This window comes from Echeneis naucrates, chromosome 11, assembly GCF_900963305.1.
Source record: "Echeneis naucrates chromosome 11, fEcheNa1.1, whole genome shotgun sequence".
In the NCBI taxonomy this organism is placed as follows: domain Eukaryota; kingdom Metazoa; phylum Chordata; class Actinopteri; order Carangiformes; family Echeneidae; genus Echeneis; species Echeneis naucrates.
This window is the reverse complement of record NC_042521.1, coordinates 6,649,800-6,766,312: the sequence shown is the minus strand read 5'-3', so window position 1 is coordinate 6,766,312 and position 116,513 is coordinate 6,649,800. Positions and strand designations below refer to the sequence as shown.

At 41.8% G+C, this 116,513-nt stretch overlaps 11 protein-coding genes and 2 non-coding genes across 33 annotated transcripts; 6 read left to right on the top strand and 7 right to left on the bottom strand.

Annotated features, from left to right (window-relative positions):
* Positions 1–8,360: 8,360 nt before the first annotated feature.
* Positions 8,361–17,045, top strand: LOC115050753 (phosphatidylinositol 4-phosphate 5-kinase type-1 alpha-like). Its single transcript, XM_029513800.1, has 16 exons — positions 8,361–8,486; positions 8,825–8,955; positions 10,287–10,321; positions 10,521–10,607; positions 11,151–11,281; positions 11,379–11,496; positions 11,690–11,842; positions 12,230–12,529; positions 12,626–12,834; positions 12,975–13,058; positions 13,182–13,230; positions 13,324–13,408; positions 13,501–13,671; positions 13,835–13,976; positions 14,934–15,021; positions 15,111–17,045. Exons 2-16 carry the CDS (start codon positions 8,907–8,909, stop codon positions 15,114–15,116), a joined length of 1,707 nt encoding a protein of 568 aa, XP_029369660.1. The 5' UTR covers positions 8,361–8,486; positions 8,825–8,906; the 3' UTR covers positions 15,117–17,045.
* On the bottom strand, positions 16,587–16,696 carry trnal-uaa (transfer RNA leucine (anticodon UAA)). The gene is made up of 2 exons: positions 16,659–16,696; positions 16,587–16,632 (listed from the first exon to the last, which is right to left on the bottom strand). It is a non-coding gene; the product is annotated as a tRNA-Leu (tRNA).
* A 1,211-nt stretch (positions 17,046–18,256) lies between the features above and the next one.
* On the top strand, positions 18,257–22,204 carry LOC115050754 (26S proteasome non-ATPase regulatory subunit 4). Its single transcript, XM_029513801.1, has 10 exons — positions 18,257–18,282; positions 18,812–18,952; positions 19,208–19,322; positions 19,457–19,543; positions 19,689–19,757; positions 19,925–20,140; positions 20,638–20,746; positions 20,848–20,979; positions 21,090–21,142; positions 21,598–22,204. The coding sequence occupies exons 1-10, from the start codon at positions 18,257–18,259 to the stop codon at positions 21,766–21,768; spliced, it is 1,119 nt and encodes a 372-aa protein (XP_029369661.1). The 3' UTR covers positions 21,769–22,204.
* A 277-nt stretch (positions 22,205–22,481) lies between these two features.
* znf687b (zinc finger protein 687b) lies at positions 22,482–29,890 on the top strand. Of its 3 annotated transcripts, none has more exons than XM_029514719.1 (10): positions 22,482–22,528; positions 23,316–25,670; positions 26,207–26,469; positions 26,569–26,753; positions 26,930–27,106; positions 27,241–27,403; positions 27,753–28,106; positions 28,327–28,427; positions 28,730–28,817; positions 29,124–29,890. In XM_029514719.1, the coding sequence occupies exons 2-10, from the start codon at positions 23,330–23,332 to the stop codon at positions 29,727–29,729; spliced, it is 4,278 nt and encodes a 1,425-aa protein (XP_029370579.1). In that variant the 5' UTR covers positions 22,482–22,528; positions 23,316–23,329; the 3' UTR covers positions 29,730–29,890. The 3 variants fall into 3 exon arrangements, with proteins under 3 accessions (XP_029370579.1, XP_029370577.1, XP_029370578.1); XM_029514717.1 differs by having other exon boundaries at positions 26,174–26,469; XM_029514718.1 differs by lacking the exon at positions 22,482–22,528 and adding an exon at positions 22,562–22,616 and having other exon boundaries at positions 26,174–26,469.
* Positions 27,489–27,623, top strand: LOC115051546 (small nucleolar RNA SNORA13). Its single transcript, XR_003841280.1, has one exon. It is a non-coding gene; the product is annotated as a small nucleolar RNA SNORA13 (small nucleolar RNA).
* A 1,639-nt stretch (positions 29,891–31,529) lies between the features above and the next one.
* Positions 31,530–35,141, bottom strand: aqp10b (aquaporin 10b). Its single transcript, XM_029514813.1, has 6 exons — positions 34,890–35,141; positions 33,582–33,708; positions 32,790–32,927; positions 32,351–32,469; positions 31,820–32,037; positions 31,530–31,737 (listed from the first exon to the last, which is right to left on the bottom strand). Exons 1-6 carry the CDS (start codon positions 35,100–35,102, stop codon positions 31,530–31,532), a joined length of 1,023 nt encoding a protein of 340 aa, XP_029370673.1. The 5' UTR covers positions 35,103–35,141.
* A 1,772-nt stretch (positions 35,142–36,913) lies between these two features.
* Positions 36,914–39,245, bottom strand: hax1 (HCLS1 associated protein X-1). The gene is made up of 7 exons (XM_029514622.1): positions 39,094–39,245; positions 38,682–38,941; positions 38,368–38,537; positions 38,212–38,272; positions 37,991–38,124; positions 37,401–37,521; positions 36,914–37,311 (listed from the first exon to the last, which is right to left on the bottom strand). Exons 1-7 carry the CDS (start codon positions 39,156–39,158, stop codon positions 37,238–37,240), a joined length of 885 nt encoding a protein of 294 aa, XP_029370482.1. The 5' UTR covers positions 39,159–39,245; the 3' UTR covers positions 36,914–37,237.
* Positions 39,246–41,159: 1,914 nt separating this feature from the next.
* ubap2l (ubiquitin associated protein 2-like) lies at positions 41,160–61,319 on the bottom strand. 12 transcript variants are annotated; one of them, XM_029514063.1, is made up of 30 exons: positions 61,121–61,226; positions 59,741–59,878; positions 59,068–59,145; positions 58,713–58,823; positions 57,929–58,103; positions 55,634–55,735; positions 55,436–55,481; positions 53,292–53,336; positions 52,488–52,594; positions 52,102–52,161; positions 51,967–52,019; positions 51,715–51,800; positions 51,317–51,497; positions 51,039–51,237; positions 50,506–50,846; positions 50,148–50,320; positions 49,795–49,885; positions 49,261–49,336; positions 48,956–49,154; positions 48,766–48,832; positions 48,173–48,503; positions 47,099–47,187; positions 46,912–46,965; positions 46,716–46,797; positions 46,254–46,471; positions 45,940–46,045; positions 44,446–44,571; positions 42,746–42,813; positions 42,416–42,610; positions 41,160–41,670 (listed from the first exon to the last, which is right to left on the bottom strand). In XM_029514063.1, exons 2-30 carry the CDS (start codon positions 59,834–59,836, stop codon positions 41,575–41,577), a joined length of 3,651 nt encoding a protein of 1,216 aa, XP_029369923.1. In that variant the 5' UTR covers positions 59,837–59,878; positions 61,121–61,226; the 3' UTR covers positions 41,160–41,574. The 12 variants fall into 12 exon arrangements, with proteins under 12 accessions (XP_029369923.1, XP_029369927.1, XP_029369921.1 ...); XM_029514061.1 differs by lacking the exon at positions 61,121–61,226 and adding an exon at positions 61,300–61,319 and having other exon boundaries at positions 41,161–41,670; positions 49,795–49,915; XM_029514060.1 differs by having other exon boundaries at positions 41,161–41,670; positions 49,795–49,915.
* Positions 61,320–62,095: 776 nt separating this feature from the next.
* Positions 62,096–64,693, top strand: LOC115050746 (uncharacterized protein C1orf43 homolog). Of its 4 annotated transcripts, none has more exons than XM_029513786.1 (7): positions 62,096–62,443; positions 62,518–62,619; positions 62,733–62,818; positions 62,933–62,961; positions 63,222–63,388; positions 63,778–63,836; positions 63,969–64,693. In XM_029513786.1, the coding sequence occupies exons 1-7, from the start codon at positions 62,381–62,383 to the stop codon at positions 64,174–64,176; spliced, it is 714 nt and encodes a 237-aa protein (XP_029369646.1). In that variant the 5' UTR covers positions 62,096–62,380; the 3' UTR covers positions 64,177–64,693. The 4 variants fall into 4 exon arrangements, with proteins under 4 accessions (XP_029369646.1, XP_029369645.1, XP_029369648.1 ...); XM_029513785.1 differs by having other exon boundaries at positions 62,733–62,841; positions 62,933–62,986; XM_029513788.1 differs by lacking the exon at positions 62,518–62,619.
* Positions 64,694–64,802: 109 nt separating this feature from the next.
* Positions 64,803–79,047, bottom strand: tuft1b (tuftelin 1b). Of its 2 annotated transcripts, XM_029513783.1 has the most exons (13): positions 78,839–79,047; positions 78,290–78,352; positions 70,512–70,586; positions 70,300–70,398; positions 70,119–70,193; positions 69,884–69,943; positions 69,249–69,338; positions 68,333–68,443; positions 67,540–67,763; positions 67,150–67,255; positions 66,783–66,866; positions 66,016–66,110; positions 64,803–65,908 (listed from the first exon to the last, which is right to left on the bottom strand). In XM_029513783.1, the coding sequence occupies exons 1-13, from the start codon at positions 78,947–78,949 to the stop codon at positions 65,836–65,838; spliced, it is 1,266 nt and encodes a 421-aa protein (XP_029369643.1). In that variant the 5' UTR covers positions 78,950–79,047; the 3' UTR covers positions 64,803–65,835. The 2 variants fall into 2 exon arrangements, with proteins under 2 accessions (XP_029369643.1, XP_029369644.1); XM_029513784.1 differs by lacking the exon at positions 78,290–78,352 and having other exon boundaries at positions 78,839–79,045.
* Positions 79,048–80,139: 1,092 nt separating this feature from the next.
* cgnb (cingulin b) lies at positions 80,140–98,942 on the bottom strand. The gene is made up of 21 exons (XM_029513855.1): positions 98,803–98,942; positions 94,135–95,309; positions 93,944–94,038; positions 93,771–93,834; positions 90,965–91,062; positions 90,616–90,748; positions 90,319–90,531; positions 88,659–88,807; positions 88,052–88,081; positions 87,535–87,655; positions 87,054–87,266; positions 86,801–86,890; positions 86,003–86,260; positions 85,753–85,923; positions 85,126–85,287; positions 84,824–84,913; positions 84,638–84,721; positions 84,422–84,540; positions 84,222–84,330; positions 83,416–83,579; positions 80,140–83,191 (listed from the first exon to the last, which is right to left on the bottom strand). The coding sequence occupies exons 2-21, from the start codon at positions 95,278–95,280 to the stop codon at positions 83,059–83,061; spliced, it is 3,642 nt and encodes a 1,213-aa protein (XP_029369715.1). The 5' UTR covers positions 95,281–95,309; positions 98,803–98,942; the 3' UTR covers positions 80,140–83,058.
* A 1,195-nt stretch (positions 98,943–100,137) lies between these two features.
* On the bottom strand, positions 100,138–104,913 carry pygo2 (pygopus homolog 2 (Drosophila)). 3 transcript variants are annotated; one of them, XM_029514925.1, is made up of 4 exons: positions 104,726–104,913; positions 103,899–103,962; positions 103,229–103,281; positions 100,138–103,105 (listed from the first exon to the last, which is right to left on the bottom strand). In XM_029514925.1, exons 2-4 carry the CDS (start codon positions 103,948–103,950, stop codon positions 101,432–101,434), a joined length of 1,779 nt encoding a protein of 592 aa, XP_029370785.1. In that variant the 5' UTR covers positions 103,951–103,962; positions 104,726–104,913; the 3' UTR covers positions 100,138–101,431. The 3 variants fall into 3 exon arrangements, with proteins under 3 accessions (XP_029370785.1, XP_029370784.1, XP_029370786.1); XM_029514924.1 differs by having other exon boundaries at positions 103,899–104,913; XM_029514926.1 differs by lacking the exon at positions 103,899–103,962.
* Positions 104,914–105,647: 734 nt separating this feature from the next.
* LOC115051135 (SH2 domain-containing adapter protein E) lies at positions 105,648–113,893 on the top strand. 2 transcript variants are annotated; one of them, XM_029514447.1, is made up of 7 exons: positions 105,648–105,818; positions 106,042–106,624; positions 108,978–109,104; positions 110,449–110,685; positions 111,193–111,427; positions 111,711–111,830; positions 112,391–113,893. In XM_029514447.1, exons 2-7 carry the CDS (start codon positions 106,124–106,126, stop codon positions 112,572–112,574), a joined length of 1,404 nt encoding a protein of 467 aa, XP_029370307.1. In that variant the 5' UTR covers positions 105,648–105,818; positions 106,042–106,123; the 3' UTR covers positions 112,575–113,893. The 2 variants fall into 2 exon arrangements, with proteins under 2 accessions (XP_029370307.1, XP_029370306.1); XM_029514446.1 differs by having other exon boundaries at positions 106,027–106,624.
* Positions 113,894–116,513: the final 2,620 nt, after the last annotated feature.

Genomic DNA, 116,513 nt, shown 5'->3' with positions numbered 1-116,513 from the left:
CGGCGTTAATTGCTTCTGTGTATAAAACATACCACGCCGTTGCAGGTGCAGTTCTGCTGACAGTCGCGAGTCAGAAAACTCTGTCCCTTCCTGTAATATTTGTTTTTGTACATGCATCCACACTGGTCAAAAGGCACACACTGACGCCCGCTGAGTAAGAAGCCGGCATTGCACACCCATGTTTCCTCACAGGGCCTCTTGCAGTCAACGGGAGGTAACCCATTTTCACAGGTTGCATGGCAAATGTCTCCACAGTGTTCATAGTGGCTGTTATCAGGATGCATCATCTTGGATTTTGGACAGAAGTCTTCTCTCCTCCACTGGGACACATTCACTCCTCTCCTTTGGCACTGTAAAGTGTAACGGCGGAGATGGTTGCACCATGCACCTTTCTTGCCGTTGTAAAGGCACACATCGTATACACAATTCTGGAAAACACGCTCAGGATTTATGATAGCATGACATTGTTGAAAGGGGCCTGTGGGGCTTCGGATTAAACCACAGTACTTGTTGGTTTCATATTTCTCTTTCTGGGTGATGTCACAGCTGGGACATTGGCTGTCATTCTTGCAGCCGTCAACACAGCCTGGGATTTCAGCAACTCTCCAACTTTTTCCTAACTCTTCAGGTGACCCACCCTGTGTACCGTTCTTCAACTGTAGGTCATCTTTGGGGTTGTAATTGTTATTGCCACACAGGCCACACGTTGCATCAGCATATATACTGGGGACTTTGGCGTGTACTGTTGAAACCCAGTCATAGGAAACCAGCAGACCAAAGGCAGTCTTGATCTCAGCAAAGTCACCGATCTGCTGAATTGTTATATTGCCTTTGAGTTTGACGGGTAAGTTGGTGATTTCTCCATTTATCTGAAACACAGAATAGTTTTTCATGATGGACTATCAACAGAAAAGATAGCAAAATCATGTCTAAATGTATATATTTGCTGCACCAGATCTTACCAGTACTGAGCCTTTGTGCCTTCTTGTGACAACAATAGAGTTCCCATAAACATTGACCTCCACCCATTTTGCACCGGAGCCAACTTTTCTGACATCATTTTGCACGAAAACCTCAAAGTGTTGCAGGGAAGAATCTTTGGAGCAGACGCCGGCCAGCTGATACACACAGGTGCCGTGGAAGTTGTATTCGTGCCCGTCGAAGGTCTCTAAGTGAGGGCCCTCCGTCATGCTGCACTCTGTGTAGGCGAGAGGCTGACATCCAATAAGATCATTCACCACCTTACACTCATAACCCTGCTGACAACCAGGTTTCTGACAATCAACCCTCTTGGTAGTTTGGTTGCATGTGCACTTCTCGGCACAGCTATCGCCGATGAAGAAAGACGCTCCGGCCTCAATGTAGTGGCCGTTGTACGAGCAGCCACACTCTGCCTTAGGGACGCACTCTGTGCCGCTGAGCAGGAAGCCTTCGTCACAGACACAAGTCTCCACACAGCTTCTGTTGCAGTTTCTGGCAGCATCTGGATTTTCACAAGTGGCCGGACAGGCACTCCCACAGAACTCATAATGGCTGTTCTCGGGACATGAGGGCAGAGCTAATTCAGACAAAATTACAAAATCTTACCATCAGGGAACGAGGCGGAAACACAAACACATCTAATATGCCATACTCTTTTCGATGGGGTTACTCACAGCAATGAGCGAGCTGCCTCCAGTTATGAATTTTGATGCCCGCCCTTTGGCAAGTGTCACTGTACACCTGTAAGGTGTTACACAGGAAATTCTTCATCCCCTCGCCCATGCACACATCATACACACAGATCTCATGAAAGACTCTGGGATCAATGACAGCGTTGCAGTCACTTAGAGGTCCATCCATGATGTGGGTAAGCAGGCCACAGAACAACTTGACTCTTATGCCTTCTAAAAAGCTGTTGTCGCAGGTTTCACACTGGCCTGAGCATTCATCTCTACACTGAGCATCCTCACGTCCACCAGAGACCCTCCAGCTTTTGCCAAAGGCCACAACATTGCTGGTCTGAGAGCCAGAGGGAGTCACCATGTCATCCTCCGTTTTGCTGTTGAAGTTGCCACACAGGCCACACACCTTGCCAGAAAAACTGCCTGGCACCGTGATGAAAAGATACTCTTTCCAGTCATACTGCACAGTGAGACCAAAGTCGGTCTCCACAATGACTGACAGCCCACTCTGGTGTAGCTTCACCTGGCCGTTGCCCAAGTTGATGGGGAGATTCCATAAAGTGTAATCCATCTAAAAAAGAATTAAAGACACCTTTCATTGAGCTTTTAACAAAATGACGGAATAAGACAATAAGAAATAGTCAAACCTCACTTACCCTCACAAGGCCAAACTCTGATCGCACTATGGTAATAGTGTGCCCATAGACCTTAATGATCACTTTGCCGACAAAGGTGACCTGTGAGCCGATACGTTTGAAATTCTGAGCATCAACCTCAAAAGCCGGAAGGTCTTCTCCAACATGGCAATTCTTGACCATTGTGTAAGTACAGTTCCCCATGAAGTTGTAGTAGTAGCCATCAAAAGTGCGATAGTGAGGATCGCCCATGGCCCAGCAGGTGCCTTCCTTGTTCACTTTTTTAATACATGTCGGGGAGTTTCCTTTCATCTGGCACACTTCATCTTTGGAGCATTTCATAGTGCTGCAGTCATGTTTGTCTGACACAGTGTGAGAGGAAGAGAGGACATGATCCATTTACATTTTTACTGTAGAATACCATTATCCTATAATACAGTATTGTGCTGTGTCATGTTAACCTACACCTGAATGTTGCACACTATTCTGACTGTTCTGGGCTATGCTACATTTTGTGTTGTGGTTGTTTTTGCTCACCAGCTTGGTCAGCAGATGCGGGGGATCCATAAGCGTTGGCATAAGCAACGCCAAAGCTGTAGACGCCAAATGAGGAGTTGGTGTGTGATATCTGATAGGAGCTTGCCCCGGTACTATAATGCAGCTCAGCCCAGGAGAAATCACACCCATTTACTTTTTGCCAGTTTAGATAATCAGACTGGGGCTTTGGATCAATTTTGATGGTATTCAGATCTTTCTCTTGAGCCACAATTATAACATTGTTGTAGAAATCACCTTGTCCTTGCAGGGAGTAGGAGGTGCTAAAATGACTCGTGGGAAGGATAGTCATCAGGAAGGGATCAAAATAATCCTCTTCACCCAGAGGACCCCCATTGAATTCAAATAGGACCTGGATGCTCTTCTCAGAAGTCAGATAAATGGCATTTGGCCAAGTTGAGAAAAGCTCAAGAATTTGTCCTGCAAACATTTTGTAACTCTGGACCTTTCCATTTGCATTAATAGTAAGTCTGGTGGGCTGGGAGGTTTGGAGGAAAACACTGTCATGTAAATAGTCAGTGTTTCTATTATAAGGCAGTGGGGCAATGATGAACTCTTTCCCCCAGCTGTTTACAGGAAGCAGTTGTTCATAGACATGGTTGCAGGATGTGTATTTCTGAACACAGCTATGTCCCGAGGAGACAGCAACAGGTAGACGTGAGACTACTTTAGTGCCACTGAGGTTATCTAGACTCTGGATCTGAATGGTCTCAAATGCCTCCATCGTCACGGTCAACTTGCTTCCTCTGCTGTAAGATCTGTCCTGAAATTTTACTGAGCCCTGAAGAAAAATCTCAACTGTGTTGGGCTCCTTGTAGTTGGTGATAGAGAATTCCTTCAAGCCGTCAACCTGAGAGCTGATGGGAGTGAATACGATGTACTCAGTCCCCCAGTCCTTCACCGGATAAACCACTGAGGTGTCTGCTGTGTATTGCTTGAAGTTGAGGGACATCACAGTTACATCTTGGCTAGCCTCAATCAGCACGCTCTGAAGGGACTTCATACTACCTTTCATCTCTACGCTGTCAGGCAGCTTGAAGGAAACACTCTTACCGGGATCAATTTCCTTTTCAGTGACCCCACCTACGGCAGTCACTTTGACTTTGGTGCTGCCTTGTGAAGACGGCAGAGCAGCAACCTCAACCAAAAAACGAGTCTCCCTGCCATCACTCCCAAGGTTTTGCATGAAAGCTGTGACAAACTCTCGTCCTGCTGGTGAAGCAGAGCAGAGCCCTAAAAAAAAGTCAGAAGGATGCAGAGTAGAATATGAAACTTCAATTTTCAGATCATTTAGTGAAGTGAGAATAACAATGCTGCAGAGTAGAAACTGCGCTGTCAGGTTGATTTATTTCTGAAATACTTCTTCTCTTTGCCTTCTTATGTTGATACTTACCAGTCACCAGTAGACCCCAAAGGCAGTAGAAGTGGCCTTTCATTTTTAATCCTAAAATGCAAACAGATCCCCAGGGCACCAAATAAACAGAGTTTTCTGCTTTGTTTATGTCCTATCTTACTTTCTGGCATTAAATAGAGATTGAAAGGAAAAAAGAGAGACGATATCATGAAGAAAAACTATGTAAAGCGGGAGAGATCCAGTGGTTTCCAAAAAAATATTGAGGAAAGCAATCCAGACCAGTGATTCTTGGTACATCTCAATGGACAAGAGCAAAAGGAAAAAGCCGGAAACACATATATCATACATGAAATTGATCCTTGTTATGTTGTTGGTAGAGTTTTGACCTCTTTAGATTTTAAGGTGTCTCTGATAGAATGACAAATCTTTTTTTTTTTTTTTTTTTTGCGCATGAAGAAATGACCATATTAGGGAATTGTAAGAAAGATTGTCACAAAGGTCCATGTCCCTGCATGCTGTCACAGACTGATTTATCATTCAGATGTGTTTGAGGTTAGTCAGCTTAAACACTGTTGTTGAAATGAATAGCCGTTATAGAAGGAAAGAAATCTTACCTGAACCAGAAAATCGTGAATCTGGATAAATCGCATTAACACCCCTTCCCTTTTATTTGCCTTGGTGATACAGAGAGAACCAATAAGAGGAAAAGGTGTCACTCTGCTGGCATGGATGGCACGTTACCAACTGGCTAATCACATAGCACGTGGTCATTAGTCACTTATCAGAAGAAAAATAAATCTGCCAGAGCCTTTTTGCATTTTTGATACAATCTGGGACATGTTTGTTAACCTGTGAAGAATGGATTCATACCTAAGAGATATTCTAAGTGTTTTATATTGCGTTAATGTATTTTAAATGTGCAATCGTGCATACAGCTGGAGGTTGAGACCATTCAAAGGTTTGACATGAATGAAACTAATTGGCTAGCATTATGGATATTTATCATAGGCACGAGATGAATACATCAGTGATGCCAATGAACCCTGCATGGGATAGGATTTTCCCAAAGGTGCATTTACAGGATACAAATAAAATAAAACTTGAGTAACAGTTGAAAAACACATAAGACAAAACCCAATAAATCATTTTTTGGCAGCTGCAGTTGGCATTTTGTGATAACCATGCATATGTGCAGAGTGGTGAATGGTCATATCTGAGGTCACACCCCTACAACCTCCTGAAACACAAAGCAGTCCAGTCAAATACTGAGGGACACTCTTTCTTAATGTTAAAATAAAGTGATAATATGTATATAAAAAAAGGCTGGAAAATGGTTGAGAGTCAATTAATCAACTCCTCCATAACAGCACAATGAAGACAGCAGAAATAATTGTGGGAGAATTGTTTGAATATGGGGGAGTGAAAAGCAGCTAAAGTGAATCACTGATTTTGAGTCAGTGCATCCATCGTTCCAGCCACGTGCAGCAAGTCAAAACGGCATTAGGTGTTGGACATTTTTGCTGAGTGTAAATCATCCTTTGATAACAAGAGGTGCAGTCAGCAGATTTTTTGAAAGCAGGAATTGGGGGAGTTTACAAAAACATCTGCTAAGTTTTGGGAAAAACTTCTGATAAACATGTCAGTCGGTGATAGTTGTTGTGACCAACCTTGAAACCCATCACCAAAGACTTTAAGATTGGCCTTGGTAAATTGTGGGAAGAAGTTTCCACATTGCACACGTCTGCGGATTTCACTAAAGCTCATCTGGATGAATTTTTTCTTTATCTGTACTATGGTCAGAGTTTCTCCCCACCCCCACTTTCAAGCATTTCATGCCCACAGATTTACTCCCCTTGTCCATATAAACTGGCTGCTCCACCACTTGCAATCCAAATCTGCCTGTTCATAAGTCAGTTCCCACCCACAACAGCCATGACTTCAACAGGAGGCCTCAAAGGATTTTGGATTGTTGTTCTACTGACTTTTTATGGCGCTAATCTAGGAGGTAATTTGCTCTCCATTATTTTAGTATTGATACTTAATTTATTATTTTACTTGCAAAGCTGTTAACCTCTGTCTTGCTTTATGTTTGATTTCTACAGGCACTCAAAGAAACTTTCTCAATGAGCCTGATGTCCCATTCCCACCCGCACGTCCCACGCCTCAAAACCTTGCTGCCATTTGCCATCAGGGTGAAGGTCGGCCCAGATATCCGGACAGTTTCTTCCCAAGAACTGGTGCCAGTCATTTCCGCCGTCGTGGAAATGCCATCAATCGTCTTGAATCGTGGTACAGTTTGTGCTGCAATGGACAAACGGCACAGCAGAGTAACAAGATCCTCTGCTGTGCCCAGCAAGCTGTAAGTCAATAATTGTTTTTGTGTGTGTTTTTGGGCAGAAAAGGCAAAAATAACGTGAGACTGACACAAATGTGACTGTGATGAACAGGTGCCATTTTGTTTTGTGTTTTTAGAGGAAACGTGATATTGTGCTGCTATATATTATAAAAATACAAATATACTGCATATCCTGTCTGGCTGGGTTTATATTCTCTTTTTATTTAATTGGTGGCAAACAGGAAAAACTTGGTGCCTCAGGTCTGAAAAAAATCTCTATCAGTAAAGTGTTAGATAAAAAGAACAAAAGACAAAATTGAAAGACAAAAAAAGACATTTCCTCTGTATTTTTTCTGTGTTGAAAGGCAAAAGAGGTTGCTGAACTCATGGAGAAAGGAACAAATAGAACAGAGTAAACTAATGTGCTTTTCTTTGGTCAAGGTTTAAACGCAGCATTATGACGTGAATGTCTTTTTTCTTACAGTGGAAACAAGCTCTGTCTCAGTTCTGTGTGGAAGAATATTCCACCAAGACTGTCCCATATGAGTGCTGTGAGGACAAAGGAGATGCACGATGGGCATGTTTTGACAGCGAGCTGCCAAACCCAAACTACAACCCAACACCAGGCTACACTGCACCGCCTGTACCTGAGGAACTTGGATTCACCTTTAATGCAAATGCTTGCTAAATGTGAAAAAAATTGTCACTGTAACATGAAAATAGATATAGTGTAAAACAAGAATGAAGAAAGTGGTTTGGTTAAAGTAGCTACAGTTGATTAAAAACTGATTTTGTTCATTTTTAGGCAGGAGATGAAGTTTATGTGTTAAGAAGAATTTGGACAAGAAGCAAATGGGAATGCTGGGTTAGTTTCCCTTAAGGATGAGAAAACTACAGCTCAGTTTTGTCTGTTCTATATTTTATTTTAGTTTTGGCCTACAATAGAAAACCCCTCAGCAGCTGCATTTCCAAATATTCTTAAAAATAAAAGCTAAAATGAAAAAAAAAAAACAGTTCTCACATGTTTTTTTTTCCTCTGGATAATAGTTCACTTCTGTTGAAGAAAGATAAGGTTGGCAGCTTCAACCAAGATAAAACTTTTTCCACTTTTGGTTTCATTCACGTTATATTTTTTCACCAGGACGACCACCTCCTTATGTGTTATAATAACTGAGGTGAGCTACAGTGTTCAAAAAATGGTTGTGAAGTGCGGCAACAAGTTAAAGTAGCAGAAAAATATGTTTTATACTGTATATACATATATACATATATACATATATATGTAATATATATACATATACATATATATATATATATACATATATATATGTATATATATGTATATATGTATGTATTTTTGATAAATACAAAGAAAGTAGCTTCCTGCGCATGCGCAGGGTAGTTGCTATGCAACAGACAAACACACTTCGTGTTTTTCCATCCGCCTACCTGCTCTTTAGTTTCCGCTGTCTGTTTTATTTTTTTATTAGCTCAGATTTCCAGTTTTGTCATATAACCGCAGGCTAGCTGGTTTGTTTTTTCTTTCTATCTCACTATGTTGCTTGTCGGTGCCTGTAAAATTTAGGTAGGATGTCATAGCCGTGCATTGTGTTCGTCACACAAAACCCGTGTGATTAATCCGTTTAATAACACGTTTTGTTTTTATTTTGCCGTGATATACAGAATCATGGGGGGTGGGGTGGGGGTGGGGTGGGTCAAATTGTTGGGTGATGGTCAGTGAAAGGAAATAATTTTATTTTGACATTTTATTTTGGCAGTTCGCCGGAAGTGCCCTGATCGCGCTGAGTTCAGCAGAGACAGCCGGCTGCTTCCGCACTGCTTCCTTGTTTATCACTTTAAGGGGGGGGAAATTATCATTAAGGCGAAAAAGTTCGTGGTTTCTCAGCCAGGATACTACGAGTACTTCTCCTCCGGATTTCATAGTGAGTCTACTGTTTACTTGTGTTGTTTTTGGTCGGTTATTTGTTTAAGTATTAAAGTTAAAACAAAGTTAGCAAGTAGTTTTCTCGCCTCTATTTGGTTAAATGTCGTAATCCAGACATCCTGGTAGCTTTTATGGTAGCATGTTACAACATGCACCGCACTTACGATTTAGTACCACCTCCCTCAGTTTTAGTATTCAATACATAGTTTTTATTCAGACCAGCTCCTCCATCATCAGAGTAAGCCGACGTGGCTCTTAATATTTGTGGGATGAAGTCATCAAGAGTGTGTTTTGTTGTTGGTGTTGTTGTTAATTGGCTACTTTTTGTCCTCACAGGTTTCTGCCTACTCTCATTGAGAAGAGACTCCAAATCTGAGCTTCACCCCCAGCAAGCCTGAGCTCAGTCATACTGCTCTGAATGGCCACAGCTGCAGAGGAGCCTCCAGGGCTGCAGGGCCACACTGGCAGTAAGTGCTTTGTTATTATACACCACCTACAATGTAAAAGGATCAGACTGTCACTATCGGAAGTATGTTTGAGTTGCTTCCTTAGATGAGACAGAACAGGGGTTAGAAGTATTTTTAAATACTAATGTAACATACTTCACCTGCATGTGTTCATTTTCTTCCACTTTCTACTTCTGTCCTGCTACATTTCAAATGGAGGTACTAACACATTTGGATGACTGTTCAAGACAAGATATTGATTCTAACATTTATCACTACTTTCTACTGCTAGTTTTTCAAACTAAACCATTGAATGGGAATGGGGAAGAAAATAATTACTAGCTGTAATCCTGCATAAAATATACTGATATAAAAAGTGAAAGTGAAATGCCTGAAGACATCAATGTAATAGTAATCAGATATCAAAATCTGCATTAGTACTCTTACTTTTGTTGCTTTATGTACAATCTTCAGATTATGCGTTCATACACAGTAAATGCTGAAGTTTTACTTGCAATAGAGGGTTTTTACATTTTTGTGTAAGTGAAGGATTTGGAAACTTCCTCCACCACCAATGCATCAACATTTGTTCACGTTAATGTTCCTTTGTGTCTGTACAGAGAAGTGTTGAGTCAACTTCACAATTATTGTGTTATATCTTAATGGCTTTAGGTTGGGTTTAGGGTTTATTTATTGTACTACTGACTCTAGTAATTAGTCAGGCTGTCACATGTTTCGAGGGTAAATTGGTTTTGCTTGTTCAAAACATTCTATTTTGAGCTATATTTAAATGAATGGTCTAATTTATTATTTTCTTTGGTGAGTGGGAGTGGTAAACTTCGGTTCAACAAACCATTCCACTAATACATTATCAGAAACATTAGTAAAACACCACCCATCCACATATAAGAGCACAAGTTAATGTAGCCAGCATTATAGATGAAAAGAGGAGATTTCGAAGACCCTCCTAGCTTGCTGAACTCCACACCCCAGACATGTAAGCATACTTTGGGTGTCATGGCATGGTGACAGACTTGACGAGGCAGAAAAGCAGCAACATTTTTCCTTGCTGTGCAACTACTCTTCTATAAATACTTTATGCAACACATCATTATGTGTGATCACCTTTTCATTGAAAGACAAAACTATTTTGTTTAATTTTGACTTCAGACTTCCAGAGAATTACAGCTTCACTTGCTCAGGCAGTTCTAGAGGATATTGTCTGGGCAGCACTGATTGGGATATGATGTAACCTCTGTGGAATTAGTGCAAAGAGTGGAGGCTTTTGATTTGTTTAACTTATGTCCTATCTTTCCTGTAAATTCATTTTTCCCCCTCTCTCTTTCCTCAAGATTCAACTGGGACACGAAAAAATGCTTCTCCAGAGGTAAGAAATGACTGCATTAAAAGAAATGTACGGTCCACCTCCTTGCTGGTTGGGAAACACACATTGGGTTCATCTAAAGCGGTTAGGAATTAACCAATATGTAGCTGACACATTCTGTTTTCCTTCCTCTTTTAAACATATTGCTGCAAACTTTTTAATGAACTATTTTCCGTTTGTAATTCTTTGTTACTACTGACAGGGTCCAACTACAAGTATGACTCAGGCCATGAAAAAAACCATCGGCCATCGTGGAATAGATCCTACTGGAGAGACTACGTACAAGAAGGTGGGATATTAACTTATTATTGATGGACGTACATTTACAACCGCATATATCTTGTTAACTCTGGCCAACAACAAACCCAAAGATATTTACTTTGTAAAATTGTTGGTGGTTTATATTAAAAGTATGGAAAAACATAGAAGAAAATATTTTTCAGTTTCTTCAAGTCTGGTCAGTCTGGTCAAAAGGAGTTAAATGCTTTCCCTATTATGTTTACAAGTCACTGTCTATTGGGTTAAACTTTGGTCACTTAGATTTTAAGTATGTCATTATTGAAACACAGTGTAAGTCTGACTATGCTTTAAGTCCTGTGCCAATGTCCCTTTTCAACTGGCCTTAGTCTATCTATACATCCGATAAGTAGAAATTTGTACACAAACTGAAGAGGGATCATTAGAATCCAAACTTACACAGGCTGAAAAAGAATATATATTTTTAGGGAAGCTAAATAAAATTTCTTTGTCTGCAAACGACACAGATGGTAAAATTAGAGATACATATCAGCGTTAATCAATTTTGGCTGATTTGGTTTTCTCTTTCTTCCAGACAACCTCATCAGCCTTGAAAGGTGCTATCCAGTTAGGCATCACACACACTGTCGGCAGCTTAAGCCAAAAACCTGAGAGAGATGTGTTGCTGCAAGATTTTGAAGTGGTGGAAAGCATCTTCTTCCCCAAGTGAGTGTTTCATGTTTTATTTCAAGTTTTTTCTTTTTGCATAGATACTCCTTCACTAAATCTATTATTTTGTGTTACTTCTGTCTTTTACTGGCAGCGAGGGGAGCAACCTGACTCCAGCACACCACTATGGAGACTTCAGGTTCAAGACATACGCACCGATTGCATTTCGCTACTTCAGGGAGATGTTTGGCATCCGACCTGATGACTACATGGTATTTTAGTCTGCTAGCATTTGTGCTAGTCAAAATGTGGATTGAGGAACTAGAGAGAGTGAAACTAGTGAAGTGTTGACAGATTAGAGGTGGAGCTGCTAAGGGTGTGAGGGCTCAGCTGACTGTTGATTTTCCTGTTTTTGTAGTCTGCTTTACTTTTGTGTCTTAACAAATTGCTCTGGCCTGTTTACAGTATTCTCTGTGCAGTGAGCCACTGATTGAGCTTTCAAACTCTGGTGCCAGTGGATCTCTTTTCTATGTCTCAAATGATGATGAATACATCATTAAGACAGTGCAGCACAAAGAGGCAGAGTTTCTGCAGAAACTACTTCCAGGATACTTTATGGTAAGCTCTAAAGAGAAGAGGTACAAGATGGAATGCAATCATAATTCTCCTGCCCAAATGGCAAATCTTAGATAAAACTGTTTCAAATTTTAGCTGCATCTGAAAAGATTAATCAATTGATTAATGGATTAATTAATCAACTGAAACTTAGTCTCAATCATTCATCAAAAATAAAATGTTTAAAACTTATTGTTACTTATTACTTATTATTGTAACTTATTACTTTTTATTTTCAGAAGTAAAATAGATGCCTCTGGGTTTCAACTAATAGCTGAACCAAATTAATACTTTGAATACATCATTTGCAATCCAGTTATGAATTTTTGTTATACTGTTGCTTACTAATGCAGAGTTAACATTTTATCTTCTTATTCTTTCCTTCTCTAGAACCTGAACCAGAACAAGCGGACCCTGCTACCAAAGTTTTATGGACTATACTGTGTCCAGGCAGGGGGTAAAAACATTCGCATTGCAGTCATGAACAATTTGCTCCCGAGTGCTGTTCGAATGCATCTCAAGTATGATTTAAAGGGATCCACCTATAAGCGACGAGCCTCAGCTAAAGAGAGGGAAAAGGCAGTGCCCACATACAAGGACCTAGATTTCATGCAGGACATGCCTGATGGATTGTTACTGGAGGGGGACAAGTACAGTGCTGTTTGCAAAACCCTCCAAAGAGATTGTCTGGTGAGAGCCAACCTATATATGTACAGTTTTCACTTCAAGTTCAATTTTATCTGTAATTCAGGCTTACAATACTTATGCTGCCTGATTTCCATTCAGCTCTTGCAGAGTTTCAAGATTATGGACTACAGCCTTCTGGTGGGAATTCACAATGTGGATCAGGCCTGTAGAGAGCAGGTAAGCGAAGAGGCAGTGGCAGGAGCCATGGATCAGAGGAGACCACAAGCTCAGAAGTCCCTGTATAACACAGCTATTGAGGCCATCCAGGCAGACGCAGGGAACATGAGATCACTGGACACAGAGGACAAGTGAGTGATATCTGTGGGCATACAACAGTCATAAGAGAGCCAGCTTTTCATGATTTCATTTATCGCAATTAAGTCTGTAGTGAGAAGTGACAGGACACTAGATGATTTCTTGGTTTGTTTTTTTTTTTTCTTCTTCTCAGAACTGGAGGGATACCTGCACGAAACTCAAAAGGCGAAAGGTTGCTGGTGTACATTGGTATCATTGACATTCTGCAGGCCTATAGGTAATCACTATAAACACATTGTATATATTTATATACTAGTTGTTAAGTCTGCGACACTTACACTGTGCCCACATAACCGAAACAGTAAAAGAAAAATGCTATGCTTCATTTGTCTATTTTCAGACTTGTAAAGAAGCTTGAACACTCATGGAAAGCTTTTGTTCATGATGGGGTAATGTATAGCTAATCGTCTCACATATTTGTGATAATATATATATATATATATATATATTTTTTTTTTTTTTTAAACATTTCTTTCCTTCAGGATACTGTGTCAGTTCACAGACCAGGTTTTTATGCGGAACGATTTCACAGGTTCATGTGCAATACAGTCTTCAAGAAGATCACATGTATGTACACTGTATCAGTGGAGAAATATGAATATATAATACTCGTCTCACTTCATCTTCTCCCAAGTAACGCTTTTCTGTTTTGTATCTAGTGAAGACCTCCCCATCTAAGAAGCGCCGTCAACTAGCCCATACTCCTTTGAAAAAGGCATTTGTTTCTGGGCCTCTTCTGCTCACCCAAACCAGCAGCAACAACAACCAACAGCCTTCACTCCAACATCAAGTCATCTCTGAGGCAAGAGAAGACATTGAGGGAGACAAAGGTAAAAACAAAACGGCAGAAGAGGGATGGTTCAAATGTGATATGGGGAAAACAATCTATGCACTGACAACCACAGAGAGTCAATCTTACAGCATGTGCCAACATGTGAAGTGCTTTTCTCATAACAAATACCAACTGACAGTTTTTCTACTCATTGCACTTAGTTATCCAGTCAGGTCGCCCTGATCTCCTCCCAAAGACTTTACCACACAGCAACACTGTTGACAATGCTGCTGAAACTGCTGACTCCTCAGCTTTGGGAAACCCTGGAATCCCTCTCTCAAGTTACTCTCAGGACACGGGCAGGTCAGTGGGAGTAGACAACATGCTGAGCAAAGACCAGGACCACAGCACCCCCAAGAGCTAAGAAGAAAGACAACACATGAATGAATGTTTGCAAGAACTGAACTAAAAAAATTGAGTGCTTTTATCTAGACAAAATTTTAGAAATCCTTTACAAATTACAGTCAAATATTCCAGGCCTCTGAGATTTAACTTGTATTGTAAAATTTAATGTTGATTCATGCTGAAAAGTGAAAGCAATGCAGAAAGCCCCCAGTTTATCTTCTGGCCAACAGGGGGTGACTCAACTATAAAGTCTTCTTCAAGACAACATGATAATTTTTTAATTTTGAAGAAAATAGAAGATGAAGTAGGGTATGGTTTAGGCTAACCTGTGATTAACATGCATCAGTAACAGTGAGCTGTCTGACAAACAGGGTTGAGTACAGAGCAGGTCAATTCCATCTCTGACTCCTTAGCGCCACCTTCCTTGAATATGATGGGAGATGGGGCGGCGGTCTAGAAGGACTATTATGGACTGCTTTTTGAAGAATATACTACTGATTAAGTACATACTATAACCAAGAGATAAACTCAGGATGATCAGATTTTCCATTTTGCACCAAAACAAAACAAAATGTCTGTATCTAAAGCAAACTACAACTGTGGTTTAAAAGAAGCAGAATCTTAAAATTTTCCACAATTTAAGATTTTCAGTTACCAGAACATTGTCTGGAATTTAGCCTCAGACTCTCTTCTCAGGCTTTGTATGTCTATATCAGCATTTTGGTTGTACCTAACTGGAATCACCTAGAATCTATGTGTAACTATTTCACAGGTATTTCTGTTCAAGGTGATACACAGATACGTAGTGATTGATGTCTGATGATATGAAGGGCACATGTCTGTTATTTCAAAATACATTTCAAAACATATATTCACTTGATCCATTGTATCATATTTCCTCATTCTTGTTTTCAGGGCTCAGAGTGGAACTCCTGAAGAAAGTATTGGTGCTGAGGATGTAATCTCACTTAGCGACATAGTTCCCAGTGCTAGCAAATGTTCTGTGAGTTGATTTTTCTCAAATGTTTTTCTTTGAGATGTCTGTCTGTCTTTTGTTGAGAAGTTTTCTGACTCACTGATTTTGGTTTACAGGTGTAAATGTTGGAGAACAGGACTCAATTGAACCTGAGGCAACCTTGGTGGATGAAATGTTACATCCCTTTTGTCACAACTTGAGGTAGCAAAGGTGGAAAAATTTGGATATTAAATCCTTTTTTTTTTTTGTTGTTATTTTTGCACTTGGATTTCCAAATCTCACCATGAAATAAGTCTGTGGCTGTGTTCAGACACTAGTAATTGCAGGCACGTTATTGGGTATTGAACACTATTATTCATTATTTAGGAATGCTTGTTTGCCCAACCAAAGATTGTTCTTGCCACTGATGGCTCAACCAAGCAACCAGCATTTGGTATAGGGTGCAACATGAGGACTTTGCCTTTTTAATTCAAACACAATTAGTTCATATATATATTATGCTTTTGAGATCAATTGCTCCTTTGTGTTTACCATGTAGCTGTGTTTGCATGTCTTCGTGTGTATTTGCCTCTTTTAGTGACAGATGTCACTATTTCTATTTTTGTGCTTGACCAAAACCCTCAGGCACAAAACTATATATACTGGATTGGGAACACAGTTTTAAATAAAAGAGTATATTTTTTAAAGAAATTACTATAGTCATACATACCAGTATACATTTTTTTTAAGTTCACTCTAAATGCAAATTATGCTGGAAATACAGAGGCTCCTCATTTACCTTTTCTATTTAACCAGCTATTCTAATGGATGTTTACTTTTGTATAGACTGTGAATCCTTATTGTCACCCTTTGTGTGATTATTTTTGTGTTTTTCTAATACCTACACTGGATGGCCTGAGTTCAGGTTCAGGTTTAGGGTGTAGACCAGTAGATTAAATTTGACGAATGAACCTGATCCAGAGGTGGCTCTGCGCAAAGTAATACAACAAACAGTGACCTGCAGCCTGTGTCCTAAAATACTAAGTTAGTAAGTTCAAACTCGTCTTTCTTCTTTTTAACAATGAGCGCTTGTGTCAAAAGTGGTTGTCATGGTAACTAATATTACTAACCAAAGCTACAAGGAGCAACTGATAAGAAAATAGAGTAATATAAGAAAGTGTGAAATAACTAGAACAATCATGTTGTTTTACACTATGACCGACAGTATTGTGAATCATAATGGAAATACAGTAACAATATGTTCAATTACTGGTTTTCCGTCATCCTAGTTACTTTGGAGAAGGGACACAGTCGTTCTAAGCTAATTTAGTTTGCTCAAAAAACTAAGTTGGGATGACCTCTGAGTTCTTAAAGATTTGAAGTCTAAAATTAGGTGGTACTACATTTTTTTATTGCACCTACTATTTGCTGATGTCTGCTGCTAAAAGTAAAAACATATATGCATAAAGAAAATATATGGATTACAGGAACTTTACTTAGCTTTTACTTTTCAGTCTTCATTTCTCATAAGTTAGGGTAAAAAGCCTTGACTAAAATCAGAAAAGGTTTATTACTCCCCAGACTAAAGTTTGGTGAAAGGAAAACCTGAAGTCTGTCAGGAGTGGGGTTCGAACCCACGCCTCCATGTGGAGACCAGATATCCTATTGCACAGGAAGGAGTGAACCTTAAGTCTGGCGCCTTAGACCACTCGGCCATCCTGACACATACAGTGGTGTATGTTGATCTATGATTCCTTTGTTAAGTATGTGACTGTGATTTATTCTTGTTGCTTCAGGATGAGTTTAAGTATTTCCTAAACATTATTTTGATGTTGCACATGATGAGCTTTTAATTTAGAACCCATGGCTAGGCCTTTGAATCCAGGATTAGTGCAGAGTCATGCGACTGTTGTGAGATAACTTACGCAGAATTGCCAGTGTTAAGTGTATTGACTGGAATGTAAAGAGATATTTTTGAGATAGGCCCTTGAAATGATAGTTTCAAGTAAAAAAAAAAAAAAAGTGAAGTAAAAAAAAGTAGATGAGACAAAACAACTTTTTGTAAATTGTAATGTTGTAGGAATAATTTTGAAAGTTCAATCCAAGTATTGCTTGCTATCAGACTTAAAATGGCTATGCAGAGTTTTACTTTGATTGGATAGTTAGGTCAATTCCAATTCACCTAACCATGATGAATGAATAGATTGTTCAATACATTGAGAGACTTGGCAATTTTACAACCAAGATAAGATGATTAAGTGCCATTTGGCATGTGCAAACATCTCTTCTTTTGGCTGTTATGTGACACCATCAAAAAAAGCTCTGTTCCAACATTGAACATGAAAACTGTGTCTTATTGTAAAAACTCCAGAACATTTAAAATGCAGCCTATGAACCAAACAATGTAAATAGTCATATTTATTATAGTATTTATTACTGTATGTATGTCTCTGGATTCCAAAGTGTTATGGGTGAGGGTGAAATTAGAATGTGCCTTTCTAAACATGTATCTACGTTAAAGTGTAAAAACTTTAATGATTTTGTTTATTATCATAAGAATTGTAAGAGTAAATCTGCATTCCATTATTTGTAACTCTGTAGATTTTCATTTGTATTAATTTGCTTTGAGACTCCGTACAATAAATACATTCACGTCTATACAAGGATCACAACAACGCCCATTTTCAGAATATGAACTTATAATGTTCCTTTATATTGCTGTCTTGGGGATGCCATGTTTTTATACACTTTTACCTGAACTTTTTGCTTTTCTTTTATCATATTGCATTATACTCGTTAGACTTTTTAGGTCTCTTAGACTGGTGAAATGACAAGTAATGTGAGTGTGTATGTGTCATCAGGCGTGTTACTTTCAATAATGTTTTGGTGTCTTACGACATTCCTATGTTACAAATTAATAAACATGATTAATGGAAATGTTTGATTTGGAATAAAGCACTTTGGTTACTGTATTGTTGTTATGAAAATGTGAATGAATGGAAATTTACATTTCAGAACCATAAAGCATTCACGTGTGAATAAAAACAGAAATTCAGAAAAATGAAGAGTCAGAAAGTTACAGCTTTTTCCTGACATTTTCACTACAACTGAGAAAGATGACCCCGCTGCAGATTATAAAGTTTAGAGAGAAAAACAAACGCTGTGTACATCAATAATGTAGTTCCGGTTAATACTGTCCAATCACATTCTCCCTTGTTCAGCGCTCATCCAATAGCGTGCGCGCTTGTAAGATTACCCTAAAGAGCAACAGGAACTTTCCAAGATGGTGCTTGAAAGTACTATGGTCTGGTAAGAACTATATGAAGTAGCTTTTTATTTGTTTCTCGGCCACGTAGCCGTTCATTCTGAGGTATTGTACCTATTTACCGGATTAGAGGGTTCATAGATTCGGATTGGAGGAAATGTCGATGTAGTCTGCTCGGTATAACTGACCGTTGACGTTTAGCCGGCTAACGCCTTATCGACCGGCTGAGTCATTGTAGCTAAAGTTAGCTCAGGTTTGCTGTTTCCAAAAGTTTTTATGTAAGTATCTACATTCACACACGCGGTCCTTTGCGACTTGTGCTTTGTGTGGGAATTGCGCACTGAAAAGCCCATCGATTTAATCCTTTACATTGGCGACCTTCTGTGGCGTCAGATCCTGCTAACGTTAGCGACTGATGCTAATGCTGCTTTTATTGATAAACGTCAGTTTCATCACTAATACAGGGGACTGGTAGAAATCTTATTAATGTGAACTTGTGACGAGGCAATCTAATCTCAGCTGGTTAGCTCCCTGATGTGCCACAGCCTCTGTAAACGGATGTGTTCTCCTCAGTGTGGACAACAGTGAATACATGAGAAATGGAGACTTCCTCCCAACGAGGCTACAGGCTCAGCAAGATGCTGTCAACATTGTCTGCCACTCCAAAACGCGCAGTAACCCAGAAAACAACGTGGGCCTCATTACCATGGCTAAGTAAGGCTTTTCTATTTCTTCATACAGATCGAGTCTTGACATCAGTTTTGATCGGAAACTGAATTTCTCTTGATGTGTGTGACTACTGTCCATCAATGGGCAACCATAATAACAATGATTCCATTAATTATAATAACAATGACAAGATGTACTGTGTTCGAGAGAATATTCTGCTATTCACTTTACTGTTGTTATTGATTTGGTCAGCAGCTTGTTCAGTGCTACTTTAATGCTGTCTTTCTGTTTTTAATACAGTAACTGTGAGGTCCTGACAACACTGACACCAGATACTGGCCGCATCCTTTCCAAACTCCATGCTGTCCAGCCTAAAGGAAAGATATCATTCTGCACTGGCATCAGAGTGGCTCATGTGTGTAACTAATCACCAATCCTTTCAGTGTGAAAATGAGGAGTAGACCTAGAAATTATGTTTTTGGTAAATTAAACCTTTTGCCTTTAGCAGATGAAGATTTTGATTGGCCACATTTTGTTTTTCCTGTGTAGCTGGCCCTCAAGCACAGACAAGGAAAAAACCACAAGATGAGAATCATTGCTTTTGTTGGGAGTCCTGTAGAGGATAATGAAAAAGATGTAAGTTGGAAATCTCCATCTGATTTTCTGTCAGTGAGAAATGCCAATTTCCTCTTGATGAGACTTTATAGGTTATTAGTGCTCTATTAGTGCTCATTACAGTTAATTTGTGTCTGTTCTTCTTAATGTCTTACTTCTTCTTCAGCTTGTGAAGTTGGCAAAGCGCTTGAAAAAAGAAAAAGTGAATGTGGATATTATCAACTTTGGAGAAGAGGTGGGGAATTCTTGGTTCAGCACCCATACTACTGCCGTAAGGCAGAGAAAATTGAAGTATAATAAATTTTTTCCTCATAATGTATTTTGTTTAATACCATATCTGAGACCTACTTATAAATAAAGGTTAACTGTTCTTTCTCTCTTTGTCTCCAACTATTTATTTAGGAGGTGAATACAGCAAAGCTGACTGCTTTTATAAATACTCTAAATGGGAAAGAGGGGACAGGCTCCCACCTGGTCACAGTCCCTCCAGGACCTAGTCTGGCTGATGCGTTGCTCTCCTCTCCTATCCTGGCTGGTGAGGGAGGCTCTATGATGGGTCTTGGAGCCAGTGACTTTGAGTTTGGTGTGGATCCTAGTGCTGATCCAGAGCTGGCCCTGGTAAGCAATATCACCATGTTTCCATTGCCAATGAACTTTTCATGTATTTGTGTTTCAGAGAGAAACCCATACATGCAATGTCTAGAATACCAGTAGTTGATTAAGATGCTGTGAGAGTCCAACAATGAAAAAACAAACAAACAAAAAAAAAAACCTAATAAAAACTTTAATTGGGTTTTGCTGTCTTTAAAAGTAAGTTATTCTTTGGTGGTTGCACTTTAGCAGTATGATAATGCCACCCTTGTCTGAAACATGTGAGACTGGTGTGAATGCCAGCATTGAGTTCTTGATGATCCATTTTTCAGGTTTTTCATGCATTACTTTATGTATTTTTTCATGTTGATCTAATCAGACCTCCCCCCTCCCTTACTGCCACATTTTGATAAATTTGATCTGTTCTAAAGAACTCATAGGCTTTGTCAGGAGTATGTTTTTGAGTAAGAACTTGTGATGACCTTTTCCTTTAATTCCTCACTGCTTTCTCTGCACTTCTTTAGGCCCTGCGTGTATCAATGGAGGAGCAGCGACAGAGACAGGAGGAAGAGGCCCGCAGAGCAGCCGTTGCTTCTGCAGCAGAGGCAGGCATGCCCACACCTAGCGCAGATGGTAAATAGAAGAAAGGTTGAAACTTTAATTCAAGAGCAAGAGCTACTTAAAAGTTATCATAGAATATGAGAAAATAATTTTGTTACTTTTCTCCATCACAGAATCAGAGGAGGCCTTACTGAAGATGTCAGTATCTCAACCGGAGAGCGGTGCAGCAGTGCTTCCTGACTTCAGCAGCATGACAGAGGAGGAACAGATAGCCTATGCCATGCAAATGTCTCTTGCTGGAGGAGGTGAGTTCCATTTTACACATTTATGCTTTTGATATCTGGCTCACTTACATTTGCTGGTATGTTTGCTAGTATAATAAGTAACGTGTTCATTTAATGTGTTGTATGACCAGAATATGGAGAAATGGACACAGGGGCCCCTATGGATACTACAGAGTCAGCCAAGGTGAGTCATTATACATCATTATACCTTAGAGTACACATTGGGTGCAAGATGTTCCTGTGTATTGCCAACTGTGTTGCAAAGAGGTTGAAGTTGTTCCTCCTGCCTGAGGTCCTGGAGCTTTGATTATAGCTCACAACATACCCCATTATTATATATGAAGTCTAAATATTAAATGGAAATTTATAAGACTGACTGGCATAATGTTTTAACTATCCTGTGGTTGCTCAGAAAAATTTAGGATGCAATGACCATTTTATAAAGAAAAGTTCAAGTGGTAAAAAAGTTCAGGCAGCTCTTTCCATTTGTCCCACCTCATAGTTTGAGGTGGGACAAATGACAAGGCTTGATATCACACCTACCTTCACATTCTACGCTGTTTTGTTTTTTTTTTTAAACAATTTAAAGGAATACCTGATGTGTTCTAATTGATGTTTTCCTGCATTGTAATCGAACAGGAAGAGGATGACTATGATGTGATGCAAGACCCAGATTTCCTTCAGAGTGTCTTGGAGAACCTGCCTGGTGTTGACCCAAACAACGAGGCCATTCGCAACGCCATGGGCTCCTTGGCCTCCCAGACAGGAAACAAGCCTGATGGCAAAAAGGATGAAGAGAAGAAAAAATGAGGAATGAAAGCGATGGGCAGAGACTTCAGAAATCAACTAGAAGAAAGGAACAATTGCAGGATTGTTTTAATATGCAAAAAAATGCATTTTCCTTCATGACAGCGCTACATTTGGCAACATCCTTTTCTGTCAAGACACTTGAAAGCGCCAACATATATGAAATAAAAAGCCTACAGTCCTGAATGACCATTTACTGTCAAGTCTGACTGCTTGGTAACATAAATATATTTGATCTTTAAATCTATCCTATTACAGACTTTTCTCAAGCTGCCTTGTGCCCTCCTTACCCTACACCTTCCTACAAGGTATGAGTATTGATCGATGGCCAGTGGGGGAAGAGAAATTTGTGATGACAGGCTCCTAAGATCAATATCTAGCCACACTCCTGTCATATTTTTGTGTTTTTTGCAATAAAAGCTACGTGTTAATATGTCGACTTTGGGTGTTTGCTGTCATCGGAGCCCCACATTGACAGTGTTGTATCCAGACTGGGATTAAGGAAAAGGTGTGATCACGACAAAACGATCTGTCCCGGGCAGAAGCCCGCTTCACGTGGGGTTTAAAAATAGTTTGTCAAGGGCACGGATGAATGTTTCATATCATTTCCCATCTAAAAAATAAATATACGTGTCGCTTGCAGCATCCTCCGTGCATTTTTCCAGCGCTATCACGGTCTGATAGGATGTCTGCGGTCACGTGACGGGAAGCGCAGCATTTTCAGCTGAAAACGAGCTAGGATAGTCGGGAATCGCACATCCAGGTAAACAATCAAAATACATGAAATATTAAACGACAATCCCCATCCCAACCATCATCTTCTGTGACATCGTCGACCCTCCGATCATCGGGTTGTTACCGCTGTCACACCACACCTCAGCAAACAGCTCCGGCTGCCTTTTTCTTTTTTTTTTTTTCTTTTTTTTTTTTTTGATGGCGAGCGCTAGCTAGTTAGCTAAATGACCCCTCTTGTCTTGGCTGGAGCTCAGCGGCCAGCTAGCCATACTCAGCCAGGGAGGAATATCGTTAGCTCGGATAACCGAGGTCGCTCCCATGAAATGCCCGCCCGGTTGAACCTGCCTGTGAAATGGTCACTGCGCACAGAGCTCCTGTGTGCACCGACGGCTTTACTACAGCGGCGTTTCTCATTCATAGCAAAGGATTGGTTTGTGAACCTGCTACCAGAGAGCGCTCCGGTTTGCACAAACGCCGACGCTAATATGCTACGTGGCTAATGGAAATGCTAGCGCAGGATCCATAAAGCCGAGCTAACCTCCATAATAACTGAGCTAACCTGCTGTAGCTTGTGCCGTTTGTGTCAAAACAAGGTGCAGGCAAAAGTTCACATCGAAAATATAAGTTTTTGGGGTTTTTTTTTGTTTGTTTCTTTTTTCTTTTTTTGCTTAACCATCATGAATAATTTTAACATTTTGCATGTAGAGCTTTTAATGCAGGTATTATGTGGGGTGATGGACAACAACACAGGCAGCTTCATGCTTGTGCATTCAGCTGACTTGTGTCGCCATGTCTCTGAATTTGTGTTTTTGCAGGAGTTAATCCCGGTATGGGGGACATGAAGACCCCAGATTTCGATGACCTGTTGGCAGCATTTGACATTCCTGACATAGATGCCAAAGAGGCCATCCAGTCTGCCCCGGATGAAGCAGAGGGACCTCATGGGGCTGCAGGTGCCCCCCTGGGAAAGTCGGACAGCGTGGTGGGCGTTGGGTCGTCCTTGAGGCCGCCGAGCCCCTCAGACCCCCAGGCTGACACCTCGATTGTGAGTGTGATCGTCAAGAACAAAGTACGTCTTGAGACTGTAGATGGAGTGGAGGGTGAGACAGACCAGGACCCTATTGATGTGATCACGGGGGTCGATGTGGGTCCTCGACTGGGTGCGTGTGCTCCTGGAATGGCTGAATCTGAGGCTCTCAACCACAACGGTTTTGGGGCGTCCGGTGTCTCCACGCCCCTTCCCCTCAGCCAGGCCCAGTCTAACGGAGCGTCCTGGTCTATGAACCCCTCAAAAGTGTCTTCGGAAGCAGCCGGCACCGGTGGAGCTAAGTCTCACAAGCAGGGCAGTAACATTTTCAACAGACTCAAACCTCTTGTGGCACAGGGATCTGGAGATCCAGTGGGAAGAGCCAGGAAGATGCAACTTCTACAGCAGCAACATCAGCAGCAGCAGGATACAGGCCAAGAGAGGGCAGATGGGGTAAAAGCATCGTTGCCTTCGTCCTCCTCACTATCAGCAGGGTCGTCTCCTCTGGCGGCAGCTGGACCTGTTGGACTAGCATCACCTTTTTTTCCACCCTCCAAGCCTCTGCTTTCGACTCCACCCTCCGCCCTCTCATCACACCCTCTGCACTCATCTCAGCCTTTTAATGGAGCCCCCAAAAGCGGCCCTGCTGGATTTCAGCACCAGCAGATAGAGGAAGACGATTCTGATCCTGATTTGGGGAGTCCGCTGGTGATCCAGGAGACGCCAGACTCCCCAACTTGCACTCAATTGAGTCGACGTTACAAGTCTGAGTCTGTCTCTGCTCAGCCGACATCCTCAACTGCGTCTCATCCCAAACCTGGGGACACTCCTTCTGGGACATCTCTGACGTCCTCAACCCCCCAGTCTGGCTCTACAGAGAGTCCCCAGCTGGAGGACAGGCATCCAGAACATGTCATAGAAGAGAGGGACTCGCCAGAGAGTCCTGAACCAGAAATGCCCAAATCAACAGCTCAAGTCACAACTAAGAGGTGCTCCAGCCCTGCTGTGGCCTCCACTCCACCTCCCTCTGAACTAAGGGAGCCTAAAGAGGAGGAGGAGGAGATGGAAGTAGGGAATGGAATAGATCGGGTTGTTGATGGCAAAGCTGAAAAGGGAGAAAATGCAAGAACAGGTGAGGAACAGATGGAAGTTGATGCGGGCAAGCCTAAACCCGTTTCCACTGACAGTGGCGAAGCAGGCGAGGCTGCACCTGCTGCCTCTGGAGCTCCATCCCGACCCCTCAAAGTCCGAATAAAAACAATAAAAACTTCCACAGGTGGAATCACCAGAACCGTCACAAGGGTAGCACCCAAAGGTGGTGCTGCAGGGAAAGGTTTGGACCCTAAAGCTCAAAGTGGAGAGCGCAGGATGTTGGGAAACAAGGCCCAAAAACTTGAAGCTTCCCCTGGTCACATGACAACAACATCCCAGAAAGTAAGTGCTCTCAATGCGCTGCCTGTGTCCACACTTGCAGCCAGCAGTGTCATGCTAGCTGCCGCCACAAAGGTCCAGAATAAAATGGCTGCATCTGACAAAGCCAAGGTTTCTGCAACTGCTGTTAGCATCACTAAATCTGCTGCCCTGCCTGTCACTCCGGCTGTGGCCTCCTCTCCCAAATTCTCAGTTGCTGCTGGTGGGATCAGTGTACGTACAGCCACAAACAAGACTGCTAACGGAGGCAGTGGCACCATTATAGGCGGTACCCTCCAGTCAAATAAGCCTGCATCTATCGTCAACAGCACGGGCGCCGTCATATCCCGCAGTCAGTCGAGCTTGGTGGAAGCTTTCAACAAAATTCTGAACAGTAAGAACCTTTTGCCAAGTTACAAACCCGACCTCTCGGCTCCTCCCCCTCCTGAGTGGGGTCTTCCGCTCCCAGCCACAGGGTACCGCTGCCTGGAGTGCGGAGATGCCTTTGCCTTGGAGCGCAGCCTGGCCCGACATTATGACAGACGATCACTTCGCATCGAGGTGACCTGCAACCATTGTGCTAAGAGACTGGCCTTCTTCAATAAGTGCAGCCTGCTGCTACACGCCAGGGAGCATAAGGAGCGTGGGCTGGTCATGCAGTGCTCACACCTGGTCATGAGGCCTGTCACAGTGGAGCAGATGATTGGACAGCAGGACATAACACCCATTGGTGGTGAGTAAGGGTGCAGCTGATGATTTGATAATCGGCTAATCTGCTGTTTGATGTTACGATTAATCATTTAGTCTTTTAAAATGCCCATTGCAATATCCCATAGCCCACTGTGAGGTCCTCAAAGTGTCTTGTTCTGTCCAAAAAAGTCCAAACCCCATTTACAATCCCATTAAAAACAAAACAACAACAACAAAAAAAAACACGGTATATCACATGTTGAAGGGTAGGAAACTGAAGATATGTGGTATTTTCTTTGATAAATGACGAGCAACAGATTTTCATTGTTCATCATTTATCAAAGAAATGGCTATTCCTCTGCATCAGGTCTGTTTTAAACTTTCAGTGTCACACTTCAGTTCTGCTGTTATTTGGTCAGAAACAGTGATAAAGTCTATCACATTGCATGTTTAATCAATTATCAATACATCATACATCAACATACCTAAGGCTCCATTGACCATGTCCCATCTGTCTCTTCTGGCTTCCACCTTTTGGCTGACCAGGCCTGCTCTCCTCTTCGTCCTCCTCTCCTCCAGTCTCCTCACCTTCTACCACCTCCGGAGCCCCCGCCCTCTCTGCCAACTCCAGCCCAATGAAGGACGCTTCATCTCCAGCGGCATCACAGCCTCGGCCGGTCCGTCGCGCCCCTCAGGGCCCCCAAGCATTGATGCCTCTGCCCTGCAAGAAGGGTGAAATGTTGCAGTACAACAACTTCAAATGTCCAGAGTGCCAAACGCAATTCTCCGGCAAGGCGGAGCTGGTCACGCACTTTCAGCAGATCAGAGCTGCTCCCAACTCGGTGAGTGTTGGTGCCAACCGCTCAGCATGTGTCACATTACTGGTTTCTGCTGTAAGTCACTGATTGTTGTGCTTGATTTTTTTTTTCTCCCTACTTCAGACGTGCACACAGTGCTCACCTCCCATGATGCTGCCAAATTCATGTGCCGTGTCCGCCCATCAGAGAATCCATAAACACAGAGCGCCCCACGTCTGTCCTGAGTGTGGTGGGGTTGCCCGGCAGGCCAGCTTCCAGACTCACCTGGAGGAGGCATGTCTGCATTTTGCCAGGCGCATTGGGTACAGGTGAGGAGGAGACACTTTCCAAAAGCACATACTACAGCTTGATATAGTTTGATTTGTCCAGCAAATATAGTAGAGCCTAAGAATATTACATTCAGGTTTTGAAGACAGCAGATATTCACATTCTGTAAGCTGTGAAATTTTACTTACTTTGCTTTTCTAACTGATCGTTTGTGAAGGTGCTCGAGCTGCCAGGTCGTGTTCGGAGGGTTGAACTCCATCAAGTCTCACATCCAGACTGCTCACTGCGAGGTCTTCCACAAGTGCCCCAGCTGCCCCATGGCTTTCAAGTCATCCCCCAGCGCCCAAAGCCACATCAGCACCCAGCACCCGACGCTCACTGGAGGACAGGCCAAGTACGTGTGCTGCTTCCACCAGAACATGCACAACACACATTTTCTACCGACAAGAGGAAAAATATTCCCACAGGATGTTTGAAAATTACAGACTCAAGTATAAATTCTTGCTCTTTATTTTCTTTCTTTTGCAGAATGATCTACAAGTGTGTGATGTGTGATACGGTTTTTACCCAGAAACCCTTGCTGTACATGCACTTTGACACTCATTTAGCCAAGCAAAAAGTGCATGTGTTCAAGTGTCCTGACTGCACTAAGCTCTACGCCCAGAAAGGTTCAATGATGGAGCATATTAAGGTGTGTCTGCTGCAAAGTAAATACTCAGATGTTGTATATTTTAGTCATTGAAATATGATAAAATCACTGCCAGGTCTAAATGCTTTGCCTTTATTTGTTGCCTATTCATTGCTCTCTACAGTGAATACGGTGTCAACAAAGGCATACAGCAATTCTTGTATCGGCCTTAGCAAGGTTTCTCTCTGGTTACCTTGTTCTAAGTTCTGTACCAAGTACAACTTTTATTTTAGAAATGTAATGTCGTTTTTGTGAAACATTTGAACATTTGTTCTCAAGTTGGTATTTCTAAATGAATTCACTTTGACCGCTCCTTTCTGTTCTCACACACTTTCCTGTTTCCCGACCTCAGACTGCTCACCGAGGCCCGTCAGCCAAACAGGAGTCTCAGGCCGATGCTTCTAACCCTGCTTCATCTCCGGCCAACACATCTGGCCCCTCTGGCCTCAAGTCAAAGTCCTCTGGTAAGCCTGACAACTCTGATGGAGAGGATTGGGGGCGGGAACAGGAAGAGGAAGAAGAAGAGGAGGAAGACGACGACGATGACGAAGGGGACGAGGACTATGCGGCTCCTGGGGGAAACACGGCCTCCGCTGCGGGCAGCAGTCACCCAAGCACTCCAACTGAGTGGACCTGCCCCCAGTGTCAGACCACCTTCACTGACAATGACGACTATCTGAGTCATGTGAGGATGGAGCACGGCAAGGTGGGACGCCACTGTCATTCACTTCTGATGCATTGACTTCAGTGCTCACAGTTAGAAAGGTTTTAACATTTCAGTGTATTTGAACTTTAATCAGACCAGATAGTTGAAGGTGAAGCAGAAAAAGAACTGTCCATATTATGTTGCTGTATGCACATTAACTTTAGCTCTGTATGGATCTCCCTCTCTGTCTGCCTGTGTGTTTATGTGGACCACTTTAAAGTTCCCCTGTCGTATTTGTGGAGGCACATTCAGCACGTCCTCCAGCCTGAGACGTCATGAACGTGTCATTCATGAGGGCAACAAAAGAGTCTTCCATTGCCAGTGAGTCACGCTTTTATCAAACCTTTTAATATATGTACATGTCATCATCATACACAAACTAACCTAACCCTGAGGCTATGGGGAAAAGGACTTTCAGTTGATTTACTATCAGGACACATAATGAGCTATTTTCATTCTGATTCTCGAGCTATAGACCCATAAATTAGCTACTGCAATATGTCATCCAGTTAAATGATACCATCCATACATTACTCATGTAAGTAATGTAAACTAAAACATAAAGACATTGAAGTACAGAAATGTTACAAGTGATTCAACTCTGCATAAAAATGATTTTTCAGATACTGTACAGAAGGCAAACGTACCTTTGGCAGCCGGTTTTTACTGGACAAGCACATTCGGCTTCATCACAGAAGCACAGATGGACAGGTGAGTCCAGACGGTGCTAAGAGTTCTCTAGTCTTTTGAGATGAACAACTTCCTGTCTTTCCTTAATGGGTTAGACAATGGGACTGTTCATACTAGAAATGTTAAATATTAAATAAATATTAAAATATTAAAGTTAACTTTGTAAGTTATACATGTACAGGAGTTAAGGTTGATTGAACACATTGTGTACATTTATTATGAAAAATTAGGTGGTTGTGTGAGTGTGGACCAAGTTGTATTTTGTATTTGTTATTATTCACAATATATTTATTACATTTTTGTTCCTTTGCACTCTTGCGTTCTCAGGGCCCCCCCATGACTAGGAAGCGTGCAGCCACAGGGGGGGAAGGTCCAAGTAGCTCCTCAGAACAAGATGGGGAGGGTGCACCTCCTGGAAGGGCAGGAGATGAGGAAGAAAATGCCACAGAGGATGGCGAAGATGGGGGCGGTCCTGCAAAGAGAACCAGGGCGTCTGTGGCATCGACATCGCTGACGCCCAGTGAGTTAGAGGAGGAAGACAATATTTTCCGTTGCGTCCCCTGCGGCTTCTCCACCGAGGACGGGGCGGAGTTTCAGCGCCACATCCCCCAGCATCGGGCTGACACTGCCTCCTTCCAGTGCCTCCAGTGTGGCGTATGCTTCGCATCAGCTGGCTCTCTCAGCAGGCACCGCTTCATCACTCACCGTGTGCGGGACACCCACAGTGATGCAGAACGGGGGACCCCGCGCACTCACGGTTCTCCGGACGGCTCTCCCGCCGCCTCCCCTCAGGCGCTAGGTGAGGACGGTGACGGGAACCTGAGCTGCAAGGTGTGCGGCCGACGTTTCGACAAGGCCACGGACCTCAACACTCACTTCAGGACCCACGGCATGGCCTTCCTCACCGCACACAAGACAGACAAGCCCCAGTAGAGGTGGGCACATCCTCTGACACTAATCAGTTCTGTACAGCGAGGACTTGAGGGTCATGCCCGAGTGGGAGGCGGTAGAATATGAATGTTGATTATGAGGGAGAGAAAAAAAAAAAAAAAAGAAGAAAAAAAAAAGGGAGCTGCATCCTCAGTCTTTGTTTTGCAAGCTACCGTAAAAGTTTAAATCTACAGCACCTCTTCTGTGCGATTGTAACTGCATGTTTGATCATGTTACTGGTCACGTATCTGAACGCACCTGTGATCGTGGAACAGCTCTCAAACAGCCCCCCCCAAGTAAATTATTTCTATATCAGCCATACTGTGTCTAATACAGCCCGTCATTTACATCACTCTCACTCTGCACTAGGTGTAGCCACCTGCCTGTTTCTCCATGTAACACATACTTTAATACATACACATCCCACTCCACTCCTGATAGCTGTAGTGCCGATATTTTTCTATTTCATATTTATCGCTATATTCATATTTGTTTGCTTCAAGTCCTCCATTTTTGTGGCACTATGCCGCTTTTAACCAATCCAGAGGCAGGTCACGCAAAGATTTCAAGACATCTTGAACATGACGGGGAGTGTTTGAAGAATCTTGACACTGACTTTTATGTTGCTATAATATTTATTTATATGAAACACATTACAACCATTGGCATCTGTGTGACTCTGTTGTGGTAAGTCTTACTGATCAAAGTGAGATTTACAGGCAACAGGAACAGGATGCAAATTTTGGAAGGTGTCTCATTAGGAGATAAGGTTACTGGGTGTCTGTAACCTGTGTAGTGAGTAATGTGTGATGTTAATTGTAATGGTAGAAGAGCGGTCAGGCTTCCTGCCAGTAGTATATGTGTACGAGTTTTGCCATGTAAATATATAATTACACTAAAGGAAGCGTTCTGGTTTAGTAACTTGTTATGATAATGTGAATACGTATAGTATTTGTACCTGTACTGTCCCCCCCCTTTTTCTTTTCTTTTTCCAAAAACAATTTGAAGTTTAAAAGAAAAAAACCCCACGCCCAGAGGTAGCTATACATTGTAATTACAAAGCAGAGGGAGCGTCCGGGGGTTGTGTTGTCTTAATGTGTATGAATACAAATGTTTATCTCTTTGAGATGGTTCTTTTTTTATCTACAGAATCAGTGCTTGCTGTACTCAAATTTCTTTTGTATGCTCCAAAAACAGCCTTCATGGTCACATGATGGAGGCCTATGAGTGGATTTGTTTTTCTTCTGTTTGTATCTTTTATATGTCATGTCATGCTATCATATTTATATAGCTAAATAGTGGAAATTTCATGTCATTTTCTTTTTTCCATGGTTGTGGTCTGCTTGCTGAAATGCCATACACTTTTGTGCTGTTTCAAAATAAATGTGTAAAAGATAATTGTCTGTTTATCTTCAGGATCTTATTCAGACCAACGTTGCAGGTTCTCAATCCAAATAGTTCTGTTCATATTATATTCTCTTATAATTTATATTAAAACAGAATGTGAAATATCATTTTTCAGTTATCTGATCAAAAATTAAAGTGCACTATCAAAGGTTTGACCTGATAGTGGTATGAAAGGAAAAGCTAAGGAATTACCAAAGTTATTAGGACTGAAGCCCATCTAGTTTCACATTTTTTATAGACATTAAAATAATGTTCACTTGACCTTTGACCACAGGTGGTACTAGAGAACAAGTAATCATCATCCTGCAGTCAGAACCAGCCAACATGTTCCAAATATACTCATTTTTGGATTTACTCTGGACATGACAGTTTTTTTCTTCCAAAACACAGCTACATTTAACATGGAGTGGGTTTTTTACAACCTGGCTCTACCTCCTCCAGGTCCAGCCCAGTCTTGCTTTCACCAGCCTCCTGACATGAGGTCTGGAGCTCCGAGGGGGTGGGAGGATGGTGGACTTCAATCATCAGTTCGTAGATCAGGGTTCCCAGCAGTGCTCCCACGCAGGGGGCCACTATGGGCACCCACCACCAGCCTCCTCCAGCCCTGCAGACAAAGGGTCAAAGTCAAGCTGAGTCTCCGTCAATGTGTTTAACTATTGGAACAAAAACTCCTGAGTGAAACCAACTCGAAAACATCCGCTCCCCAGCCAGCGATGTACGTAAACAAGCGAGGCCCAAAATCCCTGGCTGGGTTGATGGCGTAGCCACTGTTGGAGCCCATTGAGACGCCGATAACCAGCACCACCGCTCCCACCAGGACAGGCTGCAGACCGTCAGGGAGACAGCAGTTTCTCTGGTCCCCCAGAGCCAGGACACACAGCAGCAGGGCAGCTGTTCCTATCACCTGTACATCAGGGGGATATTATCACCGGGGCTGTTTCCAAAGCAGAGGGCCATTCAGAAAGGGGAAAATATGCCTTCAACTGTTTCAGCAGATAGAAATATTTCATACACATGAAATATGAATTACAAAAAAAAGGAGTGGTGTCTTTGTATGAGTTCAGTGTGTTTAACCAATATATTCAGGCCCTGAAGCACATTAGTGAGACCCAGCCTGCATTAAAGCTGACTATTATTTGTTGATGTAATTGGACAAGTTCATTGATGAATATAGAACAAGCTCATCTTTTATGGTGACGTGAAGGACAATATCTGACCTGGTCCATGACACCTCCCCACACACTGAGGTAGTCAGCTGGGTAGGTGGAGAATATGCCTGCTGTAGCAGCGGGACCCGACACAGTCAGCTCACCTCCGCTGTACAACCGAATGGCATCTGCAAACGTGTCATCACACACATTTATACATTTATACACATACCACACAATCCATATTCTTTAATGTGTGAGTGCTTCTTGCCAAACAGGGCAGGAAAAGTTCAAACTATAAAGAAACGAACAAAAGAACACTTAGTGGGATTTTTTTTGTTTGTTTTGTTTTTTTTATTTGGGTTAGGGTTACAAAATAGGGTTGACACTTTTTTTTTAAATAAAAATAAAGCCTCGTCCTTAAATGCAAACTGCCCCCTCACCTCCACTGAAGATTTCTTATGCCTCTGGTGTTATTCTGATCACAGTGAAAGGGTTGAAAACTCACCGTAGTACTGCAGACCAACAGTAGCTGCGGCCAAAAATGCTCCCAGCACTTGGAAGAAGATGTAGAAAGGCAGCTTCAGCCATGGATGTCGGCCCAGAAAGCACAAGCTCAGAGAAACAGCAGGATTCAGATGGGCTCCTTGTCAGAGAGCATAGTCAAAAACTTAAATTTTTTTTTTTGGTCTCCTGAGATAAACATCTAAAGAAAAATTTCAAACACTCATTGCATGCATATAAAATCTGCCATCAAAGAGTTTTGTACAATAAATAAACATGATCGTTTTTATATTACAACACAAACATCTCTGCTGCTTCTAAAATTACAAATTAGGGACTCCAGAAAAATATTTAGGGGTAGAGAAGGGTGAGTTTGGTCATTTTCCTTTTTTGTCAGAGCAGAAATGACTCTTCATACACTAAGTTCATATTCTTAAAAGTCTTCCTTTGCAGTATAGTTTACAGCTACATATCTCACTCATGTCATGGTTCATAAAACTGGACTTTGTCATAGAAGACAACACTTCTGTCTACTCAGTGTCAATTTGACACGCTTAAATGTTCCAAAACAAAAGCAGCCGGACCAGAGAAATCCTTGTTTTTATTCCAATGGTCCACAACACATCTTAGTCACCGACTTCAACTTAAGAGTTAGATGTGGGATTTCAGACAGCTCCATGTCTTACAGGTACATTAGACAAGTTATTTCGAGATTCAAAGAAATTATTTATACCCTTCAGGAAGTACTTTTTGTCTTTACAACGTGTAATGTAATGTTTCTGCTTGTCTTGCTTACCTGAGACTCCACGAGAAACAAAGACCCCAAACGTTGCTCCCAGAGCAAAACCCAGATTGATGGACAGATACTGTCCCTTCTTATCCTGAGTCGTCGTCACTTGGGCAACAGAGCCACATCCAAACAGCTGCAATGGCATGAAATAAAGATTGGTCTTAACAGAGTATACAATATTGCATTGATATTGCATGCAATAATAATACTGAGGAAGGATTCAAAAAGTGGGAGTTGCCGTTAAATTTACTCAATCACCCAAATAAAAAAAAAAAACAAAACAAACAAACAAACAATCATATCATCCATAAACACTGATTATTCTGATACAGCTACACATCTATGTAGTGTTGCTTTGGCAGAGTTTTCCTTTTTATGAACTTCGTTTCTGAAGAGTTTTCTTTATGATTTCTGTTGTAAATGTTGATTGCTATGCTGTAACAGTCCATAAATATAAACTTCAGATAAATTCAGAGATCACACTCTGCTGATAAAAGTGGACGATGGTTCTGTAAAGTGAAGCTAAAGTGGAAGTTTGTAAAACCTGCATTGACCATCAGGCAGACTTTTTTTTTTTTTTAAATAAAGGAAGTCAGTTTGCACAGAAGTCTGCAGAAAAATTGTTTTACTTCTCATTTCATTTATTAGCCCAATAAACATTTTTCTACTGAATTTATGGTCTCAATTGTTAGTTTTGAGTCTTTGTCAATACAACTGAATTTTTATTCTGTGAAATGATGGTCCCATTTAGAGGAAATTTTGGACCATAAAGCCGTAAGCGGGGGGGGATTGACAGACAGCCACACAGCAATCTGCTGCAAAAATCAAAGAGCAGGTCAGCACCCCCAGCTGTAATTCTTCTCCTAATACAGCAGCTCACCAACCAATGGATGATGTCTTAAACATCAGCGCCCATCCTAAAGTCACAGATGAGGTTCTTCTGTGTCACATGATCACATTACCCCCCCCCCCCACCCCCTTACAGTCTCATATTCTGTCTTTCTTTAAAAAGGACAAAGTCCTCAGTTATCTATTGTCAAGATTCACTAGCTGCTTTAACACAAACAAATTTGTGACAGATTTAGAAAACTATGTTGATGTTTTCCTGATAAAGATTCATAGTTTTCTAACTTTTACATCTGATTGAATTGAATGCAACATTAAAATATTCAAATTACTTAGTAGAAGGTGACTCATGCTGTTCTTGGACAAATGAATAGATTACAGACACACTTGTAGGGGACCTTTTTTTTTTAACCTCATACAACTAACTGAAGTTTAGATCCTTAGAAAAAAAACAAAACAAAAACTCACAATCAGGACGTAGACCCCGAGGCATTCAGCCATGCACTCCCTGACCAGCTGGTTTCTGATCCGACACTTGTTCAGCAGCCTCTCCATCCCACAGGTTTCCTCTGCACTGTCCGGCCACAGCTGAGCTTTCAGAGCTGGCACACTGTCATCAGGTGGATCAGACCTGCACAGCACTGCGCCGTCTGCCTGCCTGAGCAGAGTTTGCCCTTTCATACTGGAGCTGTAGGAGACGTCACATATTTTATGGCACGACTGAGGTGGTGGTGTCTGTTCTGGCCGGAGAGGAGAGTAGTTCACTCTGTAGGACATTTTTCTTACATCTAAATCACAGCAAGCATGATTAGAAAATAATTAATGTCTCAGAACTGGATTCTGACAAAGAGCCTTGGTTGAGGCTCACTTGGAGGACTTGTAGTCATCTCACCTGGTTTGAATTGGCACTGATTGTTGCCCTCATTTGATTGGTCGGTACATCACTTTGTTTCCAAGTGGAAACAGGATGTGATGGCAAAATCCAGGTCAGCATTCTTCTATTTGTTTCACAGCACTGTGTGTTTATAACAACCTGCCATTTGTGCAATAATTCCTCTTCAGCAGAGATGATAAGCTGATAAAACAGAGCTCATTTCAAGCTCATTATACAACGTGAACAACGTGTAAGAGAGCTGTGGTGTCTTACTGCCAACTCAGTTCAGATTGTGCAATTCAAAGCAAAAAAAACAAACAAAAAAAACAATTATCACATTACTCATCATTGTAAAAGCTAATCTTAGATTTAATGTTTTCATGTATTATTCAATGTAGCATTTAAGCATTCTGTGCTGGCAATTGTAATATTTCCAAAGAGACAGGAAGCTCCTGTGGTGGAGAAATGGACATCAAGGTATGAATGACTGAAAGACAACATCCAGGTCGGTGGAGTTGTCAACAAATGATCAAAATTCAGTCCAAAACACCTGAAACCACCTTTAAAATGTGTTCTTTTGTAAAATGACACTTGTGTCACTTTTACTGATCTGTTTGATTTTGGGGATTTCTGCACATAATGGGTTTAAAAGTGACATGAATGTTATTTCTCATTTTACCGTTGGGAAACAATGTGCTGTTATTTGGCATGAAAATAAAGAAACAGCTCCCTGGTCTGTTTCCACAGAGAACGAGGATGAGTTTAAAACAGCCAAGAATACTAATTTAAACCTTTTAAAGATGAATACTCACATGAAAGGGAATTTGTGATTAAAAAGGCTTTATGTCCCAGAAAGGAACACAAACTTATCAGTTGGTGTAAGGAGAGCATCAGCATCAGCATCAGGCCGTTTCATTTCTCAGTGTTTATTGAAATGGTGCCGTCTTAGGTCAGCGATAACGCCTGTTCTCAGAAGGGAAAATCAAGGGGAGCGCTCTTCCACTCCTTTCAGAGACATCTCTGTTTCAGATCACAGCTCTGACCAAGGTCAAGGTGACACGATGAGCATTTTCGTGAGGAAGAAACAAGAGAGGAGTTTGGACAGTGTGGAAGGAGAAAGTTGGTTAATGCGGTGTAGGCCAAATAAGTTAGAAAGATAAGAACAGGTGGATTGGAGCCGTGCACACCCCACCTTGTTAAATGAGCTCTGCTGATGAGGACATGATAAGACTGATTCCAGATTGTTTTAAATTAGTAGAAACAGAACGGCACAAAAAGAATTGACAAGAACAGAACACGCTGCATTTGTGAGAATGTGCTGTTTTTTTTCCACCGACATATAATGTTGGAAATCTCCCAAGTCCAATATTAAAGACAGATTATTTAAAGTTTAGCAGCTCCTGCTTCTTCTGTGCAAACACTATGCAGCTGAAGCACTTTTTATTTTCTGAGATTTAACTTATAGATTTTAAAATTTGTGTCTGATACTCTGGTATATTATATAATTTGTGCTTAATAGGGGCCACTGAAAATACTAACAAGCTACTAGTGTGTAACAGTAATATCTCTCTCTCTCTCTCTAATATTAAAAATATAAAAAAATCCAGTTTGAAAAATAACAGGGAAAATGAAGACTCTTTATTTGATGCATCACACACACACACACAAACACACACACACATCCATACTGGCCTGGTACAATACAAAAATAAATTGTAATTGTGTGAGTCGTTCAGTAGTTGATGAGTTGATGTGCGTCTTTGGGATTGGCAGCTTCTAGTCTACATAGTCAGTTAAAACCCAGAGCTAGCAAAAAGCAGGTGACTCTAATCCAAAAGATTAACTTTGGCAACCCATAGTCACAGTGAACTCATGTCTTATGTCCATATATAGACCAACTCACAGCTCTACAGAAGGCTCTACAGACGCTTTACTTCACACGTTATTTAAACCCCCCAAAGAACTTGGAGAATAATGAGTCATCATCCCGCATGTTTGAAAAAGGATGTTGACCACCTGCAATAAAAAATAGGAAAAGAGTAAGTGGAGAAAAACCCTGACAGTGTGCGCACTGAAACAGAAACACCCAGTGAGGAAAGACTCACCTGGCGGAACAGAGTCGGTATCATGGTGTGGTCCCTCCAGACTCCCACGACCTCCAGAGCGGGTCACGGTGGTCTCCTCATTGCCCTGGCTGTCTCTAACTGTTCGCCTCTCCTCTACAGTCTGACACAAAGACACAAACCCAGTAAACTAGAAATACTGCAGACTGTTTTTCTGACTCATGACATAGGTAGTAAAGGCTTCAAAAGAATGAAAGATATTAAAAAAGGTGTTATTGGTAATAAAATGTCTTAAACTCAATTAATTTCATTTTATTTAATCAAATAAATGCTTGAAATTAAATTTACTTAAAACCGTTGAATTCATAAAAAATAAAATAGTAACATAACATGAAATTAAATTCAATTTGCTTAAGTATTTAATTTGAGTAAATGACATAACTGAAGTATAGTAACAGATATAAAAAGTCAGTTTTGTGTCAGCCTCATTTGTGGACACTTGTGTTTGTCATGTTGTGGTGGCCAAAGAACATTACAATGATCAGCATAAAGTGGAAATGGCCAACACGTCCCAGCATCATACTGAACAAAAGATCAGGTCTCAGGAGGTTCAGATAAGCCGATTGTCTCACCCCATCAGGTTTCACGACCTTGGTGACAGTGACTGACTGGAAGATTGATCGGCTTCTGGGCTGGTTCGGTGTCTGGCCAGCAGGTGGTGTGAAAATCTGATCAAGGCCCTCTGACGACACTGCAGCGTCCAGATCTGGATGACAAACTGGTTACACAAGGCAACACTAAAAACAGAACATTTCCTGTCCTCTTTTTCTAAGAGATGAAAACCACCTCATACCTCTGTCTTCTTTGTTCTCCTCCAGGGGACCTTTCCATGTCTCTCTCCAGATATCACTGAACTAAAGGAGACATTTTTATACGGTTTATACATAACTGCTGAAGTTCAAACTAAAACGATGATGAAAACTACAGTAGTGGCTAAAGTCTCATTCACCATGGAAAAAGGGTGGCCATCTATTCTGGGCTCTCTGGGCAGCCCTGGTTCTGGTTCTGGATCTGGATCTCGTAGGTGACTGTCAGGGGTTTTCAGCATAAAGTCTCTCAGGGGGTTCCTGCTGGACTCCCGTCTGTCCTGAGGTGGTGGTGGTGTGATGCTGGGAACACCTGTGGCATCGAGGAAACAGAGACATGAGCTGTGAAAAGAACAATGACACAGATCTTTACTCTTAAAAAAAAAAAAAAAGACATTTGGGATCAGGCCACTGCAGCAGAAGAACGAAGAAGCGTATCATGACTCAGTGTTTGTACCAAAGTGTCTGGGCTCTGTCTGTCCATCCCAGTGACCCATCTGAGAGAATATCTCCTCCATCTGCCGGAGGACTTGGCCAAACACCGGAGGCTCCTGGATCCGCATCCCGTCCGGACCAAAGCTGAAGCCAAACCTCCAGGTGCTGTCAAAAGGGTCCTGCTGCCCCCCCCGGTACCTATCGTAGTAAGATCCTCCACCACCGTCCTCCTCCTCCTCCTCATCATCTTCATCATGGGTCATGACATCGAAGAAGGGGTCCCTAAAACAAAATGGGTGACTGTTGAGGTGTCGTCATTAAGCTCTTAGCAGATTAATGGATCCCAAAGGTGAGTCTAAATAAAACGGAAGCTCCAGAGAGCTGCAGGTGTCTAAAGCCGCTGTTAGCATGTAGCCTCGGAGCTACAAACTCACCTCCGGCCCCGGTGCTGACCTCCGGGGACTCCGAAGAACCCGCGGAACAAATCAAAAACGCTCATCTTGTGACAAAAGTTTGCTACAAACTAAACCATGACCGAACAAACTGTCAGCAGACGGCCCCGGTTGTCAACACTACCGTAAAGCGTTCTGGATGTTTCCGAATGACGCACGAAAGTCGTAAAGTGACGTTACCGTAAATTACCGTAAATGCACCTCGAACATTGTTTTATTTTAGACGTCTTATTTTTATTTTTTTTTTTTACTCAGAGTTTAACATAATTGTGTGCCGTTTTATTTAACCGTCTATTTCCACGCTATTATTTTATGTGCTTCAATTTGTACCTATGAAACGTAACCTTTGCTCAAAATGAAACATCAGGGTTTGGAAAATTTAAGGAGCTGGGTTATTTTGACAATTCAAACGGGCACAGTTTATTACCTGGTGTCGATGACACATCTGAATGTTTACTCAAGCAAGATCACTTATGCAACTTTAAGATGCAAACATACAACCCAGTGAGAAGTCCTTAATCCAAAGTATTTTATCTGTAAACTTGTCATGGTCAACTTAATGCACAAGTGTATTTAAAGTTTAAAATACAAAGACACTGGTAGCTACACAAGAACATATACTTTGCACTCCTCCTCTGCCCTTCAGAGCTTCATGGGGAAAACAGAAATATTCCTCTGCTGTCAATCCAGCTGATAATGTACATATCTCAGGCCTACAACAGAAACTAACCCAAAGCCACTGAGTCAAATGGTTTGTTATATTAAACACTTTTTGGCACAAGCCTTTTTTTCCCCTCACAAGTGTTTGTCAATTCACGAGCGTTGGGCAGCATTCAGCAACACAAACACTGAGCCTGACTGTGAAACCGCCAGAAGATGATGCTGTATTTACACGCCACATGAGAAACAAATAGCTTCTTAAAAGACATTCACATCCAAAATGATGAAAATGCCTTTTTCTTGTTTATTTACTTCATATTTATATATTTTTACAAAATAAAAAAAAAAAAAAAATATATATATATATATATGAAACAAAAAGCTGACAAATCTGCAAGGATTTGGGAAGGAAAAGGAGAAAGCCATCAAACAAACAGGGACTAGAGGACTTGTGTTTTTTCTTTTTTATATATATGTACAAGACAAGTTCATCCATTTAAATTCTTTTAAAACGCACAGTACAAAAAGAAAAGAAAAATCACTGACAAAAAAAAACAAACAAAAAAAAAAAAAAAAACAACCCAAAAGTACAATTCTGTTCATCAATGCTGCAGTTTTCCTTACAATGTCAGGGGACAGGCGGCGGAGCGGTAGGAGGTGGGGGGCCTCAGAAAAAATAAAAAATAAAAAAAAAACAAAAACAAAACAAAAAAAAAACCCAAACACACACACACACACACACACACACACTGGAAGGCAGACTGGGTGTGTATTGGCCTTGGAAATCATTCTCAACATCTCTTGCAGAATAGGTGTGACCTTTATGCAACATATTTATAATTCATGGGAACAGTCACTGTACAGGTGTTTGGTGGAAGAAAAAAAAAAAAAAATTCCTGTGCTAGGACAAAAAGCACAGTACACAACCACAGCCCGTGTGTGTACAAACATGCACGCAGTCGCATGACAAACACACTTTCCTCACAGTCCAAGCCAGTGAGCTTGCTTATATGTCTTTATATATAATATATCTATATTTGGTAAAAAATAAACTTCACAACTCTACCAATTTAGAGAATTGTTTCTTCAAACTTAAAATGACATAAAAATGGAAAAAAAAACAAAACAAAAAAAACCCAAAAAAAAAAAAACCGAACATTTAACAGCAATTAGTTGAACTACTGTGTTCAGATATTTTTGTGGGAGGGGAATTTCCACTAAAATTAAGGAGTGGGGAGTTGAGGGTGAGAAATACAAAACCAGCCTGTCCCCCCACCTTCGAATATTACATCATTCCTCCCCATCAGCAAGGGGTAAAAAAAACAAAAAGAAACAATTAAAATAAAAAAAGGGGGGGGGGGGGGGGGGGGGAACACAAAAGAAAAAAACAAAAACAACAAAAAAAAAAAAAACAACCAAAAAGCACAGGAAATGTTCATTCTTTTAGAAAACAGTTCTATGTTACATATAAGTGAAAGAAAAATGGGTGGGGAAGGGGTGGAGGATTAACATGATACAAATTCCCAACACTCAATATTTCACCTTTTGTTGGTGTATTTCTATAACCATTTAGCTCCAATCTCCCCTCCTGTCCCTCCCCTCTATCCATGCGTCATTACAGTGCTTGTTCTCTCGGCACAGCACCTCCTCTGACCGCAGTCAGAGTTGCAGGAGTGCTGGGCCAAGAGACTGGGGAGAGAAATCTCTGCAGGAAGAAGAGGGAGTTTATATGTGGAGACTGTTTGCGGAAGGAGAGTCGAGCCTCCTCCAAGCTCTGTCAACGGAAAGGCCCAACAGCGGATGTTAGTTTGCCCCCCAGTTGTAGCTGCTGTATGCCGACTTGTTGATCTGAGACTTCTGCTGAATGGAGGCGTTCTGGCTGCGCTGCCCAGTGCTGTTCTGTGGTGGGAGGAGAGCGCTCAATGAGCTGTCATGTGTTTACTTCATACTGTGCATTTTGTTTACATGATTCACTCACACGCACACACAAAATTGGATTCATCTGCTGAGGACAATTTTAAATGAAAACATTAACTTACACTTGCACCTGTGTATCAATGCATGCAAAGGCATGTATAGCACACAGTCACATACATATAATTTGATGGTTCTATCATCATCATCATCATCATCTAGACTCAGTGCTCTTTTAATTTAAACTGAAAATCCTAACTAAATGGCCATTATATATTGGTATTCAACTTAATCCCAATCTTCAGTGATTGTTTATCTCTAAATTAATAAAAAATGACAACTCCACATGTGCACCCTTCATGAAAATCATACTAAGGCTTCTAAACCCAACCTATCATGTTTTTGTGGTCGAGGACATTTCTTTCATCATGTGAGAGGGTTAGGATTATATTAGATCTGACATGATCATGATTTCAGAATCTTATATTCAAGTGCAAAAAAAAAAACAAAAAAAAAAAAACAAAGCTCATTTGTATAAAGGAGGAATATTTTTATGCATGATCATTTTTAACTAAGTGTGTGTCCTACTTTGTGTTTTGGATGTTTCTTATTAAAAGGGAGTAAAGCTGAGGGTACATGACTCTGCTGAAAAAAACTGCACTGTGCCTCAGCTGTGAGAGCGACCTCCACCAACAGATGGAGACAAACTAGCAGCAAATATGTACAATACCTGTCCGTCCTGCTGCAGGTGGTGGTGTAGAATTTGAGAATGGGGTTGTTGGTGCGGTGCCAGGATGTGCATGAACGGGGCTGGGGCGTAGCCAGCGGCAGCCGGGGGGTTGATGGGCCCCCCACTCCCTAGAGCTGAAGGGAGGCTGAACGAAGCTGCTGGCGTGCCAGCATGGAAACCCTGCTTCTCAAATGACTGCAGTGAGGAAGTGAGAAAAAGTTTAAATCAAAATGCATTCTGTCAGTCTCATTCAAACATACGTAATAATTTAACTGCAGTAGAAAAATGGAGGAAATAAGGATCCTTTAAATATTTATGTGATGTAATTACCTGCGTCTTTGTGTAAACAGACCCTGAAATATCTGGTACCCCCGTGTTGCTTGATGTCACAGAAACTCCTGCAGAGACAAGGAAATAGAAAAAAACAAAACAAAACAAAAACTTAGCACAAAAACTGCTAAACTAATAATGTGAAAGAGACAAACCATGACCACTCATTATGAGATTCTAGGCAGCACAGTTACTAAATTGTGCATTAACAGCAGGGACTCTCCTAAATATACACTTTAATAGACACGATATACTCGTGTGAAAACTTTGTCCAGGCAAAACATCTGAGGGAAAAAGCTTTGACTAGAGGAAAGAGAATCCTGGGAAATTTTGGGCATAATATCTATGTCATCAGAAGCTCATAGATAATTTTAGTAGAACTTCCCCTTGATGAGGACAGAGACGGGGTGAGGGGATGAAGAGGAATGAGTTGAACTGAAAGAGAGATGAGGAAAGTGGTGTAGCAGTGCATCAGTTCCAGTCAGCCACAGCGGCTTCAGTCTGACTGTATCTGGTGGTTACTGCTCAGACTGCTCTGGCACACACTGACCCCCCCCCTCATATCGCCATGGAGACGCAGAACAGGGTCAACTGGTGTGCAAACCAGAGCGGAAACACTCAAATCTTCAAGTCTTGGCATATTTTTGTGATAAATGTTTCAATTTCTGCACCTTAAAACCCCAAAAAAACAAAACACACAAAACAAAAAAGAACCAGTCAATTAGCCAAATTGTTATTGATGTTCTGTAAATGACCAAAGTAATTTAACCTTTGAATGTGCAAATAATGCTGTTTGCCTTCCATATGTTTGGCATAAAAAAAAACAAAACAAAAAAAACGTATAATCAGCATCACTTTCTGGGGTTTGAAGTCACCATTTAAAGAGAAACCACAAAAAATCCACAGCCACTATAGAAAGGACATGATCAAGGCACTTCCTAACAACAATTAAATAAATAGCTGCAACTGGATTACTGGAAATACTCCAGGCGGTTGCCATTTCCTTGTGTGATCTTGTTTCGATACACAAGCCATAACTCTCGTTACAAAAATGGAAATACCACAATATACCATTCAAACTATCAGAAGTACAGACCCTCAAGTGCATTTATTCACATTACAGTACCTGGTGTGAGTGACTGAGCGCAGACTAAATATTCACACACTTCTGTAAATCACAGCTTTACTTTGATCAGGAATTATGGACATGTCTCTTGGGCTGAAATTTATTTCACTCGCAGGATGGCAAGCTTATTACTCTGGAAAACGACACACCAGCAATGACGATATGAATGAAAAGCAAGCAACAAGGAAAGAAAAATGAGACGCTATCAACCAGAGTAACTCATCTGTTTATGGCAGCCACAAATCATCTCTGAGCAGCCACATTTTGCCCCTAAACCTGATAATTAAGCAACACAGAAACTAGATTGGATTGATGACAAGTTACCCTGGAAGACAGCAGGTAACAAGACAGAATGGCAGACAAGGCTTGGAAGAGAGGGAGACTGCATTGGACTTTTCTAAAAAGCATATGGAGTGACAGGTCTTCCCACAGGCGCAGCTCATCGGCGATGAGGCAAAGGAACAAGAGCAAAGAGGGGGGAAAGGATGGTTTGGTGACACAGGGAGGAAAACGGGAGGGACAGGGTTTTTTTTTTTTTTTTCTCCCTTTTAACTTGGCATGTGGCGGCACTCACCGACTCCAGGCCCGGTGACAGAGCTGGCTGGCTTGTTTTGTGCAGAAGCAGCAGCGGCCACGGCAGTGCCGTATCCGCCCTTACAGAAATCCCCACTCCCTGAAGCCTGGCCCACATCCTCATAGCCTGCAACAGTCAGACACAGCCGCAGCCCACAGCGTTAGACACACCAGGCAGGGGGACACAGACCTGACTCCAATAGCATTTGCAAATATGTCAGCGTTTCTTTGAAACTGTACCACATGAACAGGTTTTACCAAACTATGCCAATACAGATAGTGCCAAGTTCAAGAGGAAACACCCAGCTGGCATCTTTTCTTTGCTTTAATGATCTGAACTTTGACACCAAATGCATTGTCCTGTGTGGCAAATCCTACTCATCCAGTATAACAAGCAGGCCAGATTCAATGCCAACCATTATTTGCAAGTGCTATTTGACCCAAGTCTGATGGGAGGAGGTGGGATAGTGAGGGGGCAGGCAGGTTGTGTGGGAGGGGAAGGTGGGGGTTGGGTGGAGAGTGAGCTTGAGTTGGGTGATGGCAGAAAGCAGCAGATGGTGCAGCTTAGAACAAATAGGTGTTGCATATTTGACCAAAGGTGGATGTTGAGTGATGATTTAAAGCATGAAAGTAAAATACAGCATCTCTACAAAAGAAAAGAAAAGAAAAGAAAAAAAAAAAAAAAAAAGAATTTAAAAGTGATGGAATGGATACCAGAAGGTCACTGGGAAAACATGAAACTGCTGGAAGAGTATGGCCTCAGAAAAGAGTCATTGAGAAACAGGGAACGATAATGAGTGCTCCATTCGTTGATGTGTTTATGACGGACGTGTGTGCAGGAGATGGGGTGGATGGTGAAGCCCTCAGGCCAACTTCACTTTTTGAAATGAGCAAAGCAAGCCGCGGAAGACAGCAGGAGACCGATAATCTAATCTATCTGTTAATTAAACCGGTATAACCAGGTACTGATGATCAAGCCCATCTATTCTTTCTCATTTTGTCTAAATGGTAATCCCATATATTCTATCACAAAAGGTCATTGGATAAATGTGGCAGATGTCACTATAAAACAGCTGAATTATTGAGGCATGTTCCTCATGTGTGCAGGTGAGGAAAATTGTATACAAGATGCTGATGCATTTCCAATGGACACATCTAAACCTGATCAAGCTTACTCATGGTTGAAAACATTCTGTTCAGCATTGAGGTCAACAGTTCAAGTGAGAATCAGACAATGTTTTATGATCCATTTAAAACCATCCTGACACAAGAAAAACAAATGCTGTCACAAGCATCATGTTTATGCTTGCAGATGCTGCATAGCTCAAATGAAAGATGCACGCCACACCAATGAGGGAAAAAAAAAAAAATAATAAAAAAAAATCAATAGGATCAATGTGAGGATCAGCACAGTGTTATTGGTATTGCAAGTATGTAGTGCAGGACCCGCATGAGCCCTCTAAAAATGGTGTTTCAATATGTTTTAGAGCCTCACCAGTGCTGTATCCATGGGAACCATAGCCACTAGCCTGCTGGAAAGGAGTGGCTGATGCATTTACGCCGACATTCACACCGTGTTGCTTTGACGAGGTAGGAGCCACCTGTATAAAAATCAAACATCGTACACAATTTCAACATGTGACGAAAGAGAAAAAAAAAACCAGAAACTGAACAGTTGTGAATCAAGCAGCATAAGGAGAACAGCCAAAGAGGCTGTAAATATCTTGTTTCTCTCCCCTCAAGGAGGGAACAGGGGAAGTAACGGAATCCAACACGTTGGTAAACTAGCCACGTCTGAATTGTTCTCACCGGAAATACAGCAGGTCCGTACTGGAAAGTATTGGGCAGGCCTGGCATGCTAGTGTAGTATGGGAGGCTTGTGTAGCTGTAGCCAGGTGGCAGCGCTGGGTTGAGGAACGTCTGCTGTGTGGTGTGATGCGTCTGGGTCTGGTTCTGTTGTGTCTGAGCTAATGTGGTGGCTGGAGCCGGGGATGATGCATCACCCCGACCAAACTTCGATAAGTCGCCTGCAAAGGAAGGATCACAGTGTGAAATTACTAAAAGATCTGAAAGAATAAAGACTGCAGGTCTTCAATCACCCTTCTAAACTAACCTTATCCTTGACAATATCTAATGTGTTAATCCTTGAGTAAAACTGAATGTTTAAGTAATTAATTTGACAAAAATTGGTGTTCACTTCTTCAATGTGAGGCTGCCAGACAAAGACAGTGAGCTTCACTTCTCAAAGACAATCATAAGAAGAGGGCTCACCAGAATAAGGGTTACTTGTCAGACTGCCCTCCCTGCCGGTCAATGCTGTTGTGGGAGTTGGAAATGGGATGCTGTAATAATCCTGAAGAGATTTGGGAGGAGGGAGGTTAAATAAATAAAAAAAGTTGGGCCATGAAGAAGTTAAGTATGACTATTACAATGTTTTTATTTTTTATTGCATCTATGTAACACTCACCAGTGATATTCTCGGTTGCAGCATCTGTAGGTCATCATAGCCGTACACCTGAGGCTGAGAAAAATCAAGAAATGAGCCAGAAATACTGCTACTGAGCGGCATACCAATTATGCAACCAAAATCTGGGAAACACTGTTTAAGTTTAAGAGATCACTTCAACACTGTCCTGCGTTTCTCATTAACTTACTGGGTAGGCGTGCAGTAGTCCCGGGGCCATGATGTAGGGGTTGGGCAGTAGAGGGGGCACTCCAGGTGGCAGATTTGGAGGTGCTTTCCCTAGATGTACCAGAGGATGTGCAATAGTAAGAATGCTTTATTTCTCTTCAAGCTAGTGCCCCAAAATCTATAACCTAGAGCAACATTTGCACATTGTGAAAATATATTCACTTATTTGGCAGTGTAAACTCAAGACATTAACTTCAGGAACACAGAATAGAGCTTTTCAATCAATTGGAAAAGCGGTTTGACTTTATACCCCTGTGGTCTCAGGAATGCATGATAGTTCTATCATATTTCAGTTTCCTTTGCATCAAACCAAGTGCTACTAAATCAGTTTTGTGTTCAAAAGGATCGCAATACTTCTTCAGAGCACGAATGAAAAGAGGAGAGAAAAAAAAAGGACCAAAGAATATAAGGAAGTTAACTCCCTGCTTCTACAACCAAACAAATCCCTTAAATAAACAGACAATTTTGCAATAAACTAGGTAAAATAACGGCAAGAATGCAGAGAGACAAGAGAAGAAAACAACGACCATGTGCGAAAGAGTGAGGGAAATAAACGAACAAAAGGCTTCACAGAGCCTGCAAACCAAAATGAGTCAGAATTCTGAAAACCCTGCCAGTGATGCTGAGGAAATGGAAACTAATTTGTTCAATTCCAGACAAATACAATGTGCTCTTATCAAAAGGAGCAAAGTACAACATCCTAATGACAGCAGCTGCAATTATTTTTTTTATAAAGGTAAACTGTGTCACAACACTTCATAAATTACACATGGTCATGTTTCAGAGATGCAAAGCCTATAAATTATATTCTCCTGGCAGAAAGGAACAAGCTTATTTGATTCATGATGCAAAAAAAAAAGGGTAAAAACACAATACATTAATGACGTTTTTTTCCTGTGAGAATGAAAAATGACCAATGCAATCGTCATAATTGTTCCAATATTATTTGTGAATTGTTGCTACTGTATATTCACAGAATTTAGATTTTTGTTTATAATGCATGATTTGGTGCAATTTGTTAACATTTGTATCTAACCTGAGGATGCTGCAGAACTCCGAGTGGATGAGGAAGCAGCTGAAGAGGGAATGGTTGAAGCTGTCGTGGAGACTGAAACTGTGGTTGCTGCCACAGCTGGGGCCCCCATGGAGGCAGTGTTTAGGCCCATGGTCAGGCCACTCACGGCACCGAGGCCAGAAGGGGCTGAGACTGTGGCAGAGCCCACCGAGGACGCCTGAGGGGCCCCTAGGGACACTTGTGCAGCAGCAACCGAAGAAGAGGAGGAGGGGACTGAAGAAGACGGCACGGCTGAGACGGAGGAGGGGAAGGAGGAGGAGTGCAGGCTTGAGTCACCATCTACGCCGGGATGCTGTGAGATAGATGGAATTGATGAAATTACATTTCCATTAGAGTAAATAGACGTCTATTGCATCTTTCTGCCAACACAGGAAATGAATCTCTTAAAAATGCTCACAGAGATAGTGGGAGATAGACTGCTGCCTAAGCATGTAAGACAACCATGCTTGTTCTCTCTCTCTCACACACACACACACTAATTTTAATGCTCTTACTAAAGCAAAACATCCCACATGCACATTATGGTAACAAAATGGCAAATGTAATGAACTAACCAACAAGCTTGAGTTGGCTGTCCGGACTGTAGCTGGAGCAAGGCTGTTCTGCTGTGGTGGGTGAGAGCTGCAAAAACACCAGCAAAGTTCAGAGCGTGTTTAACCTATCGCCAAATCACATCAACAAGAGGTCATAACTTAGTACATTAGTTCATTTCCTAGAATCTGTGTTAATCTAGTTTTGTCTTACTTGCTGTGTTGAGGAGGGGGCATGGTGCTTGGAGGAAGGTCATCACTATGGCCCAGGGCACTGAGGGATGTCTGATTAGATGTAGCCAACAAGGAGGTGGGGCCTGAGCCACTGTCTGTCAAAGTGCCCATGCTGGAAACGGATGCCGGCGTGACTGAATCAGAGACTGGCTTGACTGACACTGCAGAGCCTGCTGCAGCTGGTGAGAGAGTGATTAGGGAAACCATGGTTGTATGATTGTGCATGGAAAATGTGTCAGACGATACTTTTAAGAAAAAGAAAGAAAATTGTACACAGATGCTTACCTTCCACAGATTGCGTTGCTTGTATTGAACTGAAGCCATTCTGTAAAACCAACAATGAAGGTGAGCTCACAGGTTTCTATGGAAACAGGCCATTGATAAAAAGTTGAAGGGTGTTGGGGCTTTTGGAAACAGTCACATAACGGCTTTAATATGCAGAGCATTTTCACAGCAGGTCAAGATAGAAACCAGCAGAGCATTACACAGAGCAAAGGCTAAAAAACAAAGGAGCTGGAACCATGTGGGGAAAACATGTTCAGTGTCCAGCTTAGTATGAAAGTCTGCTTCCTTCCATTTTTAATCGCTTTAGCTTAAGCAGTGCCATCTAGAAAAGTCCAGTGAACACAGAGTAAAGGGTTAAGTACTACAATAAGCTACTGTCACTTATTAATTGATTTAATTTGCAATTCTTTACATTGTATGAAGATTTGGATTTGATGTAGTTTTCAGACAATTTCAAACTTTAAAATTAACAAGCAGACAGCCTACACTGAGCTTCAAAGGACCAAGTTTCTTATTTAAGTGAAAAAGGCTCACCTTGGGTTGCATATCCTTCTGAGGAGAGGAGGAGACTGAGGGAGGGTAGCGCCGTGTCTGAGACCCTCTCTGGTCGTACAGATCCATCTGGCTGGAGTTTGAGAGAGCTGGAGTCGACTCACTGCAGATTGTTATGATATTGACAAAACTGATTGTCTATATTCTATCTATTGTTGTCACAACAACCCAAACCAATTTTAAGTCTAATGAATCACGATTTCCGATATACTGTACTCTTTCTTCCTCTAAAATATTCATATGACATCCCATTGTATATACTTTGGCCTGTCAAATGAATAAAAAGTTATAAAATAGTCACATGACATTTGGTGTTAATTTCTGGTTTCACCAACCTGCTGGGGGTTGTATACAGACTATTCTGAACCTGGTTGGCTGGTGTTGAAGTTGTTGGGGTGGACTCGTACTCTGGTAGAACTGGTTCTGACCCAAACTGTAACGCTCCAAACTGAAGATTTAGGCCAGAGATGTCTGCTGAACCAGGCATCTCCACCGCCATTGCTGGAATCTGAGAAAGATTGCAAGCACTTTTAGTTGGCAGAGAAAATAATATTTTTAGTAAACTATTTCTCATTAATCACTTTCACCACATTCCTATAACAGTCAATGAGGAAATATGAACATTTTCAAAAATTGTCTTCATTCACAACTTAAAATGAGGGTGAAAGAATAAATACAGTATTTGACTGTTACCTTTGTTGTAATGGATGTCCTCTTTTTCTGTTGTTTGAGTTTGTGTTGCTGCAAAGGCAGTGGACTAGAACCCTGGGCATCTGAAGAACTTGGTGAAACTTGCTGGCCTAAAGAAGGGACCACTGCCATTTTGGGAAGAGAGGAAGCAGGTGGAGGCACCACATGTGGTGAGGATGTTGTTTGTTGGGGTAAGGAAGAAGATGAGGAGACAGAGGAGGAAGGTGGCAGGCCTTTCTCCTGCAGGAAAACATCCAACATGGACGAGGTTGACGTGGCGGCTTGGTAGGGCTGCCGCTTTGCAAAGGGCGAATGGACTGCAGACTCTGGCTGAGTCTTTATATCTGTACAATGAATGTGAGGAAAAGTTAACATAGAAACCATTGAAAACAGTTCAGATTATTCTAAATTAAAAAAAGCTGCACATAACATTTAAAATTGACTATATTAAATGCACACTGAAATTTCTTTGCTCAGATGTTTTTACGGGAGACATCTTTACTTTGACTGATAATAGCAGTAGGGAGACATCTCACCATATTGCCCCAGTGAGGTGGCACTGGTGTCCCAGGATGAAGGACTTGTATTGGGAGGACCTGTCTGGGAGTGCTGGGCTGCCAGCTGGGCCAGTGCCTGGGCTGTTTTATACTGTTCCAGGAACTGAGAACCAGTGGTTCCTGTGCTTCCTCCTTTAGGGTCCCCCACATCCCCGAAACCCTTGCTCAGCATGCTGACCTGCAATGTTGGTAGATTGTTGATAGAGATACTAAAAATACTTCAAATTTTCTTTCCCTCCACTAGTCGCGACTCTCACCATGCTGTGCTGGGTGTAAGGGGTGCTGGAGGATGTTTGAGAGAGCGGCACCCCTTGCTTGGAATTGCTGAAAACCAGTGACTGTGACAAGGAGGGAGGCTGCGCAGCTTCCATGGGGGGGTTTTCTGTCTCTGAGGATGAGGAAGGGGGAGTTTTCCCCAGGAGCACCGCAAGGTCAATTCTAGCACAAGAAATACAAGTCATTAATAGCAAGCAGACATTTAAAGTGTGTCTGTTTGAACTGGATGTTTACTCTCACTACAAATGACTATTAACTGTTTTAGGGAGGCAAAAATCAAAGTTTGGGGGGGGGAGACCAAAAAGTGACTTTTCTCTGAGCCAGTTCCTGTCAAATCTCTTTGCTGCAGTCAGGTGAGTATGAAGCATAAATGACCCACCTCTGTCCTTTGGTGATGGTAACATTCTCTTGAGGCAGAGGCATGGAGGCCACACTGGAAGCTGTGAATATCTTGGTCTCTGAAAGCTGCAGAGGAAGATGGGAAAGGTCCAAGTTGAAAATACACATCCAGTAAGAAAGAGAATCAGTCCTCCGTTATTTAGACTGTGCTACATACATACATACATACATACATACATGCGCGCATAATCTTATATTTACAGCACTTGAGTTACACCTAGAAAACACTCACATCCTCATTCCAGTCCTCGGTGCCCCATTCCTCTGTGGCTGTCCTCCAGGCACCTATGAATCAAAGACAAACGATTTAACATTACAGAGCAAGGAATGCAAAAAACTAAAGTAAAATAACTTAAGACATGTTTACCAGGAGTAGAGTCAAATTTGGGTGGGTAATTTGTTCCCTCTCCTGCAGAGTATTCCAACCCTGCAGACAAAGAAAGCGAGAGAGACAAGGAGATCAAGGCTGAATGTCAGTGAAAGAGATGATCGTCTTTAATTCACCTGTGCACACATATCTGACAGAAGTGCAGCTTGTCTGGAGTCTAGGAAGTTTGGATAATTGTTTTAAAAAGATATGTACATCCAGCATTAAAAAGCATGTCTCCTCTAAAGGCAAGTCAAACTTCTCTGATCTAGGCAGCTTCTTTGGAATGCCAAACATGATTTTAAAATTGTTTGGATGTAAAACAGACACTTGATTGATCAGATTAACTTCACTCACTGGAGGGCAACCTTTCTAAATTAACTTACTCGCTCCCTCCTCCAGTTCCATGCTTCCCGTGTTGTTCCAGGTGCTGCCCCCTCCATAATTTTCTTCTGTCTGGGCTGGCTCCGCATAGTCAGCAGGGTTGAATGTTCTAGGAAAGACCATCCAAAAAAGAAAGGGAGGGGGGAGTTAAGCTAAGAAACAAGTTCATGCACTGGCCATTTCTAAAAACATCAGCCACATGTGAGACATTACATACAAAAGTCTGGGGTCCACTTTTTGACCTTACCCACAAAAGCTAAGCTGAAGCATATCCTCTGAGTGGTTTGAAACTGTTCTGATTCTATTGGTTTTCAGTGCGTTCGTTGACTTCTTACATAATAACATGGTTGAAGTAAAAAAAAGGAAATGGTGTGAGATTGAAGGCAAACCAGTACTATCTTTGACAGATTGTGGCAAAGACATGCAATGAGGGCTAGGCATCTAAATACTATTTACTTTGTTGCAACTCAATTCCTTCCTAATCATGGATGTATTTCCTAAATTTGAAATCTGTATTTACTGGGGGGTTGATCCGATGAGACCCAAACATCATCACTTTCCTTTAGATTCAAGTCAAGCCAGATAGCTTCATTTGTTTCAGGTTTGTCATGTTCAAATATGAGGGTATTTGTGGCTTGCATAAAGCTATTCAACATTAGACGTGGCCATATGCATTTCATATCCTCGGAATAGATGATAGGAATGTCTGCTTTGATGCCCGTTATTAGATCATTCAGTTTTATGGCACTCAAAAGCCACCCTAAAGAAAGCAAGAACAACAGACACACTAGAGGCAATGCACTCACCTCTGACCTCCTGCAATATCATATCTGGGCCCCTTATCAATCTGGCTTTAGAGGAAAAATAATGGTAACAATTACAGGAAGGACAACAAAGTAAAAAGAATTTAAATCTTGTGTTTGGCAGACCATAATCCGGAGCAGCAGCGTAAGCAAAATGCCATTGATCTACCTTTGCCAGTATTGTAACAAACACTACATGTCTGTCAGTATCTGCTATGCAAGGCAAAGCCAGTGTGCTTTTAGTCATGGTGGGTCAATTCGCATTTCAAAAAAATCCAACAGAACTGCACAGAATGCTACCACAAATTCTTCCCTGCGAGATGTGAGTAGTCATAAGAGATAACACTCACAAATCCTTTCCATTGACAGTCCATCTGCAATCTTTTATATAATCTGAATATGCAACTAGACCTGTAAGAGGCACTCAATAATTGCTTTACATATTGATGCATATATTCTGTGATAAATCAGTTTCATGATAAACAGTCACCAAAAATAAACCCTCTGGGAGATTACAACTATACTTTATTTATCCATTCAAGCATTCAAATTGAAGCAGAGAATTCAAACACAAGGGCTGCTAACAGTTAACCCAAAGAAACAGCACTGTAAATGAGCCAACAAATGCTGTGGTGCAGCTGAAAACAAACAGGCTATGTAATGAATGGAGCTGTGTTCTCTCGTTCTTAGCAATATCTAGACTCCTTTTACACCAGCAAACATCAGGAATGGAGGAGGTCGACATATGTGGCCACATTACATTCTGCAGGTTCAGCCATTACCACTCTGGCTGAAACAATTTTAGTTTCCATTATTTTAACAATTATTATAAAGCAATAACTGAAGATGTTATTAACCAGAGTCACTAAACTGGGGGAGCACCCTTTAAACATAATATAGATCTAAATTGCATTACATTATAAAAATAAAAGCAATGTTTTGTGCTGCTCATTGTCCTTGTGAGTTCACAGTATTTATTTGCAAGCTGCTTCAGCATCATCTCAGAGCTACTATGAGGTTGCAATGGCAGCAAACATAAAGCTTCCGCTATCATCTGATCACACAGTAAACACCTTATCTGCTACTTTTAAAAGACTTGTATATCACTTCGAGTCAATGTGTTTAAACGAAGCGAAGCTGGTAAGCCATATCTGTTAGCAACAAAAAACAAGTCATCACATAACTGCTTTGGTGTGGGACGAAGGCTATAACGGCAACTTAAATCTAGCATGAATGAAAACAAATATTCCTTTGAGACATTCAAGTCCATATCTAAATCAACGCTATCAATTGCATTTTTACAGGATGGGAGAAATGCAGACCATAAATACCCCTTAAAGACTTAGGAGTTTGTAACCTTATAGTTATTTGGTCTGCAGCACAACCTGAACAAACCAGTTCTTTCCCCCAAACACATCTACCTCCCATGCCTCTGTGTACAAATACACATTTATGCCCCTCTGAAGTATGGATTCAATACTTGCTTTAGTAGGAAAGAAAACAACATTCAGCTTTTCTTGGGCGGAAGCCACTCAGCCCTTGACCTCCTTTGAGAATGCCACATTATGTCATATGTGCTACATCAGCAAACCCAATGGGGATTTTAAAATCTTTAACCAGAGTAATATTATGCTACACCTTACTGGTAGACTATTTTTTTTTCCTCTCACAACTAATGTTTAAGTGTTGCCATTCAATGACAATTAGATGAACCAGGAAGGCCACTTAAGGTATAGAATCAAAGTATTTTTGGACAACCACTAGTCAGGCTGCGAATACACAATGACAGCTCATCAGCTGGCATGTCAATGACTACTCACACACAGAAATTAATACACAGAAAACACAAGCTGAATGATGCTATAGCACTGGGCCAGAGAGCAGAGACCGCAAAGTTAGCCACCTGAGTTCCTGATACCCCTTTTAGTGAGTGTTTCTAAATTTAACTCTAAAGAAAATGTTTAGACACCATATAGTCTAAGGAGGCACTTGGCCCACGATTGCATCCTATTGGCTGATGTATGTCCCCCTTTCTTTGGATTAAGGCTAAACAACAGGCTAGGGTCCTGCTCTCTGGTGACCATGGCAACAGGTAAAAAGACAAACAAAAGGCCCTGTAGTTTTAGGCAACGCAGGTGTTCTCTTACCCCATGCCCTGTGCTGAAAATCTGCCTCCTCGCCGTCCAGATACTCCTGGGGAAACAACAAGCTTACTTTAAATCCTATTTTGACAATGAAAGAATGGCAGTGGTTCATATAAAAATTAAAATAAAATCAAATCTTGTTTTGATTTAGATGCATTGCCTTCATGAGTGAGTTTTACTGAAGACATTTTAGTAACTTACCAACAGTCCCTCTTCCTCTGCCTCTTCCCCTTCGGCCTCGCTCCGCACCTCTTCCGGCTACTCCAGCCTTACCGCCATCCAAGCCATTCTCCTGACCACGAACTTGGATTAAGGACACAAATTATTGCATCAAATATAGAAACTACACAGTACAGGGATATCAAAACAATGATTTAAGTAAAAGGTTTTTTGATTAAGAGAAATTTTCCATAACATGTAAATAGCTATAATTGCTTTTATGGAGGTGACATTCAGTCCAAACATTTAATTCCACTTCTTTCTTTGTTGTCTTTGTGTTCAACTGATTCCCCAGTACGAAGCTTTATTTTGAAAGAACTAAGAGAAATAGAGCTTTGTTTGAGGAATGACTCATCCAAAACAGCTGATAAAAATTCTAAACTCTGTGAGGGCTCTTGGGTGCTTATCTGTAGGTTAACATATAGTTTACGTGAATGACTGAAATCTGAAAATTCACAGCAGGGATTTTGTATCTTGCAGACATTCATGATGTAAATATGATGAATTGGGGCGCTGATTAATGAAGGATATTGCATTAGACTTTCTTGCTGTCAACCATTTTGGCAGGTTTGCCAAAATTCCATCATAAACTATTGCAAGCCATCATTTTGATTTTTAATAATAACTTGACCAGAGACCATCTGTGTGGTCACCTCACATGTCAACACCACACAAAGAAGGTGAATGAGATTTTATTTTCCCCTGTGACAGTGCAAGCCAATACAACTCTGTGGCACCTTTGACATGCAAATACGGCTGACACAATTTACAGAATTTGACAAATTAAAATATATAACTTAATTGCTGATTGTGCATATGGTTTGCATCGTGGAGAGGATTTTATTAAAGCCATAATTTAGTTCTGAAGGCTGAAGTCCTGTTCTGCTTCCAAACAGCGTGACAAAACAAATATTTCATCAATTCACCTTATTTTTCACGGAAGCACAGAGGCAAGGCAGAAGGCAGCCAGCTTCAGGTTTTTTGTGCGACACTTCCAGTCCAGCACTCTTCACAATTGTGTAGCTATTAGCTAATTTGTGTCTACCGCAGCTACAGAGAGATATTTGTGTTTTGTTTTGCTTTTAGTCAAGGAAGACCGGGGTCTCTTGTGCAGTTAGGGGCTATAACAACAACTGGTATAAACACAAAGTTTACCTAGAGGGAGAGTGTTTTGAACATCGGCTGTGCACGAGAGCTGAATGTGGATGTAAGGTGCGATAGGATCTGCATCCTCCGCAGAAAGACGATAAATCCCTTTGCCTGTGGTTCATCCATGAGGATGCTGAGTAAAACTGGCAATCTACATTTAGGCAAAAATGTCATGTCCACTTGTTTTTTTTGTTTTTTTTTTAATCTAGAGACCACTGTGAATTCATTGTGCTATCATTTGTACGTATGATATACATACATATAATGTGTACGTTTACATCAACTAAACAATTACAACTTATGAGAAAGAGGGTGTTTCTTGAATGAGCTTGCTTTATTCAGAACATTTCGTGTTTGTCACCTCTATTTTTCATTAATTCTTCTATTTCTGTGATTATATTTCAAGAACTAAATGGTACTAAAAGATTTTCAGACTATATAATTACACATACAACTTGATGTTAAATAAAATGTCTTCTCATTTTCAAGTGTCAATTGAATTTTTATTTCATGCGTGACTGCAGGACCAACCGGACATTTCGACCGTGCCAGCTGATTTAGTAAGACCCCAGCAGAGTGGAAGTTGGCTTTGCTTTGACTGGGCAGTACATCAGCATCTGAGGATGTGGTACAAGCCTCCCATCTTGTTTTTCTAAGGTTTCTTTATAGTGTACCCACAACACTGTTGATCAACATTAGCTTGCACCGTCAGCTCCGGTAAGGAAAAGTGGCTGACCGGAAGTGCCGCACAAAAAACACGGAAGTTCGTCACTATTTATTTCCATGTTTGAAAATAAGGTGGATATGTGATAGGACAATGTGTCATATCTGTTATGAAGATAGACAAACTTTGCCTGCATCCAAACCTCTGGTCAAATGTAGTTATTATACAGGTATCCCACCCATATGAACAGCAAACATCCACAGTAGAGAAGAAAGCACACTGAGTGTTATCAAAACAAATTAAACAATGTCAATAACTAAAAAACGTACTCAAAGCAAAAATAGAAGCAAAGAATTGAAATAAATAATTCTAAAATAGCACAAAGAAGAATTTGTGTGGGGCATCAAGCATTTTGATTTAGAAGCACAAGTAACCTTGCAATAAAAAGTGTGGTAAACACTTACACTCTCGTCCCCTGCTGGCTCCGCGGCCCTTGCGTGGAGCTCCACCCCGGCGACGTGCTACGTCTTTCTCTCCTCCTTTCTCCCTGTTCTCTTTGCCTTCCTCTCCGGTCTCTGCTTGGCTAGTCTCCTTCTGGCCTGACACCCCTTTCTTCTTCCCCACCATTTCCCAAGAGTCCTTATAAAAAAGTAAAGCAAGTGTTAAATTGCTGGACTTGTTGACTTTGCACCGACTCCCTCGAATAGAAAACACTTGAATAAAGTGAGGGTCAATTCTTGTGCATCTTTACTGATACAACACCAATACGGTGTGTCCAGCTGAAACATCAAAAGAAGTATGTGTCTATAGAAGCAAACTAGTTTCTGTTGATCTATAATGTTTTCATTAGGCATCACCCCCATTTCTTGACTGCTTTAAGCAGTGTGGGTGACACATGGCAGCAGCATCATTAAATTGCAACGTTAAAACAAAAAAATTTTGGTTCCTCTTGACAGTAATTTGCAAGCAACACATACGAAACAAGCCAGTTTCTTTCGCCGAGCCTTACTTAACTGTTCTTGGAGTATGACAATCCAAGTAGCTGGCAAACCCTCATCAATCCCCTTTAATGTGCTGTGCATTACCACCCATTTGTGGAGTACCATGCTTATAACTTTCACAGGAGCGCAACTCATACAACATAATTCATATTCGTTCATTACCATAGTTATCTAACCCAGTGTGGCCCTGATTTCTCCAGAACCTGGCCTTCACAGCACTAAGCCCTCACACAAAGCCTATACTCACAGTGTCTGGGCTACCCTCCAGCAACACGTTAATGGCTCTGTTGACATCCCCGTTGCAATCGTGCAGTGCAATCATAGACTCATCCTGGTCCTTGCCTGTGATGTCAATCAGCTGGAAAAGAAGGAGTGGTATGATGATAAAGATATGACCCCCTGGCAAACACTCCTGGCATCTAATCTATAGATGGGCTGTTCTCCAGATTTATGGTAAATGCTTAAAAAAATTAAAAAAAAAAAAAAAAATTATAAAAAAAATCATAGCGAAGGAAATATACATGAAGTACAAATGTGTATAATTCTCATTTCAGTGAGAGGTCAAAATAGAAAGTTGGGTACAGATAGGTCTATCTTCTCACCTGTTTGACTTTCTCCTCAAAGTCCGCATCATTGTGGTCTGAAATCATCTGCGCGAGTCGGATCTGCTCTGCAGTGGCCTGTTTTAAGAACAAAACATTCTACATGTCAAATAGTAACAAAGCTTTCTCATTTTACTTTAAACATTTCATCTTTTAAGAGCTGATTATCTTACAAACTCAAATGGGAACTCTTATGATCGAATGAAATTAGTTTTTCCAGTTATATTTGTAGATGAACATTTGGTTTAAATTATACCTAAAATCTAAAATAGGACAAATGACCACCTGCAAGAAATAGGCCATTCTCTCAAAAAAGGTCACATTTTGGTACTTTCATCAAAAAAAAAAAAAAAAAAACAACCTAAAATTGTCATTCAACTATTGTCTCATCTAACATAAGCAAAGAGTGTCAGAATTTTGTAAACAGTCCTGAAGCTTCTCAAAAAGGCTGTAATTGCATTCTTTCACAGTTCCCTGGAGTATATTATTTTGAGCTGTGCACATAGTATTTGATCAAATATTGAATAAAACTGTTGCTATTACTGCTATTTGCACCATCTAATTGTGACTCAAAAAACCAAAGAGGTGACTTTTGATTTGAATACACTGCTGGAATCTTGGTGCAAATCATTTTGGATCTGGGCAGCAGGACAGGTGGTCCGAGTGAAAGTACCTGAGGCCTCTGCTTGTGCTGTGTCTGGCTCTGTGTCTGGCCCTGTGTCTGCTCCCAGCTGCCCCGGGCTCGGTTCCCGCCCATGGACGTCATCATTTACAGTATATACAAATAACAGTATTTACAAAGGAATAACACCTAAAGAGAGAGATAGGAGAGCCATTATAGCCATGTGACTATGACCTACTTCTGTCATATACATGTTTTGCACGCCAAAATACTACTTCCTCAAACTGACTGATAGCTCATCGCCTACTGGAGGAAAGCTCAGTGATATTAAAAAGGACACCATCAGCTTTGTAACCGAGATGTCTGGACGTCTTGACAAAGGCTGTTTTTCAGCCTCTTTCTAGAACACAGGGAGCTAACCACGGGTTTGACCCGGGAAGCTGCCATGGTGCACTGGGTGTTGTTGCATACCAGGCTTGCAGAAGCACAACGTAGATTAACTTATTCCCCTGCTCAGGACATGATGCAACACTTTATGTATCAAAATAGCCCGATTGTGGCGGTCGGGTAGAGTATATTGTGACATTACCTCACATGATCGAGCAAATCGGCATTTGATTGAGCACTGAATGAGGGAGAAGACCCAAACACACAGTGAGGTCTGCCAACTACACCTCAGCTCAACAGCTAACTGTTAACCTCGTTATTGACAGCTACTTCTTAATCTTGCTTATGTTACGTAAAACCCCGTGTGGACTAGCCCACAAACAAGCCCAGAGCCGGGCCCCGTCGAGTATATCCAATTTCACTAGCCCACCACATGGCCAAAACGCTAGCCCACTGGCTAATACTCGAGGGGGGGGGGGGGCAAGCAAGCAGCTTTCAAGTCTCGGTGGGCTTCCGCTTCTCACAGCTTCACCTCATGGCGACTGTGTGGCTAACTTTAACGCCGCTAGCTAGCCGGCTAATAAGGTGCCGATAACGGATAACGCTGGATTGTTAGCGTTAGCTGGCCAGACTCGGTGGCCAAGAAGTAAACGAGATAATAAACAACTAGAGAGCAAGCAACTAAGCTTCCGTGTTCACCCAGTGAAATAAATAAACAAACAAACAAACAAACAAAACAAAACAAAAAAACAACAACCCGCCCATGCCATTCCTTTGCCACCAGTCTGCTAACGACCGGTAGCCATGCTAACTCCACCAGCTAACGTCGTTTCGCGTAGCTACATTGCCAGGAAGCGTCGGTTAGTTAGCTGCGTTAGCAAACTAGCTGCTTCATAAAGTACACCGCAGTTCTGCTACATTTAAAAAAACAATCAACTTGGCCCGGGCGTAATCAGACGGACGGGCACTCGACGTAGACAAGACCGAGGCTAATGGCAGGCCTGCAGGCCTCTAAAATGAAAATAAATAACAGGCGATACTGACCAGAAACCCGGCTCAATATATGAGACTGCTACACAACCGACCGACAAGTGGTCTCGTTGTCGACCTTCGAGCCGGATTCAGGACAGGATACAATTCCTGAACCGCAACTTGATACAACAAAAATAGAGAAAATATAACGAAGCGACTCGCTCACACAATAAGCGAGAGACTGAATTTACCTGTTTCTTTTCCACTCTGACACCGCGGAGAGCTGCGTCACGTGGTTCACACGGCGCTTCACGGAAACCGGACCCTCAACATGTGATCGCTCACTGATGTGGTTTAATGTCGGCGTCTGATGTTCACGATGGGGATGCAAAAATTATCCCATAAACACTACACCGAGCAGAAGGTGCGATTCAACGGTGCAAGATTAACTGATTAACGTGCAGAAAAAAGGCATTTCAAAGAAAAATTGTAATATTTACATGAACAGAAGACACAACAAATTCACGCAAATAGCACAAACCTAAACTGTAGCTGCTCCAAAATCCCGATAAAATAAATACTTATTTAAAGACTTGCTACTATTACTTTCATAATTTAAACGTAAGTGTGCATAAAAGTAATGATTGCATATATTATATATGATACATATGAATTGCATTCTAACTATGCTGCTATATATGATGCATATATTATTTAATATAATTTAAATTTCGTGTTGAACAGCACAATATAGTAAAAAAAAATAAATTATACATATATACTATATAGCATATAATGCAGTACAATGAGCATTTGTTGCGACTGTTGGGTCAATTAAATGTGAAGAAAAAAGTGTGGTCCACTTATGTTGAAAAAAACGGTAATGCTGTTGAAAAAAAAACAAAGAAAAAAGAGAGCAAAATATAAAACAAAGTATTTTATTCAACATTTGAATTAACCTACAGGTTGGCTGTAAAACGTCACCGGTCCTTCACATACTGTTATTACGGTAATTTGGGGCGTCGCAAAGCAGCGGTCGCTGTCGCGGTGTTGACGCAAAGCCAACGCTAAAGCCAAACTGCGTAATTTCATGCTTTCTGTCGCTCGATAGGAAGAGGATATATAGATGGGTCTCTGCATAGCTACACCTCTAGAAAACAAACTTTAGAGGCTGCAGCACGACAAGCGGCTTGTAGTTTGTGCTGTGGTGGGCACTCTGTTCAAAAATGAACACCCGACTATTAGCTACCTGGCTAAAGTAGCAACACAACCTTTCGATTCATTGGCGGCGAGCTGATCGGCCTGTGTGTGAGCTGCACACAGACGGAAAACATGGCAGACTCATCGCCTCTGTCAGGGGTCAATGTTGTTTTAGTCATGGCCTACGGCAGTCTGGTAAGCAGCTGATTTGCAGTGAAAGTCAATTCAGCGATGCAGAGTTTACGATGCTGTGCTGTTTTATCGGTCAGGTGTTTGTGCTGCTGTTCATCTTCGTCAAAAGGCAAATCATGCGGTTTGCAATGAGATCCCGACGGGGACCCCACGCACCCATCGGCCACAATGCACCTAAGGTAAAGGGGATCTCCTCTAATACACAACGTGTTAACTCATGTGTTGTCAACCAGCAGATGTTGTTGGTGCAAATGTTTAGGAGTCTGTATTTTCTGCATGAATGAATGTAAAGGGCTTGAGGGAGGACATTGACTTCAGGTTGTCCAAAGTCCAGGAGATCTGCTTCGAACCTCGCCTCCTGTCAGAAGAAGACGACAGGCTGAAGCAAGGATTACAGATTAGTCAGTCCTCTTCTAAAATCTATTTGTTGCCACCTGCATTACAGATGGTGTTTTACTGTGAAATGTAACGAAATCATGTTTGCCTCTGTAGGTTGCTACAACTACCTGTACAGAATGAAAGCCCTGGATGCCATCCGTGATTCAGGTGAAGCATTGAGACTGATGCTTAAATTTAGGGATTATATTATTCCCTCACTCGTCATCATCAAACAAAAATCCTCATGTAACTGTCCTCTTCAAGCTTTGTGTTTTAAAATAATAAAATATGCTTGATGGCTTTACCAAGTCGTCATTTTTTTTTGACCCAGTTGACTGTTGGTGTTGAAGGTACTTAGTTTTTTCTAACCTTAATTTCTTATTCTTTCCCGTTCGTATCTCAGGAATTCCTCTGCAAGAGATAAGCCGCAGTCCCAGTGCATTTACAGGGCGCAACTTCAGGAGCTGGCTCTCAGAGTTGCGCAATTCACACTCTCTAATAAAGAGCAGCCACAGCACGCTCATTGACAGGTTACTTGAGGGCTATGACAGCGCTCGCCATGGGACAGGGGTGAGTTCTTCTGTTTTTGTCCTCATATAAAAAACACTACATTGTTTTTTTTTGCAGTGAGCAGTAAATTGACCTTTATGTTGATCATTTATTGCCATCACTGATGGCTGTTTAGTGGAACAAATGGAAGTGTAACCTTTCTAAAATTCAGTTTTGCCTTCTGCGATTGCTAGCAGAAAACTTACTTATTTCACTGTGGATTTTTTTTAGGGCACCATATAATGAATACATTTAAACACTCCCTTACTTAAGTAAATATGGAGTGATGTTGCACTCAAACCCTGTGTAACAATAGTAAGTGATGAAAGGAAAATAAAATATAATGGACTTCATATTTACGCCATGAGATGTTATGTTACTAATGAGTTTTTTTAAACTCTTTGTTTCAGGTGTTTGGGGAGACAGAATTTCTTGAATACCAACAGGCTCTTACTGAATTAGCTGATGTGTAAGTGCTGTCAGATTGCTCCAGACTTAAAAATTTCCCCCCACTGATGTGCTTTGGGTTACCACCACTATTTCACTGCCATTATGTCATGTTATGATGTAATTTACATCTTTTTTCAATCTCTGTCCACAGAGTGAAGGTTTATTCCAGCACCACCAGTCTGGACCAGCATCACCAGTCAGCTGCAAAGGACCTGACAGCGTCACCTGTCCGCAGCACTCCTTCCACCATCCAGGTCACTTACCTGCCTTCTACTGGCCAGCGCAGCAAAAGGCCCAAGCACTTCCTGGAGCTCAAAAGTTTCAAAGACAACTATAACACACTGGAGAGCACACTTTGAAGTAGTACTGCCAGATGGACCGTGCGAAAATGTTGGTACAGCCTGCAAGCACGTATGTGCAACAGTTACACAGCCCCCTGGGAAGCAAACTGAACTGTGATCTGCAGCTCATCTGGGTCAGAGACTGTTGCAAGAGTTCCACACAATCTTTTTCAAGTAATTTAAAAGATTATGTGGAAAAAGATGTCCCAATTCATACGTTTTTCAAAATCTCGTTTTTTATTATGTTAAAGCCTTTATTTAACTGTCTTACATCAAAGGTTTTGCGATTATCTTGGACCTTGGTTGTGTTCAGTGGGCAAATGATTGTTGCCAACCTGGGAAGTGTTAGTCATTTTTGTAAAAACACATGGATTCATCTTATTTATTTTCTCTCCAAATGTAAACAATGTCATACTTTTGAGTAACATGAATTTCTGTTCTGTAAGATATTTATGAGGATAATTAGAACACATTCAACTGCTTCTGTGTTATTATGTATTTATGTGCAGCTTGAGATAAAATCATTAATACCCTTCTTTATGCTCAGTGTCATCACTGCGGCCGCTAGGTGGCAGCAGAAGGTTGCAGACTAAGGATGAAACAAAGCTTACATAAATACAAATGGAGAAAATTAACAAGTGAAACAGGGTGTGATGGACCACGCCTTTATAATTAAATACAATTTGACAGTCTACAAAGTCAAAAGTCCAAGTTAGGTGTACTAAGCTACAAGGTTCACAGTGAAACATTCAGTTTATAAAAACACTCATCTTGGATTGCAGAGTATTTTACAGAAAGACATAGGAAGGTCAATACAGATTGCATAACTAGCTTGATAAGTACTTTCATCAGTTAAATATATATATATAGAATAGAAGTTAGCACAAAACAGGGTTGATGATGGTAAGTGTTGAGGCAGCACTTGGCAATGAAGATAAGAATTAAAATTATAACAACTGTCTCTACACATTCTCTCCATGTAGCCTGAAATTCAAATGTTCAACTTCCAGCATAAGTAAACCAAAAACAAAAATCAGAAGTCTAATATCACCACTCTTATTTAATGACCAGTCCTACGTCTGAAAAATATATTTAAGTTAAACATAAATCATATTCAAATCTACACACCAGCCGTTGGCAAAGGGTTGCAAAGCACTGAGGAATTTGACATCCAACCCTGATGCTGGTTTAAGATTGAGGTCTAACAGGCTGTAGCAAGTAAAAGTGCTGAAAAAAAACTCAACACAACGTGATTATTTATACATTTGTCCCAGTCTGCATGTGTAAGAGAGACAATTACATGATAACTTTAGAACTTTAGGTTTAGTTCAGAATTTTTTTAAGTGGAAAACATGAATGCTTGCTGACAGAGTCCACACTGCTCAGTGAAATTGTACAGTATATTACAGTATATTAAAATGACTTAAAATGTTCAGTAAAATTCTCTGCATGGCACAGTTCCCTGTTTACATTCTCTTTTATGATTTCTCCTATGTTTGTATCCCAGTTTCAGTTCCCTGTTACAGTACCTGTAAAAGAAACGTGCTTTCCCACCATGAGGTCCGATAATTTTTAAAATCAATGCAGACCTCTGTTTCATGTACCGGTTGGTGTTTAATTATATATTCATGTTTTTGTTTTTCAAACTTCAGATCATTCTTCTGGTTGATACTCCATTCAGGACTTGATCTCAATGACTTTGATGAATGGGAGGACTTTGTTGGTCCCTGTTGTTGGTGTGAGTGGTTTACTGTACAGAGGGGGAATTGAACCACAGATATAAAATTAGTTTTATGACATTAGCTATGACTTAGAAAATGAGCAAAAATGGGTATGGGACAAGAACTGATTGCTCACCTGTAAACAACCTCTGGCTTGTTTTCAGTGGACGTCAGTGGGGGAGGATCCTGGCCTGCCAGGAAGTACTCCATGTGGTGATGCATTTCTCTGTTCTGCAAAATGAATAAGGAAGGAAACACACTTATATTTGTCCTTTAAGATACAGTTTGGCCAAAATCCAGACACATGGTGGTTTTACAGTATGAAGGATTTACATCGTCAACATTTTTAAGGCATTTTAGCTTTTTGTCTACTTGGAAGAATGATGCTTTGAGCTTAAAGGATGAGGCTTGTGCTCTATTTTTTTATTGCCAACAAACCCAGTTAAGACCAAAGCCTTAATCTATCTCTCATGATTTTTTCCTGTCTTGGGTCGGGTTGTGTTCTCAGATCCAGGCTTACATGTTTCTAAATGAGATGTCATTAGGAGAAAAATGTAACATTTCATTAATTAAAAAGCGAAGTAGTCTCCTTACAGAGCTGGACCCTGTAGTTCTGCACATAAGTTACTCAGAGGAGTCAAGAAAGTGCAATTTTTTTTTAAACGACTCACTGCAACTGTTTCAACACATTTCTCGTGTGTGGTCATGTTTATCATGATGAAGTAATGGGCTACTCTAAAAAGTGTGGCTCACTTATATATATTTGTTTATATCTGTTGGACAGCAGAGCAAACTGAAAAAATACAAAAGAAATGATCACGTGAAAAATCTAATACTAATAGTAATAACATAACCTGTCTAAGTGGATTCATTTATATTTTCATGATATAAGCAGCCACTGACCTCAGCTTCCAGGAAAGCCACCTTCTCCTCCAGATCCATAATGACTCGATCTCTCTCTTCCACAACAATGCGGGAATTCTGCAGCTTTTAACAGACGAAAAAACAAAGTGAGGTACTCAGGAGAAAGACAAGTCATTTTATCTTCTACGGGAACAGATGCAGCATCACTTATTCATGGCAAGTAAGTTTATCACCACAAATTTCCTTTCAGCTTCATGCCCTCATACTAATAACGCTTTATGTGTCCGCCTCCTCAAAATCTAATTTCCTTATTAATGGCATCCTGTTTGCTTGTGGGATTGGTCCAGTGGGTGTGTTTGTGTGTCTGTGTGCACCTCACACCACCATGCTACCTGCACATAAATACCTGTTCAATCATGTGGCGGACCTTCCTCTGCTGACTCTTTAACATGTCATCAAGATGATGAATCTTTTCCTTCAGGATGGCCACCTCCTTCTCCAGCTGCACACATCTGTAAATGCAGATATATGAGGGAACTCAGTTAATGAAATAGCCAGCGGAAATACGTTAAGTCTCTAAGAAGGTGCTGAACTAAAAGTTTTAGATTTCTGACCGAAGTGAATCAAGTTAATTGTCTATTTAATGTCACAGGAACCAAATTGTTCATCAACGTAACGCAATTAGAATCATCATTTTGAAGTAAAAGTGGGTGGATTTGATTCTGTTACATTGTTATCTATTGGAAAACAACTATTGGTTTTATTTAAACCAATGATTGTACTTTTACTATTTCACCTCCGCTCTTTTTCATCGTCGTCCTCCCTGCCTGCTTTCAGATGCAACAGTTCTGCCTCCTTTGCAGCCATTTTGTCTTTCAGTGTGCCGCTCTCGAGCTCCATGTTTCCCAGCAGCCTCTGCAGCTCCTCCACCTGCTGACCTCTCTCATTTGATTGCTCCTCCGCCTTCTGCAGCCGCTTTGTCTGCTCAACCAGGCGGGCTTGATACTCATTGCACTCTGCCTGTAAGAGGAAAGCACACAATCAGAGTTGCTTCAGATTTCCTACATTAAGTAATGACCAGTATACTAGCTTTAATACAATTTGGCTCTAGCCTTAATATTCTCTGTTATTTTTGGCTGTTATCATTTTACATAAAAGTAAATGTTGGAAATGAACAATGCAGCTAGAAACTACAGTGCTGGTGTTGCAGTATCAGTTCAACTTCTAAATCATGACATGCCGGTTACAAATTAAGATCGACTTGATTAAGGGTTCAAACTAAATGGTTCCATCTGCTATTTCGTTGCTGATATTAAAACAACACAGTGAGTTAATTACAAGACCATAAGGGAAGGACATGACAGATCTACTAATAGCGGCATAAATTGGAAGCGTCTCGACATGACTGGATAGATGAGTGCATTGTGGAGCAAAGATGCAACCAGTGGAGGATCATGCAATGAACGATTAAATCCAAAGATAACGATGACAGATAATGAGGATGACTAAAGGAGGAAGAGAGCAGCAGTGGGATGAGTCATGGCTGCAGACAGGAAATCGTATCATGTTCCTCATCTCGTGAGACAGACCTGCAGTCTCTCTCTCTCCTCCTGATGCCTCTTCTCCATTTCCTTCAGCTGCACATACAGGCGCTTGGTCGCCTCTCTGAGCTTTACACTCCCCTCCTGAGTATCTGCAACCTGAGAGGCACCGGCAGACAGAAAGTGACATGCTCAATTAGCCTTAATCTGGAAAACTACTTGAACCAGAGGGCAAGACAGAGGAAAGCCAACTGATAAGAGAGGCTGCTGATGGGCTATTTTCTGTGTTTTGCCTGAGGTAACAAAAGAATTCACACAAGAAGCTGAGTGTCTCAAATTGTGCAGAAATAATCTTTTATCTTGTAGCTATCAATTGAGTAGGAAGAATATTTTTCCCTAATGCCTACACAATTTACACAATTTAGAAGGGATGGCCTAGTTTGTATACAACAAACACAGGTCACTGGGAATGGATTTACTGGCTGCACAAACATTCATTCCCTACTCTCACACTACTTCCTTGGTGGTTAATGGTGTCGTGTTACAGAAGATGGCATAATGTAAGTTTCAAATAATGCATGTGAAATACAATAATGGTGCGTGTGTGGTTGTGGGGGGGGGGGGGGGGGGGGGCTTTGTCTGTGTGAATGTCATTAGTCATAATGCAAGAGATCCCTGTTGTTAGCTTTGTTTTCAATTTAGCGTCATTTTGGACCATGTCATACAGAAGGCATTTGGCAGCTCGAGGGGAAAACATTTTTCTATTATGAATGCTATGCCTGTAATGTGAATACATTAAAGCGAATTCTATCTGAGATTGGTTTCTGACATTTCCTACGGTTCATTCATATGGAATACTTTCAATAAACAAATTACCAAAAAAATAAATAAATAAAAAAATAAAAACATAACAGGAACTGCTCTACAAAATATGTTCTAGAAGGAAACTTGATGATTGGCTTACATGAACATCTGACTCAGTGAGAACAGTGTTGCCACTGGAGACAGCTGGTTGAGTGTGAGGCACGATGACTCTGAAGCCTTTGGATGGATACTAAAGAAGAGGGCAGTCACTGGTTAGTGAGGTTAGTCATACATTTATTATTAAATACTTAGGCTAAAAGACTTTAATTAGATACATTTCCCACCTACCCACCTATCTAGACTTCATGCACAACAGAGTGTAAATGTGGATTTTTATTTTATTACAAAAAACGTAAATCTTTCTGGGCAATTTTTATCACTATGGAATTAATAAAAGCCTACAACACAATAAACCACCAAAATTAAGTCTCAAATTGGAAAAAGAAACTAAGTAAAAGAAAAAAACTTAACATAAACAAAGAATCTCACTGTCAATACAGAAAAAATGTCAACGATTGCTCAGCAGTTAGTGATGTAAGGCTAATGTTACATGTCCAGTCACTATCTCTAATGATACAAGAATTATAAAATCAAAATAAGTAACTTTGAACTCATGTTCACCGTTTGTTTTTCCTCTTAAAATTGTTGTTCTATTTATGAATAGTATTTTTGTATAATTCTTTCAGCGCAGCACTCAGAAAACCATCTTTAAAGGTGACTGTGGAGGGCGTGTACCTTGTTGTTATTCTGCCTGGCCGCCATCTGCTCTCTCAGAGTCTTCAGAGAGTACCTCACCTGGGAGGCAAATACACATCACACATTAAAAAATGCGTTCTGCAGAAACACCACGATGACCTCATTCAATCCAGCTAGTTCACGCCAACACAGTAGTGTTTTCTATTTGCATGTGAATGTTGACTCATTGTCTAAGTGTAGAGAAGTTGCTCAACTCCATCTGTCACACACTGACCTCCTGAATCTGCGACACCTCGTCTGTCAGCATCCTGACGCTCTGTGCTGTCTCTGGTCGGGATTCGAGGTAAACCTGGGTCAGACAGCGTTACATAATGAGTGAACATAGATCTATTACACACCAAGAGTTGGCCGGATGCATGCAACTATTCAGAAAAACAATTACAGGGAAAAGATACCTTGATAACTTCAACTTTTTCTTCTGTCGGAGGGATAAGTTGAACTGTTTCTTCTTGCTCTTCTGGCTTTTGTGGCAGCACTACTGCTATGCTGCTCTCCTTCATTCAAGAAAAACAATAATAAAGTTTCGTAAACATCCCACCCATGTGCTATCTTTCTTTCAGTGGGGTAAAAAAAATGCTAAAAACAATTTCCCCTTTTAATGTGATACCTTGTTGAGTCTCTCTGAGGGGCAGCCTGACTGGTCCTGATCGTGCAGATTGATTGTGAGCCGCCTGCATCGACCCTGAAATGAAAGAAGAGAGGATAAGGGGAAGTGGATGACTAAATGGAGCAGGAGGAGGATTATGCGAGACAACCAATGAAAAGAAAGAGGACCTCAAAATGAAAGTCTTGGTGGGAAAGAGGGCGGAGCGGGGAAAGAGGGTGCTTTTTGCCATTAAACTCCTCCACGCTGAAATTCCTCTGTGGCTGCCACACAGTTTAACTGTAAATCCTAGCAACCGGCACAGAGGAGACTTTTCCACCAAGTCCTCAGGGCACAGTCTGGTGACTGTGGCCAAACAGTATGCTACACTCAGGAGAAAATTAAACCGGTCACGTCCAGAAGAGGCCACAAATACCACCATTCAAAACATCTGTGTATGACTCACTCTCAACTGAACTTTGTTTGCTTGGTAACAAAAACAAATGGAAGAAGAACTGTCTGTTTTGACAAAGTCACTGTGAAACTGTATTTATAGAAAATGGTTTGACAACAGCAACAACAGAAGCCTAAATACTGCAGGAGATTCCTGTAGAACACATTCTTGGTTTATCATTTTGTTGTTGTTGCTTATTTTCTTGTTTGGTTGTACCCTAATAGCCTTGCAGCTCCTTAATTCTTCTGAGCGTAAGCTGCTGTGGTTTGTTGTGGCACAGTGGTGCAGCGGTTAGCAGTGTCACCTCACAACAGGAGCGCTCTCGGTTTGATTTCCAGGCCTTTTCTGTGTGGCGTTACCTCCCTGTGCCTGCATGGGTTCCCTCTGTGCCTAAACTTCCTCCCACAGTATGAAGACACATACGCTGTTGGCCGACCTTTTGGCGACCTTTTGGCGACCTGTCTAGGATGAACCTTGCCCTCAGCTGGCGTCGGCTGGAATTGGCTCCACCCACCCAGTGACCCTGACAGATAAGCAGTCTAGATGGATGGATATTCCTGACATGGAAGTCCATGCTGCTCTTACCTTAGCAGTTTGCTCAAAGTTCCCATCCTAATTCTGTGTTACTGTAACATGTTTGAACTTAATTTACCCCAAAGCTGGTAAATCATCCTCTGAAAATGGCACTATTCATAACATAATACTATTCATAATAACTCAAATTTCTTTAATTATCAGACAAAATTTATTGCGATTATGTAGACTTTATGCTTATGAGACAAAGAATAAAAAGAAGAACATTTAATAGGTAGGTAAAAAATGTGTAGAGAAATTCACAGGCCAAAACAAAACACTGAAAATGTAAATTGAAGTTCCCTGAACTTACTTGACCCTTTTTACATAATTACTTTTTTTTATTTCATCAACAAGAACAAAACAAAGGCATATTTTCATAATCCTCCTGGGCAACACCCCTTTAAGTAGGCAGGTAGGACTCCTCTAATTGTCTTGCTATTTTGCTGACAAACAAACCATTTGGCCCTTCAACAAGTCAACTTAAGTCCAGGTGAGTTATGTAACGTGGCTGATTTTTATCTCCTCACCAGCCTCAAACACCAGGTGATTACAGTTACTGCTCAGCGTTGGTGGTAGCTAAAACTTTGTTCATAAAAACATGTTTTGTCTGACTGTTTTTTTATTTTCTGTCATAGAAGTATTTTTACTAGTTTCACTGGCAGGTGTGACTCTTGAAAAGTACATAAAATTCAAGCAAAAACAGACGTTGTTCCCCTCTCTTAAAAATCACACTGAGATGTCTCACCTTTGTCACATTTTGGTCAAATTTACTGCTAAACTGCTAAACATTTTAGCATACAGCCCGATAAAACTGGTCACATATTGTTACGTCTGCAAACGTAATATAAGCCACTTTACAGCCCGTGATTACAGTGCAGGAATGATAAAGAGGCACGGATACATTCCCTACGTGCCACAGGCCGTTGTTAGGTTGAAGTGTGAAGGCGATGCACAATAAAAACATCAACAGTACACATGATAGCAACATTGTGTGAAACCGCATGTCAACTGTCAATGAGTTTGTTTGACCTTTAGGCACTAAAGCATTTAACAAAAAAAAAAAAAACTCAACTGGAAAAGACAAAAACAAGGAATTCACAACAACGTCATTGCCGTTGCTGGGTTTCTTGAGGCTGTCCTAAGCTGAGAGAAAGATTTCTTTGGAAGCTGTTGTGTTTACGAATTTACATTTACTGAAAAATGTACATGCTGCAGAAGATTCACATTTTGCATCGTTTTTGTGTTTGTGTGCACCACGGACAGTCGTGTGAACATCCAAACCACACATCATGTCGACACACACAGAGTGATGCGTGTTCAAAGAACACAGAAAGGTAATCCAGCTCATTACATGCAACTAAAACATTTGGTTACTGACGTAATCAACCAGTTCTCTGCTTTACAAGTCAAACACTGGGTAGACGCGGAGTTTGAATGGCAGTTCTTGTTGGTAATTGCAATCTTTGAAAACCATCAGAGCCGAGGCAGTAACAGGGTAGCCAACATTTCGCTTTGATCTGTGGGAGCAACAGCTCCAGGGCTCCTCGTCCCTGCCATAGAGAAGATCACGGAGCAGACACACCCTGGGAGGTGTGTGCTTCATGTAACGACACAATATTCTGCATTCTGTGTTTCTTTTCTTTTTTTTTTTTTTGTAAACAATGAACACAAAGATTATCTGTGGTAAACTTTGCTTATCTCCCCCCCCCCCAAAAAAAAAAAGAATTTCAGAAAACTTTGATGCAACATCACTTGAAAATCTTTGCACACTGCGCTCAGCTGTTGCAGAATGACAGCACCCAGAGAGCACGCTGAAAAAATTAAAGTTAATTAATAACCACTCCCTTGAAATGTATTTAATAGGCATCATTATGGGCTGTACTTGAAATTATATACCAAAGCAGTAAAAATATTTGAGGTCTTGGCTTGTCCCGTCTAAATAAGCTCTTTCTCTGTGTACAATAAGAAATATGAGTATATGAGCATGTTTTAGGTAACAGGTTGAACGGCAGACTTTTTATATTTGTATATATATGGAGAGAGAGAGAGAGAGAGAGAGAGAGAGATAGAAGGAACAAGCATTATCTCCTCAATACATTCACATCGCAGTGAATATCTGCCTAAACTTGAGGCGGGATGAAACGTCTACGAGCTTCCTGTCCAGGCTTGTCTGGAGTTTAGGTGCACGTTAGTTCAATTTGTATTGCACTGACAGTGCAAGGAGGAGTAACCGCAAATGAATTTACAACATGGAGAAAGCCCACGTTGTCAGTGGTATAATTACTCTGTTAGAGTCAACAGCTAAATCATTTACTGGCTAAATTATTGGAATATAATAGCTTGTGAGAGAATATTATACCAGGTTTTATGGCTCTCAATTTACTAGTTGCCCTTCAAAGATATCAATCTATGTCAAATTAGATCAATATTATGTTTGACAAGATAAAACCAAACTCGCCCCATGCCACTGTCGGCTTCATGTTGAATGTTTACAGTCAGACGCCGCAAATATTCTCTATTCATCTGTTAAAAAAAAAAAACAGCATTCAGCTAATCAAATTTCAAAGTCAGTCTGAACACCAATGTTATGTTCGATCACTGTGACCTAAAATGTCAGTCAAGGCAGTTTTTATAGATCACCACAAGCTGAATGCCTCACATATCATCAAGGGTCACTGAATAAGTGCATCACAATACAATGCGCTCAAATTCATCTGACTATTATAGTTAAAACTAAATATTCTGGTTAATGATTTGCCACTGGAGGCCACTTAATGTCACATGTTAGCGCTTCAGCTAAGCAGCAGCAGCGAGCCATGAGGGAGGATCTGGTTTCTGTCTGTCCTGTCCTCTTTTCATTGCATAGGACAAAAGAGTAGGAGTGTTACAGTAGCAGTGTTTTTACTGTGAGAACAAATATAACTACAATTACACAAAGTACATAATAGGGCAGAAACCAAAAACTGATTAGATTAGATAACAGATTAATGGAATTCAGAAAAAGAATAACTCTTTAAGGTGTAAAACAATCAACAACAAAAATCTGCTCAGCCTGACACACATTTACAGATTTGGAAGTGATATCACAACTTAACCGTAACACAATCCCAGTAACTGAGCAACAAAGTGTTAAGAGGTGATGTCACTGCTGTACACAGCTGTCTGAAGGACAACTAAATCATTTATGCCAAGTCAGAGATAACAGATCATTATTTATAGTTATCCAAGTCGCAAGTACCAGCAAAGTTCACAGTCAAGTCAGAAAGCCATCCATCTCCAGCTGCGGTCAAAACAAAGCAACATGACAACACGCACAGTGAACGAAAAGAAACATTATAAAACACTAAAACAACATGGTAGTTTGCTGAAATCAGCAGAGATCCTGCTTCACACCATCCAAGCTGTCAGTTATAGACTCTACGTGTAGACTCCAACAGTACGACAAAATGTTAGTCATTTCTCCAGCTCTAACAAGTTTGAAGCTTTCTTTTTGTCTGATAAACATGGCGCTTAAATCTGCACTGAGGCGCAAAAAAAATGATTAAAATAGTAATTATAAGTAGGGTGAGTTCAGATTCACATAAATTCAGATTTAAACTGATTTATGTTTTGAGTGTTTCGTAGTGGACTTTTTTTTTTTTTTTTAGAAGTATGACACGTCATACCCAAATGAATCATGCAACCAAACATGTCGCTTAAATTCAAAAAGCAGACAAAGCTAAAAACCACAAATACCATCATGTATGGGACAATGTAAAAAAAAAAAAGTCCAAAACAAACCCGCCGCTGCTTTATCTCACAAAGAAATCAGTGTGACAGAACTACCTGGGCAGACGAGGCTGTCTGGGACTCTTCCCGGTGATGTTCAGGCAGCTGCGCTCCAGACCTGCTGCGTCCTGGTGACTAAGTGCGTGGGAAGCCACGGCTGTCTTGCCTTACATGGCTCAGTGAGGTTCAACAGATGCCCAACCCTTTTCCCTCCAGACTGTTCCCCAGCCCCAGAGCTCAGTGGCAGTCCAGGGAGGCGTGTATCTGGTAGCTTCCACAGAAGTGCAATGCCACATTGACAGTGGAAAAAAAAAAACAAAACAAAACTGGACGGAACAGTTCAAATATTTTATCGATGGTGAATCTACACTGTAGAGTAAATGACTGACAATGTTAAACCTCAAAACTTGGACTGGAAATCACTTATTTAAGACAGCACACGGTAAACAGATAACACTGTGTTTATCTAGCACACAGTGACAGGGATAAGTAGCAGAGTTCTGAGGAATTTGTAGGGTAAGTTACATAATAAAGATTAATGAGGCCTTTTTATTTAACTGTCATTGGCATGGTGAGTATGCACCGAGTAAACAGGCACTGCAAACAATAACCAAATGCTCCCAGCCAAATATGCTCATGTGTTTCTAATCTTCTTCCACCGTTGAATTCTTTTTATTTATTGAAATCACGACGTTTTTCCTGTTCTTTCTTTGACAATGGGTTCAGTGTTTGGTTATGAATTGATCTGTAAATTAAACATGTAAAGGACAATTACAATAACAAATTAAATCAATTTCAGAAAAGAGTTCCTTTCATTAAGTAAAATCCAAATAAAAAAAAAATCCTTTGTTTTTGTAAAACTTTGATTGTATTTTTTTTTTTTTTTTTTTGACAGCAGCCACTCAGTAGCACTGATACTGTCCACACAGGTCAGCCATTATGCAACTCTTGAGAAAGGATTACAGCTCTATTAATAATCTTCAGCATCAGATAGCTATGGAAACAAGTAAAATGTTTTTCTGAGCACACAATGATGCCTTCAAGTTCATGACCGGAATACATTCAACTTATAATTATAAAAAGCTAGTGACAGTGAAAAACTTTGCTGATTAAGTTTCTCTCACTTGACTAAAAGCCTCATCATTTACATATTTACAAATTGCAGTTTTTGCAATTTAACTGACAAATAGAAAAGAAAAGAAAAAACTCAGCGAGATCCTGGGGGGATTGTTATTTATTCTTTTCGCTTCACCTGAACTGATTAAACTTTATACCATCCTTTTGTTGACATCTGAACAGTGCCATTTTGCCCAAGATGCCCAAGATGCCATCGCATGCAAGTCATTAGGTGGATCTCTTTAATGTACTGAAGCATGCATGCGGTGTTGAAAAAACAAACATGACAGCAGCTAAGCTGTTGTGATAATATCTTTCCCCATGTTCTCACGCAACGACGCAACACACAATCACTAAAATGTAATTTGTCAGGATCAGAAGGAAAAACAAATAATCCATGTGGGATATAATAGGTTTGCATATGAAAATAGGAGGCAGTGGGGTTTGAAAAGCAGAATGCAAGAGAGGTGAAGCTCCTGTTTACAGAGCTCATTGTACAGCTCAGTCTCATTTGTTTACTGCACCCTCAGATAAAGGTTGTCCCCTCCACCGGCTCATCTTCTAATCATTTGTTGGAGCCCTTGAAATCTGTCAGCAGAGCTTAAAAAGCTTTTCAACCATGTTTGCGTTGCATGTGTTTGGACATGACCGTGTACCTCTCCTCTTCCTACCAGGTGTCTGCTTCGACAAACGATCTGTTCATTCATGTCACCACCGCAGTGCACACTCAGCTCTTTTAACTACACATAATAGAAACTTGATTCCCTCAACGGTTTAACCCAACGCATAACTTTCATAAGTAATAGAAACAGTAATGTATTGCTTAATTTTTCACCTGAATTCTGGTTCATTGCTATTTCCTTACCAATTATTAAACTGCTTCAAATAGAAACAGCTAACAATAGAAATGTGTCACAAGGACAGTGTGAAAACAAAATTGAACCTGACAGCCAAAAACAACAACAACAACATGGCATTTCTTTTTAAGTACCTGTGCAGCTACCTCTGTGGAACTGCTTTCACAAAATCTTCTGCATTCCACGATGGGTAGAATGCAAATTCCAAGTTGCATCCTTTGTTTCCAACTTAGTCACAACAGCAAATTCATTCATTACAATTATGGAATGACCTTAAATGCTACCAGGGGTTTTAAGCTCTTACGATTATTGTCATCAATACTACCACAATGATTAGAATTGTTATTTCTTGCTGGAGAAATTCGAATAAGGGTGGATTCTGTCTTTATTCCTTTAAAGATACCAGTTTGGTCTTTAACAAGTGTGTTTTGTGTAATTTATGGAATTTGACATGGGGTCCAAAGCAATTCATCAGAGGCACTGAGCAGGTTCAAGTGAAAGTGGTATCTACACAATAACACAACCCCCCTAATCACTGCAGGTCACCGCCATGAGTAAATGTTGAGGAACAAAGCAGATTTAGTCACATCTTCAGGATGTTTTTCTAGACTTATTACCATCAGACTGAAATGAAACATCCTCAGATATAAAAGTCAGATGACACACACACACACACACACACACACACACACACACACAGTATTTCACCTGCTTCTGGTTTCTGCTTTTTCTAAATGTCTGAATGTCGGGTTACCACTTCAGTTCATCCATGAAGGATAAACACGTGGCTGATTTAAAAACTTCACACTTTGTTGAAATGAAATGCCTCCTAATGAAAAGGAGAGCCGCGGTGAGGCTGAACAACGCGGACCGACACAGCTGCGACGCTCAGGGGACAAAAAGTAGGAATAAATCGCTCCAGACATGCCCCCAAACATCAGGCACATTTCAGCTGTTAGGCTGGAAAGAGAGTCGACTCACGACAGGCTCCCAAAATGAAAACAGCTCGACTGGTTTACATCGTTACTCACTTCTGCTTTGGCGTCGCCGTCGTCTCCGTTTTGGACCGGCTGCGTCACGACGCCGCTCATTTTCTAAAGTGGGAAAATGAAGCCGAGGAATGAAAGTGAACTCTTACAGATGTTTAGGTCTCGTTTATCCTTCCTGTCTCCTGCTTGTGAAAAGCAGGCAGAGGACACCTGGAGCCTCGGCTGGTCGGGTACTACAGTCCTGCAGGTCTTCACCTCAGCTCTGCAGTGTCCTGGAGCGCACATTTACTGCGAACATTTTCTGCCATGTCAGGCTCTACTTCCTCTGTGCTTCGCCTGTATTCTTCCTTTGTCGTTTTCACATCTTCTGTCTGGTTCTGGTTTGGTGTTGCACGCTTTGTTCCCTTTGTGACACTGATGTTTATAAGACTCACTACCTGTAAATTCCTCATGCATTTTACTTCACTTCATTATCTCCTTTTAACCTTTTTTTTTTAACCTTTTGTGTAAATTCAACACAGATAACACAAATGAATTAAATGAATCAAACAGTTTTATTTATGACTTGGCTCTAGAGGGACAAACACTGACCTCAGTGAAGCTGACGACCCCTCCGTTCGGCAGACACTTGGTGTGATAGTCTCTGAAACTCAACATCTTGCCCTCTGTCACCTGTCTGAGCTTCTTCCAGATTGATCCCATTTTCACCCTTCTGCTGCGTTTCAACAACGTTTGCTCGGCCTTTCCCTCATTTTCTCCTAGATAACTTCTCTGTTGGCCAAACTGCAGCACCTTCACCTGTCTATGTGCTTCCCCTCCACTGCAGCTAACTCTGCCAAGCCTGCAAATAGGATGTAGTCCTGTTTGATAACAGCACTGTCACATGCCAGGTGGCTCTGGTGGCTTTTGCACTCTTAATTAATTTCTTCTTGAGCCTCTGAACTCATTTACCTTTGGCAGGATGTGGCCTGAAACCCTTTGTGACCTGTCTGGTGCAGGAGTCCAGAGAAAGTGTACTACTTTCAGCTTTTGACATGATGGATGGAACTGATGAGAAATATGCTGCGTGGTTGTATTTTTATTGGGTTTTATTAATCAGGGTTTACCATAAGTGATGATAAATTGGGATTCCTTGCCCTTACCTGCTTTCAGACAGGTGTGGCATGACATTTAAAGTTTTCGACAGAAAGAGTGGAATCTAATTTCAAGTCAAGCGTTTTTCCATTTGGGACAGTATCATGTAATTATGTTTTAAATGTTTTGTTCTGAGACATCCAAAGAAAAGTAGTGACTTTAGATACCACTGAAATACTTTATAAGTACGACACATCTGTTTTCTAAATAAGTTTTATAATTAATGGTTTAAATCTACATAGGACTATATATATATATATATACATACATACACAATGTATAGATGGTATTTTAAAATGTTTTTGCATTGACAGGGATGAATCCCATGACGTTGTGGCAAATTGAGCACAACGTCCTTGTTAAATTTAAGACAGATGCAATAAAATGTCCTATACATTCTCAGCTACAATAACATGCAAGTTAAGAGCCAGACTGACATTTTGTGCCTTTCTTCCTGCCTGCTTCGACACCACGGATTAGTCCTGGGGCAGAACTACGTTTCTGCATCGTCATTGTAATTCACAACCAGCAACATTCATGCTGACCGCTCAAGTTGTGAAGCTGTTGCTCACTTTCTCACACATTGTGAAAATACATCCATATCCCTAAACGTGATGAACTTCAGGAAGGTACAGAGAAGCTAAGCTGTTCATCATATGGAGAGGATTTTTACTGATTCAAACTAATGGACATAACACTGACTTTCATATTCAATATCCATGGTGGTGTCATTTAATGGGTTACTATTTAAACAAATGAAAAGACATGAAGATTTCCAAAGGGGGAGGACCAAAGAAAACAGAGATTAAATGAAGTGAAGTCATGATTACAGCTTGATGTCTCCAGTAATTACAGTAACTAAGGATTACAGACTTTGTCTCTAGGGAGAGTAACTCAGCCAGAGCTAAGAAAAAAAAGAAGGGTGAAACAAAATAAAAAAAGCCCCCGCACTGCCGACTCCCTCCAGACAAGCAGCTCAGAAAGAAAATGTAGATTATAAATAATGAAATGACGTCAGGACAATCCCAGTGCCAAATATTCATGACACACATTTTGGAACAAGTTGAGCTAATAATCCGAGAACAGTTTCAACTAATCCTAACCTAACCCTCAAAACTGTGACTACTGTGCACATAAAATGATTTCAATAGTTCAGAATTCAAGATGAATTTAAAATCAACCAATTGTAATACGTCACAATGGAATTAATTTTGGAATAATGTGAAAACTAAAGCTACAAACATTTTGTGTCTGGGCTCCAGGTTTACACATTTAAACACTGTCGGGCCAGTCGTCATTATCGTCAGTCTGCGAGGGGAGAGGCCGGCCAGCGTTTTCATGTCTACAGCAGCCAGTCCAGGGGATTTGGTCTTAAAATATATTTGTCTGCTACTATTTGTCACCTCATTGTTAGTGGCCCCATGACACCATGCTGGCTGACAAGGTATGAAATTGCCTTTGACAGTAAACCATCAGGCCTGTTGAATGGGTTAGCAGTGATAAGCGATGGAAGAGCTGCTGCACAGAACAACAGGGCAGCTTCAGACCTTGATTTTGTATTCTCTGTATCCCTGTAAAGGTGTGAACTCAAGCATTTATATTTGATCTCTTGTCTATAGATAGATAGATAGATAGATATAACCCTGCATATGTTCCGACTACTGTCATTCCCCATGTCTTTGAAATCCAACATCCAGATATGTAGCCAGTATCTCCAAATGAATGAATGAATGTGCCAAAAAAATCCACTTCGCCACAATCATACTGACGTTTCATATCAGTCTGCTGATAAACTTTTTTTCATATATGCCCGAGAACATGTAAAGTCTTACGTTATGGGGGAAGCCATATTTGAGAGAGAGATCGTGTATAAAATCTTCTGCTCTGTTTGGGCATACAGAGATCAAAGTGGTACAAAGAAGCTTTTCAAGGACTCAAGTGAGATGTAGCGTTGGGGAGCGAATTAGTTGGTACTAGGTTCAGGCTTGCCACTAAATGGCACTCCTCCCACGAAGTACACAAAGCTGGCAGTTATGATGTCACTGCCGCACCCCTGGGATAAGATGATTCATGTACCAACCATTTTATCTGAGGGGCACAGCAGCAGTTTTCATTGATCAATCCAGTCTAGAGCTATTATTTAAAAAAAATGTTGTACAGTTAAGACAATGACTTAATCTCTCTCTTCACTTATTTTGTGTATGATTAGGTCATCCACCTCACCTCACACCGGCAAAATATGTGAAAGTAATTTTATTTTAATATTAACGACTGTCTATTTGAGGGTTTAAGGTTTACCAGTATGCTTTTGTTTGAGTTTGAGCAATGTTTGTGCAGCATTTCTTTTTCTCCTACAGCACAGTTCAAATGTCAAGACAAAAAGGTAAACTAAGTAAGAAAAATAACAATAAAATTACAATATATCTACTTTTATTGTACACACAGTCCAGAATCTACTTCTTGTTTCGCTGAACGATTTTTGGGAAACTTATAATTCTCTTTACTGGATATCAAATGTTACCAGCAGCTTCATTGACAATCTCAAAATTTATAGCATTCTTGCTTGTAATAGCCATCGTACAATTTGTGACATGTTTGAAATATAATAACCCTGTCATTATTGCCAGTAGCAACAAAGAGAAATGTGGAACGCTTCCAGATGGTTCCTCGGATCAGAATGCAGAAGAGATGCAAGCAGAGGCAAGCACTTGAAATTAAACATTACAGCAGCAGCATACGAACACAACACATGCAGTGACGACATGATACCAGTCTTTAAGGCATTTGAGTGACAGCATGCACATGAATCAAGCAAAACACACAGCGATGCATTGAAGCACAGTCAGAAATATGGCCTTAAAAGTAGAAAAAAAAACTGCAGGGATTTTCTTCATCTATGGAGGATACACAGTGATACTTCATGGATGTTTGATTGTCTTCAGTAACAGCCAATACAGCGTAAAAATGGAGGCTCAGTTTAAATGGCCCATTATTGTCACATTCAAAAGGTAAAGTAAAAAAAACAAAATACATAATTTCCAACACAAAAACACTTGCAGCCATTAACAACACTGACAGATGTCATGCACAAGTCAATGGATAAAACCAAAGACTGGAGCCACCTACCTGCCAAACAAAACTTTTGGTAGATACAAATTGGAAATTCTTCTGTCAGTGAAACAGAACTGGAAAAGAAAGTTTGCCGCCATACAACCTCATAAACCATGCCTCAATAATGTAGGATGCAGTTTATATAGTCAATACAAAGAAAAATAAAACAAAAATAAATCAGCAACGAGCCTTTTGGAAAACATAATTCGAGTTGAGGTACATAAAGTAAAACCTTGTACTTCTAAACATAATTAAATTCTTCTCTTCAGCAAATCAGAGAAACAGCAAAGCTCAAGACTGATAAAACATGACAGCAAAGAAGAAATCATTATCACAGCTGAAGGCTCAAAAACTGCAATTTAATTATCCTGACAACCTGTCTCTGTTGGACTGCTGCACTAAAAATAAAACCAGGAACAACTGCAAGGCAAGTCTGTAGTGCATGGCAACAGAGCTCCTCACACCAGTGAGCCCTTGCTGCCCTGAGTACCGTTCTGACAAGAAGTTCTAGTGGTGGGGGGGGGGGGGGGGGAATACAACCTCTTTCTATCCTCAGTCAGTTTATTTTAGGAGTTGGTGGCAGGTAGGTGGCTTTCATTCAGGATGGAGGTGATGTTTTTGTCATAGAAATCATCCTCATCCTCAGAGCTTAAAGTGGAGGAGCCCAGAGCTGCACGGTGTGTCTGCTGCGACTTCCGTCTGAGAGAAAGGGGGAAAAAAAACAGAAAATCAAATTTCATACGCTGCAGCTGAGTGAGTGCAGACGTGTAGTGCTGGTTACAATAGAGTGCCACCTAGTGTAAAGAAGAGAGAGTAAATAAGGCTGAAAGTTAGGCAAGTCATTTTAGATTGTTGTGTCGGGCAGCAAAATGATCTAAGATCAGCATTATGTTTAAAGCTCGGGTGAATAACTTATATCCTACTTTAGTTCTGCTTCCATTGCAGAGACTTTGGCCTGCAGTGCTTCTTGAAGCTCCTGCTGCTCCTCCAGGTCCCTGAGGAGCTTACGGCGGACTCCCTCCAGGCGCTCCACCTCCCCTTCGCTCTCATCCACCTGCCGTTTCAAGGCCTTCACACGCAGAGACAGCTGGGGATGGAGAGAAGGAAAGGCAGGGGGTTAGAGGGGAACGGAGGAGGTCAGAGAGGAGGGGAAGGGTTGAAGCTCGGGGTCTAAAGGGGCTAAAAAAAAAAAAAGCTGGTGCAGCAGAAAGATGATAAGGGACGGGATCAGGGTCAGAGAGCATTCTGGTGACCATCAGGTTGGGTGTGGGTTGGGGGGGAATGCAGATGAGATTAGTTTTATGTAAAAGAGGCAATTAAGCGATGTTTGAAGTGCGTTAATGATTACACAGCAGGTGTGGGACAAACAAGTCCTATAGATAATTCTCACCACGTTATTAAAACTGGGTCAAGTAGGTAAATTAGTGCAAACATAGTCAGGAAGCTACAAGGCGTCCACAGGAACATATGGATACTGGAGAAGAGGAAGATTCATCGATTCATTCAGATTAATCGACTTTTTGGAAGTCATTCTTATTTAGCTTCCGACAAAGAGTTTCCCTTTTATGACTCAGATATAAGATAAGATATATATTATCATTTTTACAGTTTTACAATGAGAATTTGTCTGGAGCAAAAATGTATCTGGAGGCAGCAGGTGCTTAGCTTATGTTCCTAAAATGGAAAGGGGGGGAAACGTTGAATGGGTTTAATTAATTTTGATGTTTACCTGGTCTCTCTGCTCAACATGCTGGCTTCTCTCCTGGTCTAATGTGGCGTTAACTTCCTTCAGTTTTCTCTCCGTTCGTCTCTGAGAGCCCTGGATGCTGGACTTCTCTCTGTGAGGAGAAATTATTTTTCATTAAGAAACTCAAACAGTAGGGCTGCATATTGAGATATAAAAGGAGGGTTTAGTATCCTCAGTTGTACCTTTCTTCACTTCGAAGCCTTTCCTCTAACTCTTGGATTTTGTTTTCCAGCAAGGTGATTCCAGCTGATGGCCGACTCTGTCCCTCCATGTCCGCCACACGAGACTTCAACTCCTTCACCTGGGAGGGGAATAAATAAATTATTTTGCATAAAACACAAGCGTGTGTGTGTGTGTGAATGAGTTGGTGTGCTTTTAGTCCATTGAATGAACAGTACCTGTCTCTCAAGTGAACTCTTGTCCATTTCCAGGTCATGCCTTGCTGAGCGCTCCTGCATCAGCTCTGAACGAAGCTGATCCACCTGAGAGGACGGTGCGGAGCAAATGTAAGAAAAGCTGCCATCATGTCTGTCTAATGTCTAATGCCTCCTGCTTATTTATTCTGAATTTTTTGGATGTGGCACCTGATCTCTGCTACGTGTGATACGGTCATTCAGAAGCTCTACACCGCTCCTCTCCTCATCCAGCTCGATCTCCAGAGTTTTAATTTTATCCTGTAAACACACACACACACACACACACATCATTAAGATGAACACATGTTGTAAAATATTTCTTCTTTGAGCTTTATCCACCTGTCCTCAAAGCTATTTAATACCTCAACATAGCATGTACGCCTCTCTCTTTATTTTTACTTAAACCCAATTTGCTGACTCGTCACTCGTCAATCTTCTGCAGTGAATGACCTCTGAAGTCAGAGCCTCACCTCCAGGCCCCTGATCTCCCTGGCACGGTCAGTATAGGTGCTCTTCTCTGACTCCAGTTCACTCTCCAAGTGTTTGAGACGGTTGCTGAGGAGATCTCTTTCCAACTGGACGCTGTCTCTCTCCTCACTGCATGCCAGCAGCTCCTTCTTCAGACGGGAGACCTAGATAAAAAGAAGCAGAGGTTTATTGTATGTGAAAATTCAGTGCAGGGCTCTGGGCCAAGTGCTGATATCAGTGTGTGAACACGTCTTTAATGGCCAGTGGCCACGCCATTCTTATTGATTATCATATTCAACAGTCACCATGTTAGTTACCACCTACGTAGTTCAGATGCTAACATTTGCATAATAGCGAAGTACAGCTGAGAATGATGGAAAAATGATTACTTTTTACAGGTATTTGTAGAAAAAAAAAAAAAACAACAACTTTAAATGAACCTGATGAGGAGTCATTTCAGCAGATCATTACATTTCATTAACCATTTACCCTGAGGGGCCTTAACTGTGCATCCCACATTTTTTCATCATCTATCCAATAGTTACTCAGATGTGTACTTAAAACCAAGTCAACAGATGACCAAAGTCTTTAGGATTCACACTCATCTTTTCCCCTCCCTTGCTCCTCACCTCTTCTTGCTGGGCCTTCAGGTTGTTCTGCGCTCTCTGCAGCTCAGCCAGCCTGTCTTTGTTGTTGCGCTGCGCCTCCAGCAGGTCCTTCCTCGAGCGCTCCCTGTAGTCATCCAGCTGTGTTTGCAAGGTCGCCACCGACTGACGGGACTCTCCCATCATCAACTCCATCTGACAGTGGGGGAGAAAAATGGGAATGAATGACAGCATCTCTGCATGTGAGCAAATCAGTGTTGTTACAGACACTAACCTCTTTGTTAATCTTCTCCAGGGCTCGGTCCAGCAGCCTCTTCTGCTCCTCCAGGTCGCTCTTGCCCCTCCGGAGCGCCTCCCTCTCCAGGTCTCTCTCTTCCAGCCGTCGGGTCAGGTCATCCCTCTCCTTACTCAGGCGGCTGGCTCCTCTCTTGGACTCCTCCAGCTGAGACTTCAGGGAGCGGTTCTCATCTTCCAGGGCTTCCACGGTCTCCTCGGCATCTGAGCTCCGGTTCATGCTGGAATGAAGCTTTGTCTGCAGAATGACGGCATCCATTGATGAGCGCGGGGTCCACAGCACATGGACTAATTTCTGCTTGTATTACATGGTATGTCCTGTTCATGATGTCAATTCAAACAAACTGTCCAATATTTCACAATTCAACTAGTACTCTGAGGAATGAGAAACACAGGAGATTTTAAGTTTGATAGTCCTGACCACTGCACCCAAACTCCAGACTATATCATGACTCTGTATCCTTGTGTTGGTTTTTCACCTTTAGTGACTTGTTTATGATAATATTCTTCACATGACCGAAACTAAAAGGATTAAAACACTTAAAACAGCTGTAATACACTGCTGTTCCGGCACATATGGAGCATAATGCACATCTTATGCAAATTTATCTCACAGGGATTATTTTCCAAGCTTACATGTTAGGATTTTTCTCTGGATCTAATTTACTCCCAGTTGAAAATAGAGTTTGTGTGGGAGACCATTTCTTTTGTTCTTGAGCTGTATGTGCATTGAAATCATTTTTCATGCATGCGTCCTTTTTTCTTATTCTCTCATTACCATGCGTGCCAGCCTCTCTCTGAGGCGAGTGTTTGCTTCCTGTAGCTCCAAGTTGGCATCATGGTCCACCACAGTCCTTCCAGCTGATGACTGTGGAGAGACGTGTGTCAAAACAGAAAGAAGGCGGCAGGAGGTGAGAGAGAAATTGATATTTGATGTTGAATTTTGTGAATATAGATGAAATACCCAATTTCCTGCGATTTTTGAAGATGAACCAAAAATTTGTATTATCATAGTCACAGTGCTGCTTCACCTCCTTCGCCTCCTCGAGCGCCTTTTCCAGCTCGGCCTTGTCTTTCTGCGACTGCTCCTTCAACCTGCTGATTTCGGACAGGAGCTCGGCCTCTCTCTCGCCTCGTTCTTTCTTCAGGGATTCAAGTGCCTCGGTTTTCTTGTCCAACTCGCCCTTTTGTTTGGCCAGATCGGCGCGAGCCCGCTTCAAGTCGTCATGGCAACACTGAAGCTCCTTGGGATAAGTAATCAGAGATGAATAATGTGTGTGTGAGCAAGAGGAATGTGCCAGGGCGATTATGTTTGAGTGTGTGTGAAGGAAAAATGGATAAAAATGAGGGAACTGATTTACACTTCAGGAAGGAAGGAAGGAAGGAAGGAAAGGAAAAGCCACTGTCGCATTACTGCTTTTCACCAAAAGAAAAACTTACATACTGTATAACAAAGAGATGAAGCTCCTGCCTGACACCCACACAGCAGAATCTAACATGAATGTGAATTACCTCTGTTAAAGACCGGTTATCATCATGCACAGGCATTTGTTTCTTCATGGTGAGAAGGGAATCCTGAAGATCCTTCAGCTCGCCTTCAAATTCTTCCTTCTCCAAACGGGATTTCACCAGCCTGCAGGAAGTAAGAGCGAACTGTAGCGACAGTAGCTTTTGACTACTGACACACGAGGCAAGCACAAAAGTCAGGCAAACAACTGAGCTAAAAACACCACATCAGGAATCTGCCTTTTGTTCCACTACGAATCAAATCAGGAAATGTGCTTTTCAATTGCATGAGAAAAACAATAAAATAAAGATTGATCAATATAGGTTCATAAGACACAATCAATCAAACACATTTCTGACTGCTGATTGGTTTGAAAGGTGGAGATGATTGGGTTTGTCATCACCAGATCACTGTTAGTAAGAACAGAACAGCTTTTCAGGTCAATTTCAGTGCTGACAGCTCAAGATCTGATTGAGACTAGACCAAATCTACTAAAACCAAACACAGCTGATTCCTTCTCACATTCCGCTGCTGACGTGGTTTCTGCTCCTGCTGAATGAAAAGTCAAGCGAGAAGAGTGCATGTGTTAAAAAAATAACTCCAGAGAAATATCTTGTATGAGTGACCCAAAAACTTTTTTTTTTTTTTTTTACAGTGAGCACTGCCCATTCTTTGAACTAATGCTCCTGAGTATTAAAAAAACAACAAATACAACAGAGGGTGTTTTATGCTTGACCAAGGCTGGAATACGTTAGATCTGCTAACACAACCTGTTTAAATCTGTTTGCCTTTTTATGGATTCAACAACTGGCCTCATAATCAGATGGGTTCACTGCACAGTTTAATCGTTTTAAACATAATTTGTCCTTTTAAAAACGATTTATTCACAGGTAAGGTTTTTGAAGATTATTCCATGAATGTAAGTTTGATACTGAAAAAGATGCAGTGTGTACACTCCAATGGATTCTATGTTGAAAGAGCCAAAATACAGTCCCTTGCGTTCCCATACGGTGTGTTTCCCAAGTGTGAAACGTGAATATTAAAAAACTAAACAGCTTACACATATTTTGGATATTGATGTGTTTTAACGGCATCTGGTTCAATAAATTCAATGTAAACAGACACTAACTCCTCTCTGGTGTTGTGCAGCTCCTGGATGGTGACCTCCAGCTGTGTCTTCCACTGCTCTCCCTGATCTCTGTAGCCCTCCAGCTCTTCCTCCAGGGTCATGATGGAGGTGTTCACCCTTTCCCTCTCCTCCTCAATCTGCTCCTGAGACTGATACGGGACCAACAAACACACAAAGGCACACACAGAAAATGCAGAACATGGGATTATTCCTGCTGTTAAATTATCCCTCTCATTACTATGACACATGTTTGAAGCAGTGATTCAAAGGCTGCTCCGATATCCAAATCTGTCACACTTTCTTTTAAAGCAAATGTTCAGCACAAAGGAACATAGACTTGGAGAATGCTCAGCTTGATCCTTCATCAGTGTCTCTTCAACTTCTGAAAAAACACTTCTAGAGAAGAAATAACACTATTAAACTTCATACAAGATTAGAGCATCATACAGTCAACACAAACAGCGATCCAGCTGCTTTAATCCTTCTCCTTCGAAATAAATCACCTCATCAAAAGCAGCTGACAACCTGTCTGCGTATTTCCTGCTCTCAGGATGTGTATTAAGTTTTTCCTGACACTGCTGTTCCTGTTTCCACAATCTGCATAACGATCTATTCCTGTATATACATCACTTTCTCGACAACATATCGTACTCCTCCAAAAGTAGTGCACTGGTAGAAAAAGCAACTCTAAAATAGAATTTCAACCGGAAAACTTTTACATTGTAATCGCAAGTATAAAATTCCTCATTTCAGACTGTGCTGGCTGGGCTTTGCCTGACTGCATGGTGCCCTGACTCATAAAAAACAGGAGTGTTGTAAGAGGATGCAAAATTAACTCACACTTGAATTACCTTAATAAACACAAACTGCCTGACAGGTATAACCTGACTGCCTTCCAACTCTGTGCAAAGTGCGGCTCTAAATACAAACTGTTTCTCTGTTAGAGCCTGTGATATAAAGGCAAAAATCATTTCTGCAAAAGCATTCATTGAGTTTGCTGCATTTCAGGCTTTAGTGCAGCCATCAGAGAGGCAGTAATCTGTTATCTGACACTTCAATACCATATCGCGTGGGCAAATACATGAATAAAAAATAAATACGTTAGAAACAAAAAACTCCAGCAGTCTATTCACTCAGAGATCAACAGTGTATGATCTGAAAACTACAACTACATTTCTGAACTGCAAGAGATTTTTTTGGTGAAAGAAAGAAATGCCCCTGTGGACTTCAAGCCGTTCTCTTCTATTCAAGTGATATTTACTACACTGTTTGTTCTGTTTATTTCTGTGTAAACAGCGCTTGGCTTCTTCCTTTCTCAATTTATTGAATTGGTTTGCGTTAGTTCAGTGGTGTCATGGTTAGGAAAATAAAATAAAAATCTGATAAAAATAAAATCTTTTTTCTTTTTCAAGTTTCATCTGGTCAGCAGCCCAGCAGGACGCGCTCACCCCACATCAAAGTAACATACAACTGAAATTTCTGAGGCAGCGTAAAATGCTTTTTACTTCACTTGATCCTTGTTTTCGCTGTTTATTGATTTTTGCTTCTAAACTAAATGCTAACAACTAACAAAGAATCAATTTCAATACTATTATTTTCTGCTGTCTCACACAGTTCAAACCCCGTGAGAGAGTCTGTGAATTTTTTAACAGCCGTCCACCTGTGTAAACTGCTCCATGGTTTTTTTCAGTTTGGCCATGTCCTGGCTGTACTGCTCCCTGAGCGCCTCCATCTCTCTGTCATGGCACTCCACCTCCTCCTTCAGTGCTCCCTTCAGGGCTGTCAACTCCCGCTCGCGCTGGTGGAGCACATCCTCCTGGCGCTGGCGTAACATGGCTGCTTCAGCCAAGTCGGCCTGCAGATTCATCACATCCTGCCGGCGAAAGAACGTGTCCATGTGAGTAGTAAAACAGATAAGAGTGTTTGTGCGTGTGCAACTTGTGCAGCGTGTCAGTACCGTCTGCAGTGAGTCTGAGAGAGGGGAGTTTTCTGACACCCTCCTCAGGTCCTCCTGAAGCTCAGCCAGCTTGTCTTCCTGTCGACGCAGACGAGACTCTGCACCCTCTCTCGCCATACGCTCCTCGGCCAGTCTGCGCACACACAAACATACACATCATCAATACTGCACCATGGGAGACAATAGCAAGTCATCCAATCAGGCCAATGGTGAAGTGAGCCTTGACAAAAAGATAATTAAATAAAAAGGAAACAAAGAAGCCACAGAAACCATGACTGCAAGGTTATTGTTGGCTGTTAAGTGCACACACTGTATATGCGAAACCGCACAGACACACACACATCCTTACTCATCATGGGCCTGCTGCAGTTCTTTCTTGTAGCGATTGAGTTGCTCCTGAAGTTCCTCAAAATTCCTCCTTTGGTTACTTCCATCAGATCCTCCGGTCTGTACACAGACACACACACAGAGCAGTGTAGAGGAAACTGCAGCATGAAGGCAGTGTCAACCTTGCACATACATTATGCGCTCTGTATTATCTTACACATTAAACATCCTGGATTTGTTGCCCCAGTTTCTGACAGTCAAAAAGAAAAGAAAAAAAAAATCTCTGGGAGAACAGAGCCTGCCAGTCTGCTCACACATCACGTCATAAAAAGACACCAAAAATCTCCACACATAAACAACAGTTTTCTGAGAGGCTGCAGGGGAGCAGAGCCGGAGCGGCGGCTCGTTTGTCACCCACACCACTCAGTCGCTCATCAAGGCTCCCGCTCACGGAGAAGGAGGTATAAGCGCAGCCTGCCCATGAAACCTCTCTCATCCTCCTACACACTCATTACAGGGATGCACACACAGAGACGGAAGAGAAAGACAAAGTGAGGATCACAGGCGGTTCTGCTTCTCAGGGGACCGCACATCTCCTTTACTTATCACTGATGAATTATGAAGATATACTTTGTGCAGATTTGCTTCATTTTCTTCTCGTCCCCTCTGTAGATAATCCCGTTCTGGGACACTTCAGTTTCCCTCTGTCTTCACATAGAGATAATTGTCAGAAGATAACATAACTGAGAATATGTATTAACTCTTTTGAACATTTGGATTGAATTTCATCAGCTGTATCCTTAAAAGAGGCTCTCCTCCCATGCTACGTGCAATGGTAGTCAAAGCTGAAACACTGTAACACAATGTGATGTGAATGACCTGGTCTACAATATTACCTCACTTGATCAAACCATACTGCTCAGCTCTCACAACAAGTGGCCTGGGACCCACTAAAGAGGGGTCATGAACAGTAAAGCAAAAAAGCCTAAACATAAAGAGTCCCTCCACCGTTGGTGAAGAATAATAACCTCACGGACTACATTAGCCTATCTGAAATTTTTCAGTGCAATCGTTTGTTGCATTTGTCTTTTGGAATGCTCAATCTGATGGGAGTTTTCCAAACTGAACCATGAAACATTGTCTATGGGAGATAAGTTTAACTTCCAAAACTAGGAACTATAAACGACTCTTTTCTCGTTTCGAACAACCAAGTGTTCACCCTCTGAACAAACAAACAAACCCAGCATCACCTGTTGGACTCAGATAATCCAACACATCTAGCATCTGATCCTCAGTTAACCTGAGGAACAAACAGAGTGTTGGCGCATTAACCCATCTCTCTCCCACTGACACACATTAGCTGGTAACACTGCATTTAACCAGACCAAAAAAAACAACAACAAAAAAACAAAACAAAACACCAGAAACTCTTAGAATGAGGAACATACATTAGTGGTAAACAGGAAATGTGAACCACCACCTCACATTACACTGTGAAATGTAAGTAACTCTGAAATGAAAGGCTGAGCACGTGTCAGTGTATTAATCTGGACATATCACAAATACCCAAAAATAATCTGGATAAATCCTTAAATATTGCAACAACAGCACGTCATCTGATCCTGCTCTGATCTCAAGTTTTTCCTCACGCAAAAGCAATTTCGCAGTTTACAAGCAGAGCTGCAAGAAGAAATAGCCTCCGGAAAAGAAGATTTAAAGGCCCCTGATTCTACACTCAGATACATGGTTGAGATATGCTGCTAAATCCACTGAAGTGGTCAGTGTGGTAAACATCCCGAAACGGGAAGAAGGATCTGTCTGATCCAGCAAGCTAACCTCCAGCTGGTGCTGGGTTCCAGTCCAACTCAATTATTGATGGCTCTCAATGACTGCACTCTCAACACACACCGAGCTCTCACCAGCCCTCCTCTGCAGGTGCATCGTTGCCAAGAGACAAGACAAATGGGCAAATAATTCACAAGCAGCCACGGCCACGACCATGCTGACAAGTACATAACAAGGCATCATACATAATTAAGAGCATATGATATGAGAAAGTATGGACACAAAGGAATTGCTTCTGTATGGAGATTTATGCAAAAGGATGCAAATTTAAAAGGAAGTAGTGTGTGTGTGTGTGTGTGTGTGTGCGTCCTCATAAAAACCACGCGACAGTCTGTTTTAATAAGGTGTCAGAGGAGCACGAAGGAGCAGGCACCAAAACTGACAGAGAAATACTCAGCAAGCCCCTTCATTTTCATACTTTTGGCCTGCCAGAAGAGGATCCTCTGAGACAAAGGTGAATAAAATAGACACTTCACATCCTCAGAATGGAGGAAATGCTGCCAACCATCTGTTAGCTTAATTACAAGGGCTGCTCTGCTAAGAATCTGTGACACCACTACTTTCTTACCGTTTGTTTGACCTTTATTCACAACAAAAACTGAATCAGACATTTGCTATCATAAATGCAGTTAGTTAGTGCTGCGCTTTCTATGAAGTAGCGAAGTTAAAAGCTGCAAATTAAAACCAGATTACACTTCCGCACTATAAACACAGTTGCAGTTACTTTCAATAAGGATAGTGTCTCGAAGCTGTCTTCATTTGTGTCTATCCACAGAAAGTGGAAACTACTTGGCACAGTAATTGCCAATTATCCTTAATATTAATATTGGTACTGTTGCCAATATTTAGGGTGAACTACCCTGTGTGTTTACATTATTAAATTTTTTACACCTTTTGTTAAAAATAATTTTGTAATCTCACAGTGAAACCTTCATTTATTGCATGCGGGTGAAATAACAATGGGGTTTATTTTCATGTCCTACCTTAAAAGTGCCAGGTGTCTCATGACCAAAGTTGACCTTTCTTTCGAGTGATGCCTCACTCTGACTGTTGTGGATGAGAAAAGATTGGAGAGAGGATTAGACGAGAAAGGCCAAAGTGTCTCTACCCTGTAACCACGCCTCTCGTCGTTCAGTCAATCTTGTTTGTAGTTTACCTTTCTCTGACAGTGTTGAAAATAGACTGCTTGACGTGAGGTTCCTCCGCTCTAATGACCTTGGTGCTTTGACTTAGGCTCCTTGGAGACACCTCCTTAAAATAGAAAGTAAACAAAGTAAAAATACCAAAAAAACAAAGACAATTTAATACCTGGAAATAACTCCTAAGCTCCGCAGAGCAGGCACTTACAGGCTTTTTAGGTAGAGCTGGAGGGAAATCCTTGACAACAAGCTTCCCTGGTGACTCGAAGCCGGGCTTGGGGGCCTCAAGTGCCGTCACCTTGGCAACAGATGCAGGGCTCCTACCCAGGCTGCCGCTTGTTGGGGCAGATGGCGACGACAAACTGGGAGAAGCAGACGGAGGAGCAGCATAGGGATTCAGAATAACCGAAGAGGGAGAAGAGGGGAGGGAGACTTCTGACTGTTCAGTCAGAACACCTCCTCTGGCATCGAGACTTCTCGACCTCCTGCGCTCGTCAAACCTCAGCCGCTGCCTCGCTCCGGGGCGGCCTCTGGTATGCGGGCCGCTGCCTGGTGTTGAACTGTTAAACTTGTTGATGAGCTTATTGATGGGAGCCAGTGACTTGGTGTCGATGGCTGGGATGGGCTCGTCCTCGGTTGATGTTGGAGGTTTTGGGGAGGACTGTGATGGGGAATCTGCTCTCTGTTGTTTACCAGCGAACCTCCCCAAGGAGGAAGTGAAGCCAAAGCCAGCCTGCTTGACCCCTCTGGCTCCCACACTGTTTAATTTGACAGGCTTCAGTCCTGCTTCATTATATTCCTCCGTATGACTCCGGTCTTGGATCCTCTCTGCTTCACTGACTGTTACTTTGTGCTGGGGTTCAGCTTTGGCCTTTTCCAGCAGTTGCTCTCTTTTAGCCCCACCTTCCTCCTCCCCTTGTGTTCCTGCTTGTCCATCCCCTGGGGGTCGCTTGAGAGGGCTCCCAAAAATCTCTCCGTCCTCATCTTCTGCTGGAGAAACAGGAGAGCGTCCTGTGTTCACATGAGGTATGTAAGGGTGTTTGAATCCTCCGGGTTCTTTGTCTGCTTTGGGCAGGCTGTTGTAAGGTGATGACAACCCTGAGCTGGGGGTGGGAGAGTTAAGCTGAACTCCATATGAGTCACCTTTTTCACCATCTTTTAGGACCACATAAGGCTGTCCAGAGATTCCCTGAACCCGCACTGCCACCCCATATTTATTGGAAGGAGGAGTTCCACTGTTATTTGCCCTAGATTTATCAGGATGACCACCGCCCGTGTCATGGAGATCTTTGATGAAGCGTATCTGAACGCCATAATCCACGGGCGGCTTCCTGTCGGTAGAGAGAGTACTCATGTTCACTTCCTGGTTTCTGTGCGATCAGCCTGGTCAGACAGGGAAAACAGCAGAGATGCAAATCAGGTTACACAAGCAACAAGGAAGTTTAACATGAACATTTACGTCTCTTCAGCTCCTCAAAAGGCTTAAACTCCCACTGACCCTTCGTTTCATCCCCTGGACTGTTCAGATGTGTGCCAGTTCTTTTCGCTCTTGAATAAAAGCGATCACTCCCTGATGGCTCACTGTGACCCGTATCGCTCCTTCATAACGTTCCCCTTGGCTTTTGTGTAAACTACCTTGTTCTTTCCAAGTGGACTCAGTCCGACTCCACTAAAGTATCAAATTGTTGGGATATCTTGATGCTCTCTACAGGTTCCATTTCTTCTAAACCAGAATGCATTGTATTCATGCCATGCCAAATATGCCGCTGTCCTTTTGTACAGCTCCGCTTTTACATCCTCTAATGGAAGTGTTCAGGCAGCAGTGCAAATAGTAGCAATTTGTTTCTATGTGACGCCTCATGATCGATGATTAATGTTCGAGGGTTTTACACATGAAAGTCAGTTCAGTGGTCATCGTGAATTTTTCTGATTCATCATCGTTTATTTTAAAAGCATAACTCATGTAATGTCACCTGTTTTATCTCAGCTTGTTAAGATGACAAATGTAAGTCTCCATTGAAAAGTGGAGGCATGGTGTATGAAATAAGTGAGTATTACCGGAGATTACAGGGAATGTATGATTCAGCATTTCTGCAGCTTGACTTATGCCGCGGCGTGAAAGTCAGGGTACGTTGGCCTCTATTGCTTTTGATTTTTTCTGATCTGTCCTGTCAAAATAATGTCTCTTGTGAATCATCTCACGACAAGGAAGGGCTACATTAAATGACGCTGGCTCTGTATTGTATTTTGTATGTTTTTGTCGAAATTTGGCTGCAAGAATTTTTTTTTTTATTGTTTATTAATTTTGATTAGTTATTTAGCCTTTAGTCCACAGTGGCAGGTGGTGATCTGTTTTTTTTTTTTTGTTTTTTTTACACACGGTAAACACCAAATCCTCACATTTGAGAAGCTGAATCATATCCATCTTACATGCGCTGAAATTCAGCTCGGTGGTGAACACTATGAGAAGGTGAATGCTCCTCCCTTTGTCCAGGCTCTGTGGAGCATTAAACACTAGGGGCTATATCAGGAATGGGCCTCTCCTCTCTTTCTCTCTGTCTCTGCCTTTGCCAGCTTCTCCCCAGTCACCAGGCTTCAGAGTAGAGTCATTCAGGCATAGACTGTTTACTTTGAGCTGTGCAGACACACACACGCACACACGTCACACACACATGTGCACATATACACACACATGTATGAATGGGTGTGCACAGACATACGCACAAGCCCCTCTGTGCATTCCCCATCTGGTAGCAGTTAGTTGATCTAATAAGCAAGTCCTATCAAACAGGTACCAAGACATATGCAGTATTTTATCAAATTATCATTTCTTTTGCATATGAACTGTGCCAATGCTGAATTTCAGGGCCACGCTCCGTTCCCTTCCATACCTTCAGCTTTGACTATCACAGGAATTAAAGTGTAACTGACTCTAACTGACCGCTGGTTATAGTGTAACACCCAGCACCTCGACTAGCAATGAGGTTAGATTAGCGAATCAAAGTCAGCCTTTGTCTTTCCCAAAAACATTCTTTGGATTCCAGACGTCCCCTTTACACTTGGCATTGCGCGTGGTTTGCATTTATATAATAAGGACAGATTAAGAAGAAACTGAGAATTGGGGCAGCATCAACTGTAAAGCCTACACATGTGGAAAAGTGTCCACATAGGCAGTAAATTCAAAGTGAAGAGACTAATTAATGGATAAAAGACTGGAAACTAAAAATACAGCTTAAAACTAATTTACTCTGCTGTCAACACAGGAAACCAGGTTTGCAGAGCATGCTGGATATCAAAACAATGATGAAGGTCATGTGAAATGTGTGTGTTTCCCCTCAGTCTCTGTTTAATGTTGTTAAGGTGCTCTGCTGTCCGCTGCAGGCCGTGGTCTTCCTGAACACCCCCCGGTGTAAACACGCTTGGGTAAATACAGATTTCAATGAAAGCTCAGTTGTTGTACACGTTCTGCAACTGGTAGAAATCTCCTGTCATGCTCTCTCATTGCTCATCACGAGGCTGCGTCAACAGAGACAGGAATGTCACTAAACGGGCTGATCTGCCATCACGGTTCCCCTTCTTCCTCACCCAATGTTCACTTCTCATTGTCCTCTGGCACTGTTCTTGCACCCTCCCACTCCTTACCCATGCGATCTTCAGTTTTCTTCCACAGTTTCTCTCGCCTCTGGGTATCTAGAGAAGATGAGTTATTTAGATGATAGGGCTGGGCAGCTGGGCAGAACTAAATGTTTATCTATTCTATGAATAAAGAGTCACGAGAGCAAAAGATAAACTTAAATGTGCAATAATTTTAATTATATACAGGGTTTTCTAAGGAATATGCTCCAATATGAGCATTTCCTGGTCTTTCTCTGCTTTATTTTATTATGACTCTTATTGAGTTTTAAACAGCTGGTAACAGCAGCTGAATGTTACCATTTTCAACAACACTTCATTTGATAAACTGAGATGGAAATTTCTAATGGGAGCGATCATCAGCCCTAAAAATGTATTTTTATTTTTATATAAAGTCTAAATCAAGTTGTGATGGATACAGACAAACTGTCATCACTAATAATTTGATGTTCAGATATGGCAGATACTGTTATTTAAGTAGTTTTGCTCATCTTTAGTACGGTCTGCTGGAGTTAATCATTTGGAGGACTGAATGTGAGTGAGACAGTGATGTGGGCTGTGTTGTTGATGTAGGTCCAGCTTTTCTTGTGTAAAATAACAACAATGGCGAAAGTGAGCTTAAAAGTGTGACCCAAAGCTGCACCAACATATTTTGGTTCGCAAAAACTTCCAGCTCAAAATGCCACTTTTCGTTTTAACACTCCTTCTCATCCATTCATTAAATTCATCCGCTCTGTGATCCGGGTCAGTGCGTCTACTGAGGACACTTTCCACACCTTCCCATGAACACCTGCCTGCTGCTCGGCTCGTTGCGTCACACCCATCCATCCGGTCGGCCGGTTTCGGTGCCACCGAAACCACCGACTGGTTTACACGAGCGACGAGGTAAACAACCGACCGACCGACCGACCGACGTGAAGCCTCCACCTGCCATAATAACCTCATATCCTCTTTACGCAGCGCAGCCAGATCCAATTACAGAGAGCGGAGCGGCGCTCGGTCCGCATCCAGAGAAAATGAAATCATAATAATAATAATTATTATTATATTCATAATAATAACACAGCAGCGTTTTTACCGTGAGGTGAAGCACGACAAGTCAAACACAAAGCCACAGGTGTCCACCTCCGTCCGCCTCGGCAGGACTGGGCTCACAGCAGCAAACACACAGTTGCGCTCCGACTCCGACAGAAGTGACGGCCAGCAGCTGTCCGCACTCCGCCGGGTCACTTCTCCACTTTACCTGCAAACAGAAGCGTCCCTCCCTCCTCAGGTCCGGGCTCCGGTGTCCCGAGTGACCGCACTACCTGCCGAGGACCTGGGGGCCACAGATTCAGCCCGCTACCAGCTCAACCTGTTGCCAGCACATCGGACATCCGTCGTCCCGCCTCAGGACCGACTGGATTGGTGGGAGGATCCCCGAAGAGGCGGCGCCTGCCTCAGGCTTATTAACACAGCCGCCCCCTCCCCGGAGGTGTTCTGGGAAATTATCTCTCGATCCATCGGCAAATGTTTCAGGCCATCAGCAAATCCGGTGATCCCAACTGAGGCCAAACTAATGAAGTACTGACTAAAGACGATTATAGTTAGTTAACATAGAAATGTGGTTTCTCTAGCAGTCTGTGTAATCAGTACACTGAAAATGTGATTGAAAAGGAGGGTACAAAAAAACCTGGCTTCAAAAACTGGAAACATTTAGTTACAATCAGCTGAATACTCATACAGACTTCCATTTTCAATTCAACTTAAATACTAATTACTCATTTATCCCTGCAAACTTAAATATGAATATGTGCTTCAGTTTTTGTTTGCCTCTTGCACTGATTACAATTGTCTTCATTATTATATCACAGAATTTTGTTAGAATGAATTTGACCACTTGGTCAGTTGTTACTTATAGTTAGTGCCAAAATGTTCAGACAAATCTTTTCATCTTGAAAACTATGTTATTAATAAAGCTTTACAAAACGTGTAAAGAATTGTGTGATAATTATTTTATAATTGAGTCCTATAAATGATGTTGTCAAATGGGTTTCAGAATAAAGCAAGCAAGTATCAGGTGAAATTTAAAACTGGAAAAATTTGTTTAACGGCGAGCATTATGACAGATGAACTGCATATGATCTGTTTCAACGGGTTCTCCAACCCTCATTTTAATAGAACAGTTAGCAAAGAAATAAAGTGAATAAAAACAGACATGGACGAGTACAAAAAAATCTGTCTTTACTTCAGAGTTCAGTACCTTTCCCTTCCCCACCTGATGTGGGATTCACTGGTTCCTCCAGGTTCCACCGGGAGGCACCAGAGCAGAGCAAAAGCACAGCACAAATACCAGTACAAAATAAACAGGAACAGCTGAGAGAGCAAGAAAAGAAAGGCAACTTGGACATTGAATAAGGAAAAATTAAGATAAGAGAGAAGGAAGAATAGTTATAAACACCTTATACCATGACAGAAATGTGAAAAATGGGTATTTTTCGCTCTTTAGTTATTTGGTCTACTTCAAGGCCTCTTGCAGCACAGAGGCCAGGATATAAACATAAACAGATCGGACAGTTACTGCATTGGTTCACATGCACCCCGCTCCCCTCATATTTTTTCCTCTCTTTTTTTTTTTTGTCTTTGCTTTGTTTTTCTCTTTTTCTTAAAAAAGGACTATGCACATCTGATATGACATGTCACTACTTGCTATGCCAACACCATCCAAAAGCACTGATTTCACAATTCATGTGCACTGCAGAGATTAAAAAGAAATGTTTGACTCAGTTATAGTGGATAAAAACCAAAACGCCATATTGTATACAAACAAGACACATAGGTTTAACTGATTTTGTTTGTTGGTCAACTCTGCAGCATGTTCACAACTGATGGGAGTTCCAGACAAATGTTTTGTCCTCATATTTACAACTATTTTGGTGGTGAAACTTTATCTGTGGATGAAATCCCGGCCCAGGTCTCATTTGGATTAATTATCACTGGGTACAAAATCACAGATATAATTAGTACAGGGTCACAGTGTGTGTGTGTGTGTTTGCGTTTGTTTGTGTGTGTGTGCAGGAATTTCCCAAAAAAGTTTAAAATATTCTTTCCCCCCCTCACTTGACGTTTATGTTTCACAATACACCTGGATACTGACAGTTTGAATAGCAAGATACTGATGCATTTTTCCACATTTTCTTTCACTTGCCAGTAGAAAAAAAAAAGGCTAACTGTGATTGGGCAGTGCTTGAATTAAGCATTTTTAATGGCAAACACAGCTCTGAATGAATGAATGAATGAACGAACGTATGAAACCCATCCCTGTTTTTTTTGTAATTTCACATATATGTTTTAATTTAAAGCCATGAAAATAGAAAGAATAATGTCAATACTTAAGAGTCACTGTGTCAAAAGCAAAATAGGGAAATATTTCCACATTTCTACCGCCTGCCTAATGTGGGTTTGTAATATTATCACACTCATGTGGTGCACGAGTGCTGAAAGTCAATCACAGTCAGTCAGTGCGGGAGGTTCCGTGCAAGTCAGTCACGAAGTGTGTGAGGTAGTGTGTTGGTGTCAGTGCTTTGCTGGTTGGCAGGCTAATTGTCTGAAGGACTGCGTAGTTGAACATTCGTCATGATTTAACTCCGATAATGGGGTGGGGGAGAAAAATCATTTACTTTGAGCCACTCAAAATGCTATAGAGAAGCATGAATGTCAATGAGTGTGTTTCTCTGTGTAGTGAACAAGTAAAGGGCTAGTCAAGATTTATTTTTTTTTAACTCCGGCAAGTAGCTGACATGACACACTGGTCATTCAGTTAGATCAGAACCAAGATGTCTCCATGTGTCCTCACTGTTGTAACTCCATGCTGCTCCTTTGTCACCCACTCCTCAACTCTCATTAGCTGCCACCAGCTGGCCTAATCCCTGGCGCACAAACACAGCCTGGATGTCCTTGGTCTTGATGCAGAAGTCACAGGCCCAAACAGCAGCGCTCTCTCGAGTCAGCAGCCCATATGCTGGCTCCGTCAGCCCTGTGCAATCACGGTGGAACCAACGCTGGCATGATGCCTCGCACAGGATGGCATCCTGGTCATCATGTACTTCTGCCATACAGAGGCCACATGGGAAGACCATTCCAGGGCCACCAAGTTTTCCCGGACCAGAACCAGGTCCAGTTGATTGGGCAGCAGGGCCTGGGGGCAGGGGAGACTGGGTGTTTGGGGTGGAGGTGGAGTTAGAGGGGGGGTTGGGGTTGCTTCCAGGTGTGTTGCCTCCATTGTTGTTGGTCATGTTGCTCTGACCTGAATTGGATGCAGCATTTGGCATTGGACCACCAGCAACAGGGGTGTTGTTCTGTTGGTTGTAAGGCGTGGAGCCAGGGGCAGAGTTAGGTGGAGTGGATTGTTGCTGCTGCTGTTGGTTAGAGTTATTAGAGTTCGGCGTGTTTGTGTTGCTGGGGGGCTGTAGCTGACTGGGTGGTGGATGCTGGGGCTGGCCTGATCCATTCAGGGGACCAGTAGGAGAGGAGTTGGGGTTAGGCTGTGGGGGTGCTGATGGAGGCTGACCAGGTGTATTGGCATTGGGTTGCTGGACGTCAGGGTGACCAGGGAAGCCACCCCCAGGCTGCGGTGGTCCAGAGTTAGGGGGAGGGCCAGGAGTGGTATTATTAGGAGGGGGGGCATTAGGATTTAGGTTAAGCTGTTGCTGCTGCTGCTGTTGCTGCTGCTGAGGGCCGGGAGGTGCTCCTCCTCCACCAAAGTTCTTTCCATCCTCGTTGCCAGGCCCTGGTGGACTGGGGCCTGGGTAGGGGCCATCCTGTGAGGGAGGGAACTGTCCTTGAGGGGGCATACCAGGCAACCCTCCCACCATGTTGCCTCCAGGGCCCCCACCCATGCCACCCATCATATTCATCCCAGGACCCATACCTCCTCCCATGGGAGGCAGGGGGCCATGAGGAGGACCTCTGGGACCTCCACCACCAGGTAATGGTGGGCTGTTGAATGGGTGCCCACCCTGTCCATGCTGTTGCTGTGGGGGCATGCCAAACCGAGGATGGGGTGGGCCCCCTCCTCCGGGACCTCCCATACCACCTGGAGACAACATGGGATTGAATCCCGGTCCAGGGTGCATGGGTGGACTGAAGTTTGGTGGCATATTAAACTGAGAGGGGCCTCCAGGTGGGAATCCACCACCTGCCCCTCCTCCCCCACTGCCGCCCCCGCCGCCACCTCCAAAACCAGGCATTCCACCAAAGCCTAGCTGGTGGTGAGGTCCAGCGTTGGATGGTGGGCCAAACGGGGGCCTCCGTCCAGGTTGGCCGCCGCCTGGTCCACCTGGGCCTCCAATGAAGCCCATGCCTCCGCCCATTCTGCCTCCACCTCCATACCCACCTCCTCCACCTGCGCCTGGGCTCGGAAGAAATGGAGCACCACCTGGTCCACCTGCCCCACTAGGTCGAGATGGGGGTCCAAAGTCATCGTCAAAGGGGTTGGAGGCGACCAGGTGGTCCACCATGGGAGTAGGAGGGGGTGCAAACTCAGTGAGGTGGGAAAACCCTGCCGCCTATAACAAAAGGGGAAAGAAATAGAGTAAAAAGAAACAATATAACTTTAATTATTATTGTATCAGCCATAAGTCTGACATAAGTCTGTTTTCATTGATCATATTTCCTGAAACAACTATTACCTGAGTGGTCGATTTTCTTGCCTTCTTCTTCTCCGGGCTCTTCATCTGTGAAGCTGAAATGGTAAAATACGAAGGGAAGGGGCAGAAAGAGGAAAATAGAGTATTAGCCACAACAAAATTAGGCCTCTGTGTCTCATGCCATTGGTCAACCACCAATCAAGTGCAGCATCACATTTGGATTGGCCAATACCCCTTAGTGACAGAGTGGAGCAGCTTTAGACCTAGGGCCTCTTTTTCAAGTCCAACAGTTGAGATGGATTCAATGATGGGACATAGACTGGCATGAGGACAAGATGCTGAACATCCAGGCGTTATCATCACCAACGTTATGAAGCCTTGAATCGCATATGACCCAGGCAGACCAAATGACCCAGGCAAGAGGGAGAGAGGCCGCAAACAGAGGCAGAAGAGGTAAGGTCAATGAGGGAGACAGGAAAAGACGAAGACATGAGAACGAGGAAACGAAGTTAAAAGATACATTGATAGCAAGATAGACATCAACCCCGTTCACAGGTCCACTCTGTGAGAAACAGCCACCACCGGAGACAGTCGTGAAGTTTACATATGGGGGAGGCGAGAAGGGATTTGCTAACAGCACCAGTGCAGCTCATTGCAGCGCAGTAATGGATGATTCCGATCTGATTGGGAGATGGGTGAAATTAATTCCTACCTTTGCTTCGTTTTCCTTGTCCCGCCAGTAGTCTCCCCGATTCGGCAGCCATTAGCTAATATGACTGTCGGTGAAGTGGCATATCACCGTTCATATGCAAGAAAAAAAAAGTTAAAAATGACGACGTCTTGAAGGCAATGAGCCGAGTAGGTGGAATCTGCCTTCAGGTCATGTCAGTAACGATAAAATGGTTATCATCACAGCAGTAACTAACACGTATTGGTCACTAAATTGTATTAAAACGCCGGCCCAGGTCTGCAAAACTCCTTTCCAGCTGCAAATCTTTCGCCACGGTGTCTGTCACGCCGGGATTTGGTCACCAAATAAACGCCAGGTAAACCTGAGCTGGTTCACGATATTAAGCAGAAGTTCGTCTTGTTGCAAGCCACTTTCTGCTAGCTGGGTGAAACTAGTAGCTTGCTACCCGGCTCGTCTGCCAGTAAAAGCAAGTTACAGAGCACCCCACCCCCTTTCTCTGTCTAAAAATGATCACTTACAGATGTGTAGCTGAGAACTCGTCCACTAGCTAGCGCAAGCTAGTTACTGCCTTGGCTAACTAGCTAGCCACGTTACTCAATGTGGCTAGCTAGCAGCGTTGAGTAGCCACAACACTGGCACCTTAATCCGAGAGTGTGATTTATATTTCTACATCCACTTGTGAAAATGTGCACTCAATTTCACTTATCACAGCATGTATGAGATAAAAGCAATCGATCACGTTTTTAAGAACTGTTGTTTACTATGCTAACATTAGCTTGCTAGCTAACGTTAGCATGCCACTGAAGATAGCTAGCCATCTTGCAGACTGTCTTGGAAGCAAACTGTACCCTTTCTCCGTTGCTTGCTCTGCTGTCCTTTAAATTGAAACTCTCTGGTGTGTCATTGCCAGCAAACCAGTCCTCACTCGGTGTATGCTTGATGATCCACCATTCAACTATAATTCATTCAAAAACGCAAATTTTGCCATAATTATCATGGCCTTCTGTCGCCACCGGACAAAGAGGGACAAACAGGAGTAGAGCGCACCACGGAAGGTTACATTTTGTCGCAAAAATGGGGGTGTCAATAGGTAAAACTTTTAGGTATTCAATGCATATTTGGAAGAACTGATGGAAATTTAAGAATCCCTCGTATGATTTATGAAATGAACCTTTATATGTTGAAAATTTACCGGCTCCACATCGGTTCTTAGTATATATCCTTGCATTTCTAGACTTAGTGTCATACCTTTGGTTGGTACATATGGGCCAGCTCAGAACGGACCATTTCCCAACAATGCCCCGTACAGTGTAGCCAGGGATGAACTTAATTAGACAGCCAATTAGGCACATTATCAAGTGACATTATGATTAACATTGAATTAATATCCAACACCAAACTATTAGCATAACTGTCAACTTTGGTTTAAGTCCCTATCTGTAAAAACTGTGGGAAACCTTTTAATCATGCCTCAGAGCAGAATCGTTAATGACATTTACGAAAAAGAAAAAAGCTGCCTGGATGTTGAATTTTGTCTTATTATTGGTTTAAATAAACTGCATGATAGTCACAGTAGCACGACCCTTTTTTGGTGGATTACCTGGTTTTAGGTTTTACTTCCCCAAACGGACATTCCACCATGGTGTATACAAAAGCTTTTCACCGCCCACCCGGTCCTGCCCCCCCCCACTCTCAACTTCTGATGCCCCCCTCCCCACCATTCCCCTGTTTCAGTCAGGAGTCTCATTCCGACAGTGGACGGTTGTTGAAGACCTGATAAGGCACTCTGGGAATGGGACCACAAATCAAAAGCAAGAAAAACTTTGCCTTCTTTCGGGTTTTCCCACTCAGAAGACAGCTCTTCATCCAACGGGAATAAACGTTTCCTCTCAGCAGAAGAAGGAACAGGTGTAAGAAAAGCACAAATGGGATAAAGAAGGGGTAATTATTTATTTTTTCCTTCTTTGCCAAAATAAGTATGAAGGCTGTAGGTCTTCTACTTAAAACCATTTTAAAAGTTGTGTGTTTAAGTGTTGAGCCCCAGACTGTTGAGGGAATTTATGGTATGTTTTAAACTGACCTGTGGGGATCCTGTAGTCTACACTGGTTTATGTCACAATAAAGCAACGGAAGTCCTTTGTTGGAAAAGCTGTGATTTCTGAAGGTGCGTCTCTGGGGTCCTGGTGTATGGAGCCAAAAGGTGTCGGAGACCACAGAGAGGTTTGTTGGTTTTCACCTGTGCTGCGATGGCGAAGTGGTTCAAGGAGTTCCCCATCAATCTGAAGAACGGTACCGACAGGATCCGATCCGCCTCCGAGTCCGGCTCACAGCCCAGAGCCAGCAGGGGCGGGTTGGTGGCCAGCACCGGTACCAAACCAGCAGGCTCCAAGACGGGCCACCGCAAAAACTCCTCTTCTGACAGCTCCGGTGGAGGAGTCGGCTCTCTCCTCTCCGGAAGAAACCGAAAGAACTCGGCCACAGAGCTGAGCAGAAACGGTGTCAGCTCCCCGAAGGATGGCAAAGTTTGGGACACCCTCCTGTCCGGCAAGAGCCGCAAGAACTCCAAAGCGGATCCGGTGTTTGAGGAGCAGCACCGACCCCCGAAGAGCTCCCCGTCTGCAAACGCCTACATCAGCCGGCTGATCCGGGTGGACAAACAGGACAAGACCCCCAACTTCAACAGCGGTACCATCAGCAGCCAAGTGGTACCTGAACCTGAGAAACCAGCCCAGTGCAAAACGGACACAGTGAGTCACAGTCTCAAGTTTACACGAGCCGGTGTGTCCTGATGGAGTAGCCTCCTTTTGTGTCACTATGATATATTAGAATAACAGGAGACACCTCACATCTCACATCTCAGCTCTAAAGTCAGACTAACTAAATGCTCTGAAGCTGTTTAGTTCATTCAATTCAAGTATTGAATTCAAGTGCAGATTTGATGTGGCTAATTTCTTTTACTACTTAAGAAATCAAGCCACTTTGGTTGCTTTGGTTCCAGTTGGGCTATTTTTCAGGTTCATATTTTTCACAGAAAATCTGTGACGGGCCGAGTTATCTGCAAGATGACCAGTTAAAAAACTTAATTTCAAGTGTAAAATCCAACATGGACATCCTCCTATCATATAAATAGTTACTTTTGATACTTCCAGCACATTTTATTGTTTATGTGCAATTTGGTCCTCTTAAGTAAAGCGGATTATTTTTTACATTGTATGAAAGCAGTTTAAACCTGGCTGAAAGGAGAAAATGCTTCTTCCACCACAGCTGAGTATTTGCAGCTGAATCTGAGGGAACATTTTTCTAACTCCAGTCGCAGTTCTACCTGATTTACACCATCAAAAATAACATGCGGTGTCATCAATCCTTGTGACAATGAAGTGCCAGGATCCAGTCCAAACTCTGAAAATTGATATTATTCTTTCTGTTTCTCCTTCCCCTTTGTCTCTGCAACACCCATTGTGCCCACTCCTCCCAGTCTGTCTCTTTATCTCCTTCTCTTCCTCTCCACCCCTCACCCTTACACCCACCTTCCCTGCCTTGAATACAAAGCTGTGGTCAGACATGAGGCCTTTACCTTCCTCTCCTGCATGTATATCTGGCTCAGTTCTCCCCTTCCCCCCTAACCCACCCATATCTCCAACTCATCCCTCTCTTTCACCACATTCAGGCCCCCTGGTGAAGGCTATCATGTTATAAAAAGCATCGTGTCATTTGACACTCCCACGCTAACCCAAGTCCCCTCTAGCTTGGCTTTGAAAAAAAAAAAAAAGAGAAGTTAGGGAGGTGACAGTGGAAAGATGAGAAAAAAAAGACTGATAAAAGAGTGGAAGAATAAAACGGGAGGTTTCTGTTTCAGTGAGGGAATAAATCACCATTCTTAGTGTCAAAATCATAAAGCCACCTCAACTTTTCAGTGTGTCCTTTTTGTTTACCCCAGTTAACCCACTTTAACCCACATGGGTTGAAGGTAATTCAAGATGAATGTTTGTGTTGTTTGCTTCATTTGTCGTTAAACCTCTCTAAACTCTAGGTTACTTGTATAAACCTGTCCAGCATCTGCTCCATTATTCAAACACAGTCAAATGATGGCATTTTTCTAAAGGCGATTAGAAAGACAGCTTCATTTTACAGCCTACTATCATCTCCCAGCTAGTGGCCTGTAAAATAAACAAGAAATCATGTGGCAGTGAGAAGATGAGAGGACTGTCGAGCTTCACTGGCCAGTAAATAAAACTGGCTAGTAATTTATTGACGTTAGTCTGCCATCTTGTTTTGTTTAGTCTGACATAACCCCTTCAGCCATATTAGATGTCCACCAGGACCTTTTTGATATGATGTAATTTTTCAGACAAAAGCGCCAAATATTTGCCAGTTCCACCTTATCTAATGGGAGAAATTGTCATCCAGTGAATTAATCTGCTGTTAAACAAAAAAACAAACAAGATATTTAAAGATGTCAACTTGGCCCATCTCAAGCCATAATGAACATTTAAAAACAGTTTTATAGACAATATGAGTAAAAACATAATCAGCAGAGGAATTTTGGTATTTAACACAATATATTATATAAGCAAGAATGATGCTACATTATGACAATATGATAATAATATTATATCATTTTCTCATACAAGGCTTAATCCTGGAGTCCATCTCCTTTTAAGATTTTTCTCATTGGTTCAATTTTATTTGTTTTGGTTGTTTAACATGGTAGAAGCTGGAAGCTCATTTCAGCTATGTTTTGCCGTGATATAAGTCATTACTAATAATTAGCATCACTGCAATTTATAATCAAATTATTTTATCTTATATACCCTTACCATACTGATAACATTTTTTGTGTTTCGAGGTTTAAAGTGTTAAAACCCATTTAGCCGACGGAGACGGCTGTCCACTTTGACCCTGGTACTGTTGCAGGTGTATTCCTGTTAAAAGGAAGAGTTTTTCATCTCCACTGTTGTCAAGTTGCTTGCTTATTGTGGGAACAGTTGGGTTTTTCTATGACGTATTAAGGTCTTGCCCTTGTAATGTTCCTTGAGATAAAGCACGATAGGATTTGGTGCTATGCAAATGAAACTGAAATGAAATGCTGATTTGATGCAGGTGATAATTCTTGAGGACTATGCAGACCCATTTGATGCTCAGAAGACCAGGGAGCAGAGGGAGGCAGAGAGGGATGGAGAAAACGATGGTTACATGGAGCCTTATGACGCCCAGCAGATGATCACCGGTAAGACTTTGGTATATTTATTCTTGCTGCCTTTTCTTTTCTTTTCTTTTTTGCCATCAGCAGTTCTGATACGATTATCGACATTTCAGCCCCCGATCACTGAATCTGTACAACCATCCCTTGTATGAATGAAAGGATTCCTCCTTGCAGTCTCTCCGGGCTGAGCAGTGAGAACATGAACTCATTCCCCGAGTGCTCTCTGTACCCCATGGGGTTGCCACGGCAACTCGGTTGCGTTCGGACAATGGGTGCAGTTTCCTGCCCCTGCTTCCTCTTTCCTGTCTCTGTTTCCTGGTACTATTCTCTAAAAAGGAAGCTGGCCCTCACTGCGCCCCCCCCCCCCCTCTCCCCGACTCTCGGATGCAGCTCTGTGGAAACCCCTATATGGACCTGTCTGACCATTTATCAAAACTTCCCCAGCATCCAGGATGACTGGTGATCCGTCACCCAATCACATGCTCTGCTGACCTTTCCTTCCATCATTCCATTGTTTCAACTGGACTCCAACTTACACAATAACCTGCTGGAAATGCCAAAATGGTTTATTGTAGTGCACTCTAGTAGGTTATACTTCAATCAGTCCCTGCACTACTTCCAGTCCTCCTCAAAGAAGTCAAGAGAGGATGTGATGATGTGACTCAGTTAATTTATGAGCCTTAAATCATAGTGAGGAAGTAAGCAGGCATCTGAGTCACTGTGATTCAATAAGCAAAGCCATGAGAGTAGGGCAGCATGAATATTTTAGTGGGACAAACACGTATTTAACTGAACAGTTTCAGTTCATAAATCCTTTTCTAGTCATGACCCAGTCTAAAATAAACCTGAAAATAAACAGATGTCTGCTTGGGAATCAAATCTTTTTCCTTAGATTCCTGTTTAATTGCAGAGGTACATAGTAATTTTTGTGACACGATGAAACCCTAAATAAAAAAAAAAAAAAGATGTAAAACCATCACCGTGTATGCGTTTTATGAGGATGAAATGATCAATTATTAAGGCTTTCTCTATGAATACAACTTGGTTTAAATATTAAATAAAGAGCAGGAAACAGAATGGATACTGCAGAAAGAAGCAATGAATGAAAAATAAAAAAAATTGCCCAATGAAAGTCTGACAGGCTACAAAAGTGACTGCAATCTGTGCTTTTCTGTGCTTCGCTGGGCCAAAACTGTGGCATTAAACATTTAACACGTGAATACATAGTAATGTGAATCATGGTGGCAGCAGAGATGCGGCTCCAGAGACAGATTAGAGACTGTTCTCGTGCTCACTCACTGACATAAGTCACTTTAGTGATCATTAGCAGAGCTCTCAACCCTTAATACTGTGTTCGCTACCTGCCAGAGATAAGACGTCGGGGGTCCAAGGACCTTCTGAAGGTGTGTGTGATGATGGAAGGGAGTGATGGGCTGATGGAGGAGGGTCAGCCTGCGCCACTACAGATCTATGATGTCCCTTATGAGGGAAGCGGCGACACTGACAAGACGGTAGTTTCAAGGCCAGAGCTGGATCCTCGTCCCTCCACTGAGTACGAGCTGCGTTGGGAGCGGAAGAAGGAGCACATTGTCAAAACTCTGTCAGGTACAGTGGGCTCAGTTTGTTTCTGCTTAGTACCAGGCCAAGGAATATTCATAATATGAACACGAACTGAACTGAGCTGACCCTCCTGCACTTTTCAGTCATTCATCCCCTCTCATCCTCATCTTTATACATCAAAAAGAAAAAGTTAACTGTAACCAAAAGAAATAAAAGTACAGGGCTTTGGGCGATGCCTTTTTTTGAACTGGTATGCTGGTTATGCTTTTGCTGAACTAGTGACCAATAACATTTATGTAACGCTGCTTCTCCACTGCATTAGAGCCCCATGAAAATATTTGTTCAAAAATCAAGTCAGGCCTGCTCTCACATTTATATTTCATATGCTGCCTAGACCAACAGCATACTGAATAATATGACATGAAACATCAAAGTTGTCATCTTATTCTATATTTACAGAAGACTTCAGCATCTAGTTCAAACTAAGGCAGACAGTCAGTTCTTCCTTTACTTAAAAATTCACATCTTCTCTCCTCACTCTCCTTCCCCCAGCACAGTTTGACAGTCCTGAACGCCCAGCTAAAGATGAAATACCTCACCCCACGCTCACCAGGCAGCCCCAGCATCCCCAGGCCCAGCAGCTGTCTCAGCATCTAAGGCAGAAGAGCTGGACACAGAAGATTCTGCGATCCTCACCGCCAACACTGTCACCTCCCTCCACCCCAGGATGCAGCCCTGACTCCGAGGTCTGCTGTGTGGATCCTTCTCTGCCCCTGGAAAAACAGAGGTAGTGATACTTGCATGAATAAAATCGAACTATTCACCCAGAATATAAATTCTAAAAAAAAAAAAGAAAAAAGAAAAAAAGCAAAGGCAATAATTGCGCCTTAGTTTTCCTTTTACGTTTGGTTTGTAGGTAAATGTGGCATATATAGTTAAACTTCCTCAAATATTATAAGGAGTGTGAACCCACATGCGACTTAGTAACCTCAAGGTTCACCTCCAGGGATTTTACATAAAATGAGCTTTTACACATCAATAGTGGATGAAATGTCATCTTCCTTCCTCAGCTGGTACCATGGCTGTGTGACCCGCCAAGAGGCGGAGTTTCAGTTGCAGTCCTGCAAAGAGGCCAGCTTCCTGGTCAGGAACAGCGAGTCCGACAACAGCAAGTACTCCATCGCCCTCAAGTGAGTGTAAGCAGAAGGTGCATCGGCGGCATCCAAAGAGCTGAAACACGACTCATGATGGTCACAAACTGTAGAATGTGAAAAGGAATCAAATGTGATGACCTCAGCCCTGTAAAAATTAAAAAAAAAAAATAAATTACTCAACATTTTCTATAATATTTAATTTACAAGGCTGTTGATGTTCAACATTTCAGCTAATCCTCTAATAGTTAGTCTCCCACGCTGTTTCACCTAAACTCACAATATGATCACAATATGATATCACAAATGATTTTTTTTTTTTTTTACTTTTAGAGGTTTCATGTCAGCTCCTGTTAGCAGTACTGACCTGTTCTGGGACAGGGCAGGGCTTCCTCAAGGAATTATGGTGCATTACATGATGAAATTATACAGTCTTTCATTAGGCAAAGCATCTATGTTTCAAAAAGTGAAACATGTTTTATAGTTTACAAAGAAATTCTGTTTTCATTAAATCTCTCTCAGTGTCATTACACACCCCAGGAAATATGAATGTATGTTGTTGTTAATTCCCTTTTCTCCTCTCCTCCTCTGTGACTCAGGACAAGCCAAGGATGTGTTCATATCATTGTAGCCCAGACCAAAGAAAATGGCTACACCCTGGACCAGAGCAGCTGTGTGTTCCCCAGCATCCCAGAGGTGGTGCACCATTACTGCACTCAGCGGCTGCCTTTCAATGGCGCCGAGCACATGACTCTGCTGCACCCAGTGCCTCGCGTCCACTGACCCGGCCCCGGCCCAGGTTAGCTAGAGCCTACAAAGCAAACACACCTCGGGACCTCCAACCATCAGTCACAACTTCATCTCTGATCAGTGAAACTCAATGTGTACTTCAAGCCTCACTTGATTACCCATTTATATGAGTCTGAATTATTTTAATAGTTTTTTTTTCTGTTTTTGATGATCAGGAAATGTTTTTTTGGGTCACTCTGTCTTGAAACTGTTCACGGCCTCTTTCTAGATGTCAACTGAATGATCAGCTAATGAAAAACACACAGGCTACTGTTTTGCATTTGAACAAGGGGGAAGCACGAGGCACTTTTATTGATTATTGGATTTAAAGTGGACTCAAAAATAGATCTGATGGAAGATTTATTATGAAGCAGAAAGTACTTTAGATAGCGACTCTCTGTCTCTCTCTGGTGGATAAGGAGGTACACAGCTTCAACTTGCCAACATGAAGACTTTTCCTCTCTCCCTGAAGTTCATAGTTGTTTATAGTAAAATCCATGCAAGTTAGCGTATCATTTCACGGATGAAGATATGAACGAATATCAGCTGTATTTATCGTTATGCCTGCAGCATATATCTAATTTGTGTTTTCATTCTTGTCGGTTTCTTTTCTTTTCATTATCTGCACTGTGAAGGCTCAGTGATTCATCCTGATGCAATGTGTTAGAAGGGGGAATGGCTGTACAACAGCTAGAACTATTCAGGGCAGGAACCGAGAGTACATTTCATATTTAGCTTCCGGCTAAACAAACCTGTTAATTCAGGGGAATATCTGCAATATAATCCCTGAAGGTATTGTGACATGCGGTGAGTAAACATGGTAAATATTGATGTCAAACTTGGAAACAAGAACAAACACGATTTAAATGCAGTGTCAGCAAAAATTAAGTGGCACTCTTGTCATTGCCCTTCTCTAGTCGAATATTGTTTATTCTCTGTTCATCCTGCCTCATCGTGCAATGCCCCCTGGTGCTAAGAGGCAAAGCAGTAAATTGAGAAGTGGTAACTATATTATCTTTAGTGTCTTGTTTTTCTTAATGTATCCTAAATGGAACTGAAACATCTGATACCCTCATTGAGGTTTGGGTATACAGAGGTTCAATATTTTCTTGGCGGACTGCCACCCTTTTCAAGATTTCAAGATTTAAAGGAAGTCGGTTTGTGGTTTCTGGCTAAGTGTTCAGGCAGATGTAATCCAAGCAGACACACCTGCCATTCATTTTTCATCATTGTTTCTCTCTTCTTCTTCTTCTTCTTTTTTTTAATACAAGGAGACCTGCTGTTCAAAACGTTGTAATACAGATTATAATAAAAGGTCCTGAATTTCAATGCTGGTGGTCTCATGTGAGCTTCTCTCTGATCATAATAAATCAAAAACATCAACAGAAAAATGTAAGGCTGTTTGTGTCAATGTAGGGCCTCAGAAAGAGAATGATCAAAGCATGGACCCCTCCCATCCTCCATGAAGAAACAGCCTCTTCGTACATGCCGGAAAGACTGAATGAGGGCACTTTTTTTTTGAGCATAATGAATCTTTTAAGTATCAGACTTTGACTGTGGTTTCAGCGGTTTGGTCATTTGTGTGGAAGTTTAGTCCTCCTTATGCGAAACGGAAATTGATGATGGTAAGACTGAAACGGCTGTGAGGGAAGGTCTGGGGAGGAGATTAAGTTTTAGCCCAGGATCATGTTGAGGACAAACAGCTTATGTACCTGCAGTGAGCACCCCGGTTTGTGCCGTGTGTGTGTGTGGATCTAAGGTAAATGTAGCTCTAAAAAGAGACAAAGAGTAAGAGTAGTATCATTACACCCATGTCAAGGAGCGCTTAACGTGAAGGAAAAAAGGAGCAATTGACACCATCCCTCTCTCCTTCCCTCCTTTTCTTACGTATCGTTGGTCCCTCTCCTTTACCCTCCGCACCCCGTCGGTGTTATCCGAGGCTGATATGCGCTTCTCACCTGTTTCTCCTTGACTCACGGGGAGGACACTATCACTGTTTGCCTCTGTTTAGTGCCAAGAGTTTGCGCTTTAATTTATGAAGGTGAGTAATCCAGGGGCTAGATTACCTCATGGATAACTGTTTGCTGTTACCTTTTTGGAACGCTTGACCGGCAGCAGGTGATTCAGGAGACACTTTTACTTGCCTCACCACAACAATATACACACACCAAGCTTAATATATCAAAAATAATCTAAAAGTGGTCTGTTTTCAAAAAAGAAAGATTAAAATGGTCCATGTGACTGATTCGTCATCAGATATTATTAAATCACATCAAATTGGTTTGACCTTTGCTTTTTTAAATGTGAAGTGAGTGAGTATCTGGAAAGTATCTAAAACCCAAAGTTGACTGATAAAGGTGGAGTAAAAGGTGTTGTGTTTCCTCCTGAGATGTGGTGCAGTATAACTAATCTAAAATGGAGTCCAACTACGTCAAAGCTGTATTTAAGTGCAGTAACAAGTAAATGTCACTTCCCACCGCTACCTGTTACATCAAAGCATGATCTTTATGTGTTAGTTGTGCCAGAGTCTTGTAATTCATATGTCTCCTGACTCCTCTTTGGCACTGTGCTGCAGCCATAAGGTCTCCCTGGGGCCTTTTATCGAGATGGATTTCATGAACCTGAGGAAAGCAGGGCTTCTCAAATTCTAACCGGGAGAGAGCAAGCTACACCTGGAAAGGGCTTGAACATCACATGATAAAGACCTGGATCCACCCACGCCACTGTATACTTGAATAAATAATTTCATTTCACTCACGCGTGTACGCCATCCTATTCTGGACCTCTCTCAGGCTTGCATGACAGCTTGACATGTTCGCTGCCTGACTCTGTCTGATGGACAAGGAGACGTGACCTGCTCCGATGGTAACCAAAGTGTCCCTGTCGTCCTTATCAGATGCTTCAGAGTTGCCAGTGACATGGCCCAGCTTTGTGTTACTCATCTCCTTTCCTCATGCAGGCTGCACATGCCACGTGCGCGATCCATCAGCGCAGACTCTTGACTTTTAGTTTGAATTGACTCACCTGTTAAGGTCAGAGCTGTTTTTAGATACTTCTTGCAGGATGTCCTCAAGACAGTGCAAGTCCCAAGGTGGTTGTAAAGGCCGTGTGATGGAGAATTAAGTGGCTGCTCTGGAGTAAAACTCTGGGTGCCTGTCTCTATGCTCACATCAGCCTTCTCTCTTTTACTTCATAAAGAATGTTGTTATCATCGAGTTTAACAAGAAGTACATTTGATACCAAAATACAGCTGTAGTCAAAAATATCCATCCATCCATATTAAAGGAGGAACAGTTTTACACCTCAATGGTAACGCACAATAGGTACACTCTTGTGTTATGTAACACAACATCACTACATACACTAAAATATGGTTTATATTAAGTTGTAGCTCTGGATATTTTTTGCCTTTCACTTCTTATGTATGGTGTGCAGCTTGGGCCTGTTAAAAAAAGAGATTACATGTGATTTCATTGAACTTGGAATCATAATGTTTCATAAATAAATGTAAATTATTTTTTTATTCCCCATCCCACCGACTGTGTCATTTATCCTACATCCTTTTGGAGACCCGTTGTCATCAGGTACAAAATTATTATGGTACTTGTGCATTGATGTGTCTACAATTGTATCTATTAATATAATCACAGTGACAATTGTTTGGATTGTACAACTCAAAGCATATTTTCCGAGTAATACTTTTATACTTGTCCTGTGCTTACCCTGTGTGCTATAGACCATTGTGTCCTTAATAAAAGTTAATAATATACTGGAGCACATGATTTGGACCAGCCAATTTGACTTCTGGTGACATATTTTTTTGGACTCGCCTTCATTCAGCAGGAAAACGGCAGGTAACGAAGGCTGTCAGCACTTCTAACACACTGTTTGTTTGCCCACGGGCTACAACAGGGTTAACAGGCACCGCTCTGT

What these genes read in the sequence shown, in the direction of transcription:
- LOC115050753 (XM_029513800.1), top strand. Translation starts at nt 8,907, where the DNA reads ATGGCCACAGCTGCAGAGGAGCCTCCAGGGCTGCAGGGCCACACTGGC. An exon ending in GAAAAAATGCTTCTCCAGAG is followed by an intron (nt 10,322 to 10,520) that starts GTAAGAAATGAC and finishes TACTACTGACAG; the next exon opens with GGTCCAACTACAAGTATGAC. An exon ending in CCCTCCAAAGAGATTGTCTG is followed by an intron (nt 12,530 to 12,625) that starts GTGAGAGCCAAC and finishes ATTTCCATTCAG; the next exon opens with CTCTTGCAGAGTTTCAAGAT.
- LOC115050754 (XM_029513801.1), top strand. Translation starts at nt 18,257, where the DNA reads ATGGTGCTTGAAAGTACTATGGTCTG. An exon ending in TTATCAACTTTGGAGAAGAG is followed by an intron (nt 19,758 to 19,924) that starts GTGGGGAATTCT and finishes CTATTTATTTAG; the next exon opens with GAGGTGAATACAGCAAAGCT. An exon ending in GCCCACACCTAGCGCAGATG is followed by an intron (nt 20,747 to 20,847) that starts GTAAATAGAAGA and finishes TCTCCATCACAG; the next exon opens with AATCAGAGGAGGCCTTACTG.
- znf687b (XM_029514717.1), top strand. Translation starts at nt 23,330, where the DNA reads ATGGGGGACATGAAGACCCCAGATTTCGATGACCTGTTGGCAGCATTT. An exon ending in CTCACTGGAGGACAGGCCAA is followed by an intron (nt 27,107 to 27,240) that starts GTACGTGTGCTG and finishes TTTCTTTTGCAG; the next exon opens with AATGATCTACAAGTGTGTGA. An exon ending in TGAGGATGGAGCACGGCAAG is followed by an intron (nt 28,107 to 28,326) that starts GTGGGACGCCAC and finishes ACCACTTTAAAG; the next exon opens with TTCCCCTGTCGTATTTGTGG.
- aqp10b (XM_029514813.1), bottom strand. Translation starts at nt 35,102, where the DNA reads ATGAAAGGGCAAACTCTGCTCAGGCAGGCAGACGGCGCAGTGCTGTGC. An exon ending in TCGGGGTCTACGTCCTGATT is followed by an intron (nt 33,709 to 34,889) that starts GTGAGTTTTTGT and finishes ATGCCATTGCAG; the next exon opens with CTGTTTGGATGTGGCTCTGT. An exon ending in GGGGAGGTGTCATGGACCAG is followed by an intron (nt 32,038 to 32,350) that starts GTCAGATATTGT and finishes CCTGATGTACAG; the next exon opens with GTGATAGGAACAGCTGCCCT.
- hax1 (XM_029514622.1), bottom strand. Translation starts at nt 39,158, where the DNA reads ATGAGCGTTTTTGATTTGTTCCGCGGGTTCTTCGGAGTCCCCGGAGGT. An exon ending in ATGGCCACCCTTTTTCCATG is followed by an intron (nt 38,273 to 38,367) that starts GTGAATGAGACT and finishes TGTCTCCTTTAG; the next exon opens with TTCAGTGATATCTGGAGAGA. An exon ending in GGAGAACAAAGAAGACAGAG is followed by an intron (nt 38,125 to 38,211) that starts GTATGAGGTGGT and finishes TTTGTCATCCAG; the next exon opens with ATCTGGACGCTGCAGTGTCG.
- ubap2l (XM_029514061.1), bottom strand. Translation starts at nt 59,836, where the DNA reads ATGATGACGTCCATGGGCGGGAACCGAGCCCGGGGCAGCTGGGAGCAG. An exon ending in TTGAGGAGAAAGTCAAACAG is followed by an intron (nt 58,824 to 59,067) that starts GTGAGAAGATAG and finishes CTTCTTTTCCAG; the next exon opens with CTGATTGACATCACAGGCAA. An exon ending in ACCATCACCAAAGGACAGAG is followed by an intron (nt 51,498 to 51,714) that starts GTGGGTCATTTA and finishes TTCTTGTGCTAG; the next exon opens with AATTGACCTTGCGGTGCTCC.
- LOC115050746 (XM_029513785.1), top strand. Translation starts at nt 62,381, where the DNA reads ATGGCAGACTCATCGCCTCTGTCAGGGGTCAATGTTGTTTTAGTCATG. An exon ending in TCATGGCCTACGGCAGTCTG is followed by an intron (nt 62,444 to 62,517) that starts GTAAGCAGCTGA and finishes TTTATCGGTCAG; the next exon opens with GTGTTTGTGCTGCTGTTCAT. An exon ending in GGATGCCATCCGTGATTCAG is followed by an intron (nt 62,987 to 63,221) that starts GTGAAGCATTGA and finishes TTCGTATCTCAG; the next exon opens with GAATTCCTCTGCAAGAGATA.
- tuft1b (XM_029513783.1), bottom strand. Translation starts at nt 78,949, where the DNA reads ATGGGATCAATCTGGAAGAAGCTCAGACAGGTGACAGAGGGCAAGATG. An exon ending in CCTCAGAGAGACTCAACAAG is followed by an intron (nt 70,399 to 70,511) that starts GTATCACATTAA and finishes TCTTGAATGAAG; the next exon opens with GAGAGCAGCATAGCAGTAGT. An exon ending in TGGCTTTCCTGGAAGCTGAG is followed by an intron (nt 66,111 to 66,782) that starts GTCAGTGGCTGC and finishes TTCATTTTGCAG; the next exon opens with AACAGAGAAATGCATCACCA.
- cgnb (XM_029513855.1), bottom strand. Translation starts at nt 95,280, where the DNA reads ATGAGTACTCTCTCTACCGACAGGAAGCCGCCCGTGGATTATGGCGTT. An exon ending in CAGCTCTACCTAAAAAGCCT is followed by an intron (nt 94,039 to 94,134) that starts GTAAGTGCCTGC and finishes TTCTATTTTAAG; the next exon opens with GAGGTGTCTCCAAGGAGCCT. An exon ending in AGAGTTCACTTGAGAGACAG is followed by an intron (nt 84,541 to 84,637) that starts GTACTGTTCATT and finishes TTCCCCTCCCAG; the next exon opens with GTGAAGGAGTTGAAGTCTCG.
- pygo2 (XM_029514924.1), bottom strand. Translation starts at nt 103,950, where the DNA reads ATGGCTGCCGAATCGGGGAGACTACTGGCGGGACAAGGAAAACGAAGC. An exon ending in ACAAGGAAAACGAAGCAAAG is followed by an intron (nt 103,282 to 103,898) that starts GTAGGAATTAAT and finishes TTACCATTTCAG; the next exon opens with CTTCACAGATGAAGAGCCCG. An exon ending in CAAGAAAATCGACCACTCAG is followed by an intron (nt 103,106 to 103,228) that starts GTAATAGTTGTT and finishes CTTTTGTTATAG; the next exon opens with GCGGCAGGGTTTTCCCACCT.
- LOC115051135 (XM_029514447.1), top strand. Translation starts at nt 106,124, where the DNA reads ATGGCGAAGTGGTTCAAGGAGTTCCCCATCAATCTGAAGAACGGTACC. An exon ending in CATTGTCAAAACTCTGTCAG is followed by an intron (nt 110,686 to 111,192) that starts GTACAGTGGGCT and finishes TCCTTCCCCCAG; the next exon opens with CACAGTTTGACAGTCCTGAA. An exon ending in AAGTACTCCATCGCCCTCAA is followed by an intron (nt 111,831 to 112,390) that starts GTGAGTGTAAGC and finishes TCTGTGACTCAG; the next exon opens with GACAAGCCAAGGATGTGTTC.